The sequence below is a fragment of the Lipophrys pholis genome (genome assembly GCF_963383615.2).
Source record: "Lipophrys pholis genome assembly, chromosome: 11".
Classification (NCBI taxonomy): domain Eukaryota; kingdom Metazoa; phylum Chordata; class Actinopteri; order Blenniiformes; family Blenniidae; genus Lipophrys; species Lipophrys pholis.
In genome coordinates, this window is record NC_137631.1 from 2,786,961 (window position 1) to 2,931,139 (window position 144,179).

The 144,179-nt window shown below is 45.0% G+C and overlaps 3 protein-coding genes across 3 annotated transcripts in view; all 3 read right to left on the bottom strand.

Moving 5' to 3' along the window:
* Positions 1 to 7,249, bottom strand: part of LOC308116843 (F-actin-capping protein subunit alpha-2) — a 25,193-nt gene extending 17,944 nt beyond the window's left edge. Inside the window, exon 1 of the mRNA XM_080475281.1 lies at positions 7,174 to 7,249. Coding sequence (XP_080331407.1) covers positions 7,174 to 7,212 — 39 coding nt within the window. The 5' untranslated portion in view covers positions 7,213 to 7,249. The remainder of the gene's footprint in view (positions 1 to 7,173) is intronic.
* Positions 7,250 to 27,420: 20,171 nt separating this feature from the next.
* Positions 27,421 to 119,218, bottom strand: met (MET proto-oncogene, receptor tyrosine kinase; the record flags this gene model as incomplete). Its single annotated transcript, XM_080475796.1, has 20 exons — positions 27,421 to 32,334; positions 35,129 to 35,265; positions 36,451 to 36,616; positions 36,775 to 36,884; positions 36,970 to 37,151; positions 39,883 to 39,963; positions 41,650 to 41,907; positions 45,275 to 45,409; positions 46,412 to 46,565; positions 54,685 to 54,834; positions 56,995 to 57,204; positions 72,690 to 72,789; positions 74,544 to 74,708; positions 75,045 to 75,181; positions 76,318 to 76,432; positions 77,988 to 78,145; positions 79,789 to 79,965; positions 80,238 to 80,360; positions 88,044 to 88,247; positions 118,016 to 119,218. 20 exons carry the CDS (start codon positions 119,216 to 119,218, stop codon positions 32,043 to 32,045), a joined length of 4,257 nt encoding a protein of 1,418 aa, XP_080331922.1. The 3' UTR covers positions 27,421 to 32,042.
* Positions 119,219 to 140,509: 21,291 nt separating this feature from the next.
* Positions 140,510 to 144,179, bottom strand: part of cav1 (caveolin 1) — an 11,930-nt gene continuing 8,260 nt past the window's right edge. The window contains exon 3 of the mRNA XM_080475464.1: positions 140,510 to 140,904. Within this exon, the coding sequence (XP_080331590.1) occupies positions 140,563 to 140,904 (342 nt within the window). The 3' untranslated portion in view covers positions 140,510 to 140,562. The remainder of the gene's footprint in view (positions 140,905 to 144,179) is intronic.

The following is a 144,179-nucleotide window of genomic DNA, read 5'->3' on the forward strand; positions in this document are numbered from 1 at the left end:
TTAGAGATTATTTTTTTTACCTGTAAATGCTGATTAAGGCCTCATCTACACAATAACGTTTCAATTGAAAACACATCGTCTTTGCATTTTCATTAGAGGAAAGTTTACATTTACATGGCAATGTTTTGAAAATGATGTCAGTTTCCATGGACGTAGTCAGCATGCCAGGCTACCAGTGGGTTTTTGGTTTGTTTTTGTAATGAAACCACATAAACACACAAGTGTGTGTGTGGTTACAAGAGAAGAATACCCTGTGAACATTAACAATGGGAGTAAATGGACATTCTCGTGGACAGACGACCATGTTGGACTGTTACTACGGTGACTGTCAACTATAAAACTACCAAGTCCAAGGAGAATATGGACTGGGAGTCATGACACAACGAGGGATGCACCGATCTACTTTTTTTTCACTTCCGATCCGATCCCGATACCCGGATTTGGATATCTGCCGATACCGATACTATTCCAATACCAGAGCTCCGTTTGCTTTAATATTATTATTATTAGTTTATTTTACACGAAGCTGTAATAAACTCGTCGTCATGTCACTGAGCAGTAAGAGCACTCTGGAGCATCCAGCAGTCTCTGCCGGGGGGAATCAGGACAATGTAAGAAATGTTCCGCCTTGAGAGCCGGTATAAAATAAGTCACGGTGGCTCCGAGCACCGGTGTCATGTAAACAGACCCCTTAAGTGAAGAACATTTTGCGGTTACACTTGTTTTTATTGTCGCGTAAACTGGGCCGCAGATCGCTCTCTGGACAGGAAGTGAATGTCTTCAGGCTGAAGCTACTGATCACTAATCCACACCCGTTCAGATTAATAAACTCCTAAACTACAGTGGAAATGAGCATAAAGAAACATGAGCTTTTTCACGCAATATAGAGCGGAAGCACTCCGCTCACATTCAGCCTCCTGAGGAGCAGAACGATTCATGACGTCAGTCTGACTTCAGTCTAGATCAGACGGTTCACCACAGACTCACAAAATACTGGCTTTCTTATATATTTCCATAGGCCAAGACGCCAAATTCCATATGAATGAAGTGACTTTTCCACATGTCAGTTTAAGGCTTGGGTTAATCTTGTCCAGTGTTTTGCTCGGCTGCAGACTGATAGAGAGACGATACTGAGCTAACGGATGCAGCCAGACTCAGGGACACTCAGAAGATTGCAGAGACTTTCCGCTGACTCTCCACTTATGCATGATGCTTTCATTTCATCATTATTAAATTCACTGGGCATTGTTAAAAGGATTATGCTTTATCTGAGGTTTCTTTATGACCCTTCTGGCCCAGTGTGTAACAAAGCCCTCAAAGTGGAAGATTTGAGGAAAGAAAAGTTCATGAGGACGAAGAACTCCTTTGGTCCCATGTGTCTTTACTAATCTACCGTTTTATCTTCGCTACATTAATCTGATGAATTATGTCAGTTGTTTTGTGTCACCATTTGCTGTGAATGGAAGTCCATGTGTGGCTCCAACTGCTTAAAAGATTTCAAATGCGATTGATCTCATTCACTGCCGATTTCAAAACGACAAATGTAATATAAGAGAGTTATCAGGACGAACAATCTAGAACAGCATTAGCAGCACAGTCAACAGCACATCCTCACAATAATTTACAGTAAAGGCGACATGACAAAGAAGTGAAAAGAGGATATTACTGTGGATTTTAGTGCCGATAAGCTGATCTTTAGAAACAGTGGTGACAGAGCGCACAGTGACTTCATTTGAGAACCTCTGACGTGCAGCCAATAAGCATGCCTCTGGCCTGAACGCTCCCAACTCTTTCCGTGCTGATCTTTCCACAGATGCAGTCAGATACACAGGCTCTATTCTACAAAGCAGATTCATTTAACCCAGGCTTCTATCTGCAATACATTATTTACACCGCAGGCCACAGCAGGAATCAACCGCCTCCTCCTGATATGTTCGCCAGCTTCACATGCTGCTCAAGTGGACGTTTACACTTCAGTTTTACAGCAAAAACTAACAAAAAGAGACGTGCCAATTGTGTTTTCACATTCATACGCTGCATTCAATGATTGAATCTCCTTTTTAGAAAGTGCGTTATTGCTCACTTTGCCTCGTTGTCATGGCTACATGGTTGAGCTGATGTCCGGGATTATTGAGGCTCTGTTTACACGACAATGTTTCAAGTGAAAACGCATTATTTTTGTGTTTTCGTTTCAGAAAAGTTTGGGGTTTACATGGAAACGGCAGAAAAGATTAAAACAATTCCATTAGCATGCCAAGCGACGAGTTGGTGCTGCTGATTGTTTTGCAATGAAACCACAAATGTGCGCAGACAACAAGACGCTACAAATATTAACCATGGGAGTATAGGGGCTTTTGTATGGACAGATGACCAAGTTGTTAATGACTACCAAGTCCCAGGTGAATATGGACTGCCAGTCATGACACTCTGGAGGAAAACATTCTAATTGCCCACCTACTCATGCATACATGTAAGAACTCTTTATTATGAGCGTGGTGCACATGCACAGTTGCAGCATTTCAGAAAAGGGAAATTTTTTCCCCGTTTCCACAGAGACAGTTTTTTCACAACGTTGCGATTTCAGTGGCTCTGAGCACCACTGTTGTGTAAACAGACAATCAAAAAGCAATGATAGTTTTCCGTTTTCAATTAAAAACATGTAAATGGGACCCGAGTTTGCATATTCTTCCTGTTCATGCTTCAGGTTGACTTCTTCACACAGTTGCGGTCAACTGGTGACTGAAAGGCTACACTCATACTGCACGTCTTAACGCTCAATTCTGATTTCTTGCCATGACCTGATTTCTTTGCATGATCGTTCACATCACATTTTAAATGCGACCTCCATCACACTACATTGTGAACATTAGCCAACCACAGAGTGGCCCACATGCGCAGAAGGCGGAGCATCGTCACGCCGAGTACATAGTTTAAAGAAGTAAATATGGATACTACGCCAGTCAGCGCATGTATATCTATTTTCAAGCGCTTGTGCAATAGGATTCAATGAAATCTAGATAAAATGATGGGTGAAAGAAGGCGATTGAGGAAAATAAAAACAGCTTTTAACATTGTGGTGCAGATTCGTGACTCAATGATGTGGAAGTTGCATATATGTGACCCTATCGACAGTGTTTGCGTTGAAAGTAAATTGCAATGTTCACTCTGAAGTAAAACAGATCGGATATGGGTCACTTGTGAGCAGAAAATCGGAATTGGGTCGCATTAGCCTGCAGTGTGAACGCAGCCAAAACTGAGTAGACATAAACTATAGCGTATAACCTGCGTTTGCCCTGTGATGGAAGGGAGACGACACAACCACGAGGTGAACAAAGCAGAGGAAGAGACGGATGGTTTTTCCTGTCTTCATTGTCCTTCTGCTGCAGCAGAGTGTCAAACATTAACCTCCAGCAAACACATCCAGCAGATCACAGAAGGTTTAATTTGCTTTTTGCTGAATCAAGGTTAAGAAGGCCAATGGTGATAAATCCTTCAAGCCCGTCAGACTCATTGGTGTTGGGTTGTCTGAGGGAGGAACTAGACCACTTCTTTAGCTTCCTCTTTGTACGGTGTGCCAGCTCAGGCTAAGGCCCCACCAGACAGCTGTGTTTCCCAACCTGAGGTCAAAGGCCCACCTGGAGGGCATCAGATGTAACAAAGAGCTGGCAAACAAACAAACAAACAAACAAACAAAGCTTTGGGGCTTTCTAGAATTGAACAGACCTCGGAAACTGCCAACACCTTTACTTTGAACTCTCCTTTAAAGGTGAGCATGTGAAAATGAATCAACAATTTCTTACAGGTATTTATGCTTCCATCTATACATTTGTTAAAGTCGCTAAAACGGCTTAAAGGCTCCTACAGACTGTTTGATTTTTCAAATACTATAAGTTCACGGATAAGCACACTGTACGACATGAATCTAATAAACTTTGAGCCACAACATGAAGTTGGCTGTGTGCACATTGCACGAGGTGAACGCAAGCTGAATCCCAGAACAGGACGATATGAGGCAACGTAAATGCGCAATAAGACGTCCTAAACATAAATACAAACTGAGCCTTCGCTGTCGCGGCATTTATGTTTGGAGAGAAACCCTGAAAAAGAGGAGAAGCAGAATATGGACGCGGTGGTGACTCGGAAAAAGAAGCCAACTTGGGATGACGATTTTGTAAAGGGAGCTTAAAGTAAGTACTTGTTAGCTGCTACTAGCATTTTACATCAACATTTACCGTTATGGTCTTTCATTTTCCAACCCAACACAATGCATGTAAACGTAACAAACGGGTCACAGAAGTAGTTACCATCACCCAAAATATCTGACGATGTCTGAATTTTATTGCAGGTTGTCTTTCGTAAAAGACCATGACAACGTCTGTCCTGGAACTGGTCTCACAGTGCGACGTAGGACCAAAGATTCAGAGCCAAGACGGAGGTTTGAAACAGATTGAAGAGCGAAAATCACTACAAAAGGTTAAAGAATAAAGCAGCTAAAAATGTAAATGTTATAATAACAATGCATTGGTTTTATATAGCGCTCTTCTTGACACTCAAAGACGCCATAGATTGCATAATTCATTGTTTCCATACTCGGTGGTGGTAAACTACGTATGTAGCCACAGCTGCCCCGGGGCAGACTGACGGAAGCGAGGCTTCCAAACTGCGCCATCGGGCCCCTCCAACCACCACCACCACCCACTCACGCTCTCACTGCATTCACCCAGGCAGTTTGGGGTTCAGTGTCTTGCCCAAGGACACTTCGGCATGTAGGCAGGCAGAGATGGGAATCGAACCTTGTGAAACTTCAGAGATGCACTCTATTTAATACATTCATTTAATATTGTTTTGTAGCTCCGGGCTAATTTCATTGATTGTAAAGATGTGAAATCCCTTGACCCGCCCCAACAGACAGACACAGAGGTAAAACAATAAAAGTGTGTCAGTGTTGCTCTGAATGTGCCCGCAGGCAGAGGAACTGACAGCTAACTGATTGAGTAACGACAGTTCCTGTCACACTCTGTGTGTGTGTGTGCGTGTGTGTGTGTGTGCGTGTGTGTGTGGGTGCGTGTGTGCGTGTGTGCGTGTGTGCGTCTCTGCTGTAATCAGAAAGCTGGAGAACTCCCGCAGCAGACATGAAAGGCTTCAGCCTGTTTAATCATTTACAAATGGAGGAGCCTCTCTGGTAATTCCCAATCGGGGAGCTCTCGGATCTTTTTTTAGGAGGTGTGGCTGACAGCAACATCAGTGGGACGAGGATTCCTCGGTCCTCTGAGGCATGTATAGAGAATATTCCCATAAGAAAAACTCCAAAACAGTTTACTGTGTCTGACACAAACGTTGTACCGACGCTTGAAATAAATCGGCTCCGTCTACTTCCTCCTAAACAAGACAAAGAACGTCATGGGGAGTAAGCACACTTTGCTTTTCTTTCAATAACTTTGTAAAGCAGATTTCACAAAGTTCCCGCTGAGATGCACAGAAGAGAGCGAGAGTGCAGTCGACTAGTCAGACCTCAAGCGCTTAAGAGATGGCCACTGACTGCAAAGACTGGGTGTAAACTTCTGGGCTTCGACATGTGAGCCACTGGGCCACACATTGCCCATATTCACAGGGAATAAACAACATCTACTTTATGGTGTCGGCATCAGTCACCCTGGTAGATTACCAACTGCCACCGTCTTTTCTTTGAGAGCCATGCAGTTAGGCTGTCAAAGTGGTTGAGATATGAAGAGGCCTCCTTCACACTGCCCAGAAGTAGTTAACCATCTTGTCTTTAGCGCAAGAAATGAAGCGCTGACACGAGTGGGGAGATCCCGCCCTATTCTCAAGACTCGGAAGGGGCAGACTAAACGAAACCTCATTCCGACTGTGAATGGTGTGTTGCGTAACCTGGCCGCTGAACACTTCCTCACACTTTAACGCTTCTAATTGCTGACTGAGATATTACAAAGTGTGGCATGATCAGGACAGAAACACACAGTGACAGGCGAATACGTGGGACTTATGTGACTAGTCCACAAACACCCAACTTAGTTAATTTGCTGCACGTTTGCATCACCGTTTATTAATCCATTATGCACCTTCACCCATCCTTCAGTATCCAGAGGGCGAATGTTGGCGCTGATCCTCACCAACACTGAGTGGCAGGCCTGGTTTAAGACGTATCCTGCATCTGGTTTCCTTTACATAAACCTTTTCTCAAAACCCAAGTTTACCAGACAGACTCATACTGATGATGTAACCTTTCAGGCGAACCTAAAACCACCATGAAAAAGTCATTCACCATCTGTTTACTCACAAAGCTGCAATATTACACAGTGATAAGGAGGAGAAAGTGGCGGGGTTCTATTAGTATAATAAGAACATCTATGTGTACATATGCAACTGTGACAGCTGAACATGGGAAGCATCGGTGGGGCGTGTGTGTGTGTGTGTGTGTGTGTGTGTGTGTGTGTGTGTGTGTGTGTGTGTGTGTTCTATTAAGGAAATGAGAGAGAACTAACATTTGCCGAGGTGTTGTGTTGTATCACCCTGCCAACATTACCAGTTACTTCTCAATTAAAAAAAATGGACTTTTGGAGGAATTCCCCCTGCACAGTGAGAATATTGTTAATCTAAATTTAGAGTTTTATCCCACACGGGCTCGTCCCCACCTTTCAGCAGGCTGCCGCCCACAATATACACGGTTCCGTGTGCCTGAGACGACGTGACGGTTCCGCCGTCGTTAGACGCGGTGACATTCCTCCAGTTTGGACGTTTCCATGTGTGAAGTGATGCCAACCCGAGAAGGGCGTGTGGGTGAGCCGCTGCTAAGCAGGCTGCGGCTATGCTAACCTAACTAACCCAGCCGGGTGGAACAAACTTCCCGAACACCGTCAGGAAACGCCGGAGGGACGACCACCGCCTCGGCGGCAGAAAGGCTTCCCGGGAAGCGCGTTTGGGTCCATTTATTTTGAGGACGGACCGTACAAGGAGCCTCCGTTGGAGCGTCGCAGCGAGCGGAAGTTGAGCTAAAAATAATAAGAGCGGCGGCGGAGGCCTGGCGTTTCTCCACATTCACAACGCGCCGGTGGACGACGGCATTTACCGGGAGACGGAGGGTCGCTGCGAGCCACAACCCCTCCGGCTGACGGCGGGAGCCGCAGTGAAAGCCGTAACCAAACGCTGTCTTACCTTCTCCTCGTCGGATAGCTGCTCTTCATGATCCGCCATCTTTTCTTCCGGCACCACCAGGTTGTCAGAGCTGCGTGACGTCACGGCGCAGAGCGTCGAGACGGTGACGAGAGGGTGGTGACGTAGCACCCTATAATACAATTAAGTCTCAGACTGAAAGCACTAGAGTCTGAACACACCAGAGTCTGAAAACACCAGAATCTGAACACACCAGAATCTGAACACGCCAGAGTCTGAAAACACCAGAATCTGAACACACCAGAGTCTGAAAACACCAGAATCTGAACACACCAGAGTCTGAAAACACCAGAATCTGAACACACTAGAGACTGAACACATCAGAGTCTGAACACACCAGACTGAACACACCAGAGTCTGAACACACTAGATTCTGAACACACTAGAGACTGAACACACTAGAGACTGAACACAACAGTGACTGAACACACCAGAATCTGAACACACCAGAGTCTGAACACACTAGAGACTGAACACACCAGACTGAACACGCCCAAGTCTGAACACACTAGAGTCTGAACACACCAGAGACTGAACACGCCAGACTGAACACACCAGAGTCTGAACGCAACAGTGTCTGAGTACACCAAATAAGAGTCTGAACACACCAGAGTCTGAACACACCAGACTGAACACACCAGACTGAACACACCAGAGTCTGAACACACCAGACACTGAACACACTAGAGACTGAACACACCAGAGTCTGAACACACCAGAGTCTGAACACACCAGACACTGAACACACCAGACTGAACACGCCCAAGTCTGAACACACTAGAGTCTGAACACACCAGAGACTGAACACGCCAGACTGAACACACCAGAGTCTGAATGCAACAGTGTCTGAGTACACCAAATAAGAGTCTGAACACACCAGAGTCTGAACACACCAGAGTCTGAACACACCAGACTGAACACACCAGACTGAACACACCAGAGACTGAACACACCAGGCTGAACACACCAGAGACTGAACACACCAGAGTCTGAACACACCAGAGACTGAACACACCAGAGTCTGAACACACCAGGCTGAACACACCATACAGGACCCAAAAACACGCAGAACAAATGACCTGAACACACAAACTTTAATTGTCTAGCTTTTCCAGGAACCTCCAAAACTGTATTCCATCATTTCCACAGAAACACACAAGCTTTTTCTGAGAGTGAGATTCCGTAACCCTCTTAATGTTTTTAATTACTACTTGAGGTTCATGATGATCATTTGATACTTGCAGGCTGACATGTCAGTGACATTGGTTCATTTGCTTTGATATTTGTTGTTTGATGTTGAACATATGTACAAAAATACACATCTTAATTTAATTAAATAAAATGTGTAGATTTTTGTATTTACGTCAAAGTTTTTTTTTTAAGTAAACCCTAATCATAAGTATTGAATACTTAATTTTACATTTACAGTTACTCTTTATACAACAAATTACTGATGGACTGCACTCTTCTCTAGAAATATATAAACATACAACAAAAAGTACATCAGACTTTATCCAAGTTTTAGTCTTAACGAATTTAAACTACACATCTGTTCTATAGTTCTATAAAACCGCTTGACACAAGGTTATTTCAAATACTTGTATATTTTACAGCTTCACAAATACATCACTTCTGTATATTAAAGTACTTTTGGATGTTATGATTATACAATTTTAAAATTAAATGATTTTCTTTAACTCATATATATGAGGTGATGATTATCAAATCACATTTTCCCTCGCTGACAATCACTTATAGCCACAGCGGAGAGTCAAGTTCAAGTCATTTCAGAGGCCACATATCACTAGAGTGATATACAGGCATAATAACTATTAAATATGAAGAACTCCAAAGTTTTGCCCAGTTTTCATCCAGTTAAAATCCATCCAGAAAACATTCACATTCAACATACTTGACAGATAATCTCCCTTTGAACCAGTGGATCACGACACTAACAGATTCCCTCCACCTAGAGAGAATCAGACATGTCCTGACAGACTGGAGGACAATAAAAAGACCAATGATCACCTTTTTAAAAGAAAAAGTAGAACATCTGTCGCTAATACAGCATATGGCTACTAATCCTGCATATTATAATTGAGATACAGATTTTTCTCACAGTTTCAGTGAATGAGTCGTCTACTCATCACTTTAATTTGACTTCTAACTCGTCAGTGGGGATTTGCATCGTTTAAGTGATGGAGCCGTTAAAGCTATTGGTGACAACAGTGAGTTTATGAAGACACACATGTTCCTAGATCTTTGAGCATGATATGAACTCCCCGAACAATCCATCAGAAAATCATTTCTTATCTTTTAAAGAAACAATGTTTGGTACAAATTAATCACAGGGTCTCTAGAGAGTTCACAGCATTGTTTTCACCCATAATATATGGTGGGCCTATAAACATTTATAAGAGAAGTGGACTTGAGATCAGAAGTTGACAGGGTCAAATCCCACAGAGGACAGGTCCCCGTGGGTCCCTGAGCAACACCTTTGACTCCCATCACTGCATCCCAGAAAATGGATGGGTCAATGTAGAAAAAGTAATTTCCCCACAGGGATTAATAAAATATGAGAATATGCATCACTATGCTCAGACTATGTCGTACATGGCCCCTGAACATGAATGAGCGCGACACTCCTGCTGTCCTGGATGGACTCCCCATCAACCTTAAATCATTAGTGTGATGCTCACTCCTGAACTTCATCAGCTCCTTTACTTTGAGTTAAGCAGTTACACATGTACTACGTGTTGTGGATGAATACTGTGTGATGCTGTAAATGGTCATATCTTATCTCAACTCCTGGTGATGGCTCCAAACGTCACCTGAAAAGCTCCTAGGGGGACTCACACACTGTTAGAGCTGGTCTTAATGTTATGGCTTATTGTTGTGTGAGAAAACTGACTTTTTTTTTGGTCTTGTTCTGTCCACGTGTATGTGTTGTTTTTAACATTTTGTTTTACATGTCAAACAACTGCAGATGATATAAACTCCAGAAGTCGTCAGAGGATCCCATACCTCCCTGGGGGAGTGATACAGAGCTCGTGGGAGCCTCTGGTGTACGCCACACCCTTCACCACTAGATGGTGAGCTAAGGTCGTTTCTGAGCCGTTCAGCTTCACAGTGTGAATCATGGCAGTAACTGTAACGTAGAACTTAACACACAGTGGAAACCCCTGACCCCACCCACCCACCCACCCACCCTCAGACGGAGGTGGAGGAAGGTGGGGTCCACGGAGAGAGACTGGTTAAATATTATCACAGATGGGGAGTGAGTGTTGACTTTAGTATGTTCAAAGAGTCGAGTTTAAACACATAGATCAGAAGTCTGATACCTGCAGCTCTGCAGCCACATGTAGCTCTACAGCCCCTCTGTAGACGTGCTTTAGCTCCTCTGTCGACGCTGCACAGCCGCTCTGTAGATGCTCTTTAGCTCCTCTGTCAACGCTGTACAGTCGCTCTGTAGACGCTCTTTAGCTCCTCTGTTGATGCTGTACAGCCGCTCTGTAAGACGCTCTTTAGCTCCTCTGTCGGCGCTCTACAGCTGCTCTGTAAACACTCTTTAGCTCCTCTGTCGACACTGTACATCCGCTCTGTAAGACACTCTTTAGCTTCTCTGTCGACGCTGTACAGCCACTCTGTAGACGCTCTTTAGCTCCTCTGTCGACGCTGTACAGCCGCTCTGTAGATGTTCGACAGCCACTCTGTCTACGCTCTAGAGCTCCTCTGCAGGAGCTCTCGCTCCTTGGTTGACGCTCTACAGCTCCTATGTTGTGGCTCCTTGAAGCTTTCACTTCGGCTGTGAAATGTAGAGTTTCCAGAGTGACCTCTAAAGAAAAATCTCAACGGAAAATAGAGATTTACTCCCAATCTGACTTTCAATCTGCTCCTTTGAGATGTGCACTACTGAAGAGGCATGGTGACGATCTAAACGTGATTAACCTCCTGGAAACACAACGAGAAAGGCACAAGACCCCAAAGGGCTCAAGGGCCAGAACAGGTGACGAGGCTGAAAGGGATCAAGTGTAGAGACGGACGGAAAAGAGCCAGAATGGTTAAGATCGCCTGAAAAAGTAAAAACAGTCAAAACTTTTCTGAAATGACTAAATAGTGCAGCGTCACTGCAGCGATGTGCGACGGGCTGATAACAGCCAATAGAAGTGCATCAGAGAATAAGGTGAGGATCAAACAGCAGCGCTGCAGACTGCAGAGAGAGGGGCTGAACTGATGGAGCGCCTCAGTTGTTGTTTACCTCCCGACTGAGGCTTTCCTACATGAACGATATGGAATCAGCTGCTCCACTCTCTCCTGGCTTTGGTGATGGAGTCAAAGATACAGTTGTTATTCCTGCTTCCTGTAGATGTTGTGGAGGTCCTGTTTCATGCAGGTCCTTGTGTTTCTGCTTCTGGTTTGATGATCTGTGCTCCTGCCTCAGGTTTCTCCTCTGCAGTGTTTTATGTGCACTTAAGGCCCCTGCATACTTCCTTTTTGAACCCATAAGAACAAGAAGAAAATTCTGCAGTGACGTCAGCCAGCAGCAGAAAAAAAAAGCTTTTCCAGCAGGACTGTTCATACTCCGATAAGAAGCTGCCGAACTCGCAGGCCACGCCCCCTCACAGCAGGCACAAGTCTGTGAAGCGGCGTTTAAACTTTTCAACAGCACAGTTTATTTCTGGCCTCCAGTGCTTTCAGAAATACATTTCTCTGAACTTTTTCAGTTATAAGAAAGTTTTTGTCCGAGCGCGATGTTAGTCCAGTTTTAACTCCAGGAGCTGACAGCTGTTCGTGATGCGTTCAGGTGCATCACGTCAGCCTACACTCCGACATTTTAACGAGCTGCGGCGCTCGTACAGGAGCGCTGTTACAAGCTAAATATGATTAAAATATTATCGATAGTCACGAGCGAACTAGAACACGCATGCGCAGCACACGGCAGTGCAGAAGTTTCGGCAGTGCGGCTCCTACATAGTTCGGCCAGGGCGGTTGGCACAGCCCAAACAAATTTGTTCGGCCAGAAGGAGCTGGCCGAAGGAAATGACGTCATTTTGTTCGACAGGACCCCGCACTGCCGAACTTTCGTCTTGTTCTTATGGAGTATGAAGAGGCCTTTAGAGTCCAGCAGCCAGGTATCAGAGTTCTGCGGGCTCAGCTGAATCACCTGTTTCCTCAAAGGGTGGTGTGCAACGCTCAGGAGGCGTCCGAGGAGTCGTCTGGGGCAAACATGTTTCCTTCTTCAGGGGATGAAGAGGTGAGGTGCAGATTGTATCCTCAGCTGACCGTCTATGGATGTTCACATTCTTCTGGGTAGGACGCTTCTCAAAGCGAACTGAATCAGAAACACTGGCGACACACCCAAAGGGTTTAAATATCTGAACTCCACCGTTCAATCAGACTAACCGGCTGAGTCTAGTGAACAATCTGAACCGGTGAAGACACTTGGACAAGGAGACAAGTGTCTTCCAACACAAATGATCAAGTGACCTGATTCCAGGTGCTTAGAAAAGACATGTAGATCTGGTGTTCTGCAGGACGACCCTTTAAACTAAAGGTTTTGCTGACTGGGAGAATTCTAGTTTGCAGGTCGGGCTGCTGATGAAGACCCTCCTCACCACGAGCTTTGGCCCACTGCTTGGTGCTTCGTCATGGCTTCAGCTGTTCTCCACCTCAAAGCGTACAAAGAGTTGGTTTGATTCCCTCCACCCACTACACTAAAGAAACAGACAGGTCTGATTCTGTCCATCCTTCATCATCTATCTCATACATGACTCCACTCTGAAGGAACAATAGCGTCCTCTAACATAGCATTACTATGTCTTTGATTACTCATCTTTTGAACTCACCGTGACACTGTTCATGCTACATTCTCGGTATACATAAAAAAAAGAAGCCCAGGGCTGTCTTTTTAGTTATGTTATTCAGTTAATGTTCGAACACTTTAATTATGATCTATTATCATCATCACTGTCGGTCTGTCTCTTGACTAAAGGCCTATCATCAGCGCAAACGGCTCAATAATAGTGCTGCTTCGGGTTAGGGATGATGAGGCATGCAGGATCAAACTAGGCAATTTAAAAAGGTCCTGTAATCTGTCCTGAGCTGAACGGCCCTGCAGTGCAGCCATTGTGTGCAGGCGGGAGATATTCATCCCCTCCAGGTTTCCCTGCATGTGAGGAGGAGGCTGGTGTGAGTCACCTCAGATACTTGTTACACTGCTCCCACTTTGGACAACGATCAGCCCCAAACGCAGGCAGTGAGCGCAGTGCATGTGCAGGTAGATGAAGTGCTACAAAAAAAGAAGCAGCAGAAGTTTTTGTTGTTTGAGTATCACTTTGGTTACTGCACACTGAGTGATACCGCCCCTCTCTGAGTATCACTGTGAGAAATGCCCTCTTGGCACAGCATCAAAGTCTGAATCAGGCAGAGGCCATGTTTCTTCACCTCCTGACAGTATCTGCTGGAGTCTGCTTTGGGCCAGTTTATTAGCTGCAGTGTTGAAATGAGGGCAGAGACAGTGTGGACAGATGAGGACTGCTGACCTGAGGCTGCCTGTAAACCCGCAGGGACTTCATGGAGAGAGCAACAATGGGAAGATGACTGTGGGAGGGGGGTAATGGGGCACACTTGTGTCTCATCAGGGGGACCAATTACCTCCGGCCCATCTCTCCCACGATACTGAGGGGTATAAGAGGAGCAGAGCAGCAGACTCATTGGTGTTGGTTGGAGAGACGCTGAAGACAGAAGGCAGCAGCCGATCATGGCGAAGAAGAAGCAGCGTGGGCTGAATAGGGAGCCGCAGGAGTGTGTTGCGTTGTGTTTAATAAAATAGTGAGAAGGAAAGCTGACTCCATGTCCTGTGTCTGGAGAACCCTGGAGAACCCTGGAGAAGAAGGGTCTTTTGTTACAATGACATCTGATGGCAGCTTATTAGTCTGGGTCAGTTGAGTCCTCATGACCTGGTTGATCCCCTGGCTTCATGAGGTTGATGCGTTAAGGCCGTCCAATCCTCTCCGTGTCCGCGTGTCCACACAGTCCGTGTTGGTCCAAGTTCAATTTCAATTTATTTATTTATCAGGGACAGTGCAATATACATAGAAAAAAATCTGATGTGTTTCACATAGAGTATATAGCTTGACACTAATTTGCACCTCTCGTCCCTGGAAGGACTTTTCAGAGAGAAGTGATGTAAATATTGTCATCCGACCCCTCTACGTGTGCAGCCCAATTTTTGAGAGAGCGTGGACTGTGCGCTCTGGCCGTGCATGCGCCATAGCGCTCCAACCGCACATGTGTTAGATCAACACACAGAGCTCCGACTTTATGTGCCAGGCAGAGTCTACTGGGCACTTGTGGGAGGAGATCTGTCAGTATCCCCGTCTGTACAATTACAATTTAAGCAATATAAAGAGAGCCAGGTTGCTCAGAACCCCTGGAATGAAATACAAACAACTTTAGCAAAGGAGGCGAACACCTGGCCACTAGAAGTGGAGATATTTTTGGGATCGTTACGTTATGGAACGTGCACGAACGTGTGTTATGGATACAGATCTGTGCGTGTTCACGTACAAGTCCAAGCGGTCTGTGGACACGCAATGCAGAAAGTATTCAAAGGCCTTTACGGTGAAGGATTGATTCCTGTGTAACTTGTCATGATATCACTGTGGTTGTACGTCTGTCTTCCTCATCCAAATGAGGGTTGTGAGCTTGTGCTGATACAAGATATCGCTAATGCTACTTACCGTCCAACATCTTTCGTGTTAAAGTGCAAGACACCTCTCCATCACAGGACGGACGCAGAGAGATGTCACAGCGACGTTCAATTAAAGTGACCAGGTAACCGCAGAAACGTTTTTGGACTGTGGGAGAACGTGCAAACATCACACAAAAAGTCCCCGTCCGGACTCGAACCATGAGTGGATTAACCACTGCACCACTGAGTGGTCCTGAGTTTCTACAGCCTGACTAAAGAGTAACTTATTCTGGCCTAGATATGGAGACACATATTACTGTTAAAACCATTAGAAAGTGAATTTGGCGTAATGTGGCTTCTTGTTCAGACTCCGATCTGATTCTGACATTACGTTTGAAAGTCTTTTATGAGTTGATGATAATGTCATTCTGGTGTTCTTTGTATTTGTGGTTTAAGAGGTGTGTTTATTCAGTGTTTGAATGCTGACACAGGATGGCATTGAGTCAACAATAACACTCATTGGCATAAACCGACACCTCCAGAGAGGCTCATATGACTGAATACTGTAAACCACCCCGAGAGTCCCCCACGTTTCTCCAATCAAGACTGTGGACCATTTCTTGAATTTCTACTTTTCTCTAATCTAATATTCACTGATCAGGCTTCAGCCCCATTGTTCCTGTCCATGTAATCGTCGCTACTGTCAAAAGTTCAGAGCCTGCGAAAGTACAACAATTTACGCTTGTAATTTGACGCTGGTCTCATTGTCTTGTTAGGGTTAGCACAAGGAGACATCCCCCCATGAAAACCTGACTTTAACTAGAAGAGTGACCTAAACATGCTGGGAACTTCATCATTCACCTGTTCTGGCCGATTTAACTCAAAACCCATAAAAACCTCTATCTGTTGGAATATTTAAATCCCCTCTCAGGACAAGAAAAACCCTCTTTTTGACTTCAGTTCTGTGAAACAGCCTTGGTATTTTCTCAGTATTACATTTTTGTTATTACTTGGATGTCTATCAACACGATAGTATTTGCTGATGTGGTTCCATGTTCTTCATCACTTCTCGAGGAATCCTGCTCTCGCTTGTCATGTGCTGATACAAAATGACTCCTGCCTTCCAATGTCCTGCTTTATTTGAAAAAAGAAAAAAAAGAAAAAAGAAATCCCACTCTCACTGCTTCCACTCCACATGGCCTTCTGGGACTTTGGTGCCACACTAAACCACAGATATGAGCTTTCAACGCCAGCCTGGTTGTGATCGCACTCCCCTGGAATTCCTGGCTAAGCCAGCACTCCCAGCCCGCATTATCACTGCTTTCACAGCGGTTACATGTTTGCATGAGCGATCAGAGAGTTATTCTACTCAGGACCCAGTGACTAATTCAAGTCCTTACGAGTGTAGAACAGAAAAATAATCTCAGAGGTTAATCGGGTTGTCTTTACACATCTGACACAAGTGAAATGAATGACGAAAAAACATCTTATTTGACATACAAGGATATAAATCTGAAAAGTGACATTTTTCACTGGCAGTAAGACAGAAAGACCCAGTAACTGTTTAAATAGTCACTTTTTAATCAGTCTGATTGAGTAGTTTCTGACAGAGGGATTAGATTGTCCCGTTTCCATAAAGACTGAATACAGTGAAGTGAATGCACCATGAATATCCTCCCATTCAGAGTGGATCAAACCCATACCGGGTCTGATCTGGGAACCAGCATGGTGAAGAGTCACATGGTGATGCTATGTAACAGACATGCTCAGTGGGGAGAATCTGACTCCATCTATGGAGACCAGATCAGAACCAGTCTGGCCATGGACTCTGTTCACAAGAAGGATGGAGAGGAACCAGAACTCTGGTTCTGTCTGAATGGACCCTATCAGAGCAGGATTTGAAGATAGACCTGTTCGCATGGAGGTTTTTCCTCTAATCAGAGTTTGATTCACATTATTTCTGTCCATGTAAATCGAGCCGCTGGCCTTGAAGACCTTCACGCTGGACTGACATTCTTTAACCAACAAGTGCAAAGCTCTGGATTTATAACGCTTCCAGACCCTGGAACGTCATTCATGCACAATTGTTTCAGGCCAAGCAGAGAAATGTGGATTGGCGTTCACGTTGTAGTTGCTGAAGCCAGATTAGACATTATAAATCATATGAAGATACAAATGAACCGGATACAGAGTGCTTCGGGGTGTGATCGACAATCTCTATTTATTGTCTAATGTTTAGATTTGCTCAGGCAGTTATCAGATGTTCCTACTATTCTTTGCCATATAACTTTTTGTACTGAAAAATGTTTATCAGCTCTTTAATGGATTCGGGGCGATGGTGAGGAGCACATGAGTTCATCCATTCATCCAATCAGCAGCTCATTTTACCGTTTCGGCAGGTTTTTGTTGCCAGTGGGAAGCTGGGCCATAGTGTCTGATACCAGCACAAATCTTCCATCGTTCTAACAGGTTCCAGCAGACATTGTGTGTTTGGGACCTTTTCTGGCATCCTCCCAGAGTAAACCCCAAAGTAATGTTGACAATGACGACTCTCAGTAGCTCAAAGCTCCTGTTCTCGCACATTTTGGATGGAAGTGGTCTCCAAATGACATTCCAGTCATCAATAAAACTCCACAAAGCTGACAATGGTCATTTCTTTGAAGGCGTTACGACTGTGGAGGCACTGACTCAATGTGGTCTCGACTGCTGAGGCCTCAGTGGCGCTGGAGGGGATACAGCCGGGTGTCTGCTCCGAAGGAACGCTGCTGAGATTTCTGGCTGAAATAGAGTAGAGCTTCTGCACATTCTGATGTAGTGAGAGTTTCCTGGTTGTTTCTGAAAAGTTCGTGAATTTACTTATAAAGCACTTTTCCGCTGTGTGAGCAGCCCCCAAAGCGCTTTTACATGTTTCATCACATTCACCCATTCACACACACACGTTCACAAACCATTGGAGGCAGCAGCCATGCAAGGTACTGTCACACTATGAGCGTAGCTAAACGTTAAGCATGTGTACTTGTACTTTGCTGCAAGCAATACACACTGCATTATGAGAGAGGGGCTCGCCCTATTCATGCAACCATCGGTGTGGATCAGGAGAACACAACCTGAAGCAGCAGGACAAGACGGATGACCAGGAACTGAATCCTCACACACAAATAATATGCAATCTAGAAGGAGGCTATATCTACAGACACTAAAATATTGTAGATAATAGGGATGTCCCGATCACACTTTTTTGCCCCCGATACCGATCAGATTTTTCAGAATTGAGTATCGGCCGATTCTGATACTTTCCCGATCCGATACTCACATTGCTATTGCAAATATACTATAATTTTTGGGGCAACTAAGATGTCTGAAGCTAAAAGCACTATTGGCAGAAGCTTTGTTTAGCTAGAAATTATTGTAAAACTCACTTATTGAATCAAAATACTTCTCTTTCTCTTTAGTTGTTGTTGTAAACTGAGGGAACATCCACACGACGAAAAAACGATCTTTGTCCTCCCTGGCCTTCTCCCAATAAACCGTCCACACCTCACTATGAACACGGCTCAACACGAGGCTTCAGGGCATGTAGTACACATGCCAGGCCTTTAGGGGCGCTGCGACTCACCAAACACAACAAAAACGCAGAAGAATACAGACCACATAGAAATTTAGAAGTAGACTTCTGCACATAAACACATAAACCACTATATATAACTCTAGTTTTATAGGTCTATGGCCCCGCTCCGCCTGCTTCTAGCTACTGCAGTTCGACCGGAGCTTGTAGTCCCTGATTGTTGTGGTTATTAGGGGACGTTGCAGACGTAAATTTAAAAGTTATTATAGTAATATTTTACCAGTCTGGTCCACCCAGAATGAAACTGGACTGTATGTGGTCCCTGAAGTAAATTAAATCTTATTTAATAATTAGCTTTTATACATCTTATATACACACATATATATATATATATATATATATATATATAATGTACATATATTGTATACATCTTGTATTGGTTCAGTTATGTGCTTTTAAATAACCATAACATATTTGATGTTTGGTTCGTTCAATATCAACTGGTCCTACAATTTGTCCTTGTGAGAGAGGACACCTGTCTTCAGGGGACACCTGCCCTTGGATTTTAGGACGTCCCTACATCAGAGGTTTTACTGTACTGGTATCGGTATCGGTGAATCCCTAGTGAGGACTTCTACATAGGTACATAGTTTTTCACGAGGCTATAAGTGTCTTGAGTTCGAGAAACAATATCTTAATGGAAAGATTCACAAGCTTGTTTTCTAGTCAATTTCAATTACAAATGAAGTTAATTTCAACAGTTTTATTTCCGATAAATGTTGTTGCAATGTAAATGAATTGAATTAAACTGAATTGAAAGGTAGGACTGCAGAATATCATTGAAGCATGCAATAAACGGTATGTTGTAATATGAAGGATTGTGATCATGAGATGACTTACAATGAATAATCACACATCATATACTACAGTATATGATGTGTGATTATTCATTATATATAGATTATTCATTATATATATATATTCAGTATATGATGATGATCTTGATTTTCTGATGTCTCTCCTGATGTGTCCAGGTTTCAGGCTGAAATAATGAAGGGAAAGACTTTGTGGGAAGTCTTACATGTTGAGCCCATTGAGCTGAGTTATAGTTTCCCCCCCAGTAGTCAGTTAAACCACTCAAACTGTAACACAGGAGCTCAGCATTCAGCCCCTAAAAATACATTTGTAGTGGAAGCACGACACCGGATGTCTTATTTGGAGTTGTCATCACCAAGCAGGTGCTCCTGAAACAAAATGAACAAGATGTTGAACATAAAGAACCCATCCTGTTGGTGCCTTGTTTCACCACAACGCAGCATCTGCTTTGTGTTTGGTGGATGTTTTCTCCTCTCGCTGCTCCACACAGACTCTCTGGACCTGAGAAAGTCCTCCCATGCTGGTTTATGAACTCACATATCAAGTCCAACAATATAACCAACCGTTTATGACCGAGCTGGAGGTTGGCAGGACTTCTGTGACTCCGTGGTCCAGCTGTAGAATACTTCAAAGTGCTCTTTCATGTGTGTGTGGGTGGGTGGGTGGTTGAGTAGGCACGTGAGTGTGTGTGTGAGTGTGTGTGTGTGTGTGTGTGTGTGTGTGTGTGTGTCTGTGTGTGTGTGTGTGTGTGTGTGTGTGTGTGTGTGTGTGTGTGTGTGTGTGTGTGTGTGTGTGTGTGTGTGTGTGTGTGTGTGTGTGTATGTGTGTGTGTGTGTGTGTGTGCGTGTGCACGTGCATGTGCGTGTGCGTGTGAGTGCGTGTGTGTTTTCTGTTGTCAATTTAGTGGATATGAATGTGTTTAGGTGCCATCCTAACATCCCAACATCCTCTCGTTCATATTTTCATATGGTGTCATGCGTACAGCCTCCATTCCAAACCATTTCACGTTGCGTTAGCTAAAGAATAAAAGTGTCTAATAGTACTGATATGGAATGCGTCTTGTGTGGGTCCTTGCATGCGTCTGCATCAGTCGGTCTGGGGTGTATTTTTTTCTGCAACCTGTGCCACTGGAGAGGAAAGTCACCTTCAGGAGGTAACAGGGGAACAATCACAGACCTGAAAGCCAAACTGCCACAGGCGGGTGAACAGCAGGAGGCCGCTGTCTTCAAAGACTGAGAACAGAACCTGGGGAGGTGGAGGAGGTGGTGTAGGAGGGGGTGGAGGTGGAGGAGACAGAGGTAGTGGAGAAAGTGGTGTAGGAGGTAGTGATACATTCAACATTCAACATTCAAGTTTCAAAGTGTTTGTATTCAGTAAAGTACAGTAAAGAAACGTGTTTCCCTGGACAATGAAATTCTTACTTTGCTGCCCACGCTGAACTATAAAAACAAGAATAAACTGAAGCAATAGAAATATAAACCTATACATTAAACCAGGGGTGTCCAAGCTTGGTCCTGGAGAGCAGGCATCTTGGTTTAGCTCTCTCGCAGTTTCAGCACACTGTTATGGTCAGTGTTGACCACTAGGCGTCGCTGCTGTTGAGCGAAGCAGAGTTTGAACGATGCAGCAGTGGAATGAGAGACACAACATGTGAACTCGGACTGCGAGTGAGCTGGCTGTTAAAGTTCTTCTGGCACAACTGCAAGCCTCTTCCATCTACTTTTAAAACACGAACACGACACGGTACCAGGAGTAAAGTAAGTTGGGCAGCCACGGCCGACAACGAGGAAGCCGGCATGGATTTGAAGCCGCCAGAAAGCCTGAAACTGAAGGGCAACATTGATGAAAAGTGGCGTGCGTTCAAACAACAGTTCAACCTGTATGTCACGGCCACGGGACTGGAGTGGAAGCCGGACACAAGAAAAGGTTCTGCTAACATTAGCTGGGCCACAAGCCATTGAAGTGTACAATAGGTTTGTGTTTGATACGGCTGAAGATAAAGATAAGATGGACGTTGTGCTTTCTCAATTTCATGCTCACTGCACTCCGAAGAAAAACAAGAAGATACATGTTTAGATCTCGTATGCAGCTGAAAAATGAGTCGTTGGACGGCTCTTTGACCGCCCTGCATTTGAAATCGCAGTCATGTCATTTATTAAAAAGGTCCAGGAACCGACAGATTGGGTCAACTCCATGGTTGTCACGAAGAGAGAGAATGGTGAGATGAGAACATGCATGGACCCAAACGATCTAAATGAAAACATCAAACCTGAGTATTATCAAATACCTACACGTGAGGAAATAATCAGTGAAATGGCAGGAGCAAACTATTTCACAAAACTTGACGCTTCACTAGGTTTCTGGCAGTTAAAACTAGATGAGAGCAGCACTCAGTAATGTACCTTTAAAACACCTTTCTGGAGGTACAGTTTTCTTAAGGCCCCTGCATACTCCCTTTTGAACCCATAAGAACAAGAAGAAAATTCGGCAGTGACGTCAGCCAGCAGCAGAAAAAAAAAAGCTTTTTCGGCAGGACTGTTCATACTCCAATAAGAAGCTGCCGAACTCGCAGGCCACGCCCCCTCGCAGCAGCCACACGTCTGTGATGCAGCGTTTAAACTTTTCAACTGCAGTATATTTCTTACCTCCAGTGCTTTCAGAAATACATTTCTCTGAACTTTTTCAGTAATAAAAGAGAGCTTTTGTCCGAGCGCCATGTTAGTCCGGTATTAACTACAGGAGCTGACGTGATGCGTTCAGGTGCATCATGTAAAAGCCTTGACATTTTAACGAGCTGCGGCGCTCGTACAGTAGCGCTGTTACAAGCTAAATATGATTAAAATATGACTGATAGTCATGAGCGAACTGGAACACGCATGCGCAGTGCAGAAGTCTCGGCAGTGCGGCACCCACATAGTTCGGCCAGGGTGGTTGGCACAGCCGAAACAAATGTCTTCGGCCAGAGGGAGCTGGCCGAAGGAAATTACGTAATTTTGTTCGGCAGGACCCCGCACTGCCGAACTTTCGTCTTGTTCTTATGGAGTATGAAGAGGCCTTTAGACTGCCGTTTGGAATAAAATCCACACCAGAAATATTCCACAGAGCAATGGAACAGATCATCGAAGGCTTAGAGGGAGTCAGATTTCACATTGATGACATTATTGTATGGGGCTCCACTCTCCAAGAAACCAGTCAGAGACTTAACACAGTGACGGAGCGTGTACAAAAGTACGGACTGAAACTCAATAGAGCCAAGTGTGAGTCCGCAGTGCAGGAGATCCTCTTCCTAGGAGACAAACTCACAGCTCAAGGTGGACAACGGAACAAAGACAAGATCAAAGCTATACTGAACATGCCAAGACCAACAGACACAACAGGCGTCATGCGCATCATAGGAATGGTAAATTTCATAGGCACATTTATTCCTAATCTCACAGCAAAGACATCCTGCATCTGGGAGCTCTTACACAATGATCGTGACTTTAAATGGCTTACCCAACATGAGCAAGAGTGGCAAACACAAAGGAAAACTCTTAGCCTACTATGACCACACGAAAAAGGTTAAAGTTTCAACTGACGCCAACAAAGATGGCGCTGGAGCAATGCTTCTTCAAGCTGAGGGACAGCGCTGGAAACCAGTCGCCTATGTGTCAAGGGCTATGACAAAGTCCAAATGCAAGTATGCCCAGATTGAAAAGGAGTGTTTAGGCGTTGGTTTGGAGCCGTTTCACAGTTATGTGTATGGACTACCATCTTCCACGGTGGAAACTGACCACCGGCCACTTGTCTCTATTCAAAAAGAACCTAAAGGAAATGCCACCACGCATCCAGCGCGTAATGATGAAAATGCAAAGATACGATGTTGATCTTGTTTACACACCTGGAAAGCACCTTGTACTCACAGGCGCCTTGTCCATTTGTTATGAAGAGCAGGAAAGAAGGTACCGTATAGAAGAGCTCCCCCTTTTTCAACGATGAGGAGAGCGAAGAAAGGGCGAACCTCACTACCTGATCAAATAGATTTTGCAGTGGGTGCAAAAATGCAGAAACAACAGTCAATTCAATTTTTTTAAGTTTTGTTTATACTTAACATCATTGATTTTTGCTTGATCACGTTGCATGAAAACTATGTTTGTATCAGTGGTGATCCTTTGTGTTCAGGTTCCAGTAAGATGAATACCCAGCAGCTAAATTGATCCTCCTCATTCACACTGGAGCAAGGCTTTGGATGACACATCAACTAGTTGACTGAATTAATGAAAAAAAATAAAAAAAAATGTTGAAGATCGTGAAAGTGAAATCCACAATTAAGGAGGAGGATGTACCTGATGATGTCCAGCTGGAGCTCACTGACCTGCAGTCTGATGTCACACTGGCAGAGCACTGTAAGTCACGACCACTGCTGGGATTCTACTCTTCTCTTAAGCAAGAGAAGAGGTTTGTTCTCTTTGGCTCTACCTACATATGTGACCAAACATTCTCAGTGATGAAGTTTAACAAGTCCAGGTCCAGATCCTCTCTCAGTGATGACCCTCTGACAGCTGTGCTTCACATCTCCGCCTCAGACATTCAACCTGACGTTGATGCTCTCGTTAAAGACCAACAGAGACCGGATTTCTCTCACTGAACAAGAAAGAAGAACTGAAAAACACAGAATGAGTGTGTGAATGTGATTAGACTACAAGTTCCCATCATTATTTTCTAATATGATGTATCTTACTGAATGTGGCTGAAATGGTCAGTAATGTAATGAATCTAAAACTGTACAAATGTTCACATTTCGTTGTTTGGGGAAATTTTAATGAATAAATGTCATTTTCTCTAAGACAACCTCTCTTTTTCGTTGCTCAATTGTAACATATACTCTTACTGGTCTTACCAACTTATCAAAACAATGCTCTTTACTGCTTTATATAAGGAAACTCTATTAACATTATGCAGACTTTAATTCAGCCTTTTGTTCCGGCCCTCCATAAAATGTTTTGTTCTCATGTGGCCGTGTAAAAATGAATTGCCCACCCCTGCTGTAGAGCCTCTGCAGCTGCTCCCTAGTGGCTCTACGGCCCCCCTGCAGTGGCTCCTTTTTGACGAAAAGTCACAGTTTTCACCATCAACATATTTTACATTTACAGCACCACATCTAAAGTAGTTCATGATAACGCATTAAAAATGTAAAACATGATCTCTCCTGTTGCCAGCAGGTGGTGCTATGTTTGCGTCGGGACATTGGGAGACCATTTGATGAAGCATGTAAAGTTTTTGGACTGTTGCAGCATGTCGAGCAGAGCTACACATCACTTCCTGTTTCATGCTGAACCATCAAATGTACGGCACGCTGCCATGGCCAACCACTTTGACTTTTAGGAAGAATCTTTGATCCGGTTGTCATCGGAAAGAACTGTTGTATAATCCTGGACTTACCGTGTAGCAGGAGTTCGACCAAATGGCGGACTTAATGTTGGGTTTAGAGTTTGGGTGTCACGATGTTTTTGCGTGTCCTGATGTGTTCCAGGTCCCGACCAATCTCAAGGAGGATATCACAATGTTTGGGGCCATGGTATGTGAAAATATAATTCCTGAAATGTCCTCTCACCAATAGGTGGCGCTATGACTGTGAATGGACATCAGCATATGGATGTGTTCAAGGCAGCACAGTGATGAAACACGTGAAGTTTCAGGCAGATTGCAGCATGTGGAGCAGAGCGACACATCACTTCCTGGTTCATGGCGAAGCATCAGATATCCATAGGAGCGCCGTGGCCATGGCCGTTGAGATTATAGTTACATCATGAAACGTTTTCATCAGAAAGGCCTGTTCTGTAGACTGGCCAGATTTCAAGCCTCTCGGAGTTGCTCCCTCGGAGGATTGTGTTTCACACATTTCACACATAATGTGAAATGTCAGACTTCCTGTTGGGTTTAGAGTCCGGGTGTCGTGGACAGTTTAGTGTGGCTTGACCCGCCGCATATACCCAGCGAATTTCCTGGACGTCGGTGAAACGTGTTAAGCCTGTTGCCAGTTTTAGATGTTACGAATGTAAAAGAAGAAATTTAGGGGGCGCTACGGAGCCATTTTGCCAGACATGCACAATGACTATAAAATTTAAAACGGTTCACCACTTTTGACTTGTGAGCAAATTTAAGCCACTAAAGACGCAGCAGTTTGCGCCGCAAGAATAACGAAAATGTTTGACTTATGTCTTCTTGTCAAGGCCAATAAAAACACTGCCAGAGAAGATCAGAAGAGTTCAGTCTTTTTAAAAAGATTCATAATATTGTCTTCCACACCCTGAGGCCTTTTATGGTGTGAAAACCATGTTCCTGGATCAGTGAGACAGAGGAAGGAGGGGCGTGAGGTCCAGACTGGGATACAGAGGAGAGGGGAGCTGGAGGTGAAAGGTCAGAGGTCGGATGTGAACAGAGCCTGAGCACCCCCCCCCCCCCCCCATTTACGCATCGTTTGATCATCAATCTTTGTCCAACTACAGGAGGAATCCTACCCCAACTTTCCAGAACTGGAGGAATCACATCCATTTACAAAGCTAGTCTTCTTATCCGTCCCAGAAGTAAAAGTAACCAGAAATATCTGAACCTCATGCATTTCAACTGGAAAACACAGAAGCCAGTTCTATTTGTTGTAGTGTATCGTCCCCCAGGTCCATACTGAAATCTGTATCTGAATTCTCAGACTTTTACTGCAATATAATACTGAGCTCAGACAGATTCATTATATATATAATAAATATATTTCGAGTAGATGCTGAACATGATATCCTCAACATTGCATTCATGTTAGACGTTGCTGTGACCCAATTCAAGGAAAATCATCCCATCAATATTTACTTCAGTTCCATCTGTGGATCCAGTGGAAAACAGTTCTCATAGCATTAGCATTAGCATTAGCCACACTCAGGTTGATTTTGTTGTAGACGGAGCAGCAGCAGGAGAAATATCCTCAAGCTCAATTAGAAGTATTCTGAACAGTTTGGGCAAATAGTTTGCAAATCTATTAAAAAAAATAAAAGATTTCAAAATAAAATCACTCTGCAAAACTCGAATCGTCTGCTATTCTGACAGAAACTAGCAGGAGAGGTCACATCACTCCGATATGAGCTTCTCTTCATTGGTTTCCTGCTAAATCTAGAATATAATTTAAAATCCTTGTTTTAACTTATGAAGCTCTTAACAACCAGGATCCATCATATCTGAAAGAAGTATTAGTATTGGTATTGGCATTGGTATTGGTATTGGTATTAGTATTTTTCTTATATTGCCCTGAAGAACACTTGGTTCTCAGAGTGCTGCTTACTGGAGGTTCCCAGGTTTTCTAAAAGGAGAATGGAGGCAGAACTTTCAGCTCTCAGGCTCCTCTCTGGTGGAACAGCTCTAGTTTCAGTTAAACAGTATGACACAGTCTGTACTTTTAATGTTAGGCTAAAGACTTTTCTTTTTAATAAAGCTTACAGTTATGGCTGCTTCAGGCCTCTCAAGACCACTTTGATGCTGCTATAGGTAAAGACTGCTGGAGGACCTAAGATTCTTCCTTTCTCACTCACTACTTATCATGATTATATGTCGCAAACATCTCTCTCTCTCTCTCTCTCTCTCTCTCTCTCTCTCTCTCTCTCTCTGGAACCGGAACAGCAGAAATTTTCCACTTCTGATAGTCTGAGTCTGATTCTGCAGGTTTGGTCCTGTTCACAGGGAGTTTTTCCTTTCCACTCGTCCACTACTTGCTCATGTGTACTGGGGATGGGATACATGGGTATTGTTTTTTTTTTTTTTCTCTGTAAAGGTACCTTGAAACAACTGTGTTGTATTTGACGCTATGCAAAAGGAAATTGAACTGAACACCCACATGTTCACAGTGTGTCGCCGCGCTGACAATATCTTATCGTCCATTATAAAACTGAGGCGTGTTTTCTTCATACAGCTGCATGTCAACTGTACAATACCCAGCGAGTGGACCGTACCAAGCAGCGTCAGTACCCTGGTCTACAGCCGTGCCGTACGCTCGTCTCCAGGGAAGGGTTGTTCAGTCTGAAAACCACACAGCTGCTTCTACGGTACAGAGAGCGTGAAGACTGAGGCAACTCTGATATTGTAGCTTTATTACACTGACAAACTCGTTTGACATTACATAGGAACATGTACCTTCAGGTTTTCTGTACAGACAACATTCTCATACATAGACACAAGAGAGCTGACAGTGTTTAGCACAACAAGTCGGAGTCAGGCGGTCAAAGTAACAGCAGACTTTGGGTATCGAGCGGCGGCTCCAGTTGATTTATCTTCGCTTATACAACAATCTAGTAAAGATATTGAAGCTGAGCGACTTTCGAGCTCGTTTCTCCGTATTTACAAAAAAATGGCAGTGGATCGTCTGAAACAAAAACTAAACCAAACAGAGTTGATTGACTTTTTTCTCCGATTCTGGTGCAACCATACACCGACTGTCTTCCCAACTGACTCTATCTTAAAAAACAAGGCTCATCATCAATACAAAAATATGGTACAGCAATTTTCTCGTCATAGCAAACATTCATACCTGTCCAACGATGGCCCCAGCACATCAGCAGCCATTCACAGCAGAAACAATAAGCCACATGCGACACAAAGCACGGAGGAAAGGGCCACAGGCCATCGGTGAGTCCACATTTTAGCCTCTTTACTCTAAAGATTTAAAAAAAAAACAACAAGCAAACTATGACAGAATGTGAAGAAACACGCGCTGCAGCAGTGATTTAATCAACAGGCTCACTGTCTTGTAATACCAGCTCAGACCACAAGGTGGTGTAGTGAGTCTCACTGCCTCCTGTAAGAAAACAAGACTTGGAGACAATTGTCCGTCGATAACGGAGGAGATTCTTTTCATAAATGTGGTCAATTTGATTTTTGACCTTTATCTGTTTTTTTTTCATCATTAAAATTGGCAAACCAAAAAAAAACCTATGTGACAGACTAACAACAGACTGATGAGAGAGCAGGACAAATGCACCAAAGTTACAGTTACTAACAGTTACAGGAGGAAAAGTCACTCTTACATATAGTACATTTGAGTCACAGCTAATGACTTTGAAAGGACAAAACGTTGCTGGTTGATCTTCTTACTAACCGGGGGGTCATCACCAGCCCACGTCCTTGTTGGTACAGTTTGGGAATCACAGCAGACAGAACACAGACTGCAAAGCCAACATTTTCACTACACTGAAGGATTGTGTGTTTTTTTTTTTTAAATGTGATTGTACTGAATTAATGGAAGATAATGGTGTCCTGCAAAGGCATAAAAAAGAAGTCTAGCTTGTCTGAGAGTGAATTCTAGAAATAAACCAGCAGCCTGCATGGAGATGATTGAATTCTCCGACAGAGACAGATGATCCTGTTCAGCTGGAGATGAACAGTGTAAGACAATGATTGTTGTTGACTTCTGCTGTTTTGTGTTATAGTCAAGTTCTTAACATCCTTTTTTTGTTGTTGTTGTTGTTTTTGTCATGGAAGGAGAGATATACAGGAAATAGGAGGAAAACAATGGCAGCGCTAATTATTTGTAGTTTTTTTTTTTTGTGAGGACCTCCCAGGAGAACGGGACTCACATTGTTCTTCATCTACTGATAACTTTCAGGTTCTGCTTGAACCACACACTCCTGCAGAGCTCGTCACTGCAGGTGCCCTGTTGGGTGTTTTGGTGACCCCCATGTCCTTGTCCCCGTGTCCTTGTCCCCCTGTCGTTAACACCTTTCTTTAACTCAAATTGTTCTTGACGAACAGAGACCAGTACATTCAGGACAGAAAAGCGTCCTAGGATCTTAATCTGGTAATGGCTTAATTTGAAATGAGCTTTTAAAAGAGACTATATCATTTTACTTTGCGATTTCTCTTCTGATCGGTTGATTAGTAGTTACAAAAAAACGTGCAAATACACAGGCTTACTTCAAACATTCTATTCTATCTTCATCCGGACGTCTCAGAGGTGAAAGAGGTACAGTAAATAGAATTATCACAGGTTACATAATATCAGAGCTGCACTGAATACAGACACATGTTAGAGACATTGCATGAAATATGTGCCAAAATATGTGGTGCTGAACATTGTTTTAAAGAAGGAATCATTGAATGTCAGGTGTTATACCTTCTGCCAATACTGCAGTGGGAACTTCTTCTAAGAGCTGATGGAGGTGGATGTATTCATGATGTATTGTAACGTCTTCACTTCGTATTATACAGGTGAGCTGCAGCACGAGGGAGACAGGCATTTTTAGATTCTGAATATTTCAAACTTTAGACATCAAATTGAACAAAGTTAAGATTTAATCTGAATTATGATGTATATTTATTGAAAAAACCACAACCTCCCCTTGCAATGAGCGCCGTGCTGAACGCAGAGGCTCAAACCTCCACAGGGTAGAAATATGAGCTCTGAACTCCCAGAAGATACCAGTGTTCCTGTTTCACACGGTCACAAACCTTCATCAGGATATGAACACCTGATGCACCTTTTCATGCAGCTGTAGGACAGACGTCTTTACTTACTAATAGTTAAAGAGTAGAGGGATCAAAGTATTGCGTTAGCACACAAATTAAATATCATTTTAGACTCCAGCTCATTTGGATTTCTTAAAAAAAGGTTGGCATGGCTCGACTGGTCGAACGGTCGTCTCCCAACCGGAAGGTTGCAGGTTTGATTCCCATGTCCACATGCCGAAGTGTCCTTGAGCAAGACACTGGACCCCAAACTGCTCCTATTAGCGTAACAGGGCCTTGCATGGCTGCAGCCTTTAATTGGTGTGTGAATGTGTGTGTGTGAATGTGATTAACGATATAAAGCGCTTCAGGGCTGCAATAGAAAAACGTTACATAAGTGAAGTCCATTGTCCATTCAAAAGCACTTTCCACATACTTTTCACATAATTGTGTGAAGACTGTGGTACGAGTGTGTGAGGGTTCATTATCGTTCAAATCCCCCAAAACACATGTGACAGGTAGAAACGTGAGACAGGCCCGGCTGTGGTCCAGGTGATGGAGCCGACTGTCAACCAGCGCTGGCGCCGATGGACGAGAAAGTGAAACGGTCCCCAGTAAGGGACAAACATAAGTTGGCGTTAGTCTGGAATGTGCTGCTACAGCAGTGACTATGTAAGTGGCAACAGACTATAGCAGGAAATACCTGGAGGGTCCAGTCCTGCACCTTTTAGTCTCTCCATGCTGAAACACACCTGAGTGAAACTACGAGCTCCTCATTGCTCTTTTTCTTTTTCTTTTGGCGCTTAGTGATCGTGTCACCTCGAGACTGAAGCAGACGGATACAAAGAGCAGGCAGGACCGCAGACATCCAAGACCAGGGCTGGAAATCACTGTTACACACTATATTCACTTCCCAATTGTGGGACCCTGACCCCCTTTGAGAGTGACAGAAGTCCCAAGGGGACTGAGTCCTGGACATTGACCCGCTCTGAGTTTGTCTTCCTTGGATTTGGACATATTAAGAAAGCAGAATTGGATTGTTACTGGAGTCTGGAGCAGGCCTGGGGGAATGAACATTGCTATGAAGTGTCGGTATAGTTGGGCAGTGGTTCTTTTCACCGCCATGTTTTGGCTCATCAGACATTAGATAGGGGGTCTGCAGTTTTTCTCGGCGGTAAAACAAAAGGAACCCAGGTAGTATTCAACATATGAACAAGAAACAGTATAAGTCCATAACACACAATGTTCCTAGTGTTCAGCACCAGCACTGTGAAAATGTATCAAGATTCATTGTTTTTAAAAGAAGAGTGTTTCTCCGTGTATCACATCACATCACATATGAACTGAAAGGAGGCAAGAGGTTCTTCAATGGAACGACCGCTTCGCTTCAACAAACCAAATGTGATGAAGGCTTCTGTCCATTTTCATCAGCTGCAGCCTGTTCACTGTCAGTAAAACCTCAATCGCACGGAACAGATGCAGATCTGACAAACGTTAAGCAACGTGGACCGTTCATTAACCAGACGGAGGGAAATCTCAGGGCAAAGTGGTCAACTGCTCGAACAAACAAACATCAAAGCTGTTCGGTGGCAGACTTGTAGTGTGTTTGACATGATGGAGACTTTCAACTCAGAAAAAAGAAAAGAACGAACTGGGAAACGTCTGTGGATTAAAGGCAGGTGACTCACGGTAGTTCTCTGCCAACATCAAACGCCAATCGTCCATAATGACTCATACAAACAGCATCCAGTGGTCTGCACATGGGGGCAGCAGGTTTTCTTCTACCTCACCGTCCCTGCTGTTTACTGAGTTCTGCCACCAGACACTTCTGGCCTCAGTTTGCCCCCCCCCCCCCCGAGGTTCTGAGATCATCGGTGAGGCTGCTCTGGCTCAGAGGGACATGACGATGTGTGTGGAGGTGTGATAGTTTTATATTAACAACAATGTTCACATTACAGCCAGGTCTGACGCCGGTCCTCTCGCTCCTGCGTGAGCACAGACGCAGGATGTCTGACCCCAAGGTCAGAGGTCAGAGGTCAGAGGTCAGAGGTCAGCGGGCAGGGGGCAGTGGAGAAAGTTGGCCTGCAGCTCCTGGAGCCTCTTTGCTGTTGGGTGATGCTTGAGAAGGTGGAGGGTCCTCAGTCTATATACAGTGAGTGAGAGGTTGGAGCTCACACTTCTTCTCAGCAGGCAGTGTCCAGTGTTTTATCAGCTACAATCGGGTACAGTAGTTCTCTCCCCCCGCCGCCTCCGCCCTCAGGTGCAGCAGTCTCGCTCCAGCTGACAGAAGAGCGGCGAGTGGCTCGGCAGAGACGTGGAGATGGAGGGATGGGAGGGAGAGGGCAGGGCAGGGGGGGACGGGGAGGTCGTGGAGGCCAGCATGGAGGGGTAGGGACTCATCTTGTCGATGTTGACGTAAGTGGTGTTGAGCAGGACGTAGTGCTCGCCGCTGAAGCTGGAGAAGATGGCCGAGATCCGCGACACCAGATCGGAGAAGGAAGGCCTCCGCTCCGGCTTCGGATGCCAGCACTCGATCATCACCGTGTACCTGGGGGGGGGGTAGGGGGGGGGGGGGGGGTGTCACAATGAAACGGTGGCATTTTCCCTGCTGAAGACAACGTACACATACAAGCAGCCCCACCTTTAAGTTTGTATCTTTGTTTTTTCTTTAGAATCCTTTTTGGGTGTTTTCTTAGTTGTTTTCGGTCATTTCATAAATATTGTTGTTTTATTGCTTTGCAGCGATTTTGTTGTAACTGCTTTGTAGTAGCTGCTTTTTGTCTGTATTTCTTTGACATCTCTTTGGAGCTGTTTTGGTCTTTCTGCAGTAGTTTGGTATCTCTGTAGTTGTAATTTGTCTCTTCGTATCAGGTCTGCTGTCTGTTGGTGGTTTGTTCTGTAGGTTTGTTGGTGTCTCTTTGCAGTCTTTGTCTTTTCGTAGCCTCTTTGTGTCCATCAATATCTCCACACTCAGATCTAAACCTTTGAATATAAATCTTTTAACTGTAATCATGAAGAAAAACGGCTGAATTTGTACGGTTTATTTTTTTGTGTTTCTCTATATAAAGCTATAGTCTCTATCAGTCTGTACATTTAATTCAATCAAGAGTGATTACAAAATACGGCTTGATGTTATTTATTTGAAGAAACCGAGTTTTTATATGATTGATTTTCAAAACATAACCAATCAACACAACCATCTCACCATTCCAACCCAACAGAGACGGATCCACTGCAGTGTCTGCAGTGACCTGGAGCACCCTGCCAAGCGCCGAAGAATTACGGGAATGTTTGTGGACGTGCGTCCCTCCTGACGTCTCTGTTTAATTTACGGCCGGGGAATTCGGGGGCCCCTGCCTCCCTCTCACCTGAACCCTCCCACCGCACACCACTCTGCACAGCAGCTCTGCTTCTTATCTGCAGGCTGTGAGTGAGATCACTGCTGGCATCGCTCGCACCTCCACTGTCAGAGGTCAACCAGGAGCGAGCGCTGTGAAGCGGGCTCACGTGTGAAAGTCACACCCAGGTCTTCATTTCAAGTCTTCTTCAATCACTCACTGCCGGAATAAAAGGGACTGAAGCTTCAAACTGTTTGAAATACTGCGACTCCACTACTTCCAGGAAGTAACACAGATTAGTTTTAAATTGAAGCGCGGCTTCTCTCTGCATTAGCATGAGCTCCTGTAAATGTTTTGACAAGCTTTGCCGTGGCCGTTTCTATTTCACTGAGCTCCTGTTGACATGAGGAGGACCCAACTCAGCCCTGAACCCAACATGAACGATTCCCACTGTCGATAACACCAGTTTGGACTGAGATTGCCTCTGATTTAGGAGCAATAATGTTAGTTTGCCTTGATAAACACTGTCAACACATACAGAGTTTATATCAGGTGGTTCCTTCCTGCTTCTTCCTGATAGCGTTAACTAATGTGTATAGAGCATCATCCTTCTAACATCCAGATTATAGAGCATCTTGCTTCTAACATCCAGATTGTAGAGCATCTTCCTTCTAACATCCAGGTTATAGAGCATCTTCCTTCTAACATCCAGATTATAGAGCACCATCCCTCTAACATCCAGATTATAGAGCATCTTCCTTCTAACATCCAGATTGTAGAGCATCTTCCTTCTAACATCCAGATTATAGAGCACCTTCCTTCTAACATCCAGATTATAGAGCATCTTCCTTCTAACATCCATCTTATAGAGCATCATCCTTCTAACATCCAGATTATAGAGCATCTTCCTTCTAACATCCAGATTATAGAGCATCTTCCTTCTGTAACGTCCAGATTATAGAGCATCTTCCTTCAGTAACGTCCAGATTATAGATCATCGTCCTCCTCTAACACACAGATTATAGAGCATCTTCCTTCCACTGACTTTAGCGGATATTGATGAATGACTCAGTCATTAATCTGTCCCGCACAGTGCCGACAGCTCAGCTAATGCTAATGCTAATGCTACAATAAAACAGCTATGCGCACGTCATTATTTTCCATCCATCCATTTTCTCCAGCTTATCCGTTTCCGGGGGTGTCAGTCTGAGCACCGTCACCCAGATCACGTTGCACCGATTAAGAACCTTCCTGCAGGTGGTGAGCCCACGGGAAGGTGGCGCCCGGCGTGGGACATGAACCCTCTACCTTGAGACTGAGAGTCTCATGCTCTACCAACTGAGCTAGCCGAGGCACGTCATTATTTTACTTTGACTCATTTTCAAGTAAGGTACTGACATCGATGACTAATACTCAGAAACTTGCGCCACACCGTGTAACACCATAAACAGACATGCTTTGCTTGTACTGACTGTGTCAGGCATTCAAAGCATTAAACCATGGAGAAAGCGATGTGATGTTTTTAGAGATAAGACCCGTCGACCTGAAACAATCTGCTTTACCAGACTGCCGGCAGGTTTCACCTGGCAATCTCTGATAGGAACACATCCAAAGAAAACTCAGCTCTGTTGACAAGAACCTCACAAAGAAATGTGAGCCCTTCCAGCCGTGCGCTCACCTGTCACAGTGCTTAGCAACAACAGAGACAAACAGAGCACAGCCACTCGGTCCCATTTAAACGCTGTGTTTCGGTTGTGAGGCGAGAAAAGTGACTTTCATTTGATCCACAGCTGTGGTGAGATGTGACGGGACGTCCGAATCCGTCTGAGGTGATGGATGACTTGGACTCGCAGGTTGAATTTATGACTTCCTGTGCCTGTACGACTTTCACTTTTCCCCTGACGCGCAGCTCTGGAGTGGCTCCTCAGCTGAGCCGTGTTCTGCCGGCTGATGGGGGGGGGGGGGGGGGGAAAGGTGTGCAGTGTTTGAGTGTGTGGCACTCACAGGGCGTCGGGGCAGAACTCGGGCTGCAGCAGCCTCCGGCCCTGCAGCAGGAACACCGTGATGTCGAAGGAGTTCACGTCCGAATATGGCGGAGCTCCGCGGGTCATCAGCTCCCACAGCAGCACGCCAAACGACCACTGCATGAAGGAAACACAACAGTAACTCTTCACCTGAGAGGTTTCACCCACGTGGGCTGCTGAGGCAGACAGATGGTGAACTCAGATATGCAGAGACAGTGAATTTAGCGTTGTTCTCCCCTGCAGCAGAGTGAGGGTTGCTCTCGGAAGGAAGTGTAAACAGACACTCTGCTGCTATAACGCTATCTTGTGAAAGCTATTGGCCATCAAAAACACGTTCTCATACGATTTTTGTGTTTTTCTCTTATCTTTACTGCTGTGTTATACTGAATCATTTTACATTCATGTTGGCCAACAAGCAGAGAAGACGATGACTTTCCCACCAAACCTAATAGCATACATGCAGGTACACCTGGCTTGTAAAGGGGAAGTAACGGCAGTGAAAAATGCAAGAAAGGAAAACTACATAATTAAACCCTGCTTCAGGTATTTCTTATCAGACCGTGGATTATGAGATTTCCGAAAATCCCGCAGCATTGGAAAACTCTCTCTTTGTGCAACGTTTTCAAACACGTTTTTTTAATTAAATTTTTTTATTCATCCCTCTCAGACTTTGGCTTCATTGACATAAAAAACAACTTTGTAGCATTCTGGACCTCAGTTGACATGTAATGGCGCTCGGAGACACTGAAAACACAACTTTTTGAAAACACTCTGATTCCTCCTCTGTGCGAACCGGGGAAAATAGGATTTTCTTTCAAAATGCTGCTACTGCACATACACACCGCGGCCGTGGTAAATAGTTGTTCTGCACATGCTCAGTAGATGGACAATAACAACAATGTTTTCCTCCACAGTGTTATGACTCCCAGTCAATATTGTCTTGGGACTTTGTAGTTTTAAAGTTGAGAGTCACTGTGAAAACAATCCGACTTCCTCATCTGTCCATATCACAACAGCACCAACTTGTGGTCCGACATAACAACAACATCATGTTCAGCACTTCTGCCATTTCCGTTTAAGTGGACATCGTTTTCAAAATGTTTCACTGTAAATTTCAAACTTTTCCTACATGAAAACAACGAAGCATTAAACCTTCAGCAGATCAGACCCTATCAGTTGTAGCACAAAAGAAAAAAGCCCTAAACACTGCACATGTGAAGGAGGAGCTTAAAAGTGGACAGCAGTGGTCCCATATCCCACTGTTTGATTATCAGTGGACTGACAACGAGACTGAGCCCTCACCACGTCTGATTTGGTGGTGAACTTGTGCGTCTGGAGACTCTCCAGAGCCATCCACTTGACGGGAAGCTTGACGCCGCTCTTGTTGTGGACACTGTAATATTCTTTGTCGTACACGTCCCGGGCCAGGCCAAAGTCTGCCACCTTCACCGTGTAACTCTCATCCAGCCTGGGAAGACAAACAGCAAACGTTTATTCAGTCTCACTTGTTGGTTCATGCTGGATTCTGTCACCTGCCATGTTTTCCTCAGCTCTACTCCTGAAAACAAATATTCTCCCTCAACGTCCTCCCGTCTTTACTGTAGTGTGAGTAATAACTCAGCTCACATGCAGTTCCTGGCAGCCAGGTCTCTGTGGACGAACTTCTTGCTGGCCAGGTACTCCATCCCTCTGGCCACCTGCAGCCCGAAGCCCATCAGGTCCTTCACTGTCGGGTTCTGGAACAAACATCTCCGGTCACTCCAGAGCACATCAGTCTGAAGTAAAGAATGACGACCAGGCTACACTGGTGTCGGCCCTCACATGTCCCTCGTCCCGGATGAAGTTGCGCAGGTCGCCGTGCTTCATGTAGGGAAGGACCACCAGCGGGGAGCCCTCTGGTGGGAGGCAGATACCCAGAAGAGACAGGACATTGGGATGGCTGAAGTCCTTCATGATGATCCCTTCCTTCAGGAACTGAGACACCTCTTCCAAATCTGTGATGCCTGGAAAGAGTTCAGCACAGGTTCAAGCGGATCGAATTTCAATCAAAGCAAGTTGGGAATTTTCTGTTAGCAGGAGCACAGGACGGAGCCTTTGTTGGGTGGAGAAGGAAACTGTGCTGTACTAATAGAACTGAGAAGGTCCTGACTCTGACACCGAAGGGAAATACCAATGATGACAGTGGAAAATATCTCCCAGACGAATCAAACTCCCATTTACCAATTACCTCCACTCTGACTCTGCTGTAAGCTGGTTACGGAGCGGCGCTGTGCCGCAGGACGTCTCCGCTCAGAGCCTACTTTTGAAGGTTAGGGAAGAAAACCCCTCGTAGCTGTGGACAATGCTTTCATGCACTCCACAATAATTATTCCTGAGACGAGAAACGTGTCCGTAGTCATTTCAGCTGTTCATCACAGGAGCAGCTGAATTAGGATAAAAGCAGTGACTCTTTGTCTCCAATGCAACCAGAGTCTAAAATGATTAGCCCCTGCCCTGCCTCTGCACTCTAAGGAATAAAAAGTGGTTTGAATCCCTGTGGACGAGACCCCGTGGGCTCAGCTCGTCGCACCACAGTCTGACTGCATGAATCCCCCCCAAGTCATCCCCACATCAATCTCAATCTCAATCCGGCAATTTACACAATTAAATCAGACCCTCATTCATCTCCATCATGAGACGCTGAGCAGGACTCAGATCTAATGAGGAGACGCAGAATAAACTTTATTCAATAAAATATGTTGATAAGTCTGCGCAAGAACCGTAAAATAAGCGTTTCCTCATTCTAGGAACTATACAGAGTAGAATTAGTTTTAAGTTTTAAAAAAATGGGCCCGGCCTCCAGATATTTAAATCATACAGGAAGTTTACCCAAGAAAACTTCTGATTTGAATATATTCACACTCTTCCTCTTGTGCAGCAGGTTCTTCCCAGTGTTGATGGTGACTATAAAGATGTTTGTACTGGTGTTGATGGTGAATATAAAGATGTTTGTACTGGTGTTGATGGTGAATTAAAGATGTTTGTACTGGTGTTGATGGTGAATATAAAGATGTTTGTATTGGTGTTGTTGGTGAATATAAAGAAGTATGTATTGGTGTTGATGGTGAATATAAAGATGTTTGTACTGGTGTTGATGGTGAATATAAAGATGTTTGTATTGGTGTTGATGGTGAATATAAAGATGTTTGTACTGGTGTTGATGGTGAATTAAAGATGTTTGTACTGGTGTTGATGGTGAATATAAAGATGTTTGTATTGGTGTTGATGGTGAATATAAAGATGTTTGTACTGGTGTTGATGGTGAATTAAAGATGTTTGTACTGGTGTTGATGGTGAATATAAAGAAGTATGTATTGGTGTTGATGGTGAATATAAAGATGTTTGTACTGGTGTTGATGGTGAATATAAAGATGTTTGTACTGGTGTTGATGGTGAATATAAAGATGTTTGTACTGGTGTTGATGGTGAATTAAAGATGTTTGTACTGGTGTTGATGGTGAATATAAAGATGTTTGTATTGGTGTTGTTGGTGAATATAAAGAAGTATGTATTGGTGTTGATGGTGAATATAAAGATGTTTGTACTGGTGTTGATGGTGAATATAAAGATGTTTGTATTGGTGTTGATGGTGAATATAAAGATGTTTGTACTGGTGTTGATGGTGAATTAAAGATGTTTGTACTGGTGTTGATGGTGAATATAAAGAAGTATGTATTGGTGTTGATGGTGAATATAAAGATGTTTGTACTGGTGTTGATGGTGAATATAAAGATGTTTGTATTGGTGTTGATGGTGAATATAAAGATGTTTGTATTGGTGTTGATGGTGAATTAAAGGTGTTTGTATTGGTGTTGATGGTGAATATAAAGATGTTTGTATTGGTGTTGATGGTGAATTAAAGGTGTTTGTATTGGTGTTGATGGTGAATATAAAGAAGTATGTATTGGTGTTGATGGTGAATATAAAGATGTTTGTACTGGTGTTGATGGTGAATATAAAGATGTTTGTATTGGTGTTGATGGTGAATATAAAGATGTTTGTACTGGTGTTGATGGTGAATATAAAGAAGTATGTACTGGTGTTGATGGTGAATATAAAGATGTTTGTATTGGTGTTGATGGTGAATTAAAGGTGTTTGTATTGGTGTTGATGGTGAATATAAAGATGTTTGTATTGGTGTTGATGGTGAATTAAAGGTGTTTGTATTGGTGTTGATGGTGAATATAAAGATGTTTGTACTGGTGTTTGTGGTGAATATAAAGATGTTTGTACTGGTGTTGATGGTGAATATAAAGAAGTATGTATTGGTGTTGATGGTGAATATAAAGATGTTTGTACTGGTGTTGATGGTGAATTAAAGATGTTTGTACTGGTGTTGATGGTGAATATAAAGAAGTATGTATTGGTGTTGATGGTGAATATAAAGATGCTTGTACTGGTGTTGATGGTGAATATAAAGAAGTATGTATTGGTGTTGATGGTGAATTAAAGGTGTTTGTATTGCTGTTGTTGGTGAATATAAAGAAGTATGTATTGGTGTTGATGGTGAATATAAAGATGTTTGTATTGGTGTTGATGGTGAATATAAAGATGTTTGTAATGGTGTTGATGGTGAATTAAAGATGTTTGTATTGGTGTTGATGGTGAATATAAAGATGTTTGTACTGGTGTTGATGGTGAATTAAAGGTGTTTGTATTGGTGTTTGTGGTGAATATAAAGATGTTTCTACTCACGGTTCAGAGACTTGACGGCGCAGTGTTGATTCTGCCCGTCGGCTTCCAGGAGAGTTCCATGGAAAACGCAGCCGAAGTGTCCTGAAGGTAACAACACAACAAAGGTTTTTCACAGAGCGACGTTAGCATCAGGAAGTTCAAAACCTTCAGTTTGAGTTCAGGACGAGATTCGATTCTTGAACCTCCGTAAAACCTGTTTTAATCAGTGTCCGATGATTCATTTACACACCGAACAGAGAAAAGCTTCACCGTGTACTGGATTATACGTAGTGAAGCTTTATGTCTCACTACAACCTAAAACATGTGACTCCCAGTCTGATTGACATGCCTGAAGCATGAACATGTTTATGGCACCACAGCCCAGTGCTTGTTACTGTCCAATGAACCTGAAGGTGATTCTCATGGTTTGTGCTCATAGATCCAGTAAGTGAAGCACAGTTTTCAGTCTTTACCCGTAAATGGACACAACCTCCTAAATCAGACACTGAGCCTGCACGGAGACACTGTGAGTCATTTTTAAATTTCATGGAATCGCCTTCATGCGCTTATTGAAGACCTCTCCTCTAGAGAGCAGCTGAGAGATCACAGGACGTCAACAAGGCAGGAAAGACCTTGTTTTTACTTTAAAGACTTCAAAAGTAAAGTAGTCTGCAGTCATGACATCTTTGTGTTGGTGTAGTAGAAAGTGGATTTAAAGAATAGTTTGTCCTCATTCTGACAAAAAACTTTGTGAAATGCTGCTACTTTGCACGCGTGCAACGGCTTTTTTTTTTTTCCCGTTGCTGTGTAAAGGCAAAACTTTTCTGAAATGAAAATAGAAAACTGATGAGTTTTCACTTGAAATGTTGTCGGGTAAAATGGGTTTCAGAGAACTCCGGGTCCTGCAGCCAGAACAGAGTGTAGAAGTGGAAGCAGGACGTAGGACAGCCTGGATGTTACAGTGACCGACTGCAGCTCACTAATTCATTTATATGATTTCACAGCTTCAAAAAACTCTCCAGAGTCTATCTGCCCTCCAAGTAACCCTGTACAGAGCTTTACTCATTAATGACCCGTCCAACGGTCCCCCCAGTGCCCAGCCCCCCTGAGTTATTGTGCTTTTTATTGAATTATATGTCCTATTTAAGTCAGGGGGGCTGGGCCTAGACTGGACAAAATGAGCGCGGCGCTCTGCCGTCACGTTCCTAAGATGTGTGAGGGTTTTAGATTACGGCTCTACAAAGATCCTGAGAACAAACCACCAGGCCCGACGAGGGGGCTTAGGGGCTTTTCAGGGGCCCGGGGGTCTTTCTCGTCCCGATATTAAACTCGATCTGTGGGCTGGAGTCACAAAAGGAGGTGATTCAGTTTCTGTGGTTTGATAAATGTGGACTTCAGGACTTGGACGAGTCACACAAACACTTTAATGAGTATGCAGGAAGACCAATTCACTTTTTGAAGTTATAAAAGACAAGAATTCCTTGGAAGTAAAGTCTCTTTCAATCTAAGTGTGAAAACAAACGAATACGTTTCAAAAATATTGATAAAACTCCTAAATACTTTATCGTGAGACATAAACTGCTCTGAATAACTTTAATGTACTCTTATGATGAACTTCACTCATAAAATACACAATGTTCAGACAAGATTACTACAGATTCTGGCAGTTTCCCTCCAGATTACAAGATGTTTTACAGTGCAGACCATTGTTCTAGGATGTAAGAGGTGTGTGTGTGTGTGTGTGTGTGTGTGTGTGTGTGTGTGTGTGTGTGTGTGTGTGTGTCTGACCTCTGCCGATGACCTGGTTGAGGTGCAGCAGCAGCTGTTCCCTGGCGATCACCACGTGTTGGACCTCGGTCAGCAGGTCCGGGTGCAGGCAGGCCGGGTCGATGTGGACCGGAGCCATGAGCAGCGGGGACACCAGCTCGCCCTCCAGCCCCAGCCCTCCGCCCACCAGCGCCCCCAGCCGCGGGGACAGCAGCTCGCCGTTGCTACCGTAGACGGGGGGAGCGGCCCGGCACGTCTCGGGCCGGTCGGTGCCCTGATCTGGAGGAAGGAGAGGGGTCAGAGGTCGGAGGTCAGAGGGGGCACCAGAGGTCAAGGTGTGTTACGTGATATGCTTCCTTCAAACAAACCATGTCTACCTCAGAGTCCATTTTCATTTCTTTTGCATTGGTCTTAAAATATCACCAGATGTGTTTCTGTCTAAGAAAATGAGAGTTGGATTTGGGTTTGGATTGTGTAGGAGGTTTGGACATTTCAGGAAGCAAAGCTGCTTGTGACACAATGACAGCAAAAGGTAAGATTGAAGCTACACGCTACGTTGTTAAATAGAAGTTGAGATGCTCAAACATGTAAAGAAACATATCTGATGGTTTGTATATGTTATTTATTTCTGTTTGTAGACTTGCATTGTGTTTTGTCATTGGTTGTCTCCAGATAACGTGGATGTAGTCGTGAGGCAACGATAAAGATGTTTGGAGATGTGCTGGACGAGACAATAAGCAACAATCAGAATGTTCTTGATGTACCATTCTACTATCAACTATAGGAAATGGACACAACTACATTTTCAGTGAACAATGAAAGTTGTCGTCGTTCTAATGAACAGCGAGGACAATGACCTGAGGATGAGAGTGACAGTGGGGAGGAGTGGACTCCAGAATCAGATTAGAGATCCATTAGAAGGTGTGCTGAAAATCAGAGGTCAAAATAATGTGCGTAACAAACATGTCTAGAATATGAGGAGCAAATGATCCAACCAAATGTTTTGTGTCATTTTGTTTTCCAAGTAGAAAGACAAGTGGGTGATAATGAGTGCTGAAGAGAATCAAAACCAAGAGGAAAATTAAGAAAATTAAGATGTACCTTCCATACCAGAACTTGGTATTCCACACCTAAAGATGTTCTCTCCCCCTATCAATACTTCAAGCTGCGTTTTTTCAGAAGATATTCTTGATTTAATTTCAGAGCAGTCAAATCTGTCAGCCGCACAGTGTGACCACGACAAACCCCTGAACCTCACGGCTAAAGCACTGGAGCACTTCCTGGATACTGTGGTCTACATGTCACTGTACGGATTACCAGCGACCCACATGTTGTAGCATAAAGCCGAGTGTCCCAGGTAGCTGACGCCATCAATCTGAAGAGATGGGAAGCCATCAAGAAGGCCCTGCACTTCAATGAGAACGAAGCAGGGATACATGATCATCCAGATCCACTGCACAGGATCCATCCACTGGTAGATCTTGAACATATACTGAGAAGGTCCTCACCCCCCCCAAGCAGCCAGATGTTGGAGGAAGTGGAAACATTGTCCTTTGCCTGGCTCAGCCAATACCAAAGCAACGCTATCAGAAAGTTGTTCTTTGACAACGGGTCTACAAGGAAGGAAGAAATCTACTTGACTGGTACTGTTGGCAGTAACAGACAGAGGAGTCAGTGTGATGTCTGATGGCATAAGTACTCAGTTAACCTTCCCAGTAACTACACTGGTGTGTATCCAGCCACGGAGGAGGACAGATGGGACCACAAGAGGAAAGAAGCCATCCTGTAGGGAGGCTGTGGCTCGGTTGGTAGAGCTCATTGTGGGTCTGCTCAAAACAGTCCCACAATGCCATATAAAGCCTCGTTTCCACTGCACACAATGTGTCTCAGCTGGTGGCGGGCCCCGACTCGGACTCGAACCCCACCTGCTCAGGTAGCGTGGATACGGCACGGGGACGGAGACCCGGGTTTGGGCGCCGGCGCCGGCGCCATGTCCAGTCACGAGCTGCGGGACCGGGGCCGGCCGGTGTGCACGGGCACGGAAAAGATTCCGCTCGACTCGTCGCGTTCGCACTCGAGACCGATGCGGAAGTTGCGGTTGCGGCTCAGCGGCCATAAAAAAACCAAAACGGGTTAACAAAACAACCAGTGCAAAGTGAAGTATGAAAACAATAAGAGAGTGACGTAATCACTGAGCAGGCGGCTGCATTTTGCTCCTTATCGGACCCGCTCTGTAGTGCTGGGTTCCCCAACGGAAGGGTGACAAAAAATCGTAACTCTTTTGTTCGGTTCTTTTGGTAACATCCACAACTATTGCAGTGGGGGACGCATGAGAACCTGAACTGTACCGTACCGTACCGTACAGGCACATTCTGTGCAGTGGAAACGAGGATTTTGTGAAATCCAGTGACCATGTCCCCTGCCCTCTGGTAGCGAGAGAGTACAATAGAAACATAGATGGGGGGATTGAACTTTTGTGATACATTATTAGGAACTGTAAAGCTCTCAATAAGTGATATCTAATAGTTTTTACTAAAATAAAGTCATCCGAGAGATTATACTGCAGATTTTTAAATAATGCCAAGTGTTTTGTTTCAAAAGTTTATATTTACTCGAATATAGAAAAAAGAAGAAAGATCTATGTTAGTATTAAACCATTTACCAAACGCAAAAACAAAACAGTACAATGTCCAAAAAGCAAGTCCTCCCACTGTAGCTTGCATGGATTAAAATGTATTAAAAATGTGGCTCTGATCCTCCAACAATAGAGTTTGGATAAGTGTCAAATAGGTTATGTTCATTTCATTTTTCATTTCGAACATGCAAAAATCAAATAAACAGTTCACACGGATCAACCTAAAGATATCTCACCAGACAAACACCAGATAAGTAACAGCGGGACAATACAATCTGGTTCCATGTCCAAAAAGGACGAAGGGAAGAAGTGTAACTTATTAAATCCCTCCACTTCTTTAGCTTCTACTGATTTATTAATCAATTATTTAAACATGTTAGAACAATTATATTGACACTAATTATTTGTTGAAAACATAAATAAATTCCACATATTTTGTTAAAACGATGTAATGACATATAACATATAATACATTTAATAAAGTCTAGTCATGATTATGGAAGGATATTAATTTGAAATATGACAAAATAACTACATTTATTCTCTCTCTCTCTTTACTTTTGTATTTTTCTGCGGGCCAGATTGAACCTTTTGGATTAAAATCCAGGAAATGTATGTTTACAAACAAAAACAAAAAGACATAAATGAAATAATAATAAAATGATTTGTTTCTAGCGGAGGGTTGGGGAATGGGGGGTGGGGGGGGAATCTTTGTGTTTGTGCCTGGGGTCCTGCTCTCTGATGAGTGTGAGTGTGTGTGTGTGTGTGTGTGTGTGTGTGTGTGTGTGTGTGTGTGTGTGTGTGTGTGTGTGTGTGTGTGTGTGTGTGTGTGTGCGTGCGTGAGTGCGTGTGCATGTGTGAAAAGGGTTAGTTCACAACATGCACCGCTCGCGTAGCGCTTAGCCCCAAAGGAAGCGGGGGGAGGGGAGGGGAGGGGGAGGAGAGGCGGGATGACAGGTGAGGCTGGTGGGGTTCTGGGTTCTGGGTTCTGGGTTCTTGTGGTTGACGTACCCTCCAGCAGGGTGGTTCTATAGTCGACTGACTCGTGGGAGACCATTTCGTTAGTGGGGCTGACGCTCCTCGCGTTAGCCAGCCTGTCCAGATGCTGGATGTGCCCCCGGCCATCATACCACACCTCAGACAGATCTGGAGAAAGAGGGGGGGGGGGGGGGGGGGGGGGAGCAGGAGGGGGAGGAGGAGGAGGAGGAGGAGGAGCAGAGGAAGGAGGACGAGGGATGGAGTCGGAGGAAGGAGAGAGAGAGAGACCAGTTACTGAGAGAGCAAAGCGTTTCCACCAGTGCACCAACATCCACCCTCCTGTGAAAGCACCAGGTAAAAACACAACCCAGCGCACGCACATGCACACAAGATGGAGACACAACGTCCTCTGGGACTCACGGCGCATTCAGACACAAAACCAGCTTTAAATACTCCCAGGATTTCATGATGTGTCAGAGTCATGCTTCTCCTCTATTGTCACGTCGCTCTCTGACAAATGCAAATTTTTTAAAAAAGCACAGAAATATTGAATTCTTTACGCCGGTTTCTAGAAGTGTTCCTGAGCCCATTCAGTGGTTTCTCATACATAAAGACTGAGGGCCTGTCCACACGACTCCGCCGATTCATGTGACCACATTGTTTTTGTTCATCATCGACACGCCGCGGCTTCCAGGAGCCTGGGAACAGGTTCCAGAGTAGAGAGGTGAGGAAATGACGCCTCGGCTTTGAGGTGTGGCCGAAAACAAAGATGTCCTGGCCCCGCCTCTCAACCTGATAACCGCTCCATGACCTCACTTAACAACAACAACAACAACGGCGGCGGACTACATGCTCCAGATGGAGCTGCAGAAGCTGCTGATGCTATCTGATGTCAGATTTGTTGATTTCTCTGTTGTTGCGTGCTCCGTGTCTTCTTCTACGTATTTGGGAGTATTTCTATGGGAGAGTTACAGCGCCATCTGTGGGCGAGGCATTTGCACTACATCACTCGGAGTAGCTTTCGCGGTGTCGCGTGGTCGCAGATGCTTCCTTCACCGATGCCGCGTCGAGGGGAAACTTTCTAAGAATGACGGGGAGAATAACGGTGGATTTGGCAGCAGACATTCAGGACGCCTGACCCTGTGACCTCTGACCTCTGAGCGCTCTCACCATCGATGTGCTTGTTCCTCCTCCACATGAGCAGCGTCCCGAGCAGCAGCAGCAGCAGGCTGACACACACACAGCCCACGGTCAGGCCCGTGAAGTCCTGCTCCTGGGCCAGCGTCACCTTTCCCAGGTGCCTGATGGAGTCGGCCTGACGCCACTGAAAGAAAGGCGCAGGAGTCAGAGTGAAAAGGCACTGGAAGAGCTCGGTGTGATGAGACGGGTGGAACTGGAACTGAATCGGGTACATGACAGGACAATGTAGAGAGAGGAGTGAATGTAGATGGAGCCACATAAATAAACATGATTAGATGAGTAAAGACGTTTGCAGTCACTGTGCTGCTCCACTGCTTCATCATCAGCCAGGAAGGCAGAGCCTGCAGCGTCCAGCCTCCTCGTGTGGGACCAGCTCCCAATCTCAGTAGGACGGCTGACACACTCTACTGAGATTAGGATTAACAATCTTTGATTTAATAAAGCACTTAGTGCTGCTTCAGGAGCCTGGACCAGTTTCTAGTGGAGCTGCTATAGGTTAAGACTCCTGGAGGACAATGAGCGTCTTTCCTTTCCCATAATCCTTGTTTCACTATTTCTCGTCACTATGCCATCTCTTTCTCTGTCTCTGTCTCTCTCTCTCTGCCTCTCTCTATCACTCTCTCTCTCTATCACTCTCTCTCTCTCTCCCTGCCTCTCTCTCTATCCCTCTCTCTGCCCATCTGTCTGTCTGTCTGTCTGTCTGTCTCTCTCCCTCTTTCTGTCGCTGTCTCTCTCTCTCTCTCCCTCTTTTTGTCTCTGTCTCTCTCGCTCCCTCTTTCCGTCTCTGTCTCTCTCTCTGTCTCTCTCTCTGTCTCGCTCTCTCTCTGCAAGAGTTCTGACACTGGAACTGGAAGTTCGTGGTCTGAAGCCTCCTGCCTTGAATCATCTGCAGCGACTGGATCTCTGTCCTGCTTGTCTGTCCTCTCTGATTGTCTCTGTCCTCTCACCTCAACCGGAATAGCAGAAAGTACTACTTTCTATTAAAAAGGGAGTTTTCCTTTCCACAGTCGCTTATGATTGCTCATGTTGAATCCTTGGTTTTCCTCTGTAACAGCACCTTGGAATGACTGTGTTGTATTTTGGCCGAATAGAAATAAAATTGAATTAACTTGAATGGGAAACATGACAGAGAGCTTCAAGCTAACTTTTACCACTCTGTCATTCGTTTGTACAATTGTGCAACTTGTCCTTAAATAGTCCTTAAATCCAGAAGCAGGAAAGCCAACGTCAACCTTTGGTCAAACCCTTCTCAGCTGACAGATTGCACAGTGGTTTGGTCTCTTGCTGGTCTCCGTCGGTATCAGCCCGGCTGTGGAGGGGCAACATGTGGACAGGATAACCCGCCCTTCACCTCATGTCAGCTGGGAGGAATTCCCGCCAACTGTGACCTCTTCAGGATAACATGGGGTGAGATAATGTAGAAAACGACGTGTGCTCGTGAAGACCAGGGTAAAAGAAAAGAAAACAAAGAGAAAATGTGAGAGCAGATACGTCTTGCTGATGGTTGTAGAACAGATCGGAATGACTGCTGATGTGTGTGGGAAGGTTACTTCAGACGACCACTTCAAGGGATTAGATACTGCATTATTTAACATTAAGATACTCTTACTTACATTAAGAGTTTTTCTGGGGTGATATGAGACGAGTCCAACAAATCTTTAAAATACGATGGAGCCTGACGGTTAAGAGCTTTATAGGTTAAGAGAAGGATTTCAAATTATATTCTAGATTTAACAGGGAGCCAATGAAGTGAGGTTAGTATTGGAGTGATGCGATCTCTCCTGCTGGTTCCCGTCAGGACTCTGGCTGCAGCATTTTGAGTTAAAAACATTTAAGCAGTTATTTGGACACCCTGATAATAGGGAGTTACAATAGTTACTCTAGAAGTAATAAATGATGGATTAGTTTTTCAGCATCACTCTGAGTCAGCATGTTTCTAATTTTACAAATATTGCGGAGGTGAAAAAAGGCAGTCCTGCAGATTTGTTTAAAGTGGGAGTTGAAGGATAAATCCTCATCAAAAATACCTCCAGGGGTCCTCACTGTGGTACTGCAGGTTAAAGTAATACCATCTAGAGTTACTATATCTTTAGATAACTCGTCTCTCAGATGTTTTGGGCAAAATACAATCAGTTCAGTTTTATCTGAACATTACGGCTCATCCAAGCCTTTATGTCTTCAAGACAAGCTTCTAGTGAAACAAATTGATCAATATCATCTGGTTTCATAGATATATAGATTTGTGTATCATCTGCATAACAATGGAAGATAATGGAGTGGTTCTTAATAACATTCCCGAGAGGAAGCAAGTATAATGTGAAAAGAATAGGTCTAAAACCAGAACGCTGGTTTGAGATCGTCTCAAAAAAGTTTGTAATAAACTCTCCTGACTGACTTTCCAAAACTTTACAGTGAGTTCAAAAGCAGGCAGGTACGCCCACTCTTTGCAACAAACTAAAGTGCTATCTTTCAAAATAAAAGCCAAGGAGCCAAGTCTCCCTCAGATTTGTTGGAAGTTATGAAAATATAGCAGTCAAAGCCTCAGTACTCCTGTAATATGTCCCAGTATCTGTTCTGGTGATTACTGGGGCAGATTACTACAGAATGAGGGTAAAACAATCTCACTGAAAATATTAACAATTACTCAATTTCAATAGCGGGACAGTTTTCCAAATATTTCCAGTATATCAGATGACTGTGCTCATAGTTTGACACGAGTTTCCATGTAGGGAGATAAATAATAAGTCATGACACATCCAGTATGTCCACATGGCATCCAAACAGCAACGCATTCAGACATATGGTATGCAATAACCACACACACACACACACACACACACACACACACACACACACACACACACACACACACACACACACACACACACACACACACACACACACACACACACACACACACACACAGCCTGGAGGCCGATTACATCGCTGATATTGCTTCTGTCATTATTAGGTTTAGTGGAAATGAGGTTTCTGCTCCTGCCTTCCTGTAGATTGGTGCATGTGTGTGTGTGTGTGTGTGTGTGTGTGTGTGTGTGTGTGTGTGTGTGTGTGTGTGTGTGTGTGTGTGTGTGAGGATATTGGCCGACCGTTCCCTGAGATAAAGACTTTCCACTGCAGGCTGGTTGACAGGTGATCAGCGATGGGCGGACAGCGTCGGGTTTGAAGAAGACCAGCAGACGTTATCTCTCAGGATGAGACGAGGACGTCTGGAGCTCAGAATCTAATATCAGTTTGGATCAAAACTGTTCGACCTTTCACAGCCTTCGTCTCATCCAGTTTATGAGTTTGGAAGGAAGTTTGTTTCAAAGAAGAAGGGTACAAACTACCAGACCACTACACGTGATTTTAAAGGGGCAAAAAGCATCAAGACTTCATCTTTTACTTTTAAACACTTTATCAGCAAGTTTTCAGCAAACAAAAGAAAAAACTAATTCTCCAACCCATTAAAGACTTAAAAAAAAAAAAGTATTTACACTTTGACCCTTGTTGCTGTAAAGGGAATTACTTTGCAGTTCCAAACTCGGTGTAGAGCTGAGGCAGGTTGAAGATGTTGGACACAGATCAGAAATAATCAAACCTGCTGAAGCAATAAAAACCTTCATATCCATGTTAAAAGTGGTGGGCCACAAATCTGGCGTTGTGAGCGTTCCCATGACGACAGTGGCCTCAGTGCTTTGAGAGGGATTTTAAAAAAGTGGGAGAAAATCATGAAGGTCGTTGGTCTCAGAGGCCATAGAGCACCCAGAGCTTTTAATGTCCTCTGTGAAGATGGAAGAAGCCACTACAGAGATGTCCTCGTCTTAGCAGCACTTCATTAGTCAGGTTGTGATGTGGAGCCACCATAGGACCATTCAATGAAGACCTACGGCCCACCCACACCTTCTCAAACTGTATTTAAAGGAGACTCTTTGGTAAGACAGGAAACAAACTGGGAGGCAGAGATCTGACTGCGCTCATGGTGTCGTCACCTCTTGGCCCTGTGTGCCTCTGAACTGTGGGCACAGGAAGTCTGATCATTGCTGAAAGAATGATGAATGAAGTGTTCAAGAAAACCAACTGAAGTGTTGATTGGCCCCGTCAGAGCACAGCAGAGACCTGAAGATCTTCTGAGTGGTGTTTTAGAATGAAAACATTCAACATCTTGTGTCACTCATTGTGGCTCACAGACAATGAAAACCCCAAAGTCACTGTTTCAGAAAATTATAAAGAAAAAATAAGGATATTTTGAACAGAAATGTCAGGCTTCAGAATATTTTGTTCATTTTTATGCTCTCAACACTTTCTTCTGCCTCCTTTTGCATGAATGTCTGCATCAATGCGGCGTGGCATGGAGGCGATCAGCTTTAGACAGCAGCCTTCAGGTCGTCTGCATGGATGGGTCTTCGTCGTCCATGATAACCCAGAGATTCTCTCTGGGGTTCAGGTCAGCCCAGTTTGCTGGCCAATCAAGCGCAGTGACATCACGGTCACCGAAGCAGCTTTTGATCCCTGTGACAGTGTGGGCAGGTGCCAAGTCCTGCTGGAAAAGTAAATCAGCATCTCCATCAAGCTTGTCAGCAGAAGGAAGCATGAAGAGCTCTGAAGTTGGCTGCTAGACGGCGGCGTTGCCTGTGGACTTCAGAAGACACTGTGGAGCGACACCAATTCATTTGCTTGTGGTGGTGATGAATCTGCATAATATTTGGGTTTCACTTTCTGAAATGAGTGAGAAAACATATTGATGTTTTTCATGATATTCAAATGTTTTGAGATGCACCTGTACATGGCAACGTTTTGAAAACTTTCTTCATTTACATGGAAACAGCCGAAATGCTGAAAAAGAAAATATGTTGTCTTCATGACGGGCCTTTAGTGAGTGCTGTTTGTTGTTGTCATGAACACACACACATTAACAATGGGACGCTTTTCAAAAAAAAAACTTCCAGAGAAGGTAAAGCGTCCATCCCTTTATGATCACTGGCAGTTTGTCCACAGTTTGAATCAGAGACAAATCAGTGTGAGTGGGCTCTTGAGTACCCTGATATTTCTTCCTCTGCTTCTCCCTTTGTGCTGATGCTGACGTTTGACTTACATCCAAGTGACAAGACAGCTGGTGGCTGAGCCCGTTCACTCAACACGGCGAGTAATAAATCCTCCCTGGGCTGCTTTTTATAAGGGACCTGCATTAGCGCTGGAGACTTATTGAAGTTCCCTGCAAATGATGTGGAACGCTGCAGGAATGTGCAGCTTTTCCACAGATTTCCCAGAGTATGTAATGAAGGGTTCGACGTCGATCTGTTAGCTCAGATTTTAATAGCTCACAGAGCTGAAATAAAGAATCAAGAAGATTAAATAGTGAAATCAATACTGGAAATAATGAAGAGCTGCAGCACACACTTCATCAGCCCTGATGGCGACGAAACCTTCAAGTTCCTTCCGTGAGCTTGATCATACAAACTGACGGGGACAGTTCAGATCAGAGGTCATTTTGTGGATTTCTGTTTTTCTGAGCAGATGTTTGATCTGGTTTCGTGACTATTCGTGGCACAGAAGGTTTCCTGTCTTCAGTCCTTTCTACAGTGAGCTTCATCACTTTCTCTGAACCACAGGAAGATTGCAGCCATCATCAGCCTTCTATTGACATGATGTTGATTCCTTGAGGAAAGTCTTCTGATATCTGATCTCCATGGACCCCGAGGTGCTCTACGGATCATGAATCCTGAAGATCCACAAAGACCCTGAAGCCTCATCACAATGGAAACATCTCAACAAACACCAGTAAACAGTTTAACACACACGCATGCACACACACACACACACACACACACACACACACACACACACACACACACACACACACACACACACACACACACACACACACACACACACACACACACACACACACACACACACACACGCACATACGCACACACACACACACACACACACACCCTCCACTGCTAAGAAAAAAGAACCATTCACACACCCGCTGAAGCTTTTCTGCCAACAATCGGCAATGCTAGAAGAAGACTCCTATTATAGTGTGTGTGTGTGTGTGTGTGTGTGTGTGTGTGTGTGTGTCTGTCTGGTAAACCTCTACAGGGGGCCACCAGGGGACATCCTAATCAGATGCCCGAACCACCTCAACTGGCTCCCGAATGGCTGAGATCCTCACTCTATCAGGAGGAGTGACGCCTCCACCCTGCAGAGAAAACTCATTTCGGGCTGCTTGTAGCTGCAATCTCATTCTTTTGGTCATGACCCAAAGTTAATGACCATAGGTGAGGGTGGGGATGTAGACCAACCGGTACACAGAGAGCTTTTCTTTATGGCTCAGATGGACTCAGATTTGAAGGTGCTGATCCGCTTCCCAACCGCTTTACACTCAAGTGAACGCTGGAGGCCCTGATGTGACGCCGCCAGAAGGACAACATCATCCGCAAAGAGGAGTGACGTCACCTTCTGGCCCCCCCACATGATGCCCTCCTCCCCCCGGCTGCGCCTTGACACCCTGTTCATTGAAATTATTGACAAAAGGGGGCCAACGCCCACCCGGAACAAGTCCGTCTTAGTGTCGAGTATACGGACGCAGCTCTCACATCCGGGAGTACAAAGACCGGATTGTCCGCAGCAGCGATTCTGGTACTCCATACTCCCTTAGCTCCTCCCACACGACATCTCGGAGGACCCGGTCATATGCCTTCTCCAAGTCCAGAAAACACATGTAGACTGGATTGGCAAATTCCCATGCCCCCTCATAATTTGTGAGAAGGTGAAGAGCTGGTCCATTGTTCTATGGCCAGGACGGAATCCGCATTGTTCCTCCAGTATCTGAGAAGTATGATGCCCCGATAATTGGCACACACTCTCAGCCCTCCTTTTTGAAGATGGGGACCACCACCCCGGTCTGCCAGTCAGATGGTACTGTACCTGAGGTCCATGCGACACTGTAGAGGCGTGTCAACCATTACAGCCCCACAATATCCAGGGCCTTCAGCAGCTCCTGGCGGATCTTGTCCACTCCTGGGGCCTTACCACCAAGGAGTTTTTTAACCACCTTGGAGATCCATAAAGTAATCTTTCCACCTCCAGAGGATCTCCTCACTTGGGCTCAGATTGTATCCACTGTTGCCGAGCACAGCTTGAGATAGACCCCTGCAAGACTTTGCTCGCTCAACTGGTTCAGGTACAACCCTTTTAGACCGCCGATACCCGTCTACTCAGTCCGGAGTCCCCTGAACCAACAAAGCTCTAAAGCCCTCCTTCTTCAGCTTGACAGCTTCCTGGGACGCTGGTGTCCATCAGCGTGTCCATCAGCGTGTCCACCAGCGTGTCCTTGGGTTGCCCAAATGACAGCTCCTTCCACAAATGAGGTCTTGAACAGGGTCTACTCTGACTCAATGTCCCCAACCTCCTCTGGTACATGGGAGAAATTGTCATTGAGGTGGGAATTGAAATAATTTCTTACGGATTCCTCCTCTATCCTTTCCCAGCATACCCTCACTATGCATGTGGGCCTGTCGGGTCTGGCCCACAGTCTTCCTGACCACCGGATCCAACTCACCACCAGATGGTGATCAGTTGAGAGCTCTGCACCTCTCTTCACCTGAGTGTCCAGAACATACGGTCTCAGGTCAGATGAAACAACAACAAGGTCGATCATCGAGCTGAGACCCAAGGAGCTCTGGTACCAAGAACACTTGAGCATCTTTGGTTTCGAACAAGGTGTCTGTTATAAACAATCCATGACAAGCACAGAAGTCCAACACCAACTCACAGCTCGGGTTCAGATCGAGCAGGCTGTTCCTCTCAGTCACCCCCCTCCAGGTTACCTCGCCATTGTCATTGTGAGGGTTGAAGTCACCCAGTAAGACTGTGGAGTCCGTTGGTGGTGCTCTTTCGAGGACCTCACCCACTCGCTCCAAGAAGGCCGAGAAGGCAAGAAGACTGTGGGTTCAAATAAACCTTTCTGTGTGGAGTTTGTTTGTTCTCCCATGTGGGTTTCCTTCGAGTACTCTGGTTTCTTCTCGCAGTCCAAAAATTTGCACGTGAGGTCAATTGGTGATGCTAAATTGCTCCGAGGTGTGAATGTGTGTGGTTTTCTGTCTATGTGCTTGTCCTGTGATAGACTGCCGACCTTTCCAGAGTGGATCCTTCCCTCCCCCATATAAGCTGGAACTGGTACAGAAGATGGATGGATGCAGGAACAAACATCGCGGACAGACTGTGTGTGTGCTCACCTCCACCTGCAGCTCCTTGGAGGTGGCGGCCTGCAGCTCGGTGGGAACGGTGCACTCCAGAGTGTTTCCCACCAGGGTGAGAGTCTCGCAGCTGTGGTTGGAGACGGTGAGGACCTGACACTTCATGGCCTCCTGGTCCATCCGATCGCCCTGCACAGGGAGAGAGGAGAGCAGCGTCGCTATCACCAGACAGGAAGAAATGCCCAACTTACAGGGTAAAATGTGCGTCTGCTTGTCTTGAACGTACTCGCATGTTTGTACATAAACATGCTCGTTTTAGTGCAGCAGGAGGCCATAAAGGGAATAACATTCCTCGCGTGACAGCCTGGGATTTTCCAATTTAACACAGAGCGGAGGCTTGCACCTGTTCCTGTCTCTCTCTCTCTCTCTCTCTCACACACACACACACACACACACACACACACACACACACACACACACACACACACACACACACACACACACACACACACACACACACACACACACACACACACACACACACACACACACACACACACACACACACTTTCACTCTCTCACAAAGCACTGAGTCCACAAACACAACTCGACTTTCCACTAAGTCACACACCAACTCCTAATTAAGACAGAAACAGGAGAGGGCGTGTCCACGCCGGCCGAGTGTGCAGTGGAGGACAACTTGTACAAGAAGGTGTCACGGTTCGAGCACGGCCTTTAAATCAACTGTCACAATGATAATTGGGAGAGAGTTTCGTTGCAGTCTTCTGTTCAGCGATCTGATAAGAGCCTGGCGCCGAGCCAACGCCAACAGCCTTCATGTGCCGCCCTGCCGATGCAGAGCTGTCAGTCAGGGGCAAATATTCTGTACTCAGCTCTCATTTGCAGCCATTTTGGGAGGGGAGTTATCAGATGGCGCTAAATGAGTCCAAGCATCGCCCTTTAGTGGAGGCCAGAGCAGAGTAGGGTTATCAGATCACGTTAAATGTGGCGATGCCTGGTACCAACCCTCGTCCATGAGGGTGGGGGGTGGGGGTGGGGGGGGGGCTCGTCTGGGCCGTAGGGAGGGATGATGGGGGGATAGATGTTGGGTTTGTGGTGGAATTAGCTTCAGGGCCAAGGTCACATCTGGGAAAAGTGTGGAAAAAAAAAAATCCTCCTGCTGAACACAGCTGCTGCAAACCGTCGGGCTGGAGTCAACAAACAGAGTCGGAAAAAAGTGAAGAAAATATGTATTTCATTGTGCTGGTGAAGCAGACTCCAGGGACTGTGGTGGCCCGTTTGAAAAGCAGCATTACTATGTCAAGAGCTTTGACCTCGGCAGCAGAACAATACGAGGGATGGATGAGGGTGTAAACGATGGGAAACTGACTCCACGTCCTGTTTTTCTTTCAGTATTGTTTCCTTCCCAGCCACGACTGAAACATGAATGGTTTCAATGGCGATGAGCGATGGACGATGACGTGCAGCGACACGGACTTCAACCTGGCTTTCTGAAGATAACGAGTGGAAGCAACATGCCCGTGGCCTCTGTCAGGTTCCACCAACAGGTGCCTCCAATTCTTTTATTAGACGGCTCTCAGTCAACACAGTCCTGCTCCGTTCTTGCTCTCGCTGTTCTCCCAAAAGATTTTTATGTATTTGAAATTTGCCACAGCATATAAAGGGAGATTTTCTTCCTTAACAGGCATAAAGTGGGTGACTTTCTGCACCTGTTCCCGTCTGAGTCTGAGAGCATGACTGATCCACAGCTTGGACAACACTGCATTCAAACTGGATTAGAGACAACATGGGATATTTAAAATTGTGACTTTATTCTTCATGTTTCTTTTCTCTTATGAGCATTGTTACTTACATTTTGTTCTTGATTTTTTTTCCCCCCATCACTTTTGACAGTAATAAGTGTTTCTCCTCAATTTTCTGTCACTTTAATTCTCTTTTAACTTTTTTCTTTTCTTTTTTAAGTGAAACTGGAACTTTTGTTGCCTTGTGGGTGTTTGTTTGAGCAACAATGGTGCTGAAAATGCAACTTTTGGAAAATGTCTCCCAAGGTGGGTCTTTCCATTCTGTGGAAAAGGGGTGGGGGGGGGGGCTTTTTCAAAACACTGCTACTGTGCATGTGCACAACGGCGCTAGTGAATAGTTCTTCTGCACATGCTCAGTAGATGAACAATAACAACAATGGCAGCCTCCAGAGTGTCACTTGACTTGTCATGTAAACGGGACCTATAGCTCCTATTTGTGAGCCTTCGTGTTGCTTGCACCCCCTTTTCAAACATGAGACTGGGTAAATTTGTTGAATGTGTTTGTTGGCTGTGTCTGTGTCCTCACTTTCAGCTCCACGATGCTCTTGTTGTCCTTGGACGTGAGCTTGGGGTCCTGGAACAGGGGGTCTTCCACGTAGATCAGGTCCCACTGCTTGGTCGAGTAGCCGTCCAGGACGAACGCCACCTTGGTGACCACCGGGGGCTGCAGGGCGAGTTTGGCCAGAGAGGGCGTAGTGCACTGGATGGTGGTCCGGTTTTCACCGTACACGCAGCTCTGCAGACGACAGGTGGGTGGTACCACAGACAGACAGACGTTAGGACGACAGCACAACCAGACAAGGAAATATGAGCAAGAAATGCCTGACGGGCAAACATAAAAGGCGTCTCTTTAAACAGAATCACACGCTCTCACTCGTCATATCTGTGGGCTCAGGTTTCCTCTTTAACCAACAGGGTGCTTACCACCTTGATAACTGTGTAAGCACTGAACCAAGGGTCAGAGCTCCATGAACAGAACAGCAATTACGTGGCGCTTCATTAAAAGGGGAACATGTGAGTTTCCCTGTTAACTTTTGCTTTAATATCGTTTTAACAAATCAGGATTAACACAAGATGTTTCATCCTCACGTCCGTTGTCTGATACTATTAGCTCAGCTTCTGTTTCCGGTGAAAGAATGAGCAGGAATTCAAACTGCAAACGTTTTATGAAAGAAAACAAACGGTTCCCCTGGACCGTGACCATGCCGGAGCAAAACTACAGCAGCACTGGTCCAACTCTCTCTCTCTTGAACCTCTAGGCCAGGGGTCTTCAATTCCACGCCTCGAGGGCCGGTGTCCTGCATGTTTTAGGTCTCTCTCTCAGAGATACAAACCTGAATGCAATAAGTGGCTGGTTATTGGGCTTTGTTTTTTTTTCCTTTCACATTAGATTGAGGTTTGCTGAAGCTTTGAGAGGCCTAAAACATGCAGGACACCTGCCCTCGAGGCCCCTCAGACCCTCCAGACCCTAGAACCTGTAGGCCAGGGGTCTGCAACCTTTATGACCAAAAGAGCCATTTTTGTGATTTTCCACCAAATCAAATTTACCTGGAGCTGCAAATATTTATATATATATATATATATATATATATATATATATATATATATATATATATATATATTGTACCTCAGTAACATTCGTCTCAAGCTGCTTTGCTCAATGCAGAGCAAATCACTTAGCACTCTTCATCTGTTACCCTTTGGATGATTCTGCTCTTTTAAAGTCTCAGCAAAGAAGTCTTGGCAAGAGTCCACATGCACGCACACACTCACACACTCACACACTCACACACTCACACACAATATGAAAATATTCAGCCCCTCAGCCTCTCATAGTCGCTCTTAAGCAGTGAAGACAGCTGAAATCTTCACTCAGTCACGTTGTAAAACAACAATGCAGTAATTCTCGGTCTGGCAGCTTCTTTTCTTCAACATTATATGGGACAGCGCCTGTTTTCAGCCTGTGTTTACACATGTGGCCGGGGGGCACAACAGAGTTTTATCCCCCGCTGGCTTCAGCCCAGAAAGGCCTCCCAGCTTTTTGTGCTCATTAAGACCCAGAGGAGTGAGAGACAGACAGCTTGGAAAACACAAAACAACCCTTTTATTAAAGTGTGGCAGAGTATCACATTGTTTACAGTGAGTGCAGGTAACCAACTGATGAGGCTGACGTCGACTCAATAGTCCTTTTATTAGGAAACTGAGAGTTGGACGTTATGCCTCCATTTGCACACATGTGTGTGGAACATTTTTGCAGCTTTTAAGAGAATTACAGCATGCACTGTTGAGGTGCTGCAAGGTCACATTGTCAGTACATCTTATCTTATCTAATTAGAGAGTAAGATATTTGTGTTGTTGAACAGCCACTGGATTTCGGCAAGAACTTCACAGATATTACGAAGCGTACGCTCCCCAGAGCTTCTGATCTGTCGCTCAATACAACATCTGCATTTGTTTTCACGTGTGGCAGGAGCACTTTATATAACTCAGTATTAAAGTACATAACAGTTATTATTTGAAATTAGCCAAGATGCAAAAAACTCCTCTCCTCTCACCCCGTTCTTCCGTGTGTATGTGTGTGTGTGTGTGTGTGTGTGTGTGTGTGTGTGTGTGTGTGTGTGTGTGTGTGTGTGTGTGTGTGTGTGTGTGTGTGTGTGTGTGTGTGTGTGTGTGTGAGACTTGGATCTGAATGTGGGGCACAGTTCCCAGAAACAATTAGACAATAGACTAACAGGGATATGAAGTGTGGGCCCAGTGATCTGGAGCTGCAGTTGATTTGTTCATCTTCAGGAATGTGAGAGTAACAGTGGTTATGAAATGATCTGCGATCTAATGTTTTAACTATCAACACAGAAATATTCCCCTCATCAACGATGATCAAAACAGTACAACAATACGAATAGACGGCTGAAAGACATGTTGATGAGATAAAGGTTATCAAGCTGACTAGCAGTGGACCATCTTGTCTTGTCAAACCACCGGATGGAGCAATACGTTTTTACACAACAATGTTTCACGTTTATTTTGTGTATATGTTTCAGAAAACTTGTATTTAAATGGCAACATTTTGAAAACCGTGTCCATTTCCATGGAAACGGTGTAGTTGGCATGCCAGGCCTGGAGTTGGCGCTGTTGGTTGTGTTTGTAATGAAACCACGCACACATGCCCACACAGAACAATAAGCTATAAACACTGACAATGGGAATACGAGGACAGAAGACCAAGTTGGATTACTATTTCGAGTGACTCACTACTATAACACTACCAGGTCCCAGGAGAACATGGACTGGAACTAATTGTTGTTATTGTCATCGACGGAGCATGTGGAGAAAAAGTGTTTATTACGACCGTGGTGCATATGCACAGTAGCAGCCGTTTCCGTAAATGCCGCAATTTAGGAGGTATTTACGAAATGTTGTGTTTTCAGTTGCTCTGAGCACCATTGTTGTGTAGATGACACCCAAAAGGTGACAAAAGTTTTCTGTTTTCACTCGAAAATGTTGCCTGTAAACAGGGCCTCAATTTACAACCTTTACCTGCTGGCCTTCATGCAGAACCACCGTATTCCACAAGGTGGTGTGGTGAGTCACTGTCAGAGCTCGTCTGTTAGTTGTTCACACAGAGGTCAAACCAGCAGGGTCAACCAGTCAGAGAAGGAACCACAGTAGACAAACTCACACTTTTGTAAGTGCAATTCTTAAACATTCATGGAAATATTTACTTTTCATTGTTTTTAAAGAGACAATTGGGCTTTTTTCTGTTGGCTGACAGAATATTTCAGTGTTCTGTTACGAGTGGAGTAATCCCCAAATGGCTGCATGGTGAGCTTTACTACAGACAGTAAACGCCAGAGCTGCTAATCTGCCCCAAAAAAAACAGCACTTTGCTAAACACACAACACTTCATGAAAATCAGGCCTCCCTCTCCAGGACGAGTGACTTCTTTAGTTTCTGGGTAAAAGGTTAAAAGACGGCTATCGTTTAGTGGCTAAATCTTGATTTTCCATACAGAAGAGGCATTATTTTTTATCAATTCATTCCAGACATTTTTCCGTTGTTTTTGTACCATCGATTATCAAAGAGAGATTATCTTTGACATGATGAAGCCTGTTGGGGAACCCGAAGAGAACCTCAGAAGACTGTCTGAAATGCTTTCTGTGGTTACAGGGATATTTTCTTTGTTGTATAACAGAATTTTCCATGTATACGCAATCGGCAGATAGTGATTATATTAAAATTCGAAGTACCTTAAGACCCAGACCAAGTGTCCTCTTTTTTTAAAGCTCAACATACGGTCACGTTCGGCAATGAACGCGACACAGCCTGCTAGCTGAGGTGCGAGAAGCCGAAGGTCTGAGTGATTGACAGCCATTTGCATCTAGTGCGTTAAAGCGGTTTCACTTGAGGTTAGCATGTTGTGGCTTCAAGTTGAAGCAGGAAAAACAGGCGGTTGTGAAAGCTGTTTTTGTGTCGATGACTCAAAGCAAATGTCAGAGAAAAGTTTGCCCGCGTGTTCAAAGAGTAACGGCGTGGAGCTCCTGCAAACAGGTGTGCTCTGAGCAAACTGCTGGCTGAAAGATCACAGCTGATATTTGCTGTGTGGTAACAGCTAATGAAACAGTGATAGCTCGTGTTTGTCTTCTGGGTTACGGAGGTGGGTCCGTCCTTGACTGGATATCAGGAGGACAGGAGAGTGGGAATGAAACCGTTCAGGTCAACCAGGTTCCTGTTTGTCAAACCAACAAATGTCCCATTCACATGGTGGTTCAGGCATTCGGGAGACTTTGTCTCTCAAGGGTCTCCTTTATATGAAATATAAAAAATAGGGATGCACCAATACCACTTTGTTAAAGCACAAGTACAAGTGGGAGTACTAACCTTTAGCTGTTTACTAATACTGACTACTGATGAGAGTACTGACTAAATGCCATTAAGCCTAATTTATACTCCATACACAAACATATGCCAAGGCTATGCATTGCCTAAAACTACCTCCACACAACCACTGCGTCAACGCTACGTTCACCTCCAGCAGCCTCGAGGGCTCCAGTGTACCACAGCATCTACACAGAGAGTAGTACTTAGTGTCTGTCTTCGCACTGCGCTATGCTACTGCAGAATGTTGACCGAAGGACTGAGCTCGCTGTTAATGAGTGTATCAGTCAAACTTTAATCATGTGTACCATGTAGCATCACTGCAGTGTGAGCCCTGACACTCTTTAGCATGTAGCATGTAGCATTTAGCTACATCCACTGAGCAGGTAAACTACTGAGCGACATCCTGCTAACTCTGCTGGTCCAAATGTCTCTGGTCATGAAGTTGCTGGTGCTGTACATAATTTACAGTCTGTCTTTTTAATTGATATTGATGAATATCCAAGCCATGGACATCGCTTGTCCTCTCTTATCTAACTGCTGCTAACGTTGCTGACGGATGACATCACGGAATACTCATCAAATACCCAATTATTATGTGTATCGTCATCAGTACATCCCTAAAAAAAGGTTTTCATAAAGAGGCAATCACATTTATCTTACCTAATGATTCCACTTATGCTCATATTTTCTCCTGGTGTGTTGAATGGACTCAGACTGTGTGTACCCTCACACAGATTCAAGAGCAGACAATTAATGTAGGATTATTAGACGTTCCTTCAACAATCTTCTCCCTTTAAAGAAGTACTATCAAGTACTGTATTTATATAATACACAGACTTCCTTTTAAGAAAGTAACAGGTTCCTTCAGTCTCTTCTTTCAGACTGTCAGCGGTGTGAAGACTTCATACAGTTTCTCATTTGAACAGTTTCAGGGTTGGTGACAAACCAACTTTGAATCAGAACTTACTAAATCGTAAGATGCCAAGACGTTCTTTTACTTTTTCACCAGTGTTTCGTAAAAAAGATGTATTTGTACTGCTCATTTTTATTCAGGTCACAGTGTTCTGATTCTGATCTGATAACAGAACCGTGTGCCTGGACCCTGCAATGTGACTGAAAATAACAGTCAGAATGACTGAAACGTGACTTCCAGCCCTACTTGGCAAGCGGCTCCGTAGGGTGGAAGCTTCCTCGTCCGCTCGGCAGTTTGACCCCCCGCTGAGCTGTAGCGCCAGAGATGGACATCATGGACGTGCAAGAGAAAAAGATTCCACACAAACGTGATAGAAACACGCATGTCAGGTAGCACAAGGTTGGTCAAATAAAGCAAACCAATTAACCTGCTGCGCACACACACACACACACACACACACTCCACCCCCCCCACCCCCCCACCCCCCCCACCCCACCACCACCACCACCAGCCTGCCTCCCACAGGGGCAGCAAAAGAAAAAATATCCAGTGAATTAGTGGAAACCTCCGTCAGTTTCATTGTTCGCTGGACGTCTCCTCTCGTTTAAGGAGTTTATGTGGGAGCAGCTGTAAATACAATCACTGGTCAGAGAGGTTTACAGTGGCGTGATGAGGGAACCAGTGATCCCAAAAACCTCCGCCGTCCCTGAAGGATCATTAGCGTAACAGCCTGCGAAAAAGCCAAGTCATAACGGAGCTCCCACATACAGACGAGCTGTCACATCCAGAGTGATTCATGAGGCTGGGCTTCCTCCTGAGAAGTCTGATCATGTAGCGCCGAGGCAGCCTGCATCTGCTTGTTATCCTCAAGTGTCAAAGCCACTATTTATTCTTTTCCATCAGGCTTTTCTGTTTTTGCAGTCTGCAAATGATGAAAGTCGAACTGTAATCTGTTCCATGTTCAGCCAATGTCATCAATTCATCCCACAGACCTTTTTCTTCACAAAACCTTGAAGAAATGTGTGACACCAACTCATTAGGGACCTGGACTCTCGATCAGGAGAACTCAAAGCAAACCGGTCCGACCAACAACCTCTCTCAGATATATACCTCAGACACAAGTTGTTTATCCGTCCATCTTCTTATCATACACTTCGTATAATCGGTTTTCAACAATCCACCAAACTGGTAGGGTGGTTCAATCCCCTATATGTCCGCATGACGAAGTGTCCTTGAGCAAGACACTGAACCCCAAAGTGCTCCCAGTCCTTCCATCCATCCATCCATCCATCCATCCATCCATCCATCCATGTTACTGAAATCTGATCAGAATCACTTGTTGAGTAAACGTGAATGTGAACTCAAACCTTTAGGATCTTATTTGAAGGAATTTTATTAACCAGAAAATATCACAGTCAGCTGACGTTGACCTGACCTGATGTGTGTGGAGGGGTGTGTGTGTGTGTGTGTGTGTGTGTGTGTGTGTGTGTGTGTGTGCCAAAAGATTAAAAACACTGCTATCATATTCATATAAGAGAATTTTTACATTTCATGGTAAAAATTGAGTTTGAACAGCTCCTCATTTCCAAGATTTGAAAGCAGAAAAGCGTAAGGAGGGCTTCAGGTGTCAGCTGGAAGGCTTTGGGTTTTGTGGTATGAGGTGGGACGAGCAGTCAAACACCAAACAAGATCACTTCTGAACTGCGGTGACAAGTGTGTGTAGAGGGGCCGAGTGAAAGCACACTGTGTGTGACTGGAGAGCGTAGAAAGTCAGGGAAACACTTCGGTTTTTGAGTCTGTTCAGGCTTCTTTGACTCTGTGGTCATGCCAGCTTTTCATGACGGGTGGTGAAAAAATAAAGATCTCCTTGATGTTTGTGGGAAAGCTGAGATTGGCTGAGACCCGGCTTTACTGCAGATCTGAGGGCAGATATCAGGTCAACACTGGCTGTACTTTCATGCTCCAGCTCCAGCTGAGACCCCTGAACCTCCACCACTGGGTCCTTTTGTCATTTCTTAGTTTTCTTATCTACAATCACCAACCAGAGACCAGAACACAACTTAATAACTGAGGCAACGTCATTATCCATGACCGACTCCTTGGACCTGACCAGTTCTTGGTTTTCGATGCGTGACAAGCTGGCTCAGATAACCCAGTGGAAAACCTCTGGGATGTGGGTTCCTGAGAGATCCTTGCCTCTATTTTGAAGGGGTTAAGACAATAAGACACTCATACTGTCCCTTCCCAGGCTGAGCCTCAACGCATCCAGTTTACTGGAAGGAATTTAACAGGCGACAGCTGGGCCCTACGGCCCTGATCCCTTCTTAAATCATTATTTCATACCAGCCGTTCACTTCCCGCTCCCTCTCTCTGCACACAAGATAAGGTTTGTTTTAGGTGCTTCTTTTTTTTAATCCACTCTAAAGAGAACAATATGCACGCAGGGTGAGAGTGTGTTTTGATGTGCAACCTTCCACTCATCTAAGAGCCGCTCTCAGTCACAGCATGCTATTGACTTGAAGTAAACAGAACCCGGACTGTCCCGGTATGAATTCACTGCGCTGGCGCATCAGGCTACACGTGAAGAAAAGGAAAGGAACCAATCATCCTTTTGTTTCAGGAGAATCGATACTCTGCGTTGCGTCTCAGAGATGAAAAGAAAGTGGACTTAAGATTAGCGGTGCACACATTCAGTGTGAGCAGTCCAATAAAACGGCCCAAAGTAACCAAACTGTGAATTTACGAGATGTTGGATATATCAGAAGTGACTTACCACAGAGGTGAACACGAACAGCTGGAAAAACATTTAGTACATCAGTTGACTGCATATCAATCTATTTGAATATTGTTTCAAAATTAAGTATTGTCTTTTAGAAAGTAATGTTGAATTGAATGAAGAATCCCTACCCCCCCCTACCATAGCCATGGTTTGATTCCCTCCCTACAATCTGTCTGTCCGTCCTATCCTGCCCTCTCCTCTCCTCGATCCCCTACCCCACCTGGAACAGCAGAAAGTCTCCTCTTCTGAGTTTTTCCTTCACACTGCTTCCTCTGCTTGCTCATGAAGAATTGTTGGTCATTCTCTGTAAAAGTGCCTCAAAACGACTGTGTTGTATTTGGCACAATATCAAAAATTTAATTGAATTGAATGATTAGTAATTAGATATGTGGTTGAGAACAATCAACTGCTGAATAACGTGTTCATGCAGACCTCGATCTGCGATCGCATTGTTTCATACGGTTCTGACTGGCATTTGGCACAAATGTTTTTTTTTCACGTGCCGACACATTTTATGCGTCACTGTATTTTCGTAATCTACGCAATCGATTACATTGACGCATCACCCCAGCCCTTATTGTCCTTAACAGTCCAAATCAGATATTTCCTGAGATGCCACTGAAAATCACCATGTAGCAAAATGCGTTGAATGTAAAATTTCTTTGAAGTTTGTCACTGCCTTCAAAGGTTTAGTGGTCATTCCCTCTCTTTCATGGTGGGACGTGGAACAGCTGCTCCTTTTAAAATTCAAGCTCAGCATAAAGCTGACTCACATGCCACAAGACCAGACAAACTAGTCTTTTTTACAAATACATTTCAAGAAGAAACAGAGTTAAATCACAAGTTTTCCCCTCTATCGTCCATTTCATTTGAACTTTTCTGCAAACTTTTCGGATGTGTAAAGTTTGAGGCCGATTGGACAATGTCCAGGGCTATTTACACTGCACTTCCTCTTTCATGGCGAATGCCAAACTTCGTTTTTTAATAACTTTTTCTCAGCAATCACGTTCTTTCAACTGTCAGGTAAATTGGAATTACCACCGAGGACGAGTTCACTCTAGAGAATGAGTTCATTTGGGCAAAAATCCACAATAATTTTCAAAATGGCCGACTTCCTGTTGCGTTTTCGGCATTTGTTATTTTTGGTGCATATTGGTGTGTGCTTATGCACCTATGTGTACTGAATTTTGTAGATGTAAGTGATATGTGGTGCGGGGCCTTCATTTTCTAAAGTTTGCAGGTGGCGCTGTTGAGCCATTTTGCCGCTCACATGAATTTCCCTCAAAACATACAATTTTCTCTGGATCTGATGCATGTGCCAAGTTTGGTAACTTTGCGAGTTTGTTTAGGTCCTCAGAAACATTTGTTTTGTAGAGACAATTTAAACATTTTTCTGAGTGTTTTGAATAGGGTCCTATACTATTGGTGCATTTACAGATTTTCCATGCAATGAACTCCCTGCAATACTGTGTATATATCTATATTTTATATGTGAAGTATGTCACTGCTGCACTCTCTTGGTGAATCTTTTACATACATTTTTTTTATATACCCTTTATACCTTGTAAACTACAGCTCCACTGACTTGTGGACAATCTTGTGGAAACGATTTGATTGAGTCTGATTCTTCACATGAGCCTGAAATTGCAGATTATTCCACCACCGGACGGTGAAGGAACACGCTGCTTGATGCTCGCGTTTCCCCCGGGAGGTTCACCTGCTTCGTCTCAAGCAAAAAGACACTCTGAAAAGAAGGTAATCAGGGAGACGATCTGCGGCACCAGCAAGTCCAGATACTCATCAGGTGAATGGATGCGGCGATCTGCGGCTCACAAACCTCCCCTGGGACCAAATGACCTCTGACCTGAACACGGCTTAACATCCGCCGACAGAAACTGAACAATGCGACTCTGTCTGACGTGTTTGTGTGAGCGACACAAACAGAAGAACGTCATGTTATTAAAGATAAAAGATTATTTGTGCAATAAAAGGTGCGAGACTCATACCACTAATACGTCTGTGTGTGTGTGTGTGTGTGTGTGTGTGTGTGTGTGTGTGTGTGTGTGTGTGTGTGTGTGTGTGTGTGTGTGTTTACTGAGCGTAGTATTGTCTCCCAACTGAACGTGCAGCAGCTTCAGGATGACCGATAACATCATGACAAAGGACTGCTTGTCCTCAACCTGCCTCCCTCAGGCAAACATCACACACAAAGAGCAGCTCGGCCTGCCTGATGTTTGTTGCCGCTCATCAGGAGACACGTCACCTCCACTCTGACACCACCAGCACTAACTACGTCCCCAAATGGTTTGGAAACTGCAGTCTGAGGAGAAGTCCATCTCTGTCCTTCACGCAGCATCTGTAAGGAAAGCTGAGTGGGTCAGAGGGTGAGAAGGTCGTTGCTGTGGTCGGTCTCATCCCTGCAGACACTGCTGAGTGTTTGCTGGCTGCAGCCTTCAGTCGACACCGGGCTGAATGTCACGTCTGCGTTCTGAATCTACGTCTTCCTGTAAACTTTTATAGGTTCCTAAACACAGGAAGCCCAGAGGAACAGTCCATCTCTTCAGCAGTCTGCGGTCAGCAACAATGACTTTCCTCACAAAAGCTTCCAAATGTCTTTTCACTGCCAAGACAGCAAAGATTTTTTTATTTTTCAATATGGCACAAGCACATTTAGAAGCTTTTGGTGGATCAAACAGTGATTTATCTGATTAACGGTGCCTCATTTAAAGAGTGAAACTTGAGCAGACTCACCTCAGTTCTCTGCTGTGGCGGATCAGTAAAAACCTTGAAATAACCTCAACTACAAATGCTTCCTTTGTGTTGACGCAAAGAGCTATCATTTTACAAAATCTGAGTGCAATTTCAACATTACGCCATTTTTAATGATGCTTCCAAGAACAAAATGCAATAACATCTACAGAGAATATGTCCTTCCTTTTTGTCTCAGACTTTTTTTTAAAGCCACAGAATTCCGTGTGATTCCACGGAATAAATCAGAAGTAGAAGCGACTTTTATTGAACAATTAAGAGCAATTTTTTTCAGTTTACACCCTCATTCTGTCCAGTCTGGTGTTTGACTCCCTTCATTTAAATCATTATTCCCACAAAAGTCAAAGACGTGAATGTTACGCCAAGTTATGATTTATATATGTGTGTGTGTGTGTGTGTGTGTGTGTGTGTGTGTGTGTGTGTGTGTGTGTGTGTGTGTGTGTGTGTGTGTGTGTGTGTGTGTGCAGGTTGCACGATGATAACAAGCTGAATCACAGCCTACGACAACATGAGTCAACATGATTGTGCAACAATATGTGATTGTGAAAGAAAAGCACATCTAAACATAAACAACATAAACGAGCCCTCGCCGTTGTGCCATTTATGTGTTTGGAGAGAAATCCCCCCCCCCCCCCCAAAAAAGGAGTTGGAGAATATGGACGCAGTCGTGGCTCGGAAAGAGAGGTCAAGTCGGAGAGGAAGATGGAGGGAAGTGCTTGATGACACCTCCGAGCATTTTAGGTTAACATCCACTGCCATGGTCGTTCATCTTCCAACAAAACACACTTCATGTAAACGGAACAAACAGGTCGTAGGTGGCAGCGTCACTCACCTTCACACCAAAATGTCTGACACCGTTTGAATTTTATTGCACGTTTTCTTTAGTCACAAGACCATGACAACGTCCGTCCTTCAACCGGTCTCACTGTGTGACGTAGGACCACCAAGTTTGAGCCACGACCAAAGATTTTCAAACGATTATCCAACGATTGCCATCTATCGTCTGCAACCGCCGAAAACCTCACCTCAGCCATTGATGGTGATCCCATCCTGCCGTCGTCTGCTGATGTAAATATCTGAAAACCTCAGAGGTTTGAAACGGCACGATGAAATGTGTGTGTGCACATGTACTCCGGCCGACTCTCCTTGATTGTAGCATATTGTAAATTACGCCGAGATAACAATCCACCGTCAAGGTATCTGACCAAAGCTCATTTTAAGACTGTAGGAACACAGGCAGGAAATTTAAACTGCCTTGAAGTGAAATAAGCAAATGAAGATGCGCAGCTCTACGATAAGAATCTCACATGTTGGCAGCAGGTGTCATTAGTCGAGGTTTTAATGGCCGAGCTCAGTAGTTAACACCACAAATTGTTGTAACCCGTTCGTTTGGGCTCTCATTGCCTTTGACTTTTGACCTGAATGACATTTTTTTTATTCGTTTAGCACCTTTTTAAGACTTTTATAATTGAGGTACATCAATTTCAGGGACGTTAAAGGCCTACCAGACAGCGTCGTGAAAGCCTGGTGCATGTCAGGTCGTATAATTTAAAACACCCCCAGGCTGCTGCTGTAAAAGTCGGGTCAGTCTCAGACAGCTATGACGTTCTTCAGACAAGCACGCATGTGGATCGTTTTCCTGCAATAAGCGGAATAAAGCCTGACCGAATTGAGGAGAGCCAGAGCATCTGAAACATTCTGCGTCTCCTCCTGAATCCGAGTGCGATCCTACACATCTGACTGTGGACTTTCCATTTCCTCTCTTCTCATGACTGAAACATTACCTCTTTCCCACTGTCAAGAAAGCGTCTCTCTTCTGGACGGCTTATGGAGGCGTTAGCATGTTTAATGACAATACCATCCTTGTGACGGAGAGCTACTGCACAGTTGTAATGATAGGCCTAATGGCTGTTTTCTTAAGCAAACACAAGATGAGAGAAGCCTCAAGAACTAAACTTAGGAAGTAAATCAAGAACTAGAAGGCCGTACTGAAGAGGTCATGTTTGTATTTCCACTGCGTCTCAATAACCTTCTAGTCATCGTCTTAAACACTCAGCCCCAATGAGGTTGTGGTGACAACAGGAAAAGCAGACGAGCGCAGTGGCACAACTTCCTGAAGGTCACCCCGGAGGATCCTGAGACATTCCTGAAACACAATCTCTCTATTGAAGCCCAGACTGACCTGGAGGGATCATCAGTGTCAGCTGAGTCCATAAAAACCCTTAATGTAAGAAACCGAGAGGAATCCTAATCAGGCTGCTGAACCATCTGAACCGGGGGTGCCCAACCTCGGTCCTCCAGAGCCCCTGTCCTGCAGGGTTTAGCGCCTCCCAGGTGCAACACACCTGATTGCAATGAGGGGCTCGTTATTGAGCTTTTTCACAACCTTGGTGATGACATCATCATTAGATTCAGGTACACTGAAACAGGGAGAACTAAAACATGCAGGACAGGGACCCCTGAGGACCAGGGTTGGGCACCCCTGATCTGAACACTCTTGGTTCAAACACTTTAACAAAAGATGGCGGTTAAGTGGATAGGATTATGTTAGGCTATAAAGCATGCCCCAAACCGAGCAGATCGGGACAAATGTTTTGGTCCCAGACAAGAAATCTGTCCCGATCCTCTTTATTTGCAATGTCAGCGGATACGATTGATTGATCACGGTGCAGGTACGGAGCGATCCTGGCCAAATAAAAAAAGGTCTACATTTCAGGACTTGTCCGGGGTGGTCCTGGACTAAAATATATTGATCCTGCTTGTTTGTGGTGATCCAGGTCTCCTCTGGATGGAGTCACAGCTCAATGACCGACAGGAGCAACGAGCAAAGTCACATGAATCTAAAAGCTGATTGGCAAGGTGGCTAAGCTAACAAGCTAACAGCCGCATAGGGTTGCCAACAGTCCCTTGAAAAACGGAATCGTCCTGTAATCGCAAACAAAAGTAGGCGTCCCGTATTGAGCTGAAAAGGGACACACTTTGTCCCTTATTACCGTGAGAATCAAAAACAGTCTGTGAAATGTCAATGGAATATTTGACCAGCAGGGCGCTTTATATCAAAACTTTTTCCACCGCCTCTCCTGCTCTGTGACCAATGAGCTGACAGAATACTCACACATGAGTATGACAATACAGAAGCTTATCTCAGTGGTTGAGGTACGAATAAGTTACCGGAAGACAACAGACGAGCAGACAAAGCCGCATGGAGACAGACTCTGATATTACACCTTCGACCAGAATGTCTTTCCTCCAGAAAGACATAAAAACACTTTAGATCCACCTGCTCTCTGCATGTGGGAAGATTTCCTTCAGTGACATGGAGAAGATCATTGAGCAGCTTCACCTGGTTGGCAGGCAAGAATCAAACAACTGCCAGTGTAGTGATAAACCATGTTTACCATTATTGATAGTTAGAAACAAAGAAATACAGTTGATGGATCATATACACACATAAATATCTTTCATATTAACAAAATCATAAACCTACTTTACAGTATACGCACAAATATGCTTTCTTTAATTCAATATTTTACAAATTCAAACGATTGAAATACTTAATATGGATGGATAAATACACAATAAATAAATAAATAATAAATAAAGTAAACTATACAGGTAGTCAAAATACTATACAAAATTATAAATATAATGTATATGATCTTTTTCCCTTTTATTCGCCACTTTAAATGACCAATGTGCCACTTATCACTCAGGTAACTCCTCATCTCTATTGGCAGAATAAACATCTCTATGGATGAGCTTCATGAGCATTGTGAGACTGCAAAGAGCCTTCTGGAGAACCACACTACAGAACCTCACTACAGTACCTCATTGCAGTACCTTGTATAGATTGTATAGATTGTATAGATTGTATAGACTGTATAGTATTTCTATTCCTGTTATTTTGTTTTCTTTTACTTTATTCACTCCTAAATTGTTTGCACTTTTGCACTGATGGGGAGGACTGCAATTTCATTTGTGCTGCATGGCAACATGCAGCATATCTGACAAATAAACTTTTTGAACTTGAACTTGAACTTGAACTTACTGCAGAGCCTCACTACAGAACCTCACTACAGTACCTCATTGCAGTACCTTACTGCAGAGCCTCACTACAGAACCTCACTACAGTACCTCGCTGCAGAATCTAACTCCAGTTCAGACTCGAAAACATCACTGGGTGAGACGCGATCTCAACTTTCAGGACAGTGGAAAAGCGATTAAAAAGCTGTGCGTCCCGGACAGAACGAGACAGGTGCTCTCCCTCATACTAGCTGACAAGGGAGAAATCACGTACTATACATACTGAGAAAAATCCACAACAGTCCTCTCCTTTCTATTGGCGGCAACCCGGTTCGGACCGGGGGGTGTGCAGGACTACCCAGGAATTTACTGCAGGATCCGCTCTGTCTGAAGCTCATTCAAATTGGAAGTTTCTGTTAGTACAATTAGTTCTGACTTCTTGTAAATGTCTGTTTCACCCTGAAGTTACTATATACTGGAAGACCACTTCCATAAACTGACAGCAGAAGGTAAGACAAATCCAAACACTTCAGCTATGTTGACACTAACTACGAGTGATCAGAGTGAAGGACCAGAGTGCGTCTTCACAGATGTTAATGCTGGACTAAAACCAGGCAACAATAGAAACAGATAGATGACAGAGGACATCTGGGTTGATGTTTTTCGGCAGAAGTCTGAAGCAGATTCCTCTCGGCACCGACAGGAAATTCTCCTCACTGATGAACGCACTTGTGAGGACATTTTGAAACAAGCCTCCACGTTGAAATGCAGGATATTCTGCCAATCAAAATCAGTCAGAAGGAGGACCAGAAGACACCTCTGACTGTCTGTGATCGATATCGCTGGTATTTCTACTCACCACGTGGAAGACCTCGGCATCCTGCCCGGTGGTGAGGACCATCTGAGGCTGGAGGCCAGACTGCAGGAAGAAGCCGTGAGCAGACACCGTGCAGCCTCCACTGCAGGGAAAGGAAACGAGGGGAAATCAGACAGAGACACAGGAGATCCCCACTGGGAGGAAAACATTGTGAGGCTTCGCACTTTAGCCACTCATCACCTCCCACTCGTTTCCTACTGCCGTAAAACTAAAGTATTAATCTGTCTCAGCTCATATGAGGGCACCATCCGTCACATCCAGCCCTCCTAATCACTCTCCTCGATCTTACTGCTGGACCGCAGACCTGTAAGAAACTTTCCGTTCATGAAATGACAAAGACTTAAGATCCAAACCATTCATGAAATACAGTTTAAGAAGCTCAGTGCTGGTTAATAAACAGCGATCAAGAGCAACTCCTTAAAAAGAAGCTTTAAATCAGGGGGGTCCATCATAAGGCCCGTGGGACCAAAACAGCCCAACAAGAGGCTCCAACCGGCCAAACCACCGAGCAAATTGTGAACAATTGAAAGGAAACATTGATTTTTAAACACAATTCTTAAGAGTAGCGAGAAAACACAACACTGAGACTCGAGCTGAGATGTCGCTGACGCCGCCGGGAGAGCTAGCTACCTCGTTGCTATCAAACGCGCCTCAAAGCTACGCTGTCACTGTGAGTTTGTAAAAACACGCCGAATGCAACAGCGTTTGGAGTTTTTATGGACATTTCACTGTATTTTGCAGGAAAGTATTGAAGATGAGCTGCTTAGCTGGTTTTATTTCGTCAGAAATAGATAAATCTTTATCGTCGTCAAACACAATCACACTTTATGATTGTACGTTACTGTACAATCATAAATACTGTAAGAATAAATATGATGTGCATCATAAAAGCAATATACATAAAAAAGTATTTAGCTAAATGCTGTGCCAAGTAAAAAGAGCAAGTTAAAAGAGCAGCTTTTTAAAAAGAGCAGTAAGGAGAACTGATCAGCAAAGGTACTCAGTGGCAGCAGGGTGGCCCAGTGAGCATTAATTTGAACTATTGCCCTGTTAGAAAACTGCCCCAGTGTCGACCTGTGTGTGACCTCAGCACCTTGAACCCCCTGCCAGAGGGCAGCAGCTCAAACACACGGTGTCCGGGGTGTGTGTGGTCATTCAGGATGCTGAGACAGCAGGTTCTGAAGAGGTCCTCTCGGGAGGGGGAGGGGGGACAATGATTTGTTTTGGGCAGTTTGATGACCCCCTGAATTGCCTTCCTGTCTGCCACTGTGCAGCTGAACTTCGCTTGAGTGAATGAATGAAATTAAGTTAAGAGAACTTGACTCATGTAGATGTTCCCAATTGAAGCAATTCAGTTAAGTTGGTCCAACTATTTTCTTTTGTCAGTGTGACTCGGTATGAAATTCTGTACTTGAGCCGTACGTGGCGTGGATGCAGAGGCTGTTTGGAGGAGGTTAGCACCGAGGTACAGCCTTTGCGTTTCCTGTGTTTATGGAGTATAAATTAGGCTTGATTGCATTTAACAAGTACTTGTATCGGTACTCAGTATCGACAAGTCGCTAAAGGTTCGTACTCCTACTTGTACTTGTCCTTTAAAAAAGTGATATCGCTGCAACTCTAGATAGACGTCCTCATAAAGTTATGCGGTCAGACGGCGTTCGAGTGGCTCACGACGCCGCGTGGCGGTACAGCGTGGTACTACAGAGCAGTACGGGTTGGCGTGAGGTCTTCAAATTGCTAACTTCAGCTTGTATGTTGGCGACTCAGAAAATCTCTTTTATTACATCAGGTTGCTGTGAACAGGTTTAGTTAAAGGTTCAGCCACGTCATCCTCACCTGACAAAGGAGCGTAGGGGCTGAATGCTGCTGATGATGGGGTCGTGGTTGTAGGTGAACAGCCGGGGGGCGAGGCGCGCCACCGAGTCCACCGTCAGCTTCACGGGTTGCTCCGATCGCTCGGCTTGTGGCGGCGTCTTACAGGTCAGCATGGTGGACGTCAAGCTGAGGGGGGGAGAAGATCCAGCTGGGGCCGTGAGTGGAGAAGTGACGGTACAACTACACACAGACGATATATTGTTGATTGGCGTGTATAATGGCGGCTGTGTCCGTCTCACTGGTCATGAATGTTTATTGCATTACAGCAGCAGTGAATTGCTCCTGTTTGAGTGGGATGCCGATCATGAGAAAAATAACTAAAATACAAAGGGAATTAAGAAACGTTTGCTTTTCGCTCATTTTGGAGAAAATCATGCATCACAAAACACTGTAGTTTCTCTCTGGTAGTAACCGTCGCTGCCCGGGGTACAACCTTCTGAACAGAGACCCATGCGGACTGACCTTTGGATCTTACACGCCGCCCTCCCGACAGTCACCTCCTGCCTGTTGCCAGTGTCCAGGAAGGCTCCCCGGATGGTCAGCATGGTGTTTCCAGACTTCGGACCAAATGTTGGGAAGATTTCATGGATCACGGGATCCTGCACATGACAGACACCTTGAACTTTGTGTTTCAGTTGAACTATAAACATCATGAATAGATAGAGTGAAGTTATTTTAGGGATATTCAACGAAGGAAAAGAGCTGTTCAAGGACAACCTGGAGCTCACAATGCATCTCACATGAAGCATAAAAGGGGAATGCATCACTACATTCTAGTTCACATACAGCCCAATATCTTCACGAGTGGGCCGGACGGGTAAAATGGTGCCATAATAACCTTTAAATTGAAAGTTTTTCTTTGTTATGGCACAGAGTATTCATAAATAAAAATGTTTCTATTTTCACAAAACCAAACAATTACTCCAGAAAATAACTACGATGCCCACATAAAGTCAATTTTAGTGAAACCTCCTCATGTAAATTACAGTAAAATGTACACAGAACTTCTGTCGCTGTTGCTTCTGGGCGTTTTTCTAGTTTGCCAGCTTTCATGGAGCGTCAGAGTTGTGTTGTGCCACTACTCTGAAGAAATTTGATGGACAAAAATCTATGTTTTCTTGGAACTCTTTTCAATGAGCTTGTTGGTTTGGCCGGATTGGAGCCTCTTGCAGGCCGGTTCTGGCCAATGGGCCTCATGTTTGACACCCCTGATCTAAGGTCCCAGAAAGAATTGTGTTTCCTGTTTGCTACGGCTGTGTGTATCTGCATTCATGTGATTCATTCACAGAAAAAGACACTCATCTTGAACTTCACTGGGAGCGAAATAAATTCTTAACGCCGACAATTCTTAAGAACTTTTACCAAAATGACCAATCAGCTGATCGGACAACGTGGGACATTATGAAGAATAAGTGAGGTCAGAGTGAGCTTTGACTTTAAAATCGGATATTTAGTCAGTTGAAGTGTTTCAAGTGTTTGAGAGAGTCTGTATTAATGGGGCAGATAGAAAATACTTCCAGGTGATCACTGTGACCGAAGAAGAAGAAAAGTAGGACAGACATATTTTTCATGAAGGCATCTGATGAATATAACTGAATATATTAGTAATTTGTCTCTTTAACAACCAGATTGACTTTGGTGAGGTTACATTTCATTGGTTCGGTTATACATCAAATGAAAACTTGCCGTCGTTGGTAGAAATCCGATTTATCTGAAGGAGAAATTGAGTTCTTACCACAAAGCTGAACGCCTCCATCTTGGCCACCCTGTGGCCGCTGGTGACCTTCACTGTGTGTCCTGATGGGGTGAAGTTCTCACCGAACACCGGGGAACACTGCAGCTCAGTCCAGCTAGAGACCCCCCCCACACACACACACACACACACACACACACACACACACACACACACACACACACACACACACACACACACACACACACACACACACACACACAGATTAGCTTTATAGCCACATCAGCACTTTCTCTAATTCAATGATCATCGGGACGCTGCAGGAATGCGCGGACACAATCTGCCTCTGGGACTGTGTGACCACTGTTTTTATTCCCCCCAACAATTTGTAACAAGCGTGTTTGGAGCAGAAAGAGATCTTTTCAATGGGCTGGATTTGGGAGAAGTGGAAAGTTTGGATCAGCCACTTTTTCCCAGCAATTTTTTTGTTAAGCAGTCATGTGTTGAAACGAGCGAGGGGGGGGGGGGGGGGGGGGGGGGGGGTCGTGGAGGCGGGGCTACTCCCTATTCTTTCACCAACACAACAACCCCCATTAAACCTGCTTGGCCCCGACGCGACGCCAGAGGAAAGGAGCCTTCAGCTCAGAAATGCTCAGAAACACTCACACACACACTGTGTCACCACTGCTCTGTAATGCTGCAGGTTCAATTCTCTATCTCCCCCCCCCCCCCCGTCCTCATGTTGTAGTGTCCATGAGCAAGACACTGAACGTCAAACTGCTCAGCAGAAATCAATCTTTCCAATGTAATGCTTCCCAAAGCCATTCTCATGATGCTGAAACATTCTTAATGCCATGAACATGAACCCAATGACATTGTGCAAGTTTGTTTTTTATGTGAAAGAAGAAACAATTATGGTTCCACATGTTTACGTGGATATGCATATTGGGTGACTCTAGTTTATAACTAACATTTGTTTTCTTTATATATTATTTAATATTTATCTGGAGAACTACAGAGATGATTTTTAATGCCACTGAGAATCAAATTTAATCATTTTTAATTAACACTGTATGCCTTAATTTTTGCAAAATCAATTACATAGTTTAATTTATTTCATTCCTTGTAAAAAAAAAAAAAAAAAAAGGAAAACAATTCAATACAATAAAGAACAAAGGTTTTCAAATTCCCGAATAAAAGGAAGCAGAAAGAAGATTAAACTTATATACTCTGCAATCTCAAATAACAATTTTCCATTGAAAATGAAAGCAAACAGCAAATACTAAAGAATCATGATGAAGTACACGGCCACTCTCCATTATATCAGAGTTTTATTTAAAAAACAAAACAAAAAACAACTTTGATTCAACATAATTTCTTTGTATTTCAATTTTAACCTGATTTTAATAATTTTTTGAAAACTAGCGTTTTAGTCCTTTGAGTCCAGATTTAGGTTGTTCCATCACTAATGGAAATAAAATAATAATACTAATAACGATTTTTGATTTTTAATGCTTTCTAACGGCCGGCAAAAACCCTGGGAGGGAGCGAATGCCTTGCATGGCAGCCGCCTCCTCCGGTGTGTGAATGTGTGTGTGAATGGGTGAATGTGATTACCAATGTGAAGTGCTTTGGGGGCCGCTCCAGCGATGGAAACGTGCCACACACACACGCACGCACGCACGCACGCACGCACACACACACACACACACCTGTTGATGCTGTCCTGTCGGGGCAGTTTGCAGGGAGCTCCGCCCACCTCCACAGACACCAGTGACGCCTGGAAACTTTCCATCTTGTCGAAGCCAAAGTTGCGCCCGCAGATGGTGACCATGGTGGAGCCACGAATGGGTCCAGAGGCTGGGGACACCTGGAGGAGGGCCAACACGGAGGTTACCGAGTGTGTGTGTGTGTGTGTGTGTGTGTGTGTGTGTGTGTGTGTGTGTGTGTGTGCCCACTTGTAGAAGACCGCTGGTTTCAACATGTTTGTGTTTGGGAAGGTCTAGGTTCCTTGTAAATTTCACACTCAGTTCTTTTCTGTTAAAACCACATCATTGTTTGAGTCTTTCACATTTAGAGGTCTCTGGTATTGTTTCCAGTCCTCCCTCCCTCTCCCCCTCTATTCTGTGAACCTTTGCTATTCTCACAGTTTGTATTTGTTTGTATCTTCAGGCTTTTATAAATAAGAGTTATTTTCCCACAACCGCTTTGTCATTTCATCACCCTCTGGTTAGTGTGACTAACATTTTAACCATTGATCTCTTTCAAACTGCCTGTCACAGGATTTATGTTACTAAATAGATCAATAAAATAGAATTGTGAAGTTTCTTCCACTCCTTGTTAGGTTGTTTCCTATAACTTATTATTACTGATTATACAAATGAACACATTTCCCCATTATACAGCCTCACCCATTCATCCTCCAGCTCTGATTAAGTCTCTTCCTACATCTAATTATTGTAATTTGACGCCAGCCTCACTGTCTTTTTTCACCTGCTGCCTTACGAGTGTGAAACTTGAACATCATTTCAAAATAAAGTTTTGTCTGGTGCCTGCTTTTCACTCAAGCGAGAATATTAAATGAGTGAAATCATTATTAATGAGTTAAATGTGATTCTGAGAGGTGAATCCAAACCTCAGCCAGCAACGAGGGACTTTTCCTTTAGCTGCTCACAAACACAATTAGTTGAGTTTCAGGCATTAAAGTGGTGCCGTCTTTGTGTTTTTAGGGTCCAACATTAACGTGGAAAAAGCAGGTGTGTGACTCATGAACAGATTTAAAAAAAAGAAAAAAAAAAGTCTTTCAGAGGACAAATGTTCCACCGACACACGGCCAACACACACACACGCACGCACGCACGCACGCACGCACGCACGCACACACGCACGCACGCACGCACGCACGCACGCACGCACGCACGCACGCACGCACACACACACACACACACACACACACACACACACACAGATTCTTAGTACGAGTTGTTTTTGGCAGAGCAGAGTGAGAGGGTGGACCCAGCATGATGCCATGTGAAAACTGAACAATGAAGAACGGACAGATTTCAGCAGATTACTGGCTTAAAATGATAATCCAGCATAGAGGATTAGAGAGTCAAAGATGAGTGTCATAATTATCAGCAAGTTGAAGCAGGTCTCCTCAACATTTTTCTGAGCCAGGAAGAAAATATCGGAAATGCAAAATCTCGACACTTTCTGCAGCTTCCTCCACTTGGTTCTGTGACGTCCAGCTGATTCTAGTGAGCAAGAAAGGTCGTTGAGTAAAAGTAGAGGATCTGATCTGCACAGCTATTAGCATTAGCCGCAGAGAGGAAACGTTTACCTGATGTGTGTTACAATAAGCTAGAGTCCAAGCTGGTCGCAGCTGAGGAAGATTAAACATTTAAAGTGAAACCCTGATTGAGCTCAGAGCTGTGTGTGTGTGTGTGTGTGTGTGTGTGTGTGTGTGTGTGTGTGTGTGTGTGTGTGTGTGTGTGTGTGTGTGTGTGTGTTTACCGCGGTGACAACAGGTGTGCAGTAGTCCTGGGTCCACCTGGAGGAGGATGGACACTGATTGGCTCTGGTGCAGCGCCCGTCACACCAGCCACACTCGGTCACCCTCGACGACAGTAAACAGGAAGTACAGGTGGTCAGCTGACCACAGCCGGGGCCAATCAGAGGGACCTTTGTGATCTAAGAAGAGGATGAAAGACCATTTCTGTCAACAAGCCACAGCAGGACGAAGCAATTCAGTTTGTCAAACCTTCATCTTCCTCTTTTTCTACGTTGACACTTTACTCTTATTGAGATAATCGAGCACGCTGGAAGAAACAAGGGACGACTTTATTGTCCTTATGATCCCATTCGTCCTTTGAAGCCGGACCTAACCAGATTGTAATGCTGCATAAAGTTCTCCTCAATAAGACAGACAGAGACGGGTTTCCAGTGGAGTTCCAGTGTGTCACCTTGTTGCCTGTGGCCACCAGCAAGAATCCTCCTGCCCCGTCTGACAAGGCCACACTGCTGGAGACCGGTCCCGAGTCCAGGCGGATGTTGACATGAGGAGAGGTGAAGCGGGACACGAGCACCTGAAAGAAACATCATTCATTGTATCAGTCTGAAAGATGATTTCATTTTCAGACCCAAAACTTTATTCCAAGACATTTTATGATTCATAAAACAAACTGAGGGTCCTCGTCGGGACAATTCCTAGTGAAACCTCAAGGAAACAAAATCCACAGTAATCAGAGGATTTGTAAAGAGAAACAAGTCTACAACCTTCAACTACCAGCAGTTGTCTAAATCTTTCTTCAACACTTCAGCTTTTAATAGAAATAAACAAGAGTTGTGTTTAAAAGAATATGCAGGTACAAGCGGTGATAAGACAATCACACAACTTCACAACAATGAGCTACAATACCAGAAACGTTCTCTAATGGCGCTTTTCGGGGAGTTGGAAAATGGCAGGCCGCTGATTGGCCAGTGTGTCATGACACAGATGAGTCAGAGGGCGGGTCATTTACCCGCCATTTTATAAACCCGATCACAACGAAAATGCTCAGAAACAGAGATAGATGCACAGAAATAAACCCCGTGGTGCAACAACGATGTGCATCTTTTGTCTGGTGACGACCAGTGGAGGCTCGACGGAGCGACCCGCTACGAGTATCGATAGGTGTCCGAGCCGCGGTGATTTGGATGAATTGGTTTCCCTGTTAACTGGTGACCGGCTTCCTCGAACTCCCCTTTTCACAGCAGATGTTAAAACCCGACCAAAATCCACAGCGGTTCTGGAGAACGCCGTTTAACCACATTTCCATTAAAGTTTAAAGTTTCATACCGTTTGTTTCTCCTAATTTAACATCAGCTGCTGCTAACGGCTGGTGGCGGAAGTCACCACTTAACAGGGGCACCAGTGAAACCGAAACACTGGACACTGAGGCACAATGGTGACAATCCACATTTTGTAATATCATTAATAAATATCTAAAAATATTGAATTTATTATTTGAGCCGATATCCAATGCATGTTCACGCCACATCATATCGGGGGTGATTGCTTGTGCACGACGGGGAGAAGCTCAGATGACTGCGCCCACGCCGTGGTGATTTAATGGAGAACGAATGAGGCTGAGTCAAGTAGAGGCGGAGCGAGTAGAGTCAAGTCTAGTAAGGCCGAGAGGAGCTAGTGGGAAAGCGCCATAACAGTCCTCTTCTGAAGTCTGATTGGACAGTTTTCACTCAGTCTCCCTTCCAACATTTGTAAAATTGTCCCTTTATACAATAAAATGTTCGTGATTTGACCCCCGTTTCATCATCTTGTTGGTTTCTGCTCGGTGTAATACAGGTGAACCAGCTCACATCTTTCCTCAAAGCTACAACCCAAAATGATCAAGTATAGATGTAATTCGTCAGAAAACTGAGAAGGTGACCATACTTTAACTTGTGTTCAAACCGAAGCTATTCTCCATTAAAAGTGTATCGCACTAATGAAATCCAGCTTCATCTTCTGGAGAATGTTCTCATAGTGGATGACTGAAAAGGCTGTAATTAGCCCCACAGTGAAATGACTACCTCTAAAGACACCCCGAGTGTAATACTGTATGAAGGATGTAATTAAATGAAACCATAATGACATGAACCACAAGCTGGCTGCCACATTCAGTGTTTGTTCCAGTACCCAGGTCAGACGAGGACACCTGGCCGCGAGCTGGGCTTGTTTTTCTTCCAACACCTCTGGGTTTCAGTGTTACACAGCTCGTTTGGATCAGTGGATACAGGCCGTGAATTAAACAGGAGTGAAAGACTAGACGGGATCTGGAAGACACAACAAAGGGAAGCCTGGTAGACACAGAGAAGTCTGCTGGCGCGACGCCGCAAACGCGTTTGACTGGAGAGTTTGTTCAGGAAGATGATCCTCGATGTGTCACCGCTCCCTGCCGATGGCTCCATTAAACTGGGCTCATTGTTACCCACAGCCATTGTGCTCTATTCTTTAAACTGTGCATTGTGTGTGTGTGTGTCTTTCAACTCGTCCAGGGTCGTGAGTCACACACCTGATTTACTAAGATCCGGATTAAAAGCTGATAAAGTGCCTGATCATTGCACTTCCTATTCACTCAGGTGATCAATTAAGTGGAATCAAGCAAGTGTTCCAATGACAGCAGGACAGCAGAGGACAGATTTCACTTTGAGCCTTATGTAAACAACAACAACAACAACAACAAATCAACAAACAGGGTTCGCACTGCAAAATGTGTGACAACATATCCAGCTTCACTACCAGACGTGACGCCGCTGTCGAGCTTCAGCTTTGTTTACAGCTCCAAATTGTAAACATTTCAAAGGAACACCGTTGAGATGAGAGAGGAGAGATGTTCGGTGATGCCTCCATTAAACGAGCAAACTAGCTTTAACCACAAGGCCCTGTTGTCAGAGTGAGTATATAAAAAAATACCCATAATGCAACAGCTATAGGATAAGTTTTCTGGACATTTCACTGCACGTGCCACCAGAGTTTTCTATTGAAATTAGATTTCTGTTGAGATTGTTGCCATTCTCAGTCATAAATATTGACATTCTCATCACGTAAACCCTGCGCCACAGCAAAGACAAACTTTAAAGTTTCAATTTAAAGGTTATTGTGGCACTACTTTACCGGTCCGCTCCACTCAAGACGAATTAAAATAAGGTGGACACACCTGATCTATACCCACATGGCACTCCAGCGCCTACATATTCTGCAGTTTGAATCGCACATATTCAAACATTGGTAGATCAGCAAACCGTGGCTCTGGAGCCACATGTGGCTTTTCAGTTCATGTGTAGCGGCTTTCAGAAAAATTATACATAAACACGTATATTTTCACGTTTTTATCTTGTGAAAATATGTCACTGTTTTTTTTTAAAAGTGGTCTATCTCAGGTCTAAAAACAGCTAAAAGAAATAGACCAAAAAGCTGGAATTACTAAAAATGGATATGATTGTTTAAACTATTCACAAAATCATAAATTAATAAATGGCTAGAGAGAGAACAATCTATTAAAAAATGAGGACAATGGCAGAAATTGGCTACAATAGCAGCCAAATGTAATAAAATATTGATAAACTGTAGCTATAGAATATGAACGGAACATTTTTATAGACGTGTAGCTTTTTTTCTTAATTCCGGATAATTTGCATGTTTTGCTGCTCGAGACAAATTTCATTTAGTGGAAAACGGTGAAAATGGCTCTTTGGGTGATAAAGGTTTCAGACCCCTGGTCTACAAGCTTTACTTTGTAATGGTGTGGTTAAACATCATCGCAAACAAGTGCACAAGCAAATGATTGTATGTGGGGTTTGTTAGCAGGGGCAGTGGTCCGGGTTTTACACAGAGGAGAGGCAACCAGAGGAAGCTGCAGGTTTGTACCATCCAGGTGTGTGAATAGAAAATATCCGGCAATGAATCCTGGAATGGGCCAACATTTGAGAAGATGACTGGTGTGGGAGCAAATCCTCAGCTCCGTGAGCTTAAGCACAAAATGAAAAATGATGAGAAGGAAAATGTCATCCAGTTTAACTTCTAACACATGTAGAACTCGTACACGTAAAGTCATTAAACACAAACGTTACTACATAGGCACAGTCACACTGAACACACCTGGAGGAGCATTTCTCATTTGCGGTCATGCTGTGATTACAGGCCTCGGAGCAAACTGAACAGAACAGGGTCCCCAGTGGGCCGTGTGGTTACTCCAGTTACATGGAGTCCTCTAAATTATACACACACCCTCATGCCGCTGCGCAGGAATAGATTCAAACACACGGAGACAAAACTAATGGAAGCACACGGTCTTTGATTTCTCTGTGTCGGGACGAAATTACAACACAATACCTCTTGGAGAAAAACAAAGCGCCAGATTCTTTCATCGCCAGTAAACCCAAGTGTGTAACACACAGCAAAACACCAACCTGGCAACCTGCACCTGGCAACCTGCACCACGGGGGTGAAAGGAGCTGCATGTGCGTGATTTATGGACTTTACACACTGTGGAATGCATCTAAAAACGGTCTCATCTTCCCCTCCTGAGTTATTGTGCGTCCGAACTGTTCGGTAAATACCGGAAGAGCCCTGCAATGCGCAGCCCGACTTCCAGAACAGTTGGGACTCTGTGTTGAAAGTAGGTAAAACGTCATGTCATGGTCATCTTACAAACCCATATTTTGATCCTAGTACAGTATAAACAACATATCAAATCTCAGAACTGAGGACATTTCTTCCTTTCACAGGAAATGTTTGCTCATTTTAAAATTGATGCCAGTTGGAAAGGGGCCTAAATAGTAAAGAATTGGAGGAGCATTTGTTAATTAAATGATAATATATTGACAACAGAAACATTGTCGGGTATAAAAAGATCATTTCAGAGCGGCAGAGTCTCTCAGAGGCTCGTCAATCTGCAGCAAACTGCATCGAAAACGTGAAGAAACGTTTCAGAAAAAACATGTGAAGACATTAAAGATCCATCGACAGCGTGCAACAGGGCTGCGCAATGGCCTGCAGAGTTCTCGTTATGTCAACATGAGTTGAATTCACAAGTTGCAGAAGAAGAAAAGAGTCGAGAGAAAAAAACACCAAACAAGAAATCCAACAACTCCTAAAATGCTGTTGGTGAAAATTGCAGATGACCACGTGATAGAAAACCATTAAGTATTAAGTGCAAACCATTATCACGACATGATCTCATATCGCACAGCCCCTAATACCCTCTGCGTGGTGGGAATGTCTCAGTTTGAACATTTGATACCATCTCAATGTTTTGGCGCTGGGTTTTACATTCTGACTGTGAGCTCGCTGACTTGGTCGCCTGCCTGCGCCGAGCTTCACAAACGTCTTGTTTTCCAGCATCATTCCTCTCACTGTTTGAGCCTCATGATCAACGTCAGCTCTGTGACAGCCAGTATAATAGGTGGCTTTCCTCCGGGGACGGGGCCAAACAACAGGCTTCTCTCTGGAGGTAATAGCGGTGTAAATTACAGCTTATTGTATTAGGCAGGCGGGGGAAGTTTGGCCTATAAACACGGACCTCTGTGTGATTCCCACAGTGGTCCAAGTGAAGTGCAGAAGACGACTTCCTGAGACAGACTGAAGCCCGCGGTGGTGGTGGTGGGGGGGGGGTATCGAGGTGGGGGCGTGCAGCGCTCTGTTTCTTTCTGTAGTTCACACTGTTTGTCCTGCAGACCGAGAGCCAGCAGGAAGCCAATGGACATGAAAACTTGACAAGTTCTTTAAGCACAACAACAATCGAAGCTGCTCAACATTGTTACTGCCTGGATGCAGGCGGTCTGAAAGGTTCTGACCCCCCCCCCCCCCCCCCCCCCCTGTGAGGGGGGTTGTTGAGGGGTCTTAAGGCCTTGAAGGGGTCCGAAGGAGGCTGAAGGGTTTTATGGGCCTGAAGGGTCATGCGCTGCGGTTCCATCGTATGTTTTGTGCCGGGACCTGAAGAAGGTCCCACTGAAAAAGTTGTGGTTGGTACGATTACAGTTTTTGTCACCCCTCCGTTACCGGTGCCCCGTGCCCCGTGCCCCGTGCCCCGTGCCCCGTGCCCCCTTGCCGTCACCGGTACAGAGCGCTGAGGAACGGGTCAGAGGACGGAAAACGCAGCCGTCTGCTGTTTGGTAGTGACGATAGTCACTCTCCACTCTCCAATATTTAAATATTTAAATATTTCATCGGCCGTAAACCCTCCTGTTGTTGTTTACATACGCCGCTTTGCGCTAACGGGTTCTTTTATTAACTGAGTTTACTAAAACGTCGGCGTGCGACACAACATTGTCGTCTTCCGACGAGGTGCAAATCCTTTTATTTTAACCTGCACAAGACTTTCATTGTGGGCAGATATGTTTTTGTGACTCATTTCTGTGTTTTCCTCTTTTCTTTCCAGACAAGTTCTCCAAGCAATCAATGTCTGGATTATTTGGATAAAACAAAGCCTGTGATGGAACTTCGTGAATGTTTTGTGAATTACAGAATCACTTCACTGATCACAGCTTGTGTACTTGCTTTCCTGCAGCAGCCAGGTTTACTTCATGCGCTTGCTTGTTTTTTGGAAAATATTAGATATGAGTGAAAGAATGAGTTCAGCAGAGCTGGACAGCTGCGCTTCTCTTCAGGCATTTAGCTCATACAAAGAACTTCAGCCAATTCAGCCAACCACAGAAAAAAGGACTGAAGCAAGGTCAGGGTGTGTGTGTGTGTGTGTGTGAGTGTGTGTGTGTGTGTGTGTGTGTGTGTGTGTGTATGTGTGTGCTGGTGGGTAGAGACAACACACAGCAACAGCTGCATGAGACTCTGGGCGAGCAGAAAATGCCGTGCGAAGGAACGTGTCAGTGAAGCCGTTCACCATTAGCGGGCCGTTCAGCCCCCTGCCCACTACCACCATGTCCGCCCTCCCGCCCTTTCCCTGCAGCTGTCACCCCCTCTACATTTCTTTCCGCGTTTTTCTTTTTGCCCTGCGTGTCTCTTCATTCTTGTGTTACACAAACACGTGAGGTCATTCAGCATTCGTTTTATGCATTTCGGCCTGTTCGCCGCTGCTGCGCCGCCGTGACTCTGAACTCTCGCCACCGGCGCAGTTTTATTGTTCGAGAGAAACAAGTTCAACGCTACAAGAACAGAGAGTGGATGCAGCCACACAAACAGACCCCAGCTGAACACTTTGTTCTACCTTCATTAGGAGCACCTTCTTCACACATCCTCATCTGAGCTGCAGAAACACCAGCATCAAACTATCATGTGACGTCTGTGAAGGCCCATGGACAGATAGGAGCCCAGACAGTTTGATTCTCATGTGTGGACTTTAAAATGGGCAATGACTGGTTGTAAAGTTCATAGAAATGCTGCTGTAGCTTGTTTTGTTCCTGAATGCAATTTCATCCCAATTTCAACATGTCAACTTGACTTTATCTGACCAACAAATGAGCGAATCAGAAGCTGCCTGCAGGCTGAATAACCCCTGACATCACAATTACTGAGAAGCAAAGAGAAAAGCAGACTTTAAACCTCACGGTTGTTTAGCTTAAACAGTGAGGCTGACCCTCCTTAAATAAATACACCAACAGTATATGTGTGTATCAGTGAAGTATATTGGAACAAATCGCATACATACATTTGGGGTGTCAGTCATGGTAACATGAGTGAGTGATAGGTGGACCTCATTTCAACGAGTGTGAGTGTGTGTGTGTGTGTGTGTGTGTGTGTGTGTGTGTGTGTGTGTGTGTGTGTGTGTGTGTGTGTGTGTCTACAACTAGTTTCTGATCCTGATGCACATTCAGGAGTGTCTTTAGGGTGACTCGTGATCTGTAATGTGTTCATTCTACATGATCGTTATTGTTTTTAAGTAAAATTCATTCCAAATCAGTCACATTCTTGTCATTTCAAACTGAGAAGTGAAGCTAACAGTAGAACCTCCAGTCTGAGTAACACTTTTGAAAAAGGACCACTTCATGATTAAAGTCTCTCCGACACTAAACAAGCAGTCCTGACATGTCTGAGAGGTTGGAGGCAGGCGGTCAGAACAAGGATTGGCTGTGAGCTGTTTGTCCAGATGCGGACTGGAACGTCTTTTCTGGGGGGGGGGCTTCAAAGTGAATTGTGCAAACAGAAATTTTGCTGTTGGTCAAAGTTGGACACCTTTAGCTGGGGGTCTCTTCTAGAACTCACGTACCAACATATTAACTTCAAACTGCACTAGAACCTCAGGTGGGAGCGTAAGGGAGCTGTGAGCCGTTACCTGAATGTGACGTCCGTCGGCGGTCCCCAGGTAGGCCACGGTGCGCCCATGGACCGGCACCACGGTGATGGAGGTGACCAATGTGTTGGCCAAGTGTTTGTGCCAGTACTCCAACCGCTGCACAAACTGGGTGACCTGCAGCCGGTACGTGCTCTCCTTGCCCTCGTGGGTCCCTTCGTGAAGGTCACAGTCGTCCGATGAACTCTGGAACGAAAACCACAGGAAGTGGTGAGGAAGATTTCCAGGGATACTAGTGTATTTGCAGACAGTACAAGTGGAGAGGAACTTTGTATTGTGGAGAGAAGCATGAGACAAACAGGACATGAGATTCAGCCGGTGAGGTTGAAAACACACCAGACACCCAGAACTACCTGAAGATTTCGACTAACTGTGAGCAGATACTGGACAGTAGACTCTCAGAGAGACTGAGGTCAGTTCACATTGTCCAATCAGACCCTCTGAGACCCTGCTTGTTATAGAATCTCATGTTGAACTATCTTCTTTCATATCTTGCCCGATGGGGGAGGGATGGAAGCCGAGCCTCCTAAGCCCTCCTTCAGCTACTCCTTCATCACGCTGAGCTCGTAATGGAGGTCTCGCCATGTTCGTACCTCCCGGGCAAGTGTGTTGAACTGAGGTCTGTGGACGGAGCATTTTCATGGGAAATGAGTGAGAAATCTTCATGCTGTTTTTCTCTCGGGAACCCCCACCCCCACCCCCACCCCCACCCCCCTACTTTCTGTACTGCCCTGTGTTCATATCAAGGCAGCAGAATTCCAGTCCAGCTCGTCTCTCTGGGTTTGCAGATTGTTGTGTCTGGGGCCTCCGAAGCAGAGTCAGATCAGGAAACCAGCCCTCTTCTTCGTCTTCTTCTTCTTCTTCTTCTTCTTTTTCTTCAGGTCCTCAGCTTTCATTAGTAATTAATGACCCTCAGGTTCTCAGGCCCCTGGTGACTCTTGAAGTGCTTGACCTGAGCTGCTCGACAGGCTTCAGCTCTCGGTTGTTTTCTCAGCTTCACTGGACGACGACGTCTTCAACGAGCTCTCATCTGGGTGGACTCCAAGTGCTTCATCGTGTTAGTGAGTGCAGACAGTTTGAACAGCAGGTGTCTTCTATGGACAAAGGACTAACAGATCTTTTTCAATCCCTGGTTCCGTCTGATTCTTCCTCAGCTATCTCAAATAAAACCAAGTAGACCTTTGCATTTTATTATCTGTCTGTATTATGTCACTCACACATGGAAAGTGAACCTTCGACAAGCTCAATGAGACTGGTAACAGAAAAACTGGTAAATATTAACTTGTCTTGTTATTACAGAAATCTTTCTGGACTGAAGAGAAAAGTCTTTTGTAAAGAGGTGAGCATCAATTTACTTTTGATTATATTTCACCTGTGTTGTTCCTTCAAATCTGGTTCTAAATCCATACGTTCTTTTGTTTTAGTTTTAGGACGGGAGAACCTTCAGGGTCTTCATGAGAGTTTTTCTTTTTAAAACAAAGATGATTGCTAACAGTCAGTTTAGAGGAGGATGAGGATGATTCTCCTTCTTCATCACACTGCATCAACAGGATGAAACACTGGATGTAATTACAAGCTGAACCGTGGTAAAGTCATGGGAATGTGATGTGAGCTCTTTATTGCCTACTGTTAGTTTTGAATCAGACTGACTGCACTCAAGCAGCCGGGGACATTAAAGAGCTGGAAATCAACATTCCTTCAAAACAACTTTTGCATAAGACAGCATAAACATTTGGTTTCACACAGTTTAACTTGCAAAACAACTTCACAATGGTGAGTCCCCCGAGGGTGATGTTAACTTTAGATCTACCCAACAAAATGAAAATGTCTCTGTGACACTCCCGACAGTCACGCCTCCTTTTCCTTTTCATTTCCTTAGTCGCTCTCGATCTTCATTTTCTAGTAAGATTTTCTCCTAAAGACTTCTACAGACTGCGGTTTTAACAGGTAGTTCACAGCTAGCCACACTGTACGACATAATTCTAATAAACTTTGGGCCATGACAGGAAGTTTGCTGTGTGCAGATTTCACACCACAAGGTGAACTGACTTGACTGTGCAAGAATAACAACAAAACAACCTTCATGTAAACGTAACAAACCGGTGGCAGGAGCTACGATCGGCCCAAATATCTGACACAGTCTGATATTTATTGCAGGTTTGTCGTTGGTCACAAGACCATGACATCAGCCGTCATTGAAGCGGTCTCACACAGGGGCGTTGCTGGACATGAAGCTCTACTGGGGACGAGGCCCCAAACATACCAGCCCAACGACAGAACTCCTGGTACTCCTGATGGCCGGTCCATCACTGATACTGGGGCACAGCTCATCTATACTGGGGCACATGCCCCGGTAAAAAGGGTCTGGCGACGTCCCTGGTCTCACTGTACGACGTAGGACCACCGATTTAGAGAAGACCCAAGATTTCACCAGGATTCTCCAACGATTGCTATCTTTCATCTGCGACGGCTGGAAACACTCTGATCCAGCAAATCATTGCATGGAAGACAAACTGGTGAATAAACAGTAACTTTTAAAATAAACTTCTATGAGTGAGATACATGACAAAACCAAACACTTTATTGATCTGAAAGAAAATTTAGGAACTGGGAAGAATGGCTTCCTGATGAGGCAAATATCTGAATAAATGAATCAGAAGTGTTAACTGGCGTGTAATGTCACCTTCCTCAGTTTTTGTCAGATTCATTTTTAATCTGAAAGTTTAAAACCAGTGGTGAGAATCCCACAGACTTTATTTCAGAAGAGAATCGGGAGGTGTAACTTGTATTGTGTTGCTTTGACCACAGGTCCTCCCCTTCCTGGAGCAACATCGGGTCAGAAGGTCATTATTTGTGTGAAACTTGCTGCATCATTTGTCGAGTGAAGCTTTGAAGTTGAATAAACAATAGCAGTTGTAATATAAATCGGGGTTTCTTTTGTCTTTCATTGTGAAGCTTTTAATACGTCCTGAAAGCAAATGAAATGGTCTCAAGGTCAGGGAGACAATGTCTCAGTCACAGCCGGAGAAAATGTGGAGGAAATTGAAAAAGTGGCTGAGAGATTTGATGGTTTGGTGCCAAACGCACAGCTGGGAGGGGGTGAGCTGATCTGCACTAAATCACTGGCTGTTAAAAGGAGGATAAATACTTCAGACTGGATCAGAAATGACAGTTTGTGGCTGAGAATGATTAAAAGTTGGATAATAAAAATGACACGTATTAAAGCAGACATGTTGAAGATTGATGAAGTCTTAATGAGGAGCAGACTGAACATTTCTTCTGCACTCATGATGATGTGTCGACGTTCAGCTTCTTCCAGGAGAATATATGATTCCTGCTCGCTGATGTTTGCAGCTTGTCCTCACGTCTCAGCTGGGTCTGACCAGGCCTGAGCCGGGCTTGAGTCTGATGGTCTCAAACCCCATCAAACTTGACCCAGACCCGGTCAGACCCCATCAGACTCAGCTCAGACCATATCCAACCTGGCCCAGACCCCATTAGACCTGGCTCATACACCATCAGATCCAGCCAGACCTGGCTCGGCACTGGTAAGACCTGGCTCAGACCCGCTCAGACCCAGCTCAGACCTGGTCCGACCTGCTCAGACCCATCTCGGCGCTGACTCAGACCTGCTCAGACCCATCTCGGAGCTGACTCAGACCTGCTCAGACCCATCTCGGCGCTGACTCAGACCTGCTCAGACCCATCTCGACGCTGGCTCAGATCTGCTCCGACCCAGCTCGGAGCTGGCTCAGAGCCGGCCTGCAGCCTCCTGAGAGCAAACAAACAGGACTTTGAGGTGTTTGTTGAGCGGAGCAGGACGAGAACAGGGAGACATTCCTCTATGCTCAGGCTTTCGGGATCAACACTGACGGTGGACCAAGGACAGGCTGTTTGGACAAGCTTTGTCTGAAGCTCGCCGGTATCACGGCTCTTTTCCCGGCACAGCAACACGTTATTGGAGGCATCACACTGCTGCAGAGGAAGACAGACCCTTCAAGAAGCTGCAGACTCTGAGAAACAGGCTTGTTCGAGCACGATATGTAACAACGACCAAAATGTAACAACAACCTCAATTGTTCTAAAATAATTTTTATAAAACCCGAAAAGTAATAACTGGCTGATAATGTATCAAAAGTGTTGAGCCTGAAATGTAAGAAAATATATCTAATAAAACAGAAAATGTACTAACTAGTCAACAATGTAACAATATATAGTACAACTTGTTACATTTTGAGTTTGTTATTACAATACGCACCAGGCAAAATATTTTCCCCCATTGTGTAATAATTTTATTACATCATAGAGTGAGTCAATGATCCATGGATTGAAGAGGTTATTGTATAACTGTACATCGAAGCATCATACACAAATGCAATATATAAAGCCTTTCGGAGAACTTTACATAATCCTGACTACCTTTGTTCAATTTCAGCTCATTCACTGGACTTGAACTGTTTCAATTTCCCTGAAAGAACGAGAACTAGTTCTGGACCATTAGTTTATACAGTATATAGTATATCTATACAGTCATCAACAGTTTAGAAAGTGAGAAGATAACACACAAGACATTAAGAGGTCAGTTATGGAGATACAAAAGTGATACGCATAGTAGTAGAATTTTGATGAATAGATTTGAATGTGTTTATTGCTTCTATCTTATTTTGCACTGATGATTGGAGAAATCTATTTTGATACTTTGGCCACACAGTTTTTGAAACCTGAACGCCACTCAAGATGTTTTAACTTGAACAACACTCATTAATACACATTGATCTTTGTGATAAAAGCAGATCGATAAAAAGGGAGAACATGGGATGACTGTGACATTATATAGTGAGTCAGTCATTTATGGATATATGAGTAATTGGTCCAAGGTAGACTTCAGTATGAAATAAAAGCAAACGTTGACTGTAATTCAAGGCTGTGTTCATAAAGTGTAGATAGATTAATGCACACACTCGCATGAATGCATGTGTGTGGACATGCAGGCATGTGTGAAATGAAACAATCCAACAATTTGGATGTTTTCTTCATCAGTCAGACTCAGGATCAGCTTCAATCTCACTGAGGGGGCTACAGCTCTGGTTAATCTCAATGCCAGAGCAAAGAAATAACATCTTTATTGGCATCAAAGTGTGGCCAAAGCATTAATGTCTATTTCACCAATCATCCATCCATTTTCTCCAGCTTATCTGTTTCCGGGTGGTGGGGGTGTCAGCCTGAGCACCGTCAGCCAGATCACATTGCACCTGATTAAGAACCTTACTGCAGGTGGTGAGCCCACGGGAAGATGGCCCCCGGCGTGGGACATGAACCCTCTACCTTGAGATTGAGAGTCTCATGCTCTACCTACTGAGCTGGCCGGGGGCTCACCAATCATTGGTAAAAAATAATGTCTGAGCATTAAACACATTACAGTCAGATTTCAATTAACACATTCAAATTCTACTGCTATGTGAATTAATTTCATGTCTCCATTAGTGATGAGAATTTATACAATTTTTACAATTCTGATTAAATTTTTTATTCTGCCTCACGATTAGGATCTGCGGTTACCTGCAGTTTTAAGCAGCTAATGTTGCCGCTGGCCTTCATATATCCTCCTTCTGATAATAATAATAATTCAATGGTTTTATATAGTGCTTTTGTCCACACTCAAAGACGCTTTACATTGCATTATTCATTCCCTCCATACTCGGTGGTGGTAAACTACGTATGTAGCCACAGCTGCTCTGAGGCAGACTGACAGAAGCGAGGCTGCAATTTTGCACCATCGGGGCCCTCCAACCACCACCGACCACTCACTCACTCACACACAGGCAGTTTTGGGGCTCAGTGTCTTGCCCAAGGACACTTCAGCATGTGGCCTTGTAGAGATGAGAATTGAACCTGCAATCTTCCGATGGGGAGACGGCCGCTCTACCAACCAAGCCATGCCTTCCACAACATCCACTTTGCGAATATTGAAATTCAACCAAACGTTCAAGCATTTGTGCCGCTGGGCGCCATGTTTCCTGCTGACTGCGCTTGTGAATGACATCACCACGCATGTAGCGTAGCGTAGCTTGTGTAAGCTACACAACTGGCGCCCACTGGAATAGATAGAGGAAATCGTTTGCAAATTCGTGAAACAATTCCAAGGAACTGAGGGGCCGTCCACACAAGAACGCCGGTTCAGTAAACGCAACGTTTTTGGCCTATCATGCAAAATATAGTTTTTTTTAAACACAGGTCCCAGAGGGGGGAAATTCTAAAATCCGGCTTTGAGGTGTGGACAGCAAAGACGATCATCTGTGGGAAAAAGATGACATAATCGCCCCTCCCTGCTCTGGAGGTGGCCATGTCGCTTGTTGCTTGAAATGGGACGTTTCCCAGTTCCCAGCTGAGCTCAGATCGAAGTGGGCAAGAAAAGACAACAAACATTTGGTGAGGAAAAAAAGACCTTTGACTGGTTTGTAATGAAGGACAAGCAGATTCTCCAAACTAGGAGCTCAAAGAGTTCAGACAGGTCAACGTGTCGGGGGGCAGGATCAGTTGTGGAAACTAATCAGTGGCTAAAGAGGCAAACGAGCCCACTTTGAACCGCTGAGGGCTTCAATCTCCACTCTCTGACCCAATTTAGGCTCGAAGAGGAAGGAAAACATCTTTTCTGTTTGCAGTGTTCACACTAAAAAACAAACAAGAGTAAAAAAAAAGTGAGCAGCGACCTCATTACTACTCATTACATCGAAAGATGCAGGAGGTAGTTGATGGCATCATTTAAGTCAAATGTACAGACTGAAGATCAGCTCTGTGCCAAGTTTAGTCCTGCTCACACGACATTTCCAAGTGAAAACTCAGTTTACACCACAACATTGCTCCCAACTAGGTACCGTCTCTGTGGAAATGGAGAAAAAGAAAGTTTTCTGAAACACTGCTACTGCGCATGTATGGGGCCATCCCGTGGTCTTGGTAAACACACCTTCTGCACATGCACCGTCGATGGACAATCACAGAACAACGTTTCCCCAAGAATGCCATGACTCCCAGTCCATTTTCTATTATAGTTATATAGAATAGTTTATGGTATAGTTGTTGTAGTTTATAGTCACCGTAATAACAATCCCACTTGGTCGTCTGTCCATATAAATGTCTGTGTTCTCCCGTTGTTAATGTTTATAGCGTATTGTTTTCTGCACGTGTGTGTGACTTCAATACAAAAACAACCAACAACGCCCACTAGTGGCCCAACAGCAAAACTATATCATTTTAAACGTTTACATGGAAATGGGCATTGTTTTCAAAATGATGATGATGATGATGGTGATGATGATGATGGTGATGATGATGATGAGGCAGAAACTTGTTTTGCAGACGATATTTGTGTCATAGTTTGCCATGTTGCTCTGTTCCGTCATGTTTGCACACAGAAACATTTGCAATTTGAAACATATTTGAATTTGATATTTGAAATGTTTGGCTGTGTCACTTTCCCCCTTTATATTTCTTGATGTTTACGTTCCTGCTATTTGAGTCTCCTGAATCCGACACTCTGAACCTCTGAAGCCAATCTTTTCCCCTACATTTGTCTTGTGGAAGATTTATGGCGTTGGCAAGTGCTTCTGATGTTCTACATCTCGGAGCCGTTTTGTGACGATGTCTTTGAGCCCTGAAACAGGCACCGTGGGGCAGTCATGTCCGACACTGTACACCTTCTGCCCCATACTTAACCAGAAGTCTTTGTGTGCAGAACAACGGCGCTGCGATAGAGTTTCCTGGTGGAGCTCCCTCAGCCAGCGGCGGGGTGAAAGGTGATCCACGCAGCCTAATGCCGCTCTCTCTCTGCGGCCCCGGGGTCCATGTGTGAATAGCAGCTCTAATGCCTGAATTATAAACTGTGGACTGGGTGAGCTTTCCACACAGTGCGCAGCGGCAAAAATAGGCTAACGGCACTAACGGCTAATGTACTAAAATACGCGTTGTGTGGCGAGAGGCTTAGCGTCGAGTTAGAGGACTTACACGCAGGCACAATCTTGTGGAGTCTGTCCCGCTCAGCTGGCCTCCGGGCTCTGGAATAACTCACCTTTGACCTCTTGCTTGTGCAATTGTGTGCTGCAGAGGGCGGAGGGGTTTGGCTGTCGTCGGGGTGCGTGGAAACATGTTTGTCAGAGAGAGTGAAATGCGGGGGAATGTCGAGGGCACATGAATGGGTGGGGGGGGTGTGGGGGGGGGGGTGTGGGGGGGTTAGGAGGGGTATTGTTGAGGTGGGTGCTGGGACATACTTCCAGTACTCCACCTGGACTCGGGGTGCAACTTGAGCCTGTGTGTGTGTGTGTGTGTGTGTGTCTTGTGGGGACATTTAAGGGGGCGAGTGACGCTGACAATAAGGCGTGAACAGACCCTGGTACTTACAGTGCAGCTGGCCTCGCCCTTGAGTCCCCCCACCCCCACCCCCACCCTCTACAGGCGCCAGCCTTTGTTTATGATGGGGTCCTGAGGTGGGCACAACCACTTGTCGAAAATGGCCCTGCACATAAACAGTTTTGGGGGTAAAACGTGTGACGGCGGCGCTCGATGAGTGAATGAGTGACTCGGACCACTGAGCAAACTGAGGGTTCACTTCACAATCAAACAAAGATCAGAGACTGGTTTCCTCCACCTCGTCCAACAATATAAGTTCACTGTGCAAAAAGGGAAGCAGAGATAAAGAAAAGAGTCACGGCTGTCGACATTGTGAAGATTTGCACACTGTTGTGTTTACAGCCTTTGTGGATTTGAGGTTGAAAATGGAAACAACAGCTTGATGTTTGAGGAACCTGTGGTGACCGAGCTCCAACACTACATCTTCACACAGTGTTTAGTCTGACTCTTATTGAGTATCATTATCAAACCTTGTAGATCCAGAAAAAGAATGGACAGATAAAAGCAGATATGAAAAGTTGGATAAATAGATTGTTGGAACACCCCAGACGGGCTCTGATTTGTTCTCCGTGCAGAGCTTTCTGAAATCGCTGCTTTCCAAAGCCGTCGATCATCCACGAGCCGGCGGCTGCCGTGAGTCTAACTTCTGACTCCAATTAGCTCTTCTTTCATTACCCGAGGCTCGTCTTACAGGTAGCAGCAGCAGCACTGGGGGCTTAAGTGTGTGCAGACATGAAATATTAGAGCCGAGTGATACGAGGTGAGGCACCTGAAACTTCTGGCAGACAACCTCCACAATCTCTGACTGCTAAACTGGGTTTTAACTGTGCAATGTTACCAAGCCTGAGCTGAAGGGGGCGGTCACCACAACCAGGGTGGGGCTGTCACTACATTCTGGGGTCTCTCTCTCTCTCTCTCTCTCTCTCTCTCTCTCTCTCTCTCTCTCTCTCTCTCTCTCTCTCTCTCTCTCTCTCTCTCTGTGTGATGAGGTGAGTGATGATGGTCTGTCCTCTGACTCCTCCACCTTCAACTCAGTTTAAATATCCTATCTACAAACAGGTGGAGGACAGATTCTTCACCTCCGCTCCACACTGCACCTTTTTCTCATGAATAAACAGATTCTTCTGGACAACTTCGGAGATTTACGGGATTCAAAACAAGGGGAATGATGACGGACTGCTGAGTTCAGTGATCGGAGTCCAAACACTCTTATTTTTGCTGGGAACTTCTCTCGTTCTCCTAAAAGGAATCAGCACATTCTTCACACACACACACACACACACACACACACACACACACACACACACACACACACACACACACACACACACACACACACACACACACACACACACACACACACACACACACACACACACACACACACACACACACACACACACACACACACACACACACACACACACACACACACACACAGTTTCGGGCCGCAGATCAAAAGAGGACCCGATGAGGTCGACCTCCTTAAAACATTCCTGCATTCACAGATGAGGAATCAAGAGAGTTGATCTCAGCACAGGAATGTTTTTCTAATAATCCTCGGTCTGGGTAGCTTTCACAAAAAAGATGGCTCTTTTGTTTTCGCTCTTCATCCTCTGCGTTTCATAAAGTCTGAGGCACATGACAGACAAAGCTGGACTTCATGCTTCACCTGCACTTTTGGCCTGAAGCACACAGTAAAACCATCCTTCTGGACTCTTCTCCTTCACTTTTATTTCTTCCTTTACTGAGGTCACTTTATAGTTCTTGAATAATCTACATCATATTTCCTCTCACACCGAACAATCGCCATGATTGTCTCTTCTTCAGGCCTGATGCTCTAGTTGGTGGCCTGATCTGGTATAAAGCCCCGTGCATCACGGTACATCATGGTACAGTATGGTACATCACGGTACAGTACAGTACATCATGGTACATCATGGTACAGCATGGTATATCATGGTACAGTATGGTACATCATGGTATATCACGGTACATCATGGTACATCATGGTACAGTACGGTACATCACGGTACATCATGGTACATCATGGTACAGTACGGTACATCACGGTACATCATGGTACAGTATGGTACATCATGGTATATCATGGTACATCATGGTACAGTACGGTACAGTACGGTACATCACGGTACAGTACAGTACATCATGGTACATCATGGTACATCATGGTACAGTACGGTACATCACGGTACAGTACGGTACGTCGTGGTACATCATGATACATCACGGTACAGTACAGTACAGTACAGTACGGTATATCACAGTACATAACGGTACAGTACGGTACAGTACGGTATGGGTTGTCATGTGTTTCTATTGACAAAAGTTGTGGATATTACCGAAAGGACCCAACTGTTACTATTTTTCGTAACCCCTCCGTTGAGGTTGCGAGCACGTTTTTAAGAAGAAGACCACAGGAAGGTTTTAAAGCAGCACAAACAATAATTATTTCAGCACAAACCAGCTTTAACGCAGCACAAACGATTGAGACTATTTTCACAGAGTTTAGCGTGGGGTGGGGAGGCAGCTTCACGCAGGTATTTAATATACCTGGAGTTTGTTTTGTTGGAAAATTAAAGAAACAGGTCGCAGGTCACAGGTCACCAGTCACCATCAACCCAAATTTGTCTGACACGATCTGAATTTCATCGCAGGAGTCTTTGGTCAAGGACCAAGACGACAGATGTCCTTGACCCGGTCTCACTGTGTGACATAGGACTGACGATTTTGCTACGATTCTCCAACGATTGTTATCTTTTGTCGGTTATGGACAAAAACCTCACAGTGTACAGCAACCTTCACACGTGTGAAAACATCTTGGAGGGACGAGAGAGGGCCTGAAGAGCCACACATCACTCTCCAGCTGCAGGATTCACTCCTGCCCCACTAAACACTCTGCAATTCGTTCCACTGTGACTCAGAGTAACGACACAGGGTCATAACTGTGTGCAAATGAGCACCGCATCCAGCTTTTGCTTGTTCAGCCTGCCTATTGCTCACCGCGGACATTATTTTGGAGCATTAATGTCTTTCTAAGGTCACATTGATCTGGATCTGACAGTCGGGCGCAGCTGTCAGGTGCTTCGTGTGCTCTTAATTATAGAAGCACATAAAGGGAGAAAGCAGAGGGAGTTAGTGAGCTGCAGGGACTCCACACCAATCAACCACTCACATGGCTTTGTTAGCGTCAGTGTAGCATCAGGAGAAGAGGAGGAACAGAGGGGAGGAGAAGGAGAGGAAGATCAGAGGAGGAGGATAGGAATAGAGGAGGAGAGGGAAAGAAGAGGAGAGGAGGAACGGAGGAGGAGAGGGGAGGAGGAGCAGAGGAGGAGGATAGGAGTAGAGGAGGAGAGGGAAAGAAGAGGAGAGGAGGAAGGAGGCGGAGAGGAAGATCAGAGGAGGATAGGAGTAGAGGAGGAGAGGAGGAACGGAGGAGGAGAGGAGAGGAAGATCAGAGGAGGATAGGAGTAGAGGAGGAGAGGAAAAGAAGAGGAGAGGAGGAATGGAGGAGGAGAGGGGAGGAAGATCAGAGGAGGAGGATAGGAGTAGAGGAGGAGAGGGAAAGAAGAGGAGAAGAGGAAGGAGGAGGAGAGGAGAGGAGGAGCAGAGGAGAAGAGAGAAGAAGAGGAGGAAAGGAGGTGAGGGAAGGAGAGGAGCCTCCTCATCCTGAAGCTTCTCAGAAAAGTTTCTCGTTTCCATGGTAACATTTGTTCTTTTACACAGAAAAGCTGAAAACGATGTAGTTTTCATTTTGGGCCACTAGTGGGTGCTGTAGGTTTTTTGTAGTGAAACCAGACACACATGCAGCAGAGAACAATGCATATAAACATCAACAATGGGAGAACACGAACATTCTAGTGGACAGACGACCAAGATGGATTGTTATTATGGTGACTGTCAAAATTAAGGCTGCAACAACGAATCGATAAAATTATTATTAAAAGTGCGGGCAACGAATTTCATTATCGATTCGCTGTGTCGCGCGATTTATGCGGCACTCGCCATGTTGTGGAGCCGTTTACTCCACCTTTCGGAGCTTTATCAACGCTGGCTGACTGAAATAAAGTTTAAAAACAGAACGTCGGTCTGCAGAGCGAGTTGAACGGAGCGAGGAGGAGGAGGAGGTACAGTAGAACCTGTGAGGAGCGACACCCTGTACTGGACACGTCACTGTGTACGACACATATTTAACTGTTAATACGCCTTAATGAGGGACAATCTGCAGAACGAGGACAATGGACAGGTTTTCCTGGGGAAATTTCAAGCTGAGCGACACTAAAAGGACCAAAATACCTGGGCTGGACCGGGTTATTGGAATATTTAGGTGTTGTGGTGTCAGGAGATTCGTTTCAGATCTGAATCATCGCCGCTTCCCCGCAGCACCGTGCTGCAGTGAAGCTCCTCTCCTTTAGTTTGACTTTCCATTTCCAGCAGAGAACATAAGGCCCGACGGCCAAAACCCACCAAGAGGCTCCAATCTGGTCCCACCAACTAAAGAGGTTATAAAGGATTTATACACAGTTTTTTTGCCATTTCATTGAATTTTGCACCAGAATGTTTCATTAAAATTGCCTTTATTTTAAGATTGTAGTCATTTTCAATACTAACTGTTTGATCTTACAGAAATATAGAAGATTTCATCACGTACACTGTGACCACAACAAAGAAAAACTTTGAAACTGGACTGTATGTGGTCCCTGAAGTAAATGAAATCTTATTTAATAATTATTTTGTATACATCTTATACACTGAAAGAAAATATTCTCAGTCATTTCCACACTCACAAAGATAAATTGTTGAGTTAATGTAATTTAATCATGTCACACATTTCCATCTATTCTTATTAGTAGACTGAATCCCATTTATTCATTTGATCTGAAAAACATATTTTGACATGTAAAATGAAAAACTGCATGTATATATATATATATATGCTATCTCTCTATCTATCTATCTATCTATCTATCTATCTATCTATCTATCTATCTATCTATCTATCTATCTATATATATATATAATACATCTTTGTATTGGTTCAGTTACCTGCTTTTAAATAACCATAACATATTTGGCGTTTGGTTCGTTACCAACTGTTCCTACAGTTTGAGATGTTTTTTTTATCTGATTCATCAATTGATCGAAAGAAGTATCGACTGATTAATCGATTATCAAAATAATCTTTAGTTGCAGCCCTTGTAAACATATAACTGCCAAGTCCGAGGAGAATATGGACTGGGAGTCATGACATGACGGAGGAAACATTGTTCTGATTGTCCATCTACTGAGCATGTGCAGCTACACTACACAAAATCAATAATGCAGTCTTTCAGTTTACATATCAGAAATATGTTTGATTAACTTGAGCAGATTGAGTTTCTTGTTGTTAAATGGTTCATTCTAATACATGTTGTTCAGATAATATGAATAAATGGGATTCAGTCTACTTAATATGACTAGATGGAAACGTGTGACATGATTAAATCACATTAACTCAACAAATCATTTTTGTGTTTGTGGGAATGACTGAGAATGATTTTGTTCAGTGTTCGACGGCCGTGGTGCGCAGGAGCAGAGAAGTTGTGTTTTCTGCCGCAACCACAGAAATGGACTTGGAGACTTTCCGTAAAGTTCTACCTTCTGAGCACCGGATCCCAAAACACAACAAGAGTTTTCTGCTTCCGCTTGCTGAGTTTTCCTCCTGCAGAGTCTCTGCACTCTGAGCTTACGGGCCACGGGGGGAGAACTGAGCTATGTCCTGTCCTGACGAGGACAACGTCTTTCTGACCTGCAGAGAAAAGCCGCAATCACATTTATTTTAAAGTGTTCACACAGTTCTTCTCTGCAGGTCTAATGAAAGCGTCTCAGGTGTGAGCTGCTCTCCTCCGAGTGGCTCGGGGATCAGAGATGAGCAGGATAAGATGAAAGCCTCCGAGACAATACGCGTCTGTCTCGGGGATGCGGCTGATAGCTCCTCTGTCTGCGGCCATTGTTGGGAGAACAGCGGGTGATAAAAGCTGTGAATGGAGACGAGGTTTGCTCTCTCGTCAGCCTCCGTCCTCAGTTTGCATTGAGTGCAGATTACTGGTCCAGTGGAACCGGGGGTTTAGTCTCCATGAGGTGAGGCCGTCCTGTGAATAACCGCAGGTCAGCAATGTGGGAGAGCCAATAAAGGTCTGAACCTCGGAGGAAATCCAACACTTTGTCCACAGATGAAGCTCCAATCAGAGATCAACCTGCTCACATGGGTCCACACAGTGTCTCTTATCTTCACTGGAATGTACCGTGGCTTTAAGGAATCTGGGACCGACGTTTCTCCTGCCAAATCCTATTTTCATTTTCATTTCTGCCATTTTTCTTTCATTTTGGTTTTGGTTAGAAGCAGTGTCATCATGTACATGATTGTCATCCCCTGCAGTTGCGAGAAAGTGAAGAAACAACATGTTGTCATCTAGAAGATGTTGGTATGTGATGCAGCAGAGCTTTGTGGAGGATCACCGTCCTCAGGGGAAACCAAGAGGCTCTTCAGGGGAAACCACGAGGCTCTTCAGGGGAAACCACGAGGCTCTTCAGGTGAAACCACGAGGCTCTTCAGGTGAAACCACGAGGCTCTTCAGGTGAAACCACGAGGCTCTTCGGGTGAAACCACGAGGCTCTTCGGGTGAAACCACGAGGCTCTTCAGCTCTTCTGAAGCAGCTTCAGAACTAAAGAAACATGTTGGTACAGGTGCAGACTGTCCAGTAAACCACTGGATGATGTGTTTGCACATACAAACCACAACTCTCTGTTCTGACAATCTGTTCGTGTTACCCCCCCCCGACCTGAACCACCGTTCTGTCCTCTCATGTTCTCCCCCAAACCCAACCGGAACAGCAGGAAGTCTGCTTCTCCAGTAAACCCCTCCCCTGATTCTCATTCTGCAGGTTTCTTTGTGTTCACAGACTTTTTCACCGTCTCCTCGGCTTTCTCATGTGGAATTGTTGTTTTTTCACTTTAAAAATGCCTTGAAATGACTGTGTTGTATTTTGGTCTGAAACTGAGTTCAGTTCAATAGAATAACCATCGTCTCAAACAACAATAAATAAACAAAAAAAATGTGCTTAATTAGTTAAGCCGAGGCTTTAAATCCAATAAACCTGCAGACAGGTAAGGAATTTTCCCCTGGGATTAATGAAGTAGTTGTCTGGTCTTGTCTTTTCGTGTCTTGTCTTGTTTTACATTGCATTGTATTCTAAACTTCACAGTCATCAGTGGTTTAAAGGACAAGTGGGATTATCCAGTGAAGCTGATGGCACGTATGAGCACCCCAATGGGCCTGTAGCATGAACCCCCTTCACTGTGGCGTCCAGGCTGCCTTCACCGTTTGACGGTGAGCTGTCTCCACCTCCTTCAGTCACAGCGCTGTTAATCCGGGACATGTTCCTATAGAAAGGAACGGATGAGGCAGCTCTTCAAGCCTTCCTGCAACACCAGTCAACTGAGTTAAGTTGAGCCTTCGCCTCCCCGGTTTCTTTCTGGAGCTTCTTGAACTGGATGGTACAGGAGTAGACTGGAGGACTGGGGAGGGGGGGGGGGGGGGGGGGGGGGGGGGGGGTCAAGGTGAGGTGGGAGGAAAGGAGATTGCTTGTGGTCCTTCATGTAGAGCACAGGACTGACAGATAAGCGTCCACATGCCTCATTTAAGGGGAGAGCAGGATATCAGCATGTGGTGAAATGGAAGAGCAGGAGGCATGCAGCTGATTAGGAAATGGCTCAGCGGGGCATGATCATGAACGGCTCTGGCGCTGCTGGCCCCATGGTCCTGCTGCCCGGGAAGCATTTCGGACACGTTCACACCAGCATTAGTTTTGGAGAACGACTGCTTGGTTTGGGAAGGTGTGAAACCTCCCCCAGAATCTGATCCGGATGGAATCCGGAGAAGCAGAGGCAGAAAGAAAAGGTTGGAGAGTGTCTCATGGGCAGACGAGGGGTAGAGAGGAAGAAGTACTGAGGAAGTACTCATCGATATCTAGTCTGGAGACTAGTTATTGCAGCGGCTACCCATTAGCCGCTAGCCGGTCCCCATTTTCAGCATTTTACACCAAATAAAATTTGTCTGGAGCTGCAAAAAAATACAAAATATTTAGAAGCATTTAGATTTTCAGCCTTTGTTTGTAGATTTTTCCCACTTTAGCCATTTACTAATAGTTTGAACAATTTTAGCTGTAATTTTACTGGAGACATTTTAGCAGTTTTTTCCTGTAATTATATATATTTTTAATAGTTTTAACTATTTTATCTGTTTTTTAAGTAATGCCTTTTAGCTCTTTTTACTTCTTTAGCTGTTTTTAACCAGGAGATTAGACCATTTTTGTAAAAACTGACATCTGGACATAAAATAAAAATGAAAGCAAAAATGTTTATTTACATCTAACTTTGTGAAAACTTCATGGAGCCACGCTAGAGGAGCTGACGAGCCACAGGTGGCTCCAGAGCCGCAGGTAGAACCCGAGTCAGCAGTATCTCCATTCAGGTTGCTATAATGTGGATCTGTTGGCTTCAAAGCCGAAAATGATCCTATGAGCCTTGTTTGTTTGTGGATCTTAGGAAAAGATCTGAACCACAGACGTGCTCAAAGAAAGACAGACCTCCATTACATTACTTATTAATAAACCAGGAAAACTCAAATGAGCCCAAATTCTCTTTGAATAGTAGTTAATCGGAGGACGTGAAGAAACAGAAAAGACAAACGATGTCTGTTATTCTAAATAAGTGGGAGTTAGCAATAAAAAAAGAACTTGACAGATGTGACCTGATGTTTGGCTGCTGGTTCTTTCCCAGCCCCTTTATTGGAGGACAGCTTGCAGACACTGGCGGTTTGCATATTTACTACTCCACTCTTTATCTGGCCAACAAAGATAAGTTGTGCATACAAAGAGGCTGCCCTGAAGGATCTGCACGCACTTCCAGCGTTCCGGCAAAACAAGAATCGAGACTCCAGGGCTAATGATTAACAGTGGATTGAAAACTAAACAGCCAGGCTCGGTGAGTGTGAAATCATGTGGAAAATCTCCAGGAAATGCCTGCAGACGGGACGAGGCCGAGCGGCAGGCGGCCCGAGTGCAGACCAGGTGCAGAAAGCTGCAGCTTCAGGAACACTTAGGAGTCGTCTCATTCTGCAGAGCAATCATCAGATCAGTGGTCAGATCAGGAGATTTATCTTAGGAAGCTGTGACCTTCAGGAGGGTACGTCTGTGTGAGACTTGATACCTGATACAGGATGAGTCTCCAGATGAATCTGGCCAGATATACAGTATATATAGATATATATCTATATATATTTAATTCATTTTGCTCCTCATTTCATTCTGTGTTGATATTCTGATCAACATCTATTGCTTGTTTTTCTTGACGTGTCTATTGTCAGTCTCAGATGATTCCATTAAACAAACAAGGAGTTTGTGTTTTGACACGTCCACCCTGGGCCACCCAGTGACACGTAGTTTCATATTAAACCTGGACGGGCGAATGTTTGAAGAACAGTGATCGACTGCTTGTGAAAGCCTGTTTGAGGACAAACTAACTGATCATCGGATAAACAAAGTGTTCTGACTGTTCCTGCTGGTATGCCCAGTGCTGCTCTGATCCGTAAACACTTTCTGTGTGTGTGTGTGTGTGTGTGTGTGTGTGTGTGTGTGTGTGTGTGTGTGTGTGTGTGTGTGTGTGTGTGTGTGTGTGTGTGTGTGTGTGTGTGTGTGTGTGTGTGTGTGTGTGTGTGTGTGTGTGTGTGTGGACGTGAAGCATGTGATGATCAGCGTGTACCCGCAGACACGCAGCCCACTGAAACACAGCAGATACAATCTACATCTCATTACCAACGCGAACGCACACACACACACACACACACACACACACACACACACACACACACACACACACACACCCTTCCTCATCAAAACAGAGGACAGGACGGGGCAAGAACATCGTATTTTCATTCTTTTGTCGAGACTCTACGTGGTTCTGCGCTCGGCTTAGCGGTGGCACGGACACGCCGGGGCATGTGGGGCAAATCTGCGACATCTGTGGTAACAGGGAATTTGTAAAGTGCGGTGCTGCTTCGTGTGGATTTCCAAAATGTTGTTTACGCTCATGTTGAGGCTGCAGAAGGAGGGATTAGCTCGTTGTGTGGCACCACGCAGGTAAAACACGCTTCTTATTTCCCTTCGACTCTCGAAAGGTTTTCGATGCTGCATCTGAATACGAGGCCGAGGAGCCCCTGTCTTGGTTTAGTCCAGGATCCATGCGGAGATGGTTCACTCTCAGGCCACATCCACAAGAGCCAGAAAAGATCTTTTTTCTCCCCGGGGCTCTCCAAAAAAACGTTCCGTCCACACCTCACTATGAACACGGCTCAACACGAGGCTTCAGGGCATGTAGTACACATGCCAGGCCTTTAGGGGCGCTGTGACTCACCAAACACAACAATTACGCAGAAGAAGAGACGGAGCACATAGAAATTTAGACGTAGACTACTGCTCATAGACTTCTGTATAACTCTAGTTCTATAGGTCTATGACCCCGCTCCTGCTGCTGGCCTCACGCCTCGTCTGGACGGTCGGTCAAAAACGGGAGCATCGGAGAAAAGTTCCACCTTGGGAGCTGATTTGAAAAAGTGGCGGTTGCAGTGGATCTGAGCACCGCTGTCATGTGACCGGACCCCCCCCCTAAACGCTATGGAACTTTAACAGTTTCACTCATTGTCGTGTGATCTGAACTGTGACTCAAAGATTCTCTCTGCATGCTCTCGGCGTGCGGCTCTCGGCGTGCGGCTCTCGGCGTGCGGCTCTCGGCGTGCGGCTCTCGGCGTGCGGCTCTCGGCGTGCGGCTCTCGGCGTGCGGCTCTCGGCGTGCAGCTCTCGGCGTGCAGCTCTCTGGCTGCAGGGAGCTCTCAGGTAGCACAGGTTTAGTTTTCAGTGTTGTCTCACGTCTCCCACCACAAACCGAGAAAAGCACTTTCCCCCATTCAGACTTCCCGCCTCATATCAGCCCACGGGTCTCCTGGGGGGCCTGTTTCAGCCCGGGCGGCCGTACGTTTCACACCCTCCTCCACACAATGATGCTGTAAATGCGTCAGCGCCTGTAAACCCTGCTGTTCTGTACCTGTGGTTCGTGTGGAGATGAAGTTCAGAGAACAAACAGCAGCTGAGTGATGCCGTGAGCAGGCCGGGACACGTGGAGCTGAAGAACCCAGACCTCCACTGCGGGACGGACCTGAATCAGCCGCACACCTCACACATCTGCACGTTTAATCCACGTATTGTGAGACAGCTGCAGGTCTGATCGCCTCGATCCCTCCCCGTGTCAGTGGAAAACTACGACAAGTGCAGGAAACGTCGGCGACCTGCCAAGTGACGAGTGATCCATCTGTAACTGAGGACACATTACAAGACGTCTGAGTCTGATGAGCTCGCTCCTTTTCCTCCCTTCAGCTTCACTCAGGCTTCAGCCTCAAAGTCATGCTGTCGGGGCCAGTGTATGAAAACACCCATAATGCAACAGCTATGGGAGAAGTTTTTGCACCAGAAGATTTAATTGAAATTGGCTTTATGTTGAGGTTGTACTCATTTTATCTACTAATGGTTTGTTTTTGCTAAAATATTGACATTTTATGTGACTTTTGTGCAGAAGGGAGCAGCACGTTTACATGTATAATGACAAATAAAGCTTCTAATCTTCGTGTCTTTTCCTATTTTGCACCACAACAAAGAAAAGTTTCAGTTTAAAGGTCATTACGTCACTATTTTACGGTCTGACCCACTCCGGTTGGTCGGGATGTGGCCCCGTGAACTCAAAAGTCTTCAGCTTTGTTTCTTTGTGCAAAATATGAATTGTTGAAGAAAAGCAGAACTTAAAAGAAGTGTTTTCCAGAGATTTTCATTTCCTTGTTACAGGAAATGTCTCACCTGGTTTAAAGGACAAAATGCACTAATTGTTAATCAGCTAAATAAGAAAAAAAAAAAAAAAAAGATTTATTGTTTCATGCAAATTTTTAAAAGCAGAAGTATTTATCATAATAGAGATCTATAGAGATATTACAGAGCTTGATATTTAGAAAAAAAAGGCAAACAGTTTTAAAGATGAATTTATCTTGTTTTCCCGGAAAATAAATGTCAAATTAAAAATTTCTGCTTTAAACAGAACAAAAAGGTTTTTCTTATACATCAGTAGTTAAGAAAAACTGGGCGAAAAAACCCCAAATGAATTTATGCAGAAAATCAGCAGGATTTGTTTGTTTAGAATCAAACCAGTTAAATCCATTGCTTCAGATGCATCATAGCCACAATCTCAGAAGGTTTTATTTTTATTTTTAGACGACTGCTGGACACTTTCAAACAAGAAGCATCTAAAATAACTCAAACACAGAAGAAATGGAATTCAGTGAAGCTGAGTGTCTCCGTCTCGTCCAGCATGTGGATGTTGATTCAACTCCGCCGTTAAAAACCTCGTGCAGTGAAATCGATGAGTCTCTCCGGCAGCTTGTTTGGGGTTTTTTTTTCGACTCCCATTTGAAAGTTGTTCATTAAAAGAGGATAATTAAAATGACCGTCGCTCAAAGCGTCTGCCGGCTGGAATTATATTACGCACACTATAATCAGTCAGGCCTGAGATTCAATTTAAAAGCAATCAGCATTCGGTGGGTTTTCTCCAGTCAATGCTAATCCAATGATAATTCTGACCTCCACTGCACACACTCTTTATTTGTGGGACTCAAACGTTCCTCAACAGACGTCTGGGAATAAATGTTTGTGGCTCTCCATCACCGGATATCTTCTCACAAACCCTCCAGTCTGAAGCAGGTTTCTGCATGTTTTATCCCTGGAACATGAGATCAAGCAATATTCTGAGTCTCCAAACAACAAAGAGACAAAACGTCTTCCTCAACACAAATCTGGTTTGTCTAGAACAGGCGTCCTCCATCCTTTAGGACCAAAAGAACCATTTTCACGATTTTACACTAAATAAAATTTAGCAGAAAACATGTTGTTTATCTGAAATGAAGAAAAAAATAACAACTCAATAAAATTGCTATACATACAAAAAAAGAGGTTGTATTCATGAAAGTAGAATTTGGTCTTTATCACGTTTTGGATTTGATAGAAATTTCTACTTGTTTTATTTTTCATGGCTTGTTTCAGCAGTTTCAGCTATATCGGGTATTTATTTAGTTTTCTCTGTTTTTCCTCATTTTTGGAATTTTCTTATTCCTTTTTTCATATTTTTCTCCCCTTCCTTCCCTCGTCATCCTTTTCCTTTTTTCTTTTCCTAAAATCTAAATCAAAACGATTTTTATAATTTCACTGTATTTTGCCCCAGAAAGTTTCATTAAAAAATGCTATATGTTGAGATTGTAGACATTTTCAGGAGTAATTGATCAGTTTTGTTAAAATACAGACATTTTCATCAGGTCTGCTCTGCGCTACAACAAAGGAAATCTTTAAAGTGTAAATTTAAAGTTATCTTCAGATGAAACTGGACTGTATGGCCTCTGACTTAACATGGGTTTCACACCCTGTTTTTTTTTTAATTATTGTTTTTATTTATATGAGAGAATTCAATTAGTTGCTAGTAAAAGATCAAAAATGTTTGTTCAATTAAAGAAACTGGTTCTTGTTTGTGTATTTTGGTTTTTCTATAAAATCTCTTGTTTTCTGCAGATTTTCTAATTCTCACTCAGGTCAATGAAAGCCTCTTTATGTTAGAAACTCCTTGTGCCTTTAAAAACACAGATTAAATAAAGACCGAAATTATACTACACATGCACGGGGCATTAAAAAAAAGCGTCAGTAATCAGTAGTTGCTTGGTGTCTCTGACGAAGATGAGCAATTATTTCCTGGGATTCCTGCAGTTGAAAGAGGCTGAAGACAGAAGCTGCCCTGCAGTAACAACAAGAGGAGCGCGCTCGTCCCACCAGGCAGACAGCTGAATAGAGAGCACTCGTCGTGACAACATTTATCATTTTTGCAGCCTAAACTGGAGTTAAGAGGCACGTCTGAACTGACAACCCCCACTTACAAACTTCAAACAAGCTCTTCGGCTGAGCCTTCAGCCTGGGTTGGGACTTCTCCATCACAAATGTGCAGTTTGGTGCAACAAAAATAACCTTGGGTGAGCTGCAGTATGCATCCCTCTGAGCGCTGAGAGGGTTTATGAATTTACAGCTGTGCTTATCTCCGGGAGAGTCTACCTGCCATCTGCCACTGGGTCGAGCTCATTCAGCTCCAGATCATTCCTCTGCAGGCTCACAGCATCGGGTGTTTGTCACCACACTTTGTTTGTGAACCTGCAAGAAAGGACGGGCCAGGAAGCATTGAAAGAGGAGACGGAAAACACGAAGGGCCTCCGCCTGGAACCTCTCTGCACTTGAAAGAGCTTCAGTTGGTCAGTCGTCTTTAGAATTGTTTCAGAGGTCTCAGGTAATCAATTAACACGTCTGCAGGACTTCCTTTATTCACCTGAGTGACGGTTCCAAGATCAGGAACATGTCGACACAGAGAGAAGCTGAGAAACTAATCCATGCATTTGTTTCTTCCAGAGTAGACTGTCGCAGCCCTATAAGCAAGGCGAAACAATAACTGCTTAAAAAGTCTTCAACTGATTCAAAATGCTGCAGCGGGAGGGAGTCCTGACAGGAACCAGCAGGAGAGATCACGTCACATCACTCCAATATGAGCCTCTCTTCACTGGCTTCTTCTTAAATCTAGAATAGAATTTGAAATCCTTAACCTCACAAAAGCTCCTAACAACCAGGATCCATCACATCTTAAAGAACTGTTATATATAGCGTATTACCCAGGAGAACACTTGGTTCTCAGAGTGCTGCTTACTGGAGGTTCCTAGGTTTTCTAAAAGGAGAATGGAGGCAGAACTTTCAGCTCTCGGGTTCCTCTCATGTGGAACAGCTCCAGTTTCAGTTAAACAGTCTGACACAGTCTCTACGTTTAAGGTTAGGCTTAAAATGTTTCTCATTATTAAAGCGTACAGTCGGAGCCGCTTCAGGACCCTGTGAAGCTGCAATAGATTAAGACTGACGGAGGACCTGGGCTGAGCTGCTTTCATTTCTCATTCACCATGTGTCACTATTACATGTCACTAAAGGCCAATTCATACTTTCCGTGTCCACAGGGTGCACCTCGTCCACCCCTATGGGCGAGTGTCCGGGTAGACGCCTCTGTGACCCCGCAGACTGAAGGCACCAGAGCCATGAACAACAACAATGGACGGCAACCTGGAGCAGCGCCTGTGTGAGGAGATCCACTAGTAACCCAAATCTGTATAATCCCAATTCAAAAGAATCTAAAAATTTAAAATAGCCGGATGGCGTGAAATGTCAAAAACTTTACGAAAGGAGAAGAGAGAAGAACGCCTGAAACCAGAAGTTGAGATGTTTTCTGTATCGCTACATTACGTGATGAAACGCAGAAGGAAAAGTCGCATGAACCGAACAACAAGCGCATCCGTGGCCCATGTGAGAGTCCAAACGCTCCGGGACACACAATGCAGGAAGAGCCTTAACATCTCTCTCTCTCTCTCTCTCTCTCTCTCTCTCTCTCTCTCTCTCTCTCTCTCTCTCTCTCTCTCTCTCTTGCTTCCTTTCCTCTCCTCTCCTCTACCCCCTCACCCCGACCAGGACAGCAGAAAGCCGCCACCTCTGGGTCTGGTCCTGGTTCTGCATCCTTTTCTGTCATCCTGCTCTGAAATGACTGTGTTGTATTCGGCGCTATATAAATAAAGTGGAATGGAATTGAAACAATTGCTCTGCTGAGCTCCCACACCTCCAGAAAACCTGATGTCACCCTGCAATCAAGTGAGTCAAGAGGAAAGAATGCAATGATGGAAAAGTGGCGCTCTCACTCGGAGGCATGAAAACAGTAGGTGTCGTCACGTGGGAGCTGCTGCTTGGGTTTGAGGGGAGAGAGGCCGGCTCCGTGGTCGACACAGCCTGGTGGAACACAGTGGAGGTGAGGAGGTGGGGAGGTGAGGAGGTAAGGAGGTGAGGAGGTGAGGAGGTGGGGAGCTGAGGAGGTGAGGAGGTGGGGAGGTGCGAGGCGCCACTCCTTTGGTCTGGTTGGGGCTTTGTTGGGACGGCGGCAGCTCAGCAGGCTTCAGGAGTTCTCAGCTCACGGCCGACAACTCCAGACTTTACCCGTGTTTGCTTGTTCGGTGTGACTGCTTTCCTCTTCCTCTTCTTCTTCTTCTTCTTCTTCTTCTATTTCTTCTTCTTCTTCTTCTATTTCTTCTTCTTCTTCTTCTTCTATTTCTTCGTCTTCATATTCACACCACTTCTATCCCGTTTCCAGCTCCTTCTTTCCTGACAGAAGAACGGAAAGTTGGATTTCTCTGTGTCAGAGGTCGTCTGATTGCTGATATCAATCTGATAGAGATTCCCTGACGTTGGCATTGTGCTCTTCCTCCCCTCCTGAGCTTCCGTCTCTCTCTCCGTTAGCCTGCGAGGTCTTTTCAGGCAGCTGAATGATTTGACAGTAAACAGCTCCAAGTGTCCATCCAATCAAACTTACAGATCATAAAACATTTGTTCGTCAAAGAGCTGTGAATAATAATAATAAAACATTTGTGTTTCACTGAAAATATTAAAGAGAAAGGTTTTAGAGGCCAAATTTAAAGGTTATTATGGTACTAATTTAGCAGTCCAGCCCACTGAAGATGACTTTGGGCTGCAAGTGGCTGCTGAAATAAAATGTGTCTGACATCTCTGTTCTATAAATACAGTATATTTGTTCACTACAGGCCCAACACGCTAACGACATGGTTTGCAGTATTTCTGCTGTTGCTGTGTAAATGGACACTGGTTTCAAAACGCTGACATGTAAACACAAAACCTTTCTGAAACAAAATGCAAAAGCGAAGTGTTTTCACTTGAAAGGTTGTGGCGTTGTGTGTTGGTGAACTTGTGGTGATGTGAAATATTAGTGAAGCAGGTTGATGTGAGGGCTCAGGCCGAGTGAGCTGGACCTCTCTGGGGTAAACCCTCTGAGCCCTGCAGTGGCGGCAGGTAAAAAATCTCCTACTCATGTTGTCTGTGTGCCAGTGTGACGTGTTCCTCTTCAACCAAAGCACAAGAATCATGACTTATGACGGACAGACAACGTCTCTCCAAATTAAAAACAGTCTTCTTGCCGTCGTTGGTGCCACTTCCACTTTCCCACAGGTGTTGACAACAGGTGGGGGTGGAGGGGGACTGGAGGGGGACTGGAGGGGGGGGGGGGGGGTGGGAGCCAGGAAAGAAGGGCCCTGGCAGCGTGGATGGCTGCCACCGCCGGCTCAGGGGATCATCTTCCGCCCAGCTGCTGATGCCCCGTTGCCCCCCGAGCCATTCATCACGGCTCGCTGAGAGTCAGATATGCAGTACCCGCCGAAGCTCCGCCCGACCCCCCCGGCTCGCAGCATTCCTCACATTACCCCCCACTGCTGAGGCTGTCAAGACCACGAGCGATGCATCAAAACACACACACACACACACACACACACACACACACACACACACACACACACACACACACACACACACACACACACACACACACACACACACACACACACACACACACAGACACACACACCATGTATCTGCATGTGTTTGTGGAGCCGCCCCTCCGTCCTGGTGGTTTGGTGAGAATCTCCTGAACCTCAGTCTGAACTTACAGCTCGGCAGTGTTTACGTTCACACACACACACACACACACACACACTCTCCACCGTCTCTTCAGGACAAACTCTTAAAACACGTCTCCTGTCTCCAGTCGGTCGAGGATGATGCTCCTCGCCGCCGAGCGACGCCGGAGTTTTTCTTTGAAAAGCGCCCGTGGTTGTTTCTCTCCTCTCTGTGACGTCAGGTTTGTCTGTGAGACGAGCCAGAATGTGGTTTACGATTCTTATTTACGATAAATACCAACCCTCATGCAAAGATTGCCTGACCATGTGACCAACATAGGAGACAACATCAAGACGCAAAGCATTCTGGGAAAATACTGTCAAAACAACAGGGGCCAGCCCGCTGGCTTTTATAGTATCTGAAAGCACCCTGAGTGATTACATCACGAGACGACCCGCCAGTGTGAGGTTATATAGAGACACACATTCTCACGATCCTGCAAAAAGGACTTTGATAGGTTCTGAAAACTCGACAAAGCCATAAAATAAAGCTGGTTACCCCACAGCTGACAAATGCGTTCTGTTTTTCAGTCTATTTTATGGCTCAGGTCGCCGAGTCGGCAAAAACCTCCCAGCTCTCATCCCAGTGAAACTGACACTTATTTCAAACAGTGTCCAAAGGGAGGACTCACAATAATCCTGGAAGGAGCCGTAAAGATTACGGAACATTCTGTTTATAGCTTCATGTACTGTGTAATCACTGAAGATAATTAGGATTCCTAAAGTCACCATCTGCTTCGGCAATTTGTGAAAATCCTGCTCTCCTCTTCCTTTCTTTACCTCTGACATGTAACATGTCACCAGTTCTGCTCGCGGGGTTCACATGAAGAACAGAAGCACCGCAGGACAGATCGGAGGAGGAAGACGATGCTTCACGTCAACAAACTAACATGGCAAGAACAGAGCGTGTTACATCACAATCAACGGCACTCAAAGCATAACTCTGCTTGTTGACGGGGAATTCAGCAGGTCACAATGAAGACCTTCTTTATCGTTTTAGAACAAACTATTAAACCTTCTCCTCATTGGAGCTCAGGTCAGGTTACCACTAGCAGGAAGTATTGGAGGCGTGGAAGGACAGCTTAAATGATGAGAACTAGCCAAACGACAACTTTTGGCAAAACATTCATATGAAGAGAACGTAAAAGAAACAAATGTGAGAAAACATGCAAAAGCAGCAATCTGCATCCGCAGAGTGTTTGTGGTGCAGAAGGACCAATAAATCTTTCACCGATGAGAGTGAATGCAGCGACGTTTAACGACTCTATAATACCTCAAATAAATAGCCTCCATGGTAACACGCACGCACGCACACACACACACACACACACACACACACACACACACACAGGTGAGCTGGGTGTTTCCACAGCACTGTCATTACTCCTGTACCTGCTTGCCCTTTGAGAACTTGTTCATTGTGGAACATGAAGAACTGAGAGGATGAGGAGGAGGATGAAGAGGAGGAGGAGAAAGAAGAGGAAGAGCAAAAGGAGGAGGAAGAGCAAATGGAGGAGGTGAAGAGGAGCAGCACTGATGGATGAGGAGGTGAAATGCAGATGAAGTCACTTTCGGGGGCAGTACGTATCGACAGAGCCTCTGAGCAGGGCAGCAGTTAACTTCATGTAGTTATTGATCGGGAGATTCAGCTGATTGATTGGAGCCATCGCTGATGGATTGGAGGAGCAGAGCGGCGCAGTAAAGCTTTACGCAGTCCGAGGTATTTGGTGTAAGGACTGATGGAGGACGGTTTCTGCTGCACATCGGCTCACAAATTAAAACATAACTACAAAGATTAAATGCTGCTTTACAGCTTTGATTGGGAGGTTTTTCTATCTTCATGAAGGTTAGTGAAGAAACAAAGTTTAGGAGGCTGAGATGTTTGGTCTGAATCAAGAAAATAGTCAGATGTTCCTCTGCATGTGCACTGAGGTAACGCAAATCAAAAACATTCAGCCGTCGGTTCATTAAATTCTCCTTGTTGCCATTTGTGTATATTTGAGATCATCATCCTCTTGATTTCTCCAAGAGTGGAGGGGTATTCATAAAGCAAAACTAACTGGTAAAAAGCGGCTGATGAAGCCAATACTTTCACCTCAGAGTCTTTCTTGGGGTTCAGCATCCTGCAATACAGTTTAAATAAAGTGAATCCAAAGTGTTTAGTCCTAAAATATAGAAATGAAACGTGAGTGTTCTCTGAACTGTTTTGAAGACAATCAACATAATAATGTTCATGATACTAAGACATTATGATCGCAAAGAGATCCAAATCAGAACAGACAGACTTTCACTGCCGAGTTGTCCTGAAACCGATTTTCCATCTTCTACCTTCAGTTCATTCATCCAGATCATGTTCAGAGGGAAAAGTTCATTTCAGCATCAGCCATCCTTTAAAAACCTCCGTGTGACATCATGAAGATCATCTCATGGAAGACACTGACAGGTTTATGCCGCAAAACACAAAAGAATGGAAAATCCAATCTCCCTTGACTCAGGCCGCATCGATACAACAACGTTCCCGGTGACAACGCCTCGTCCATTTCAGAAAAAGTTCTGCATTTACACGGCAAAGGCAAACACTGAAAACCATGTAGTGAGCATGCCAGGCCACCGGGTGGCATTGTTGGGTTGTTTTTGTAATGAAACCACACACACGTGGGCAGAAAACAATCCGCTATCATCTTTAACAGAATGGAGAGAATCCGACATCCGCATGGACAGATGATGAGTTAGATGCTAGTAGCGGTGAATCTCAACTATAAAACCACCAATATGGACAACATTAGAATACGGACTGGGAGTCATGCCATTACGGAGGCCGCCATGTTTGTCACTCGTGCAGTAACAGCGCTCCGTAGCCTCTGCGGTGGGAGTCGGGAGTGTCAAAGAAAAGCTCCACCTTGGGAGCCGGTTTGAAAAAAGTGATGGTTGCAGTGGCTCCGAGCACCGCTGTCGCGTAAACGGACACTCCAAACCAGACAAACGTTGTGCAATTACACTCGTATTTGTTGTTGTGTAAACAGGCCCTCAGAAGAACTGAGGAGATGTTGACGTTCACATCGGCCATCGTTATCCCCGACCAGCAGTCACCAAAAGACACGCGTCTCTACATCTTCAGATGTGAAGCACACATGAAGAAAGACTTTACTGTACGTCTGAAGAGGCTGACATTTGCTGCGACAACAGGAAGTCGGGCTCAGCAGGAAGTCACGCTTCAAGTTCTGCTCAAGGGCACTTAGCCAAGGACCAAGTAGGCGCAGTGTCTGTGTGCACCTGAGACCACAAAGTTACCCGAGGACGCTCTGCAGCCATAAAGCAAACCGCCTGCAGAACACAAGCAGCCAGGGCCCATAACTCCACCCGATGATAGAAACTTACTCCATCCATCTGAAGTACTAACGTAAGCACACGTACATCATGGTGATGGTTTTCCATGTGGAAATAACAGCAATGCCATATAAGTTCATATGAGAGAAGCAGTATTCAATTCAGAAGACCACAATCAATCAAAAGATTCAGTCTCAATATTGCTCCAATATTTCATCTGAAATGATGAAGATCAGAACTCAAAATGCATGTTTGCCATTTAAAGACTCAATCTACAAAAACATCAGTACTCAAGAAGAATGGATGAGCAGCGAGAACCATCAGGAAGACGACATTTGCAAGACAAATGTTGTCTTTTTGTTGTCTTTTGTGTTTTTTTCTGACCGTTGAGAAATGAACATTTGCATTTTCCTCCAAACAAACAAAGGCACAGCAAAACTTCTAGAAAGATAAACCTCGGCACAGGAAACCCCTCCCCCTCCGAGCTCTTACCATGTTGTAGCAGGACTTCCTGTCTGATCCGCTGAAGTGAAACGGGTCCACCGTGTTGCACCTCTGCATGTACAAGTTGAACATCGTGTTGATGTGTTTCAGGGACATGATGCAGACAGCCGAGTTGGCCGTTGGCTTGGGAGAGTTGGGTTTCCCCCGAGCGAAGGCGGCGAACAGCACGTCGTCGTTCTCCTCAATCTTCAGCTGCCTCTGCAGCTCCACGTCGTTCCCCACCTTGGTGACGTTCGCCGCCTGCAGAATGTTGAAGACCTTCACGCCCTCTGATGAGCGGCGCCGCCTCTTGTCGGTGCTGATGCACTCCAGGGGCATTTCTACGTAACGGCGGATCACGAGGTCGGAGGAGCACATGCGGACGATGCGGGTGTGGTAGGCCTGAGAGTCCCTGCTGACCCGCTGCACGGTGAGGAAGTAGGTGAAGGGTCCACTGTGGAAGGAGTACACATAGTGAAGGTAGTAGTTTCCACGGAGAGATGGGACCAGGTCCATGTACGAGTAGTTGGAGAAGAAAGTGAAGCCGTCTTGGCTCGTCTTCATCTTCCTCAGAGAAATGGTATGGGGATGCGTTGCACTTCCCGATACGTTCCTTGTGCCTGGGATCTCGGAGTTCCCAACGAAGAACTTGATGACGTTGCTCTCCACATTGAGCACCTGAGATCCAGAGGGGCTGACAACAACATCTGCGTCGATGGGTCGACCTTGGCCCTGCTTCACCTTGTCAGGGAAACAGTAGACTTGTTCTGCCACTGTTTTAAGGCTGGTATCATCCTCTAGAACGTGACGACGGCAAATGCCGTTATCCGCCGAGCCACAGCTGTACAACCCTTTGTCGTACATGGTCTCCACCACTAACGCGATGTTGTGGTTGTCCACCCTGCTGCCCGAGCTGCCCGAGGCTGCAGGTCTCTGTCCGCAGGTCTCGTTGATGAGCAGCGGGCCCGTGTGGTACTCCGACAGCTTTGTGAGGTTCGGGGCGAGAGCGTATATTCTGTTCACAGCACCGACGTAGATGACCCCGTCCAGCGTGACCATGTTCTGGATTGGAAAGTCTGCGGTGAATGTCGGCAGCTCGTAGGTGACCGAGAGGTTGAGTTTGCTGGTCTCAGATGATTTATCACAGCGGCCCTGCACGCGGAGGCACGAGGCCCACAGGAAGACCAAGGCGAGAAGTGAACGGAGATTCATCCTGTTCCAGAAATGAGACACAAAAGAAAAGAGTTTGTGTGAAAAGAAGTGAAACATTGACCACAGACTCGCCTAAAAAGAAGCTTGGACCGTGTCTGAGGGAAACACTGAAGTCACTTTCACACTCGTAAATAGAACTTTGTTGCTAAAAACCACCAAAAGCAGCGATTACCCACAATGACTGGAAGCTTCATGGTGACACAAAGCTTCAGTATCAGCCTACTGATCATTAACATGTCTTTATCTGACTGCACGGATGACTGAGTGGCTCTGCAGCGAGTGACCATAGCACCACCACGGAGGTGAATCACCTTCAGGAGGAGCCGCTCCATCCTCAACAGGAGCGGCTCCTCACTGCCTACATTTACAGCTCCAACCCAAGGGAGCAGAGACAAACTCAATTAAAACCCAAAGAGGCAGCCAGTCCAGCCAAATGATGAATAACCCCAGCAGCTAAATGGCAGTCCGCTGGGAGATGCTTTTAGTGAGGAAGAGGGAGCAGAGGGAAGCTCAAACGGCGCAACAGAGGATTTGCAAAATGCGCATTTACATGCTCCCTATTTGGATGTGGTTTTATCACAATCACACCTCAAAACCAAAACAAGGCAACTTAAACCAGTGCAGTTAGTTTTTTTTCTTCATATTAGCGCCTACAGATCTGCATGAATTCAGTGCGCACGTTCTAATTTGTGACTGCCTGCCTTTGTGTTTTTGTCTGAGGGAAGTCCGAAGAAGAAAACTGTGGACATTTTGAGCAAAACTAACAGGTGCTTTAATGAGGGGAGAAGAAAATGGAAGGAATACTGGACAAAAACTTAATCTGACGACCGAGACAACACTTCGAGGATTATAGTGTTATCTCAGAAAGTGCAGATTATAAAAAAATAAGCATTTAAAATCCGACATTACTATTTTTGTTATTGTACAACTGAGCATAACAAACCGATAGTGGACGTTTGATCGCTTGAATAGGGAAGGGAAGATAAACAAATTATGAGTAACGAGGGGCATATTATTGAGCACCTGCACCGGGCAGCGTCATGGCATGGAGACAAAAGACACAGTGGAAAACAGACAAAGTTTTCAGTTTGAAAGGAAAGTGACTCACTATGAAAACGTCTCAGGAAGCACAGATATGTGAAGCTGGTGAAATTATGTTAAGAGACAGAAAAAAAAGGCATTTTAAAGACGCAGTAATGTCCCGAAAAAGAAGAGAGAAACTTCTGTGTCAGTGAACATATGTGCGCCTTTACGCATGAAAAGTGAAAAGAAAGTCACCTGTAAGTGAACAGTAGTGGTTCAAATCATATTCCGCTGGTCTCCTTCTCAAGAGCGGGGCTTCTTTGGCTTTCTCATAAAGTCCAGAGGGGTCGCAGGATTCTTTTCTTTAATGAAAAAAAAATCCACAGAAGAAAGTTTTCCTTATCACTCCAAATTCTCAGTTTCAGATAGAAAGCTACGGTCCGGACCGTAGCCGTATGAGTGAAACGCGCGGATCCGTAAGTGTGTGTGCGCGGGTGTGTGTGTGTGTGTGGTTGTGAGTTCTGCAGGGAGCCGCCGCTGCGCTCACATCTCCTCTCGTGGTGCGTAAAAACGCTCCGCCTCCTCCCGGAGCGCAGCCTGCTCCGCATCCATCCAGGTGTTACACACACACACACACACACACACACACACACACACACACACACACACACACACACACACACACACACACACACACACACACACACACACACAGACAAGGGGGACAGCAGAGCAGAGCTGGGAGAGTAAATCATATCGGAGGTGTCATTATCTCAGAACGACTTCTTCCTAAAAACAGCCTGGTTTGGAGAAGAGGACATGTTATTACGACTTCTCGTGCTGAAAGAAGAGAGAACCGATCCTTTGTTTTGGACGGATTCATCCAGTCTTCACTTGTGAACAGCAATAAAACGTGTTTATGGCACACTTTCCTCTTGTCAGGCCATAAAAACAACGATTTTAAAAGTTCTGAGATGAACACAAAAAGAGAAACAAGCTCACTCTTGTTGGGGGGGGGGGGGGGGGGGGGGGGTTCTCCAGCGTCCACCTGACTCTCCTCCAAAAGACTGACTCACAACGACGCGCCTCACTCCGCCGTTAATTGTGTGTGTGTGTGTGTGTGTGTGTGTGTGTGTGTGTGTGTGTGTGTGTGTGTGTGTGTGTGTGTGTGTGTGTGTGTGTGTGTGTGTGTGTGTGTGTGTGTGTGTCAGCATGAATCACAGCCACCACAGAAACATTCCTTTGTCCGCTTCCTGAAAAGAGCGCACTTGATCAGCAGACGGACTGAAGCTGAAGCACAGAGCGTGACTGACCGCAGCTTCAGCCCCACGTTCACTCTCAGCTGTCACTCCGACAACAAGGGCCATAGGAGCAGGTCCGAGGACTGCTGACGTGCAAAGTCACTGCAAGTTTGTCCAGAGAAGCGCTGCTTTCCTACATGAAACACACGAGGAAAACCGAGAAAAGGTTTCAGCTTCACACGCTCATTACACTCACGAACTGCATTTTGCTTCGCCTCAGGGCATTTCTGAAGCATTTGCCAAGGGGTGTGTCGGGTAGGGTGTGTGTGTGTGTGTGTGTGTGTGTGTGTGTGTGTGTGTGTGTGTGTGTGTGTGTGTGTGTGTGTGGTGAACTCTGAGGGGAGCGGACGGATGGAAAAGCTCGACCCGGTGGTGAAGCTCACGCGCGGTCGCAGAGAGAAACCTCAGCGTGGCATGCGACGCAGGGATGATGAGCAGCATCCCGCCACCGCATCACCTGCAGAGCTGCAGCTATGATGCGTTTGCCTCCATGTGCTGCGGCTTGATCCCGAAATGACCGGAGCAAGTTTTTACTGGTTGAGAGCGCAGTGAAGCGGCAGCTCTCCCAGGAAAGAAACTCTCTCAACACTGTCAAAACCCAGGGAGAGAGTTACATCACGTCACTTCCAGAAAGGTTGGATCTTAAGTTTTGATCCACGTTCTAAACTCTATAACTTGCATTAACTACAGAGGAACTCACATCTGATCAATAACAAATATACAATAACGCCACCTTCTAAATGTTAGATTAAACCCTGGAGCTCTGGAGCCACATGCAGCTCTTTGGTCCTTCTGCTGCGGTTCCTTGAGCGTCAGTCCCACTGCAGAACATCCCGGAGCGGGCTGGGACGGTACGGCACGGTACGGTACGGTACGGTAAGGCAAAGCGCACCCAGACCAACTGTGTTTCGCGGTCCCACTCCAAAAAGTGAGGTAAAATGTAGGCGGGGTTGTGAACGACGCAGGGATGTAAACGTCATTACGCACGAAGTCCGTGGAATTGTGGCCGCAGCTCACACAAGCCTGATCCGCAGCTCCGGGCGGCATCGTCACATCTTCCTGCTGCGGGGCCACAGTTCAATAAATCCAGTCAGAAGAAACCCACCAGTGTGTGCAAAGCAGAGTTCTACCGATCAGCAGGCATGTGGAGGGACGACGCTTCATGCTGATGCTCACAGCCGCAGAGAAATACTGTCTAAACTCCACATCAGGGTTTAAAACAACTAAATTAGACTGAAAGCAACAACACTCATGGTTCTAGAAACCCAGATCTCCTGCATAATCCACGTTTTAACAATATGACGTCACGGAGCTGATCGCTGCAATGCATTATGGGAGTTTCTGTTCCTGCGTTTTAGATGTAGTTATTGAAGGTTGTATTAGGTTTGTAGTGTTGGTAATGGTTGTGTTATGTTGCTTACTGCATGTAGTTGGTTAGTTCATCTAGTTTAGTTTTTTAGTTGTAAGTTGCCAACCAGGAGTGCAGATGGTTTGTGTGCAGTCTCCTCCTGCCATTGTGTCACTCATTGTTCACAATATCCTTCAACCCGTGTGGTTAAAACAGACAGAAATAGTTTAAAGGAGACATATCATGCTTTTAAATCCTTCCTTTTTACATATAAATCATACAGTTGTGGTCTATACAACGCGAAACTGCAATGCTTGGGTCTGAATTCCTCATTATTATAGCTCCACAGGCCCCTTTTCAACCCCTTTTCTGATGCGCTTCTGAGAGCAACTCGTTTTGGGGCGGTCTCTTCATACCCCGCCTCCTCTCCAGGTTGCAGAGGTGACACTCGGTTCAACGTCACCCTGTTCGGCCATCTTTGTAGTTTGATAGAACAGATACAATTATCTAGCGGCGCAGAAACTTTATATTCACACATTATTTACAAAATGTCAACAACGGAAGATTTGTCCATCCAGCCATACATGTTGGAGCCAGAGTCGGACCCGGCGGAGCGAGATGAAAATAACGATGATGCACCTACAGAACAACGTCTTCATATGGATGTAACGCAATGGTGTGTTACTATATTTACACTAACTTCTCCATCCATGCCCACTACTACAATACTGCCTGTATTACAACGACTATTTAACACAGAAGTTACATTATAATCTATAACGAGCACACAGCGCTAACATATGAAGACGGTGCAACTGCTAATGCTAACAAAACAATGACAGGGACGTCTTATCATCACACTTTTTAGCGTTTTATACAGCTTACCGAAGTGCTCTGTTCGTCGTCTCCATAGATAGAAGGAACTGACCGCTCAATCAGACGAAGTCTTTCGGCAAATCCTTCTTTATACTGGCGGAGGTTGCTGAAGCAGTCGTCCTTAAAGTGATTCGCGCACACAAAAATGACCTTACCCACAGATGTGGGTACATTTCTGTGAAAAATAAAACTCAACCAGGCACTTCGAAAAGGTTCTGATGCTGGGAGACGGTGTAACGAAGCTTGTGGGTTACTACATCCAACAACCGAACATTTCGACTTATCCTCTCGTAACTTCGGTTGGACTACAAAATCGCAGCGAGAAACAAAAATGGCGGATTGCTCGAAATGTCGATGTCCTAATTTGGCAGTTCCGCTGAGAATACTGTGACGTCATTGTTCAAAAGACGTAATAGAGAATAGAAAAATCGAAACCGATCGCAAAATATGACCAAAACAGAATATAAAGATATCAACGGAGCACCTGAAGAGACTACTTTGAACTTTTCTGTACTTCTAAACACTCTAAATATACAACAACATGCATTTAAGGGCTAAAAAAGTGGATTTAGCAGGATATGTCCCCTTTAAGGAATTACTTAAAATCATCCAAATATGGTTCTCCTGTAGGAATTTAGTCTAAAGAGCTCGTTTGTGTTAAAGATTAGAGACTGCTGCACACATTTATTGTATGACACGGTTAATAAAAGAAAATTATTATGATCAGACTTGTATTTTATGACTTATTAATAATTCAATGACTTTGAACCTTGAAAAGAATCTTCAGTGTCTGACTGTTTCAGAGTTATTGGAATCAATAGGATGTTTTTCTAAGCTAATCATTTAATTCCAGATTAGTTACTTTAGCGTTTGTTATTAAAGGAGCTTTCGTTTTAGCTGAATTGAACAACCACATTTTAAAGCCAAAGGTTCTAACCCAGCAGGTCACCTTAAAGACACACACTGTCTACAAATGACGGTAGATAGATGAAGGTTCTTATCATTCATCTGGAGGAATAAACACATATGTGTGACACTGTGTGTCCGCCAGGTAAAACGCAGTTGAAGCATCATTCTCAGACACGAGCGAGCATAGATATAATATATATAATTATATATAATTATATTTGTGTGAGCGAGCCTGCCGAGGCGCCCTCTGCTGGCGAGCGGTGTGAACAGCCTGCAGGAACATTATGAGATTGTAGAAGCCACAGAGAAGAGCAGGGCTGCACTCAGGCGTCAGTCAACAGTTACATGTCAACCGTCTCCGGAGAACTAACAACCAGCCGCCCTCCTCTGGAAGTGATTTATCTCTGGAGGTGATTTATCACAGGAAGAGTCGATACAAACTGGGTCACTGCTGATCAGGACAATAAACTGTGATTGATCCTGCTTGATCCTGCTGCTCTTGGTTCCTACACTTTACGCACGCACGCACGCACGCACGCACGCACACACACACACACACACACACACACACACACACACACACACACACACACACACACACACACACACACACACACACACACACACACACACACACACAGGTAGAACATGGAGAGTTGAGAGGAGGTATCAGGTCATAATGTTATGGCTGTTGGCTCTATTGACTGAATGTAAATGAAATTTCACCAAAAACTTCAAAGGTTTGAATAAAGTTTGAAAGGATGAAGTGATGAGGTGAAGAAGTGATGGTGATGAAGTGATGAGGTGATGAAGTGATGAAGTGATGAGGTGATGATGTGAAAAAGTGATGAAGTGAAGAGGTGATGATGTGATGAAGTGATGATGTTATGAAAGGATGAAGTGATGAGGTGAAGAAGTGATGAGGTGATGAAGTGATGAGGTGATGAAGTGATGAAGTGATGAGGTGATGATGTGAAAAAGTGATGAAGTGAAGAAGTGATGAGGTGATGAAGTGATGAAGTGATGAGGTGATGAAGTGATGAGGTGAAGAAGTGATGAGGTGAAGAAGTGATGAGGTGATGAAGTGATGAGGTGATGAAGTGATGAGGTGATGATGTGAAAAAGTGATGAGGTGAAGAAGTGATGAGGTGATGAAGTGATGAGGTGATGAGGTGATGAGGTGTTGAGGTGATGAAGTGATGGTGTTATGAAAGAATGAAGTGATGAGGTGAAGAAGTGATGAGGTGAAGAAGTGATGAGGTGATGAAGTGATGAGGTGTTGAGGTGATGAAGTGATGGTGTTATGAAAGGATGAAGTGATGAGGTGAAGAAGTGATGAGGTGATGAGGTGAAGAAGTCATGAGGTGATGAAGTGATGAAGTGATGGTGTTATGAAAGGATGAAGTGATGAGGTGAAGAAGTGATGAGGTGAAGAAGTGATGAGGTGATGAAGTGATGAGTTGATGAGGTGATGAAGTGATGGTGTTATGAAAGGATGAAGTGATGAGGTGAAGAAGTGATGAGGTGATGAAGTGATGAGTTGATGAGGTGATGAAGTGATGAAGTTATGAGGTGAAGAAGTGATGAGGTGATGAAGTGATGAGGTGATGAGGTGATGAAGTTATGAGGTGAAGAGGTGAAGAAGTGATGAGGTGATGAAGTGAAGAGGTGATGAGGTGATGAAGTGATGAGGTGAAGAAGTGATGAAGTTATGAGGTGAAGAGGTGAAGAAGTGATGAGGTGATGAAGTGAAGAGGTGATGAGGTGATGAAGTGAAGAGGTGATGAGGTGAAGAAGTGATGAGGTGAAGAAGTGATGAGGTGAAGAAGTGATGCAGTCATGAACACATGAACACAGTAGCGGTTTTCTTTCTCTCTCCCTGACTGTCCTCCACCATCAGTCCCTCCCTCTGATGGCGACTCTGTGAACACATGAGCACAGAGCTCCAGTCTGACCTCACAGGTCATCAGACTGCAGGTTCTCATATGAAGAGCGACAGATGTCATCTCCCAACACACACAGTCATGATGAAACAGGAAATCAAAGATCACAATCTCCCGTCACAGGAAATGTTGAGTGTGTCAGACGTCAGCCAATAAGACGAGGGTATCTGACCATCTGATGGCGTCTCACCTCCTCACGGCTGGAGGCCGACAGCATCAGAGAGAAGCACAACGAGTAGAACTTTAGGTTACCTGCTTTACCCCGGTTCTCTGAGTAGCAGGAGAGTGTCTCACATTAGGAACCTCTGCAGCGTCACCTCATCAAAGGTTCCTACTGCTTTCTACCCGTCATTACTGGCTGGAATCAGGTGTGCCGGTGTCCAGGGGGCCGAGACCCTCCGCCTATAAGACAGTCCCCTCCCCCTATAAGAGGGCTCCCTCCCCCTATAACCCCCCTATAAGAGGGCTCTCTCCCGCTATAAGAGGGCTCTCTCCCGCTATAAGACCGCCCCCTCCCCCTATAAGACAGCCCCCTCCCCCTATAAGACAGCCCCCTCCCCCTATAAGAGGGCTCTCTCCGGCTATAAGAGTGCTCCCTCCCCCTATAAGAGGGTCCCTCCCCCTATAAGACGGCTCCCTCCCCCTATAAGAGTGCTCTCTCCGGCTATAAGAGTGCTCCCTCCCCCTATAAGAGGGTCCCTCCCCCTATAAGACGGCTCCCTCCCCCTATAAGAGTGCTCTCTCCTGCTATAAGAGGGCTCCCTCCCCCTGCTCCCCCACTCTATAAGAGGGCTCTCTCCGGCTATAAGAGTGCTCCCTCCCCCTATAAGAGGGTCCCTCCCCCTATAAGACGGCTCCCTCCCCCTATAAGAGTGCTCTCTCCGGCTATAAGAGTGCTCCCTCCCCCTATAAGAGGGTCCCTCCCCCTATAATAAGGCCCCTCCCCCTATAAGAGGGCTACCTCCCCCTGCTCCTTCCCCCTATAAGAGGACTTGACACTGCACTGTCGGTCATTCAAAAACCGCACACCTCTTCTCGCTACGAACGAGCAGAGGGGGGGGGGGGGGGGGGGGGGGGGGGGGGGGGGTCTGGTGTCACTCATGCTACATAAGCTGTGGTCCCACCGCGCCGTTTGTGCCGGGACGGAACGGGGCGGGACGGGTTTTCATGCATCCCCACTGACAACAGTTGAGGATGGTACCAAGAAAACAGTAACCGCCAGCTACGAGTTTTCGTCCCCCCTCCATTGAGGTACCGAGCACTATGGAACAGTTCTTATAAGGAGGAGCGACAAAGCAGCCGTCTGCTGATTGGGAGTGACGATCGTCACTCGGGACAAACCCCCAATATTTAAACATTTCATTGACTGTGAACCTTCTTGGCTCAAGCAGTTCTTAGCCCAGGACACAAAGAGCTTCATGCTTTTCTTACAGCTTTTTGTTCTGTGACAATATAACAGGAAGTTGTAAGTTGAAAGGTTAATGCGTGCGCTGCAGCGATTGGCTGAATCAGATTACACTGCTTTTAGAAAAAGAAATACACAAATACATGTTATATTTGTGTATTTATTAATTAACCAGGCAACAAATTCTAATCTTGTCACACTTCTGATTATGTGACCCTTTCACTCGTTTCTCTCATCGTATCAAGACCTTGAACTAAAGCTCTGTTACGTGTGTAATCTGGAGTCATTCTTCAATTCGTTTACATTTCATGGTTTATTTAACAGGGATTAAACCATGAAGTCAGCCTGAACTCTTTATCATAATCTACCCCCCTGGAGCATTTCATCACATCCCTCGTTTCAAAATTTATTTAAGAAATGTGACCCACTGTTTCTTTAATAAGAAAAAAGAAAACCTCAGTTCACCAGATAAAGAGAAATTCTCAGCACATCAGATGGATAATAAACAACTCAGAGCTGCTGTCGGCCCGTGTGCTTGAATCTGGGTCAACAGCTGAGTTTGGTCTTTGAAAACTCACGAAGGAGAACAGAGTCTGTCAAATCCTCTGAAAGTGGCTCAATAAGAATCTTCCGACATGTTTCAATCTGTCAGAGACAAATATTCTTCTGAATCACTGTCAGTCAAAAGGCTGTAATCTCTCCTGTAGAACGCAGTTTATGCTGAGTGAGCAACGCTGGAATGAACCATCAAACTCCACAGAGCTCCTGTTAGTGGTGCACGGGGGGTCGTCATCCTCATCCTGGAGGAAGGTGACGTCTGCTGTGTTGACGTGAATAAATTACAGGATGACGTTTGACAGGAAACAGCTGGTTTCAGACTCCTGAGCTCAGCACTGACTGGTTCTGACCCGAGGACATCAGACTGACTTCTAGTCTGCTTCATGCTGCACAGCTGCTTTCTCAGGCCGCGATTGCATGACGCTCTTAAAGTGAGAAGGCTTCATTCATTTCAGAAAAGTCTCACGTTTACACATATTGGTCAAACTTCAGGTCTCCAGAGGCCTGTACTAGGAACCCTGAGGCCTGTACTAGGAACCCAGAGGCCTGTACTAGGAACCCTGAGGCCTGTACTAGGAACCCAGAGGCCTGTACTAGGAACCCTGAGGCCTGTACTCGAAACCCTGAGACCTGTACTATGAACCCAGAGGCCTGTACTAGGAACCCTGAGGCCTGTACTAGGAACCCAGAGGCCTGTACTAGGAACCCTGAGGCCTGTACTCGAAACCCTGAGACCTGTACTAGGAACCCAGAGGCCTGTACTAGGAACCCAGAGGCATGTACTATGAACCCAGAGGCCTGTACTAGGAACCCTGAGACCTGTACTAGGAACCCAGAGGCCTGTACTAGGAACCCTGAGGACTGTACTCGAAACCCTGAGACCTGTACTAGGAACCCAGAGGCCTGTACTATGAACCCTGAGACATGTACTAGAAACCCTGAGACCTGTACTAGGAACCCAGAGGCCTGTACTAGAAACCCAGAGACCTGTACTAGAAACCCTGAGACCTGTACTGGGAACCTGATCAACATATCCAGGATCTCTGTTTCCTGGTTGACTGATCCAGACCCTTTGGATCCTGATCACCGTTACTACCGAGCTTTGACCTCTTATCCAGAACATAACCTGCTCCGGAGCAGGTTGGACTTTCAGCATCAGGTACCAGGTGATTTATCCTGGTGAGAAGTGCGCGAGAGTCATAGTACAGAAAACCAGAGTTAATCCTGAAGTTACCTAGATAAGAGAAAATCTGAGCTAATCTTGAAGTTACCTAGATAAGAGAAAACCAGAGTTAATCCTGAAGTTACCTAGATAAGAGAAAATCCAGCGTGGTAGTACAGGCCTCTGGTGTGTTTTGATGCTTCACCTGGTTAATGTGTGTTATTTTGATGTACCACGCAGACTGTGGAAGACACACGTTAGGACATTGAGTTTTACAGTCTTTTTGTTTTAATAAACTTTATTTAAAATGTCTAGAATACAAACAAACAGATCAGCCATTCCAGTTTACAGTCTTAACTCCAACAGCAGCAACAAGGTTTACAAATACATGAAAACAAGGAAGGTTATTGACGCTAACATGGCAAAGATAAAAGAAGAAAAGACAAAAAAAACGTCTGGCAGGCTCCATTTTGATAATTTGCATATAAGGTAGGGCTCTTTATTATTATTGAACTTCAGCCAATGTCAACTTCATTTAAATACAGTGTGTTTATAAAACACATTACGACATGATCAAAACTCTTGTACTTTTAAACAGCCAGTGAACAGAGAGCACTTATTGAGACTCTTTTATTAACAAATACTTGTGTTTTGGGGCTGGTTTACTTGAAATGACAGTAAGTCTGAGTTTAGGCAAGGCAAGGGAAATTTCTTTATAGAGCGCTATTCAAACACAAGGCAATTCACGGTGCTTTACAAAGAAATTAAAGAAATTAAAGAAATACAGAATAAAAGAAATACATTAAAGGTGGGGGAAAGTAAAGGTATATCAGGTATATTTTCACACGTTCCACCGTTCAAAGTATTTTAGAATTCTTTGAAAGAAACCTCAAGAAAAAGAATTGCAAAATAAATTGTGTGCTTTTTTAAGCTGTTAGATTTCCAGTCATCTGATCATATCTAAACATTTATAAACTTTAACAAACCTGGACACATTTGATAAATTCTCAACACATTTCTTGTTTGTGTTCATTTAATAATATCTCTACTGGAGAAAGTGGAACCTGACCGGCAACTGTTCAGCCAAATTTCCAGCTGGTAAATTAGAAGAGACGTGACAGAGTGAATCAGAGACTCACCGCCTGTTGTCTTCATCTCAACGTCTGGTAGAAACACCACAACAAACCACAACGGACTTTAAGCCAATCACAGAGCTGGAGGCGATTTAAAAAGCCCCAAAGTCTCAGACATCAAAGGATGCTGGTGTTAATCACTAATTGGTGAGATCACTACTAAACCCCGCCTCCTCGGGGCGGTTTCTGCAGCGCTCCAGGCTGCACACACACGCACACACACACACACACACACACACACACACACACACACACACACACACACACACACACACACACACACACACACACACACACACACACACACACGACTAGAGAGAGAGAAATCAAGAAATCCTCTCTTTTATTAAAGATTATCTGTAGAAAATGGAGCGAATACAGTTCAGGGCTCATTGTTAGTTTGTTTGCATAAACATATTTCAACAGTATTACAGTTTATTAATATATTTTATAGGGGGGGTCACCCTGGCGCCCTGTATTGTCCAGCCCCCACTAATATTAATTATGTAATTATATTTTCGACAGCTTGTTGAATTCCTCTGTCTGCATATTGATCATTGATATGCATTACTTACTTGTAATTAACTTAAAAGATTTAAAATCAACCAGAACCCACTTGAACAATGGAGTGTAGTTTTGAAATGTACATTTTGGATAAGAAATTACCCTAAATGGTTAATAGTTTGTTTTCATTTAATTCAAATTAGGTAATATTTTAGTTCCCTTCAATATTGACTAAATGTGTTGTTTTGTACAGAACAGAGTCCCCCAGTTCTTTCACAAATGTAAGACTATATGAGTCATGATAAAACAAAAGAATCACACAGTTTAACAAAAGGTACCTTTATTATTGATGCCAAGGAATCTTAATACGTTTATAGTTAGTAACCGTGCTCGTAACCACCGGGAGTGGCAGTTCAACACTGCAGAAACATGCTGCACACACATCTTTATGCCAGTAGAGGGCGCTGCTGGTTAGAACAAGACGAGGACAGAGTTCAGAGAAATAAACATTTTTACCCCCGGAGACCACAGGAAGCTCACTTTGTATTCATACTTCTAGTTTTCATATATTTTCCACAACAAAACTAAATATTCTATCCCTGACATGAGACCCTGACAGAGGAGGAACGGATACTTGGAGGCACGTGGTACTTTAACGCTGATTCTCCTCATATCCTGCAGAGTTTGATATGAACTTCAAATACTTACCACATATACCCCAATCTGTTGTTGCCTGTGATAAAATTAGAGAGATCAAAAGCAGCTTACTGTAAGAAAAGTTCCATGAAAAGGAAAAGTCTCGGCTGCTCTTTTAAACGAGGAACCTGCGATGGAAAGTATGAGGAAGAGCCATGAAACAACCTGACAGTATGAAAACGTGAGCTGGGTTCAGAGCGAGGCAGGTTACGTTCACCCTCCTGAGGATATGTTCTTGTCTCTGTCCCAGCTTCTCTGAGACGGGACCTGCGGACACTCCGACGGGGATCCCAGAGTTTTGATATGTAAACAAATGTTGTACTTTCATGTGGTCTATATTTATTAGTCACTGGATCTACTTGATCAGACGATGTGCAGCCGTGTAAATGCAGAGTTAACCAGAAAAGCAACTCCACAACCAGCAAAGGCCAACAAACCAAACCTCCACCACTGTTCTCCACTACTGTTCTCCACCACTGTTCTCCGCCACTGTTCTCCACCACTGTTCTCCGCCACTGTTCTCCACCACTGTTCTCCACCACTGTTCTCCGCCACTGTTCTCCACCACTGTACACCGCCACTGTTCTCCACCACTGTTCTCCACTACTGTTCTCCACTACTGTTCTCCACCACTGTTCTCCGCAACTGTTCTCCACCACTGTACACCGCCACTGTTCTCCACCACTGTTCTCCACTACTGTTCTCCACCACTGTTCTCCACCACTGTTCTCCATGACTGTTTTCCACGACTGTTCTCCACTACTGTTCTCCACCACTGTTCTCCACTACTGTTCTCCACTACTGTTCTCCACCACTGTTCTCCACTACTGTTCTCCACTACTGTTCTCCACCACTGTTCTCCACTACTGTTCTCCACCACTGTTCTCCACCACTGTTCTCCACTACTGTTCTCCACCACTGTTCTCCACCACTGTTCTCCACTATTGTTCTCCAACACTGTTCTCCACTACTGTTCTCCATCACTGTTCTCCACCACTGTTCTCCACTACTGTTCTCCACTACTGTTCTCCACCACTGTTCTCCACCACTGTTCTCCACTACTGTTCTCCACCACTGTTCTCCACCACTGTTCTCCACTACTGTTCTCCACTACTGTTCTCCACCACTGTTCTCCACCACTGTTCTCCATGACTGTTTTCCACGACTGTTCTCCACTACTGTTCTCCACCACTGTTCTCCACTACTGTTCTCCACTACTGTTCTCCACCACTGTTCTCCACCACTGTTCTCCACTATTGTTCTCCAACACTGTTCTCCACTACTGTTCTCCATCACTGTTCTCCACCACTGTTCTCCACTACTGTTCTCCACCACTGTTCTCCACCACTGTTCTCCACCACTGTTCTCCACTACTGTTCTCCACCACTGTTCTCCACCACTGTTCTCCACTACTGTTCTCCACTACTGTTCTCCACCACTGTTCTCCACCACTGTTCTCCACTACTGTTCTCCACCACTGTTCTCCATCACTGTTCTCCACCACTGTTCTCCACTACTGTTCTCCACTACTGTTCTCCACCACTGTTCTCCACCACTGTTCTCCACCACTGTTCACCACCACTGTTCTCCACCACTGTTCACCACCACTGTTGTCCACCACTGTTCTCCACTACTGTTCTCCACCACTGTTCTCCACTACTGTTCACCGCCACTGTTCTCCACCACTGTTCACCACTACTGTTCTCCACTACTGTTCTCCACCACTGTTCTCCACCACTGTTCTCCACTACTGTTCTCCACCACTGTTCTCCATCACTGTTCTCCACCACTGTTCTCCACTACTGTTCTCCACTACTGTTCTCCACCACTGTTCTCCACCACTGTTCTCCACCACTGTTCACCACCACTGTTGTCCACCACTGTTCTCCACTACTGTTCTCCACCACTGTTCTCCACTACTGTTCACCGCCACTGTTCTCCACCACTGTTCACCACTACTGTTCTCTGCTACTGTTCTCCACCACTGTTCTCCACCACTGTTCTCCACTACTGTTCTCCACCACTGTTCTCCACCCTGAGCCAACACAACTCACTGTTGTTCACACCTCAGATCCACTTGATGCTCATCTCTCCACGTGAAGCAGAACAAAGTGTTTCAGACTTCGTCCTCTTGGTGATGCACGGCCTCCTTGCCTCAGTAAGAAGATTGTATCTGTTGTTTTATCCAATAAGGTGAATCCTCTGTGCCGTGGAACAACTTCCCTTTTTCTAAAAAGTCTTACGAAATGTTTCCACAAGCTCGTTTGAGTATTTTAGCAATAATCTGAAATATCTTTACATCCTGACAGATGTCAACTAATCAAATGCCAAAGACCTGTGAGAAGATTCTGATCAGACTTTTATTTGCAAATTTGACAGATTTTCTTCCATGAGAATCTGACAGTCGGAGTTTCAGCTGCAGGAAAAACAAGAACACCAATGTCAGCTTTTAACTTGATAATATTCACCATCAGAAGTGAGTCAAGTGTTTGTAAAGTCTAGAGATGTTCTATATTTGTGCTCCTGTGAAGAATAAACTGATGAAACGATCAGTGAATGTCCCGTTTACACGACAACAAACACCAGTGTATCCGCAAAACTTCCTTCGCTTCCTTCAGTGTGCCGATGCACTGTATCCGCAAAGTTTTTATCCCGGTTCCCAAAGTGGAAAGATTCTTTCATGGTCGCTGTTCCCTCCTGCAGAGACTGATGGAGGCTACGAGGGCTCTTAAGGCCCCTTCATCTTCCATAAGAACAAGACGAAAGTTCAGCAGTGCAGAACAAAATGACGTAATTTCCTTCAGCCAGCTCCTTCTGGCCGAACAAATTAGTTTGGGCTGTACCAACCGCCCTGGCCGAACTATGTCGGTGCCGCACTGCCGAAACTTCTGCACTGCCGTGTGCTGCTCATGCGTGTTCTAGTTCGCTCATGACTATCAGTCATATTTTAATCATATTTAGCTTGTAACAGCGCTACTGTACGTGCCCCGCAGCTCGTTAAAATGTCGGAGGGCAGGTTTACATGATGCACCTGAACGCATCACGTCAGCTCATGTAGTTAAAACCGGACCAACATGGTGCTCGGACAAAATTCTCTTTTATTACTGAAACAGTTCAGACAAATGTATTTCTGAAAGCACTGGAGGCGAGAAATAAACTGCAGTTGAAAAGTTTAAACGCCACATCACAGACGTGTGGCTGCTGTGAGGGGGCGTGGCCTGCAAGTTCGGCAGCTTCTTATCGGAGTATGAACAGTCCTGCCGAAAAAGTTTTTTTTTCAGCAGCTGGCTGACGTCACTGCTGAACTTTCTTCTTGTTCTTATGGGTTCAAAAAGGAAGTATGCAGGGGCCTTTTCTGAGCATGAGCATCTCTCTCCCCCTCCCTCCCCTTCCTTCTGCTCATCCACTTGTAAACAAACATGGCCGACCCGTAGTGGTATGACCCGTGGTCCATATTGTAGTTTTATCGTCCAGATCAGTAGTTTTATAGTTGAGACTCACCCTGATAGCCTTCAATGCCTCATCAGTCCATGCGGATGTCGGGTTCTCCCCATTTTCTTCATGTTTATAGTGTTTTGTTCTCTGCACACATCTTTGTGGTTTCATTAAAAAATCAAGCAACAGCGCCCTCCCGTGGCCCGGCAGACTAACTACATCATTGCCAGTGTGTCTGCTGCTGCAGTGGAAACGCGCTCCCTTTTTTTTAACGGATTTGGTGTCGTCACGTGAAACGTCGTGTAAACAGGACCTTTGTTAGCTCTTCATCTTGTAGGCTCTCAGCTGGTGGCCCAGTATTCCGAAACCCCAGGACTCAGTGGGTCGGAGTACTACTTCACCTGACGCTCACATCCTGTAGAAATATACAGGCGGATCTCTTCACTTACATTCATACAGTCTTTCTTTTTGTTGCACTTTCCTCTAGAAACATTGCAGCTCACAGCGCTTGACATGCACATGCAGTGGGCAGAAACACGTTTTGGTCACCAGCAGAGGAGTAGCTTTTCTACCTTGTCCAGGTCAGATTAACCTCTGACAGGAGTGCAGCGCTGAGGGTGGTACAGTAACTACCTCGCTGACTGCTCCCACTTCTGGCCCTGACTTGAACTTTCACTTCTCCCTGAACAGGGTTTTCTTCCTCTTCCAGTGTAACAGATTGTTTCATGTTGTGATGCTTCTTTATCACCCAGTAACAGGAAGGATTGTGGTGAATTCCAGGGCGGCATGGTGGAGTAGTGGTTAGCACTCTCACCTCGCAGGGAAAATACCCTGTTTGAGACCTTCATGTGTGGAATGTGCATGTTCATTCTTGTCCCTTTTCCACCAAGCTGGTTCCAGTGCCAGTTTGGAGCCAGAAACGGACTTAGCAGCAGTTCTTTGTGGTTCCACAAAGCCCCAACCCCACCAACTCTATGCTGGGCCAGAGCGTAGCACCAATACCTCATGGGCTGGGTGGTTATCCAGACCGCTGGAACCGCAGAACCGACATCTTTCAAACAGCAGTCAAGTAACTTCATTCATTTTTTTCAATTTGAAATGAAAGCAGCACTGGACTGACGCTGAGACCCAGATCTTCCGGGCACTGTGGTCTGCAACCGAGGTCTGAAGAAAGATGATAGAGCATTGTTGGGTAAATGTTAGTTATATACATTTGTGAAAAAAGAATGAACACAACTGGTGTTAAAATGAACTAATAAGAATTTTACCAGTGAGCTGTAAGGGCTTCATGATGTGATTTCTTACAAGACTTTTAGGGTTATATATAACTGATGCAGTCACGTCCTGATGTTGTACAAAGATATAATGACGTGGATCACACTGGGTTCCTTGTCGATGGAAAAGCAATCCTGTTCTTAGGCGGTGCAAGATTGGTACCAGCTAAGCACTGGTACCAGAACTGAACCAGCATCTGCTTTTTCTTGGTGGTAAAGGGGTGTCTGTGGATGTGTGTGTCCACAGACTTTCAGCAGACTGATGGCAGACTGAAATCCTAGTTTCTCTACAGCTCATGTCGTCCTCCCCTCCTGTCGTATTCTTCACTGTATCTCCACCTGAACCAACCAGCTACCGTGAGCCGACTGAACCAACCAGCTACGGTGAGCCGACTGAACCAACCAGCTACCGTGAGCCGACTGAACCAACCAGCTACCGTGAGCCGACTGAACCAACCAGCAACCGTGAGCCGACTGAACCAACCAGCAACCGTGAACCGACTGAACCAACCGGCTACGGTGAGCCGACTGAACCAACCGGCTACGGTGAACCGACTGAACCGGTCTGCTAGTTACTGTTGAACTGTCCAGGAGAGCTCAGGTTAGCTTCAGGCTGTATATTCACACACTCTTCCTTCTGCTGTAAATGAACTTGAACACAGTTAAAAGCTGGACTCCAGTCTTGCAAGCATTGCTCAACACTTTTATTTGTTTCTCTCGTCGTCGTGGAAACGTTGTGCCATGCTGGGAGAAAAACTCCTATGAGCAACCCTGCAGGCATCTGCAGGCATGAGGCCACACTGACACAAATCGACACACTCTGCAGGGTTTGGAGGGAGTCGCTGCTCCTGGAAATTATTTTTCAGCCTCATTCTTGTGTGTCCCCCCCCCCCCCCCCCCACAGAATAGCTTTGACAAGTTGGCTCCAGTAGGATAAATGAAGGAAACAAGTCACCATGTATTGACTGAGAATTAAGGCACGATAAGATTTGCGGTGACTCAACATCACATGCAAGAAACCAACAACAAAACCACTGTTGAGATTTTAATGTGGAGGCACGCTCTTATTTGTGTTCCTAATGAAATGAAAGAAATACACGCGGGATTATATTAAATTTTAATGTGCACAGCGTGATATTGTACAGTAAAAAGCAAGGAAAGAAAAATAACAATTCTTATATATAAAAAAAATCTCACCTTCAGAGCTCAAAAAACGCATTTCAAGGAAAAGGTGCTGTGATATTAGCTTTCCTGTGAGAAGACAGCAGGTAGACTGAGGGTGAAGAGTCAAAGCGAGCTTCTGCCCCGTTTACACGACAACGTTCCAGGTGACAACGCTTCATTCGTTTCAGGAAAGTTCCGCCTTAACACAGGAGTGGCAGACACTGAAAACAATGTAGTTAGAATGTCAGGCCATCAGGTGGCGCTGGTGCTTGTTTATGTAATGAAACCACACATACATGCTGCAGAGAACAATACGCTATAAATGTTAACACAATGAGGAGTACCAGCATCCGTATGGAAAGATGAGGAATTGGATGCTATTAGCGGCGAATCTCAACCATTAAACTACCAGTATGGACGTTAAAACTAGAATACAGACTCGGAGTCATGCCACTACGGAGGCCGCCATGTTTGTTACTCACGCATGAGCAGAAGAACTATTTACCGTGGCGGAGGTGCGCATGTGGAGTAACAGCTGTCCGTAGCTTCCGGCGGTCTCTGCGGTGGGAGTTGGGAGTATCAAAAGAAAAGTTCAACCTCAGGAGCCAGTTTGAAAAAGTAATGGCTGCAGTGTCTCCGAGCACCGCTGTCGTGTAAACGGACACCAGAAACAAGACGAAAGTTTGGCAGCTAGACTTGTCTCTTTTGTCGTGTAAACGGGGGATTAGTGTCACCCATTCCACCCCCTCCCCCACCTCCCCACCCCCCCCAAATGACCCATTTCTGGGCTGTGAGCCCCATTATGTCCACAGTAAGCCGGGGCAGGAAGACCAAACTGAAGAAGAGCAAAACAAAAAGTCACAAATAACAGTTTGAATAACGCATTTGAAAATCACATGGTCATATTTCCAGTGCAGGAATTTGTGAAAGTACCACAGCACGTCAAGACATTAAGATAATACTTCAGCCTCCCTCTGCAGTAACAGAGACCTTCCTTGGTGCTGGTTTATACATCTTCACAGATTAGTGCACTGTTTTTCAAAGTCACACCCATAAACCTTGAATAGGAAGCCATAATAAAGGAGCTGAAAACAACCTGTCAAAGTTCTTCATTTTCAAAGTGTAAAACACATCTAAGCAATCACTATGGAGCAGATGATGAAGATGAAGATGATCTTGTTGTTGATGATGAGGACGATGTCAGTGAAAAACACTAATAAAGTTGGTTATTGTGAAGACTGGAATGCTGAGTTCGGGGTGGGGGGGGGGGGGGGGTCTGATTCAGCAAACAGGTTGGAAATGTAGAGGAGTGACACGAAATTACTGTGAAGATAAATTTAAAACACAAAGACGGTAAAACTGATGAAATAGCAAACTTTGACACTATAGCTCACTCCGAGCTAACATGGAGAGAAGCTAGCAGTTTGGTGAAACTGTAAAAAAGAAAAAAAATAACCTTTTTCAATCTCTGATCAGTGCAGCTTAGTTTCTCTGACAGCATTGGCCCAGTAGATGAAATACCAAATACTTTTCTCTGATCTGATCTATTTACTCTTAGCAAATGGAAAGTACTTCATGGTTACTGGTATTTGTCACAGCTAGCTAGCTAGCTGTCATATGAAACTGTGAGATGGAGATATTCTACACAAAAAGAAAACAGCAGTTCAGTGTCAGTATTTAGATATTCTGGATAAATCAAATTACTCAACATGTTTAGTGGGACCTGTAAACCTGCTGGTTTGAGCCCACTCAGGGCAGCGGGGGTCTCGTTGTTGTGTTTGTTTTCACCCGGCACATTAAGAGTGAAACAAAGAGCTAAGAAAGGAGAAGCGTTTCTGGCGTTTCTGGCGTGGCGTAGCGTGACGGACGGCGAGTTTTCTGGCTTAAGGTGCATGCAGAAATGAGGGCAGGTTCAGTGTGTCAGACTGCGAGGAAGCTGGGTGGGGGGTGGGGGGCTGTCACCGAGGGAAGGGGGGGGGGGGGTCATTAGGGGCACGGGGTGGGGAGGGCAGAGCTGCGTTGCTGCGCTTGTTGGATTTTTTTGCCGAGTCAGACAGAATTTTGGCAACGCTCACTCTTTCGCTCTGTGTGACCTTCACGACCCCCCCCCCCCCCCCGCTTCTATGGCTCCAGAAAGACAAACAAGCGTGAAACACCCTCACACACCCCTCTGCCCCACTCAGGTGGGTGTGGTCCTCACAGAAACAATAAGAATGTAAAGAAATTACACCAAGAGGCAAAATGAATAATGAGAAATGAGCCTGGCTGCCTGCTCGATGAAGTTAATGAAGAGAAAAAGCATTTGAGGACTCAAAGAAAACATCATGAACACATGGAGAATGACCCTTTGATTTCCCGCGCCCACCGATTTGTTACACCAACAGTGGAGGGAATGAACAACTGCTGGGAAATGGCGGGAAAAGGAGCCACATGGCCTTCACAATTTCCCTGCCACTCTGGAAAAGTCCAACCTCTCATTTTCCAAAGGTCCGTTTTATTCTTCTTGTTGTGTTTTCCCTCCATCTGCATCCCCCCCACCCCCCCACCCTTCCCACCCCACCCCCTCATCTTTTTCTAATTTCTTTTTCAGGCGGAGCCTCCTCCTCCTGCTCCCTACACTTCCTTGGTCATCCGCACTCGCACGCTGCTGAGGCACTTGCCCATGGCCTCGAACAGGGGGTCGCAGAAGGTGTGCACAAAGATGGAGTAGATGCGGCTCACGCAGTGGATCTCGATCAGGTAGCTCTTGACGGACGGCACCACGGCCCATATGTGCAGGAAGGACAAGATGGCGAAGAAGATTCCCCAGATGAGGGCCAAGGGGATGCCGAACAGCGCCGTCAGCAGCCGGTAGCACCAGTACTTGGTCACGGTGAAGGTGGTGAAACTGGCCTTCCACACGCCGTCGAAGCTGTAGGTCCCTGCAGGCTCTGCAATCACGTCTTCAAAATCCACCTGAGGAAAGAGAGCAGGTCAGGAGCTGTTAACAAACACAATTCTCCATCCGTACATCCACCAGCTTCCACTGATCTTCAAATGGTCTTAGGGGATCAACAGCTCTATCTCAGCTTCCATCGGTTGGGTTTTGCTTTCACACTGCATGTTTGAGAGCGGAACAAGCCGTCAATCGAGACCCACATTTTCAAGTGGACCAGAGTTTACTTCTTTGAGGCGGATCAGAGTCTAGGGAGTGTGAACAAGTCCCTGTGAAAGTGCCTTTAGGGTCAATTTACACAATAACAGTTCAAGTGAGAACACATTGTTTTATGTTTTACATTTCAGAAAAGTTTCACATTTACAACGTTTTCAAAATTATGTAGTTGTCCTGTCGGGCCACCAGGTGGCGCACGCAGTTGGTTGTAATGAAATCACACACACATGTGCACAGAGAACGATTTGCTATAAACATTAACAATGGCGAGTACACAGACAAGGTGACAAAGCTGTTTTTATGGTGACTGTCAACTATAAAACTACCAAGTCCAAGGAACATATGTAGTGAGAGTCATGACACTCCGGAGGCGGCCATTGCTGTTATTTTAGAGCGACTCATCTATGTAGCAGAAGCAGCGTTTCAGAAACATTTTCCTCCGTGTCCACGGAGATGAAGGCGGAGCAATTCCAAAAAGTTCCACTTTGGGAGCCATTTTCGACAACTTGCATTTTTGGTGGCTCCAAGCATCAATGTCATGTAATCAGAAAAACGAAACTTGAAAACATTTTTGTGTAAACAGAGCCCAACTTGAAGAAGTATATTTTAGAGTAGGGATGTCCCGATCCGATCGGTAGATATCGGATCGGGAACGATATTGGTGATTTGTGAGTGATCAGGATCGGCAAATCCAGCCGATCACCCCGCCGATCTAAAAAAAAACAAAAAAAACAAACAAACCGCGGTCCGCAACGTCACCTAATAACCACAACAGTCAGGGACTAGAAGCTCCGGTGGAGCTGCAGAAGCTAGAAGCAGGCGGAGCGGGGCCATAGACCTTTATAACTAGAGTTATATATAGTGGTTTGTGTGTTTAAGTGCAGAACTCTACTTCTAAATTTCTATGTGGTCTGTCTTCTTCTGCGTTTTTATTGTGTTTGGTGCGTCACAGCGCCCCTAAAGGCCTGGCATGTGTACTACATGTCCTGAAGCCTCGTGTTAAGCCGTGTTCATAGTGAGGTGTGGACGGTTTGTTGGGAAATGGGCAGGGAGAACAAAGATCGTTTTTTCCTCGTGTGGATGTACCCTCAGTTTACAACAACTAAAGAGAAAGAGAAGAGTTTTGATTCAATAAGTGAGTTTTACAATAATTTCTAGCTAAACAAAGCTTCTGCCAATAGTGCTTTTAGCTTCAGACATCTTAGTTGCTCCAAAAATACGCTATTGAGTATATTTGCAATAGTAATGTGAGTATCGGATCGGGAAAGTATCGGTATCGGCCGATACTCAATTCTGAAAAATCGGATCGTATCGGGGGCAAAAAAGTGTGATCGGGACATCCCTACTTTAGAGCATAGGCGGTGCCGGGGGCAGGGGCTTGGGGGCAGCTGTAGCTCCCCCCAGGATAGCCACAGCACCCCAAGAAATATATGTTTATTTTTTTTTAAGTTTCAAAGATGCTGTTATTGAGAGCGCAGTTTTCCTGGTGACTGCGTAACTTACACATAATAATAAAACATTAAGAGCTTTTTGCCAAAATAAAAAAAAAGATGGACAAAATTATTGATGCCTTCCCTCTCAACCACAACAACCTAATTGGTTGTTTTCTATGCAATGTTTATTAATCTGTCATTAGATCCATTGAGGCAGATATTTTTCTCCCAGTGGAGGTTTTGGCGACGGGCAGCAGGAGGTCGTGTCTTTGTGTTTGAGGCCCAAATGAAAACCTGCTGTGTGTTTTGCTTCCTGCTGCTGTTGAGGCTCCGTCAGTGAAATACTTTGTTAAAGTTTTAATTCAGTGGTGAGTTTAAGTGGCCGGCTTCTAAACCTTTCATCTTTATCACTTTGGATAAATACCATGCGTATTGTGTCACATAATATTGTTTTAAAAAGCGGAGCTTTTACTCTACGTCCCAGACTGTCACGTGTGCGGTGCGGTCTGCATATTGTCGATGCTACAGTAGAAAATAAACTAGGGATCCCCAATAGCACCGTCGCTGAATCATTGAGCTCCCCCAAAGCACCAGCAGAAAACAATCTCTGGTGCCACCGCTTCTTTAGAGGTTTGTATGAAGGACAGACTTTAAAATAAACCTTAAACGGTTTAGTTTCTCGGTTTAGTTGATGTTCATGGTTTGAATTCCCCTGCAGCTCTTTGAAGTTCAGATTAACCATGAACACAAAGGGTGAAATACAGAGAAGAAATTTCCTGATGTGGATCAGTAAAATATGTTTTCTTTCATTTCTGAGATTTAAATGTCCAAGACATTTAAGTGTGTAATAGAAAGTTCAAATGGGACACAGCGCAGCTCAGTCTCTCTGAGAAGACTCCCCCACACTAATTTGCACATAAATCAAAGCTTGCTCACTGTTCTCATGTGAGTTCTGCAGTTGGAGGGAAGTGTTTCTCATATCTCAGTCTCAGTGATCTCCATCAAACGGCTCACCTCCACCTCCATGTCTCAGGCCTTTCATGGGAAGCTCCCAGTGAGTGTGTGAGCCTGCCTTTTCCCTCCTACCCCCCCCCCCCCCCCCCCCCCCCCCCCCACCCCCACTCTGATCCTCTTCACAGCTCCTGACTTCAGCCAGTGTTTGTCTGTTACTTGGAGACGGAGTCTAAAGCCACGGTCCCACTGTGCAGTACATGTCGGAGCAGGGCAGAACGGTAAGGCAAAGCGCCCCTAGACCCAACTGTGTTGCACGGTCCCACCACACAGAGTGCGATAAAATGTAGGCGGGATTGTGAACGACACAGGTATGTGACGTCATTATGCAACAGCAGCTGTGGGACCAAGGCGGAAGTTGCGGCCGAGTAAAGCCGCGAGCCTCCGTTCTCTGTGACACAGCCTGGAAAACGTTCTCATTGTGAACAACAGCGTCCAGCTCCTAATGAATCTCCTCTCCCGTTACTGAGAGGAGCGTCTGCACCTCGTCTGAACGCCAGAGTGCCGTTCAGCAAGTAGACGGAGTTAACAAATCAACCAGTGTGCGCAAAGCTGTGTATGGAAAGAACAACGGGACTGTTTACGGCGGCTGAGATTTAAATATTGCGGGTTGTTGAGATTGACGATCATTACTG